Source organism: Pezoporus wallicus, unplaced genomic scaffold, assembly GCF_028554395.1.
Source record: "Pezoporus wallicus isolate ANWC-B61680 ecotype Strahan unplaced genomic scaffold, APGP_CSIRO_Pwel_v1 scaffold_11491, whole genome shotgun sequence".
Lineage (NCBI taxonomy): Eukaryota > Metazoa > Chordata > Aves > Psittaciformes > Psittacidae > Pezoporus > Pezoporus wallicus.
This window is the reverse complement of record NW_026642649.1, coordinates 160,248-303,909: the sequence shown is the minus strand read 5'-3', so window position 1 is coordinate 303,909 and position 143,662 is coordinate 160,248. Positions and strand designations below refer to the sequence as shown.

General features: G+C 46.0%; 3 protein-coding genes across 6 annotated transcripts in view; 1 reads left to right on the top strand and 2 right to left on the bottom strand.

Moving 5' to 3' along the window:
* ANLN (anillin, actin binding protein) overlaps positions 1–18,112 on the bottom strand; it is a 26,885-nt gene extending 8,773 nt beyond the window's left edge. For both annotated transcript variants that reach the window (XM_057431620.1, XM_057431622.1), the window contains exons 1-19: positions 18,083–18,112; positions 13,664–13,817; positions 13,014–13,298; positions 12,150–12,496; positions 11,227–11,446; positions 10,122–10,315; positions 9,879–9,986; positions 9,264–9,384; positions 8,268–8,384; positions 7,491–7,717; positions 6,849–7,000; positions 6,376–6,523; positions 5,592–5,727; positions 5,097–5,279; positions 3,144–3,270; positions 2,258–2,306; positions 2,122–2,178; positions 756–794; positions 387–408 (exon numbers count right to left, since the gene is read on the bottom strand). In XM_057431620.1, coding sequence (XP_057287603.1) covers positions 387–408; positions 756–794; positions 2,122–2,178; positions 2,258–2,306; positions 3,144–3,270; positions 5,097–5,279; positions 5,592–5,727; positions 6,376–6,523; positions 6,849–7,000; positions 7,491–7,717; positions 8,268–8,384; positions 9,264–9,384; positions 9,879–9,986; positions 10,122–10,315; positions 11,227–11,446; positions 12,150–12,496; positions 13,014–13,298; positions 13,664–13,817; positions 18,083–18,100 — 2,704 coding nt within the window. In that variant the 5' untranslated portion in view covers positions 18,101–18,112. The remainder of the gene's footprint in view (positions 1–386; positions 409–755; positions 795–2,121; positions 2,179–2,257; positions 2,307–3,143; positions 3,271–5,096; positions 5,280–5,591; positions 5,728–6,375; positions 6,524–6,848; positions 7,001–7,490; positions 7,718–8,267; positions 8,385–9,263; positions 9,385–9,878; positions 9,987–10,121; positions 10,316–11,226; positions 11,447–12,149; positions 12,497–13,013; positions 13,299–13,663; positions 13,818–18,082) is intronic.
* Positions 18,113–27,676: 9,564 nt separating this feature from the next.
* MATCAP2 (microtubule associated tyrosine carboxypeptidase 2) lies at positions 27,677–52,901 on the top strand. 3 transcript variants are annotated; one of them, XM_057431626.1, is made up of 7 exons: positions 27,677–27,892; positions 34,133–34,815; positions 43,956–44,099; positions 46,180–46,312; positions 47,483–47,788; positions 48,287–48,384; positions 52,544–52,901. In XM_057431626.1, exons 1-7 carry the CDS (start codon positions 27,868–27,870, stop codon positions 52,703–52,705), a joined length of 1,551 nt encoding a protein of 516 aa, XP_057287609.1. In that variant the 5' UTR covers positions 27,677–27,867; the 3' UTR covers positions 52,706–52,901. The 3 variants fall into 3 exon arrangements, with proteins under 3 accessions (XP_057287609.1, XP_057287610.1, XP_057287611.1); XM_057431627.1 differs by having other exon boundaries at positions 48,287–48,451; positions 52,544–52,686; XM_057431628.1 differs by lacking the exon at positions 27,677–27,892 and adding an exon at positions 37,374–37,435 and having other exon boundaries at positions 34,759–34,815.
* A 7,211-nt stretch (positions 52,902–60,112) lies between these two features.
* EEPD1 (endonuclease/exonuclease/phosphatase family domain containing 1) lies at positions 60,113–113,802 on the bottom strand. Its single transcript, XM_057431509.1, has 7 exons — positions 112,817–113,802; positions 82,501–82,552; positions 67,134–67,244; positions 64,760–64,894; positions 63,351–63,477; positions 60,658–60,852; positions 60,113–60,564 (listed from the first exon to the last, which is right to left on the bottom strand). Exons 1-7 carry the CDS (start codon positions 113,668–113,670, stop codon positions 60,365–60,367), a joined length of 1,674 nt encoding a protein of 557 aa, XP_057287492.1. The 5' UTR covers positions 113,671–113,802; the 3' UTR covers positions 60,113–60,364.
* Between the last annotated feature and the right edge of the window lie 29,860 nt (positions 113,803–143,662).

The following is a 143,662-nucleotide window of genomic DNA, read 5'->3' as shown; positions in this document are numbered from 1 at the left end:
CATAAACGTGTTAAAAATACTACACACAAGCTATCCCTCAGAATCTGTTTGCATTTTCAAGTTTTTTCTGTATTACTTAGTTGACATCAGACTCTGGTTTAAAATCTTAACATTCATGTGGGTTTACCTTCTCAGGAAAAAGCATGTCAACTACAGGTATCTGATATAAGGTACTAGGTCTGATTTTGTGAAGAGATCTTCCATTAAACAGAATGATAACTCGGGTAATAAACACGGCGCCAGTCTCTGAGCTGGCAAGCTGGCATAATTCTGTATTTATTACTCCCAAATTATCATCTGTTACAAGTATTACTTATTGATATACTGCTTTAGACAGCAAATGCCAAGATGAATAATCTACACAAGGTATTTAGATTTATACTTACCTGGAGTAAGAAGTGTGCTTTTCTAGAAGGAGAAAGAGAGAAATAAAAGCTCAGTGGAAGAAGTAATTTCTGCACATTTCTACACAAGACTAAGCAGGTTAGAAAACCCTCATCTGAGGTAGCTTAACAAGAGAACGCATCTTGAAGGAAAGTCCCACTAAATACGTAGTAACTGCATATTTCCAGCATTACATATTTAATGTAACGTTGCCTATTTCTTGAGCTGATGGCTGAAGAAGTTCGCAGAAAGCTGGACAGTTACAGAGTTTCTGTAGAGCCTGCTATGGGCAGAGCCTTATTCAGCGTGAGAATATGGCCTTTGGAAGAGGTCATAAGCAGATCGTGTTACAATATTACATTCATACTTACAGAGGTAATGGATGTTAATAATCTCTTTGGAGTAATAACCTACAAAAGAACAAGATGATAAATGCATTTTCTACTGAATTTGTTCATCACATTAGTGTAAATGTTAGACAGTGAAACTACTGAAGGCTTATCTAAGTAAGTTTTGAATGGATACTAGTTGTTGTAATGAGCAGGTCTTGGTGTGTATGATTAGATGTAACACTTCAGTGGAGGGAATGCTATATATATATATCAAAGAAATATTTACTGCAGAAAGGTTTAAGTATGCATTAGCTTGGGATGAGAAGCATGTGTTTGAGAAAACAATCTTAGGTGCTTATTAAAGGTAAGAGTTAACAATACAAATACAGAGCTGTTCAGTGTGCTACTGGTGTACATCATCTATAGTTCCAAGTGAAAATATCAAAGTTTATGTGAGACTGTATATTAATATGAACTGGAATTATGTGCTCATCTAATCTTGAAACTGAAATACAAGTTTAAGAATCTTGTCAAAAAGCAAATACAATATGCTATCAGCAAACCTGTAACTCCACATCAGCAACTTACCTACAGTGACACAAACCCATTAGGTTTTAAGTAAAGATTCCCCTAAACTGCAGCACAGGAGAGAAAGGAACCCTGGACTTCAAACTGGTTTTACTGGGGGACAGGTGGAAGCGTGCTTTCACCGTGCCAACTGAAAGTTAAGATTAAGAGAAATTCCTATCTGTTTGCAGAGACAGGGTTTAAGTACTCATTGAAGCTGTTCTAAAAGACACTGAAGTTTCTTGGTTTTATTAAGCTACCATCTCCAGAAAGCCACTGGCTAGTTCGGGGTCACAAAGCCTTAATAAAGCACAAACACTTGAAACATGCACCCTGTCCGAGCTGAAAAGTTTTAATAACTCCTTGGACATAAAAGTTTGCTTAAAAAAAAACACCAACATCTAGTGTTTTTACTTCAGGCTAGGAAGACAGACAGATGTGTTGCAATTGATAACAGAACCTTTAAGATAAATCAAACTGCAAGGTAGAGCATATTGACTGATGGTGTTTAAGTAAAGTGGAGAATACAGGCACTAAATCACAAGCAGAGGCACCATACCCAATAGAAGTTTGCAAAGCATATAGTTTTGCTGAACTAGTAAGACTTCTCCTTTCCCTCCAATATATTTTAGACTCAAGCAAGTGCTGCAGGTCCAATCTACTAGTAGCTGCAGGACTCCATAACCCATTTGTCATTGCAGATGTTCCAATAAATAACAAGAGTAAAAGCAAGCAACAGATTGTCTAAGACCATTAGTCAGTTCTCCCTGGACACTGCAGTCTTCCTAGTGTACCTGCTGTTGTAAATACAACATGCTGATTATGTTGTTTCATTTACCTTAGACTTATTTGCCTTTTTCCTTTTATCAGTGCTCAGAACTTCTTTTCTCTGTACCTGTAAGGCAAGAAGGTATTAAGAAAGTACAGCACCTCATTATTCTCCTTTACACATCTTAGCAAGAACTGATACATACCAAACTGTAAACTTCAATATTTATTTCAAAGTCATTTGACACATCATGCCTAAAAGGAAGAAGGGAAAAATGAGTTGAAGAGACTGAAGCAAAGAGGTGGCCCTTTTAAATGGTACTCTTTACTTCTTCCCTCTTTCTACTCCTTAAAACAGGGATTAAACAGATTCTACACAAGAGAATTTGATTGTTTCACTTCTACAGTAATACACTTCAGTGCAAGCAGCACTGCTGTTTTTAAGACTTGAGTGTATTACTATTTCAAGATACTTTCTATAACTCAAAGATCAGAAGGGGACGGAAGGACAAGGAGCAGACAGTGCATTGACCATTTCTCAGTTTGCACCCTTCAGTCCAGTGCTGGCACACATTTCTATGAACAAAGATTGGGTGGTTTGTTTTGAATAAATATCTCTCAGTGAAAATTCCAGTTAGGTTGGATTTTCAAAAAGGAGCTTGTTCCTTTATTTTAGAGGACTTTTGCTGAAAACCACCTCTTTGAACTCACACCTTTTAACTAACATATAAGAGTTGAAGTTTTAAGCGTACTATTTTTTTCCAGATACCAAAACCAAATAGCTACATAAAATGTTACTTGCTGAAAAAGGGAAAAACACACATCATCCATCTGTCATTGCAGGTGTTCCCTGGAGAGAACAAAAGTAGAAAAACAACAGATAACTTAGCTGATGGATGGTGGAATAAGTCTAGATTGCTCTTTTGAGAGGAGTGCATTCCAGCTATTTCTTGAAGTGGGAAATAGCAATACAAAGATGTCACTATATTTGTTGGTGAAATATGACATCCTTATATGAAGCTGTTGCACAGTTTTATGCATGCTCCATCATCAGAGTTGGAACTGGTTTGAAAAAAGTTCCTTTATACTCACATAGTAAATGTCGTAGTAAAAGTAAGAGCATCTCCAGTCAGGGAGCTGGCAGTACTCGCTAATGGGGTTGCAACCATGTTTTCTGCTCCAGATCTCAGTATTATTACATAGTAGTAATTTGCTGCTTCTGTAAATAGAAATCAGATAGGTTTGTTAGCCAGAGGTGTCCAAGTATCTAAAAAACAAAAAAAAAACAACCCCTCAAACGCTGCAAACATCTCTGTTTCACCCCTACTTGAACACTTGGTTACAATCAACATTTGCTTATAAACTTACTTTTAAAACAAGGTTTTACTTGTAACCACTACTGCCTCCACAGGATTCACAACTACCTGGCACCTCAGGCCAGCCCTACACTACCCAGCATGTGAAAGGGGAGAGGAACTTTCAGGCAGATGCAGCAGTTCATTTTAGTTCCTTATACTCTGGTTGTTATTCTCTAGCCCTGCCAGCTTAACCATACGTCAGCATTGCTACTGCCTGTTCTCACACATTTTTCACTCCTGTGAAAGAACTGGTAATTCAAGCAACCCATTTTCCCTAACTTTTCAGATAAGGGAGGAAAAACACCTCTCAACAGTGGCAGGAGATAATCCAGAGTTTGTGCAGCAAACTGCTGAACAGGAAAAGCAAATATCATACCACATTAGACAAACAATCATTCCCCCCCCACCCCAACACTTTGAGTCCCAGCTTTCAGAACTACTGTTGAAGACCCCAGTAAGCAATGACTCGTACTCTTCTCTGAAGAAAACAGCAAAGGTAAAAGTGATTATTAGAGCTTCTAGTGCACAATGTATAGCGAACATTGCACTTGCAGAACCAAGTTTTGAAAAAGTTGAAAGTTTTTTGAAAGTTTTGATGACAAGTAGTTCATACTTCTCTGCTCAGAGAATTTGGTTTTGAGAATTACTGATGGGAACTAAACTTATACTATTGTAACCAGAGATGCTTTTCTGTAACTGAGACGAAGCAACTCATGTAACAAGAAGGTGGAACATGTTGGAGTGGAAAAGGGGTGGTAAATTAGGTCAGATAATTTACTTTCATATTCTTGGCTGTGGTTTTATTTGAAGATGTAAAAAGAACCACTTCATATTTCATTGGACAGTTAATCAAGGAAACAAGAAAGGCTACATAATAACTAAAAGTTTTCTAACCAGTATGAAACACAATTTTGTCCTATGTCTTTTGTCCTCAAGCCTTACCGAGGCAAAAAGTAGGAATCTGTCCAGCTACAATCATATTTGGTAGCATTATATAAAATAACACTGGTTATTGTGGGCTTGCAGATTCTTTAAACAGCCACATAACAGAAGCTTACTATATTCCAGGGTAAGTCTAGACCTACAGAGAGATTTGCCAGAAATTCTTCTGGAACAAAACAAGACATAAATTCACATTTTAACTTTAAAGTTAAAAAAATTTAACTTTAAAGTCAACTTTAATGACTTAAATATGACACAATAATGGAAGACAAGCCTTTGTAAATGAAGTACTGTGGGATGTTAACAGAAAGACTGAAAAAAATTAGAGGCTTAATGAGTCTGTCAGAATTTATGTAATGATATTTAGGCACTACACTTGCACCCATCAATAAAATTCCAAGGCAGCAAGACAGAATACAACCCAAGATACAAAACTGTACTTCTTCTCCAACAGGGTACACAGGACCATAAAGATCTTTAAGATTGGCTGGAAAGGTCTTGATAAGTTTCTTGAACTTCACAAGCCAGAACAGGATGAAACTAAAACCATCATGGAAAATACTGAAAACCTAACCAAAAAGCAGATCAATTAAAAGTAATTGCTAGATTTTCATTGCTCCCTGATCTATGAGAAACACCAGTGCAGAAGACAAAAAAAACAACCCAGGGGTATGAACCAGAAATATGTGAAGGAAGGATGGGGAAGGGGGAGGAAAGGGGTAAAGTTTTCAGTTGCTGGTTTTACCTGGCTTTTGAACTGTACCACATACAAAGTCTGCTTTCAGAGGTAGACGCATTTCTGAAATGGAAACAGATCCCCTGGATGGAGCATATTGAGTGGATATAGAAGCAGCTTTATTTCTTTTACTATGAGGTCCCTCACTCTTCAGTCTATTCAGTTCTTCCAATAAAGCAGTTCTCTTCTCAGCTGCATAGAGAAATTAATTATAGTTGTAACAGAGGAAAAAGTAGTACTGAACATTCTTTTCTTCCCCCATAAGCATGTAAAATGAAGATCATTAACATTTCTGTTGCAAGAATAGTAGGAATATTAAAGGCAAGAAAGATATCAAAAACATCCTCTTGCCTATACAAGTGAGACAAAACTTCACCTGTTTTCCAGGTGAAGAACTATAAATAAGCAGCTACAAGGTAGCATAATAAATGCATTGCCAGTCTTGTTCCCGCTTCTTCCCAAAGTGTTCATGACAAAGAATTAAACTTGGGTCTAAAAACCTACTTGCTAAGAGAAGAAGTCTCTCTGCTTCTGCTTCTTCTTGTGACCCTTTTCCATGCTCCTCATCAAAACAACAGTTCAGAGCTTGACTGGCTTGATAAATCACTGTCTGCTGCATGTTGATCTCATTATTGAGCTCCTAGAGTAAATTAGTATTTAAAATAATTAGTAAGAAGAGAAAGATTTAGATTCACACATGGAAATGTCTTGAGATTAGCATTTTGAGGGCTACTGATTCAGAGAAATTAGACTACTTAGCTAGTGAACTACAAAGATCTTGCAGTTTACAGTTACTTCTGCAAAAGAATGTTGCAGCACCATTTTTTTTTTGGGCCTCAGAAATCATTTAAATAATGGGAGTGACTGACTTCAACATTTGTATGCTCCATATCCAGGCTACTCTGCCCTTCACCAGGGGAAGCAGCAGTTGACCAGAAATTCAGTGTTGTACATGAAAGACGCACCACTAAATATCAGAATATTGCCTACTGTAATTATGTAGTTATGAATCCTGCCTAATTCAAAGGCAGTAATAAGATAAAGGTTCCCCATTCCCTTCTCAAAATGACAGCTTGCTTTCCCTACACTTCCTCTATAGCTTGAGCATTTCAGGAGATGCATTAAGCTGTGCAGCTTATGCAGTATCATTCCCTACCACTGGATATTTACGCTAAAAAGCCTAATTTTGCAGTTCCAAGTAGTGTGTTTAAGTCCTGGACATTCTCAAGGGAAATGAAGCAAGGAAATAGTAAATTAGAGAAAGGATTTTAAGTAGTACATTGCATACCTGCATTTTCTTTTTGATATTGACTTGATCAGATGGCCCATTATGTTTCATTTCTAGCTTGGAAGCAACATCTTCTTTGCGAACAATGATTTGCTTTATTGAAGGACGATCTGTTTCTTTAAATCTTTGAGATCTGTATGCATCAATGCTTTCAAAAGAGGAAAACCCATTAAACCTTTCACAGCTGTAACAATGTTTTCTGTTTTTTTCAATATACATACCTATGTATATATCACTTACTAATGTTTTCCAACTTGCTTAAACCACTTTAAAACCCATTTCCTCATTTTAAGTTTAAGCATCATACATAGACTACATGGGGACTACTTTTGATAAAGGCTGAAATTTTGGAAGAAAAGGTTTTTTTTGTAGTTTAAGCAGTGTGCTTCATTAGAAGAGAAAAAAAAAAATAAAATCCAGTGTCTTAAATTTGCCCACTTACAGAATTAGGGGTGGGGTTTTACATTTATTACCTATAGGGAAGGTTGCGATCGTCTGATATAGAGCCAATGCTGTCTCCAGACTCTGCCCTGGGGACTTTAGTCCTTTGGAACTTGTCAGACTTCAGACTTATATCACTGATACTGCTGCCTTCACCAGTTGACTTAGAAGGAGAAACAAAGGCCTGGGGAGAAGAAAAGGTTATAAAGATATCTGGCACAATAACCATTATCTACTTTCTCTCACATTTACTAGGTCTTGCACATAAACAGTAAATAGTATTAAGCAGCCTCCAAACTTAACACACATTTTACAAGTATTTTCTAGGACATGGAGCAAACTAGTTAGTTTCCTAACTAGTACAGCAACAGTTTCTTCTCAGATTTTCAGTGACCAGTTCATTGAATGCATGTATACCACTGGAAGTCCAGCACAAGTAGTAGATACATACTTGAACTTGATTTAGCAGAAGTTAAACCACTTGTTTAGCAGAGCTTCCAACATGCTCAGCTATTTTCAGAAGAAGATAACTTTATTACGCTTTCTTAAGCAAAACGTCTCTTGTAACTTCTTTATTTGCCCACGTATCACAATACAACAAAATACTGTTGATACAAGCAAGTTCTACCTCTCTGTGATAAGCAAGCCTTTACCCATTTCTTAGGAACTCTCACCTCTGGACCAACAGATTCCACTAAAGGGGTTAACAGAGACATCGACGAAATATTAAGTGACTCTTCCTGCTCATCCTCATCACTTTCACCTTCCAGGCTCATACTCATTTCTTTCTTCAACTTTTCTATGTCTGGACCATCTTCTTCAAGAACTTCAAAAATCTCATTTATCACTTTCGAGCTATTCATCTCATCATCCACACTCATTTCAATTTCATATACTTCATCTAAAAAGTGATATTTAGAACATATTAGTAGCATCAGGACTAATCTCTTCATTTTAATTAAATGAGCAGAAAGATGTTAACAGATAAGACAACTATTTCTGCATTTCAAGTAAGCTTGATTAAAAAAAGACTTACAGTCAGGCATATAGAACCCTAAAGCATACTTCCATCCTTATTTTAGTACACTATTATCACATATACTGCATAATTGACACAGAAAGAGAATAGAGAGATGCATCTGTGAAGCAAGTTTCAAGATTTTAGCTCAAACAGCTATGAAACTTAACTGCAAGCCCCACAGTAGAGCAGTCTTTTCCCAATAACTTTTTAATATCAGCTTTTTAATATATCTTGAAGACTTTAATGTCAAAAGAGAAGGATTATGATGAAAGAAGACTCCTGATTCATTTTATATAAACTTCGTTACAAAACACACATGTCAGCAGATGTATGGTGAACTCATTGTCCAGACTTGCAGGATATTGACACTGTGCTGGACAAGTGGCAACACACAGTTAAGTGCATTAATATACATCTACTCAATACAAACCTTTCAGTTTCTCAGCACACTGATCAAGTTTTGAGACAGACATTGCTTTTACAGGGCTTTTTGGCTCATCCATCTTCAGAGGACTGGGTTTCTGAGTCTCTTCACATTTAGGAGCATCTAAATAGTTATAAAGAAGATGTCACTGAAGATTATGTCTAGCCTTTGAATTTTATTTTAGGTTTGGATTTTTTGGGCAGTTGGATAATACAGCTGACAACTGACAAAAAGCCCACTAGATTAAGTTAGGTTGCTGTTAAATAAAAAAATCATTAGAATACATACCCTCCAAAACCCGTGCAACTTTATCTTATAATCAGAAAGTTGATAGCACAGAAAGCAATGCTGAAACCATAGTAGAGTACACTTGGAGTAGAGAGGGTCATTTAAAAAAACAAACAAGCAAAAAAAACCCACCACACAAAAACCACCACAGCCAAATCCAAGCCAAAAGCAGGATTCTCATCCTGGTTTTCTAGAAGCACATTTGATAGGCTGCTTGCCCATAGTGTCTAAAAGAAGTAGTAACTAAGTTGACTTTTTTCAGAGAACTGGAAGCTTTTCCACTGGGGAAGCACCAGAAAGGATGTCACAAGCCTCCCTGAATTCTTTTCATGTTCTGTACAATAAGAAATGATAGCATAAAGGTCTACTGACAAGAGAAGAGTTCCCTCCCATTCGATTATTGTGGAAATTTGGATACTGAGGTACAGTATAGATTAAATCTATACTTGATGATTTTCATTCACTCTCCTTACACTTAACATACATGAAAGTATGAAAATTAGGTAAAAAACTGAAAGGCAGTTTTTCCTGCCCATCTTTCAAGTGGCATAAGAAGGTAGAATATTATTATAAGACAAAAAGATTTAGGCAGGTCAGTAACCATATAAGAGGTGCAGTTATATTTAGTGCTACCAGCCTCTTTATCTGCTCATGAACATCAGGGGCAGTGCTTCAGTCCAGCATTAGCCACAAGCAAACAGCGACAATTCTTACCTGAAGACTCCACGCTGGGAGACTTTGCTGGCCTATCTCTTGCTGGTGTGTCTTCTGCTGATGCAAAAGCGGTGTCATTGGAACAAGGAGAACGTTTTGGACTACCCCGAGATTGGCTTTCCTGGCAAAAAAAAACCCAACAATAGTACATTTAGGTGGTAATGGTTGAAGGGACTAAAATGCCAGAAAGAAACACATTTCAACACCTGCTAGGAAAAAAAAGGCTGCTGATCCAATCTCAAGAAGGCTCCTATTTATTTATGGAATAAATTTAGGTGAGGTACTAAACACTGTGCGAGGAGCTTTCTTTTGCTTTTAAAGTTATAGAATACTAAACCCCACACTCAGAAAAGCCACAGATAAGCCAATTGGCTCAAAGCAGTATCACTTCTCTCCTTTCATGATTCTGCAGGAGGAAAAATATCTCTACAAATTTGTTAATAATCATACAACCAACCACTTGACAAGCAGGCTTGCACAGCCTGAGCACTGGCTTTATCTTTTATTTACAGTTGCACATCTGTCCTGTGTTCAGAACATGTTAAAGCAGTTCATTTGCTTTAACAAAAGACTATCATCTCTATCATCTTTTGATACACGGCAGTCGCACGTTACCATTTTAGCTTCTGGAAGTTTTCTCTTCGGACTTCCGTTTTCCTTGGCACTCCACAGATTGCCCCTATCAAACCGGCCACGAAGACATGCAAGTTCTCTTTCACGTTCCTAAGCAAATAAAGGGCAACAGGGGAAAAAGTTAACAGCTTTAAGATGTCAAAACACTTCAAGTTCCTCGGGCAGGTGCAGAACAGTATCTTCCCCAAGCTCATAAGCAAACTATGAATGTAGCAAAGTCATTACCTGCTTAAGCTGCAGTGCTAAACTGGCAGTAGAGGAATTTTCATTTTGTTTAAGAAGCCTTTCCTGGATTGTCCTAGTATTTGGGGTAACAATGGGTGTTCTGCACCCTGGAGTATTCGTAGCAGGACTCTGTGCACTGCGCTCTTGACAACGCTCTCCAAAGCGTTCCAGGAAGGGTTTAATTCCTGATCCCCCTACAAGAATAATTGTTTTGCCTTGAAAGAGACTCTCAAAATCACAGAAATCACTGCATCTTGCTAAAGCTTCTCAATGAAGCAATTAATCTGTCTCCTTTACAGCTCTTTAACATGAACTAAACCTGAAGCGCAAATCACCACAGTAACAGAACACTGAAGGTAATAAAGCAGCAAATCAGAGCAAATAGATGTCATCTGCTTGCTAAAGTCCATGTGATCCACCAGTTACTTAGATTGGTTTGCTTTTTCAACACTTCCTGTACAGCCAGCCTCACTTGCACCCTTCCTGTAAATGAGCATTCTAGTACATAAGGTAGATACACTGTTTTGCATCCACCTCACTTTGTCTTTTATTGACAGCGTATCTAGAAGCACACACGTGCTCTACTGGCCACCTTCAAGAAGTTCAAGCTGTTAGTCCAAGCTTCTGATCCAACAAGCAGTTGAATTTAAAATCAGGGTTCATCACTTGTTTCGACATCAGTGCTACCACTGTAAAGACTGCAAAGCTGGAGCATCTGTGTGACATTTAGCTTTGATTTCTTCTAACATATGCACACTTTTTACCTTGTATTGTTTGGAAACACAGACACAGACTCCAACAACTTGCAAGAAGCTTTAAATAGTCTCAATTAACTGATGTTAGCAGGATACATTTTTACATAGAGAAAAGTTTTGCTCTCAAGAGTTACTAAAAGTTTGTCCAAGAAAATATCCTTGCAAAATATGGAAACTGTATGATTTATGATAATTATCACAGAACTCTTCAGGACTTCAGTCAAGTTACAAAAGGAAATAGACATTACCTGATACCTTACCATAAATTCCTAATTACTATGTAGTTTTCAAGTGAGGACACACAAGCCTAATTTAAATAAACATTTATTGAAACTGATAGAACACCTTACCTGGTGTTGTGGGTTTACCCTTAGGTTCAGGTTGCACATGTGTTCCTTTGACTGGCTCTTCTTTGGACTGAACTGGTTGAGGCAAAGTTGATTTTGCTATTTGTGTATGCTTTTCAGTTTTCTGAGGGCTGCAGGGATTCTCTGTTAGCGGTTGTTGTACTGCAGATTCTTTAGAACAGGGAACAGTGACTCTTGAGAATCGTGTTAAATTGTTTGGATCCTTAACAAGGGGGAAAAAGGAATAACATTAAAATCAGACTGTACATTCTCATTCTTTCAAGAGGAAAATGAAAGCGTTCTGCACAGCATACTATAACATAACACACCTATTCCATCAACAACAGAGCTGAGAACAAGTGTTAGAAGCTCTCTGTAGATTTTTCCTATCCAGTATTTCAAACTCTTTCAGCATTTGATTCCAGGTGCTTTTCCCAGCTACTTTAGGTATCTTCCCACATGTCCCTAAACAAGACTGCGCATTGCAGATACTGTTATTTCATAAATGGCTAAGTTCAACAATAGGTATCTGGCACTACTAATTTCAGCATTCTAATTCAATTTTCATACAGCAATAACATTTAAGTCAATCAACCATATGAAGTTACCAAGCGAAACCCAGTATCTCTGCAGAAAGCTCCCTTCTGAAAGTCAAGAACAGCCACCAACTACTTTGACATCAACTTTTACAAGACTTAGAAATATTATGTTCACCCAAGTCTCAATAAAAGGGATTCTAAGCTGTTTCAGGTCTGCTATTAAAAACAGGCATGTGGGATTGCAATAAAGCAAAAGTTGTAAATTGACTCAGATTGCTCGCACCAAATCTTTAACTGCAGATTAAACAGCTACGAGTTGATATTCGTGTCACCCCCCCCCCCGATAGTCAAATAGATTTTTAATCAGCAGCTAAATCAGACACTCACCTCTATCTTTGAGTTTGCTGGTTTATTAATAGAAGCCTCAACAAGCCTCTGAGAACAGGATGCAGCTTCCTGCTTTACACTGCTACTATTGATTCTAGCAGATGCTCCACTTGTAGTGGACAATTTGGATAAACAAGTAGTGCCAGGCTGTTCTTGTGCATTGTTTTGCTTTGCAGATGGATGACTTAGGTCATCTTCCCAGGAACCAATTGTAGCAGCAAGGTTAGCTAACCGGCCTCTTCTCCCAATAGGGGTATCACTTGCCAGGGCATTAGATGCTTGCTTAGGTGGAGAAACAGGCAGATCCTTTGACTGGAGGGGAGACACAGGAACATATTCAGAGGGATCTGGAAAAAAAGAAAACACATTTATTTTGCTAACATAATGAAATATAGTTGCATCTTTTACATTTTGCTAAATATTGAGTTTATCAACAGTTAAATATTCTTACTGAGACTAATCAAGTTAAAGCTTATTACAAAGCAAATAAATTTGTAGCCAAGGAGTTTACTAGGTTTATGCCACTGTTGTGATGAGCAAGGCATCACACTAGGGTGGGGGAAATTAAAGTAAAAAATTAAGCTCCAGTCAGGTTTCATTATTTTAGGCCTTTCCCCAGTGCTGCACAAGAATTCTTTATGAAAACATTAGTATTCATACACACAAAACTATCTTCTGCTAGCAAACAATCATAGAACCACAGAATAGTTAGGGTTGGAAAGGACCTTAAAGTCGTCTAGATCCAACACCCCTGCCATGGGCGCCTCACACTAGACCATGTCACCCAAGACTCTGTCCAACCTGGCCAGAGTCATCAATGCAAACACTGAACACCACCAGGGCTGCTTAGTAAATGAAGCATACCCTCGCTATCCCAGCGGCGCCGCTGTTCTGCCAACCTCTGCATACGTGTTTTCACTGAAAGAGCTGCAGGAGTTTCCGATTCGGTGTTTGTTTTTCCTTTCTCAAGAGGCTGAAGCAATGAAGCTCTGTTAGAAGCAGTGATGTGCAACTCCGAAGTCATCTCAGGAGAATGCTGGCTTGTGGAACTTGAAGGAACTGGCTGTATGTTCTCTGAACTGGAAGACTGAGACTCCACATTGTCAGGGCAGAGCCTCTTTGACGGTGAGGGCTTTGTACCAGGTTTCACTGTACAGGTCAGAGTATTCAAACATATTAGTATTCAAAGAATCCTCAATATTTTTTCAGACAATACAGAATTGTAACACAAATAAAGTTATGGCTTAGGAGTAACTGATATGCCTCTAAGAAACCTGCCCTTCCCAGAACTATCAAGCACAAAGCATTATCTTTGGCAATATACAATTATTTTTAAATAGCTTTCTAATTACTTAAAGCATCTGCTCTCAAGTAAAGCTAAACATTAGCCATAATCAATCCTAGTGGTCAGGTAACTTCATCCATCACAATGGAAGATAAACACTAAGGGGTTTCACTTGCCCGTATAAAAAGAGATGGACTTGTAGCAAAAGACAATCTTTGTTGCATAATACCTTCTTCTGCAGGAAGAGGCACCTGGTTCCCAGTTTCTAACAAAGGCTCTCTGACCCTCTTGGTCTGCACTGTGGGTCTCGCTCCCATCTTGGGCCGCTCAGCCATTTTCTTCTGCAGGTTCTCTCGCCTGGCACGGGTTCTTTCAAGGAGTTTCTGAGTAGTCAATAAATCATGTGTTACTACTGTACAATGCAATAGGTGTGCTAACTAGTAATAGCCCAAATTAAAAAGGATTGAATTTTATATAGCATGTACCAAGATCCACAAGACCAGAAATTTATAGTTAAGGCTACATTAAGACAAATGCTGCTCTTGGATCTTGCTAACTGATCTACTGTGGCACAACGTGATCGAAACATTCAAAGTCTGGTTTTCTGTCTGGCTATCCCCACCTGCAAGCAGAATGAACAAACAGGTTTTCTACACTGCCAGCTACATGTTTTTTTCTGTCTGCCTCCTTTTGATCGCTGTGATAACCCCAGATCTTCATACTTCAACTTCACCACTGCAATACCCAGAGCTTCTCCTTGTTTTCAGCAAGTACCCGCTAGATAAAAGGTAGCTCACACTGCAGCACATTCCAAGCTACCTTCTTGCTATCTGGCCGATCAGTACAGGTTTGCAAGTTATCTGAAGTCTGGCCTACCAGACAGACAACAAGCTGCAGCATTTTCTTCACAGAGCCAAGGGTTTGGGTCTTTTTACCTAGCAACAAACTTCCATGAAGATTGAAGAAGCAGAGAAGTTTGAGACACCCATTTAGCAAGAGGTGAAGCCAGCTAGTAGGTTTCAAAGCTCCAGCCGTAAAATCAACTAGTGTCTCACATCAGTTTGGCTTTCAAAAGAAACCAGGCTAAAGTGACAAGAGCAATGTCAAAACTAAATAAAGAGAGCCTGAAGAAGGCAATCTTGAACTGTCAAGTCTTGCTAGTGGGTTATTTTGACACATTGCCAAAGTATATGGTCAAGTCACCCGTTACGCTAATCCTGTAACGAAATAAACAACATTCAAGTGGTTGCCAAGTGGTCATAAAAAAGTCATTAAATTAGAATTGTGGCTGTAAAAAAAAGAAAATAAAAATGTTGCTATTAATACCTTCTACATCAAGAGGTAAATTTCTCTTCCTCAATCATAAATTTTAATAGAAACATTAAAAGTTAAAACTAGCTTTCTTAATAAACAGGCTATTTATCATAATATGTCTGTAGACAGAAGAACATATAAAGTGATACCAACTAAGCTACCCAACAACATTCTCTTTCATTCCCTACCCATTTGATATTTGAACACTATGATCACATTCCATACAAAACAGCTGGTTTAGTAAACATACCACACTAGTAGAAACTGATTCCTTGTAGCACCAAGTTCAAAATAGATTGTGCTGGGGTTTTTTTTTGCCTTTGTTTGTTTTGGAGTGGGTGGGTGGGGAGGATGGTGTCTGTTTTAAATTCTGCATTCACGAATCATTTTCACTCTGTTTGATCACATCTGAAGGATAATTAATTACTCCTTTGATCTAGGTTTTAAGGTCTTTTGAGACAAGAAATTGTGTGAGTGAATTAATGGTCTTTTTGAAGGGAAGAATATAAACTGCACTTTTTTGGTAGCACGTAAATTATTTTGAGAACTGTGCCAGCCATTATCTGTCCTGTTGCACAGCAATTAAATCCACATTTCACATTTTTAACTGTCTAAGGCTGAAGTCTTCAACAATGTTCCATTGTAGGGCAACACAGGACAAATGGATGTCAATCTCAACAGCTCTTTGTGACCTTCCATAGAGGAGGATGATTTTGGAGAGAGGAAAAAAAGAAAGGGGGGGGGGGGGAAGGAGAAGGGGGCTGGAGGCAGGCATGAAATGCCAAGAGTGCCTTGAATTTAATTTTCATACTAGTTTGTCCACAAGTCCCCTTTCCTTGTTTCACCCTCAAAAAGATAAGACCTACAAAGCGCAGGTAACCCCCACTGGAATAAAATCTTACAGGCTATATACACTAACTGTTCTTCTTGCACAAAACTCAGTATATACTCCACAACACTATTCATACAATTCTATTCAAATACAGTCACACATTCCTTTCTGTTTTGTTAGTTCAGTAAAATGGGGTTTCAGTTGCTACAAATAGGATGTCACTTCCCAAGAATGCACGCCTCTGTTGTTGAACTCCAGCTCCTATTGGCTTTTGGTATCTCAAGTTTTCCATGCAACCGCCATAATTCAAACTCTGCTATTACACATGATGAGTAAGCCAGTCACCAGAACTCAAGACCTACTTTTCAGGTTCATCAACAGGGTATTTGCTACAAGTACCTTCTTCAAGTGTTCTGAAACTCTGGCTGTCATCAGAGGAGGACATATCTATTTCTTTACATCTACAAGCCTGAGAACTACCAAGTGGAAGTTAGAGGATCATGTTTTATATGGCAAAAACAGCTTCTAAAAATCAGATGAAGTTTTCCCACTTCAAATGCTGATGGACAATCTTGGTATTAAAAATGTATGTTTCAAAGAATGTATTTTGCACCTTTAGAAAAGATACTCAGGCCCCCATGTGATTACCAGAATTTGTTCTACCTTGCTTTACAAGCAGAATGCAGCAAAGGGAGCAAGTTTAGCCACGACATTGAAGTAACAGTTAACTTCAAACTTCACATATGAAAATTTTCCTCTGAGCAACTGCATCACTTATTTCTCTTTGGCCATCCTCCATGCTAGGAAACCACACTCTGCTCTATGAATGTTAGTAAGTACTTCCAAGTACAAAATAACCTAGACTATCTCTCTAACATTCTGGAGTAACAAAGCCTTTTCTGCAAGAAAGGTGAATTATACAATCAGCTATAAACTGAAAGCCACAAATAGTATGTACATTATGATTCTAAAAAAGAATCCACTGCACCACCTCCTCTGTGCACTCTGTATTAATAATCTGGTTAAATTCAGAAGAGTATTAGTTTTTGCTTGTAAGCCGAATCAAAAGAAACATTATTTCAGAACTGTCTGATTTTAAAGCATTCAACTGAGTCTTAAAGCAAGATTTATTTGAGCTTAAATTCAGTGAGACCAGGGCAAAATTTGTTGCTGTAAAGTGATGAGCAAACACTGAATTAATAGCATGCTTTGGCCACTTAAGGCTTGAATTACACTGCTTTACATGACCAGCACTTACAATACACTAATATTGGTTAGATTTTTACACAGCAGTGGAATGCCCTCCGCGGCATATCCAACACTCTTGATAAGGCAACATTCTAGGCACTCTGCAATGCTAGCCAACGTTTGAATGAAGTTTACTCAAAGGAGTGGCCTCACAGTTGGCCATTGCTTTTCCAAGTCAGTTACCTACAAGAAGGGTGTGCTGAGGTTGGAATACTTCCCAGCACGCCAAACCACTTTGAATTTGATTGAGTCAGCCGGACTTGAAGTTTATTTAAAACAAGTCAGATCATGTCACCCACTACCAATTAAGGAAGGAGGTTTTAGATGTTTATACTCGGCAAGACTTTACGTGAGGGTAGGGTAGATCTGCCTTGGTATAATGTATTTAGTTAATATGTTCAGATCAATACCTTAAACCGTATCTGTGCAGTCACCTTTTTTGGACACTCAGTTTATTTAAAGCTTCATATACAGGTTGTTTTCAAGGGGAGGGGAGAGTATTTCCCCAAGCTACTCCATTTGGGGTTACTTTCAAGAGCAGTTTGGGTTTTTGCTTAGGCAGGCTGCTTATTGAAAGCCATCATTACTCAAAGCAGTCACAGGACAGCTCTGCAAGGTGCCACAGACGTGTGACATATCAACTCAGGGTACAGCACAGCATCTCTAAGAAACCTCCAACCTTTACACAGACTGAAACTGGTCAATTGCACTCATTCTGTTACAACTTTGCCCCTGTAAAACCCAAATGCACACACACACAAATCCACCCTAATGACAACTTCGTTTCCTTTTTCAAACAAAAGAGGAACTGTGCCTGCCAATGAACCTGACCAGTGGCAATTCTGTCTAAAAGGACGCATTTTAAATCAGATTAAGCTCCTGCTTTGGGCAAACCTCACGCTCAGCCTTCAGATGTGGCAGGCACAATGCGAGTCAATATCACTCCCGTTAGCTTCCAGGGCTCCTAGTTTCAGCCGAGCGTCTTATCTGCCAGAGACACATGACAAGCAAACACTAAAGCGCCAGGAAACGCGGTCAAGGATCCGCTCAGAAAAGGGCCTGTCCCTCGCAAACCCTTGCATGAATAACCTGGAAGAGCCCTGACGGCCCACAAGCAGCAGCAATACGAGGGGGCTGCAGGGAGCGAGCCTCACAAGCCCACCACCCCCCGGCAGCGGGGGTGAGGGGCGCTGACAGACCTCACCCAGGAGCCGGGGCTGGGAGAACCTCTCCCGCCTCAGGACCCGCTCTCACCTCGGTGAAGGGATCCATCGCTGCCGCCTCCGCCGCGCTCTGACCCCTGCTGGCGGTCCTGTGCGCTGCGCGCAGGGAGCGCGGCCCGCCACAGCGGCCTGCTCGCCGCCTCAGCTGGGCACAAGCGGCGGGTTCATGGAATCATGGAATGGTTTGGGTTCGGTTGGAAGCCACCTTCAAAAGTCATCCCGTGCAACCGCTCTGCAGCGAGCAGGGACATCTTCATCTAGAGCAGGTTGTCCAGAACCACATCCAGCCTGGCCTTCAGTGTCTCCAGGGATGGGGCATCCACCACCTCCCTGGGCAACCTGAGCCTGAGTGCTTTCACCCTCATGGTAAAGGATTTCTTCCTCATGTCCAGCCTGAATCTCCCACTTTTAGTTTATTACCCCTCATCCTGTCACAACAGCTTTTCATAAACAGAAACCGGAGGCTCTTACCTCCGTTACAAGTAGGGCATCACTGCCAGGTTGACCCCACCGTTGCGCAGGAGCGGTGCCAACCAACAGGGTTATCCTTACTGCCCCAAAGGACCAAAGAAAGCCAGGCCTTTTCAGGAATGGTGCTGTAAAATTGCTACACCATTCATTGTCTGCATAATGGTGGGGGTACAGCCTGTAGCAATGGAATTTCCAGTCAGGGGTCTTTTTCTTCATTAAAAGTATTTGCAACTTACGCAATAAAATAAATAAATTTTAAAAAATATTTTAAAAATCAGCTAATGTTTCACAATGGGAAGGCCTAAGGAAAAAGAGAGGGAAAGAAAGGAATGCCGTGTTGAAATCAGCAGAACAATGAGCTGGCTCTGCCTGCAGAACAGCACTAGATGTTATGCCAGCCTTTTGCATTCAAACATTATAAATTGCCCCCTTCACTGTCTCCTTAACCCCATGTGATGTGGTTTAAGATTGCTTTTTGCCAGGGGTAAGCTAATGAAAAGTAATCCCTTCCAGAACAAGAAATAACACAATACAGAGTACTTGGGGAATGGGTTTTGCTTGCTTGCAGTTTTCATGGAAATTGAGAGCATGGGCACAGAATGCAGTCATTTGGCTTTTAACATGGCAAGAAAAACATTTTTGCTTCCCCAGGTTTTCCTTCAGCAGTTTTTAAAGCATATTCACTGTTTTCAGGGGTGTATTTTCATTTTCAGAAGTTTGCATTAGCACTGTAATGAGAATGGAGCAATTTTAACTAACAAGGAAAGGACTAGCCAAAGGTTTTGTAGCTCTGGCTTCCTTACAATACCAATACAATCACAAATGCAAAACACTGTAGGTGAAAATGCTGATTTTGGTGTATTCCACTGTATAGATCCATTCTGGAATCCTCAGGTAATATTTCCGAAAGCGTTCTTTCTAATGAGAAATGGAGTTCATTCTTCTGATTCCAAAGGGAAGATGAACAAGATGCTTCCTTTGATTGACAGCAAAATCTCAGTAATACACTCAGAAAATACACTCTTCTGCTAATCACTTGCTGTCATGATTCTGATACTTATGTCAACACTGGTACTATGATTGCATAAGATGCCATAGAAAGGAGAAGCAAATGTATAGCCTAGGACACAATGTCGTGCATCATTATTTCTGGTTTATAGTTTCATTAGCATTAATTCTTCCTAGTGACTTCAGACAAAGGCTTTAACCCTGGGGAACAGGCAAACAGAGCTTCCTGAGGCTGTGCCACCAGCACAGACATCCCTTTCCCACATCCCACCATCTTTTTGCCTCCAGTGAATCCTGGAGGATGTATGATGCAGGTCTGACTCTGTGTCTTGATGCCTAAGATGAAGCTGGGCTGTTACGAAACTCCCTTCTTCACAAGCCCTGCACCAGGACCCCTGTATAAGGGAACCCTGCATTAAAGAAGAGTGGTAAGAACATAATATCCATCCTTTCCTCATTGATTCTAACATGAAGACCAAACTGTGCCCTTGGATTGTGCTGAATATCCCAGCATGCCAGAGACTTGGCCTGCAAAAAGGCCATTTCACCCACGTCTGGAAGGTTGGTAGACCATAGGTAGATAGATAGAAGGGCTGGTCTATCTTATGGCAAAACACAGCAGTTTGGATTAATCTGTATTTCCTATTGCAAATACTACGTAATCAGGAACAATTTTGATGGACAGCATTTAGGATCTCTGTGCCAAACCAAAGCTGATTAAATTGCTTTTGTGTGCTCCTATGATAATCACAGAGGCAACATAGGCTGACATTATCCAGTAAAGGAATATATTTAGGTCAGGAATAAGACAGGTTTCCTAAGTAATCCAACGTGTGATGTGGATTTAAACTAGCATTGCTGAGAGCACATCTCTCTTCTAAGAGCCCCACTAGAAAAACAGATGAGCAGCTCAACCAGACTTAAAGAACGCAGCCACTACAAGCTTGACTTTCAGCTGGGACTGTGCTTTACTGCACCAAAAGGCTTCATTTATTACATTACCTTGGTAAGTGTAGTTGGGGCGGAAATCCTTTAAACTGGACATTTGCTAGGGGGAAATATGCTGTATTTTCAGAAAGTACAGACTGAGTTTCAAATAGTGTGAATTTTATTTGTTCCCTTGCTTTTCATTTGTTAAATAAGGGAGGTTCTCAAGAAAATGCTGGCTCAATGTAAGGCATTTATATTAAAGGTTGGAAAAGCACACTGTCATTTATATTTTACACTAAATTGCTGTATGATGACATGGATGCATTAGTGTCAACTGTTGTCAGAGCTCCCTCATATAACTGAGGGAATCGGAAATCAAAGCACACAATGAGGAGAAAGAAAGAAAAATAAATAAGGGAGGATAACAAAAGAAGAGAAAATATGTTAAAATAGAAAAATACAGAAGCAAGGAACGAGACAAAATTCATATTTCATTAACAAGAGGTAGCTGTCAAGTGGACTCAGTTTCTGGGTGGTTGAACTCTGCATTTTTACAAGGCTGTGGGAGTTAAGAAACATTTGCCTGTCATGCACGCTGAAAAGATTTACTGAGTTCATAGTTTTCCTAGTATAATATTGCATTTGTGTCGCTAAATCACAGAAAGTTTCTCAGGCCCTCTCCTGACTGATTTACACAAGAGATGGGGAATGAGACTTCCTTCTTTTATGTTTCAGTTACAAAATACCCCCTGTTCTTTCTTATCCATATGGTGCAGCTGTACCATTTGCTGACAGAATAATTCTGCACCGGAGCAAAGGGCCTGAGCGAACTTCAATGCCATTATGTTCATTTAGACCATGATGTTAATTTACAGTACCTGAGACTGGCAACTCTGCGGCGTAATGCACATGGATTCATCAGATCATCACATCAGCAATTTCACCAGCCAAATTGTAGCACATTTTAGATCCTTGAAATCATTTTCTGGACGATGGAAAAATGAGGAGATTGTTAAAAAATACATTTTTCACCAAAAAAAGTGTTCTTACCAGCTCTAGTTCCTTTAGAACTTGCAGTTCCTGGAAGACTCGTTATGCTGTAAGCTTCAAGCAGTGCTGACCTCATTCTTGCCATCTTCTTCTCATATTTTAAATGATTAAATGAAACTACAGAACACAGGTAAAATAAATCATAAATCATGCATGAGAATGTTACCTACAATATTACCTTAAAGTTTTTAAAACTAAAGTAGGTGCTCCAAGCATAGCCTGTATGCTTTGGAACGGAAAGGGCTGAGTGCATGAAATGGGTTTTACATGAGTTCATGACATTTTTTTCTTTACTTTCCATGTTATACCTCTGAACAAAAATCCATCCAGGAACATGAAATCTTTTCTGCAACAGTAGCATGCTTACACTAGAGGGTGCTCGTTAGACAGGATTTGGGGCTTCTTAGGGAATTGCTTTGGAAATCTCTTTTTTTCAATAGCTGGGGAAAAAATGTACGTGAAGTAAAAAGCAGTTGTTTTTAGAGGGAGAAATAATACTGAGATTGGAACAAACACAATTAAAATGTATCAGGGATGATATTTCCCATACACATACCCATGAGGGACACTGCCAGTATACATTTCACTAGAGACTACATATATAATTACATTGAGGCTCTGTTAACAGATGAGTAATCTGTAATATTTCAGTCTGCTTTTGCTTAAAACTCTATTATGACGTGGAAAATAGATTAACTAATGGAATATGAAAATAAGATCATGGCTGCTTGGTAATGAGGGACAGAAACATCCAATGGAATAAAACAACAGTCTGTAGAAGCAGTCCATAGTACAAATACAGCCTCACTGAACGTCTGGTGTGATATGATGGAGGGTTCTCTCACCTTACAATAAAGCATGAAAGAAGGTAAAGGGAACGGAAATAAGCCAAGAGGTTAGTTTAAGATGGTGTGTGCCCTGCACTGCCCCTCACTCAGAGATTCTGGAGCTCCATCTCTGGGACTCTAGTAACACCCTGATAAAGTGGTACCCAGGGAATCCCAAAAAATCTGACATGAGATGGAGGAGAATGAAGTCTGAAAGGAACTCTGTCTTGGCTCATGCTTCTCCCAAGCTTGAACACTATTTCTGTCAGCTGGATTTGTCACTGGTACCACTTGAAAGGTAAGAAAGCCCCAGCTGGTTTATAGTCCTGTCTAACCCCACAGACTTTGCAGGAACCTGCAAGATAAAGCTAGGTAGCAGTGCCAGGCTTGTACTTGGAAACTGGAAAAAGAAAGTGGGCTTACAACTTGGGTTCTGCTCCTCATCAAGTCCAGTGCTTCTCCTTCAGAACAGGACTTACCAGAAGATCACCTTCTCCAGGCCTGGCAAACCCATCTGCTCTGCAGGTCCTGTCCTAAGTGGGAGAATCTGGATATCCCGTGAAATGAAATGCTTTGATGAAGAAGTACATCATCGCTCTTTCCCTGGTGGGACTTTGCCATTGAGGTCAACTGTGGTAAGTCATCCTGCTCCCAGCACTGGTGCTCTGCCGGGCCCTGGCATACCGGTGAGGCCTCTCTCTCCAAAGCACCATGCAGTCATACCTACTACTGCACAAAACACTGCATGGTGTTTTGTGTTTCTGGGATATCCCTACTTCATTTTCTACATCTGCTGTAGAGCCTGGACCAGCAAAAAATAGGGGATCAGGTAGACAGGGTGGAAGAGGAAGCGATAAGGAAATGAATGGCAATAGTGGAAGGAACACTGCACTTTTCTCAGGTTAAGAAAAAAATGAAGTCCCCACCTGATCAGCCAAAAATCAAGTGATATATTATTGAGAACATGTATGTTCTTGCATGAATATGAAAACATTTGCTTTTCAACCAATATTATCCCAGCACCACAGAGGAGTTGACAGACTTCAAAAGGCCCAAAGATAAAGTATGAGCATTTGTAAAAATCTCATTCTTTGGGGACAGATTGTCACTAGCCCCGTGCTGCCTGACTTGGCATTGTGTTGCCACAGCAAGGTATCCGTGACTTGCCTGCAGGGGTTTGCAGTTGGGCAGGCAGCCTCCTCCGCTCGGGCTGCCTGCCAGTCCTGCCTGCCCCTGCCCAAGGCAACAGCCTGCCTTTCTCAGAAGGACCCCTACAGAGACAAGGCATTGGTTAGAGGAGGAGAGGTCAAGAGGGTTATATGGGTCCATCAGTCCATAAGGAGGCACATGCTTTACCATGACTGATGTATTTATACAACCCAGCTCTCTGACATAGAAAAGCAGAGTCTTTTTTTTCTTACTAGGTGTAAGTGCATTTGTCAGTGTACAATAGATATCTCTGATTTTTTTCCCTGTATATCAATGGACAACAGTCAACTATATTCATAGCTTCATATCCTGAGGCTCTTACATTGCTTTCACTTCTCTGAACTTTACTGCAAGGCTTGTCTGCTGTTTGTTTCCCCTTGTTGGGCTGGATTTATGGTATTGAGCCTCCTTAGCATAAAGCAGGAACAAATTTAGTGGATAAATCTGACTACTGGAGCTGTATCAAGTTGTGCTCTTCAAGGCATCTTAAAATAGCAGTCCCATTGAGTAAGACTATGAGCAAGCAGCACCCACAAGCATGTGCTGCCTTTGCTGTGTACTAGAAACGTAGATCAGACAGCAGTGTTAGACATCTCAGGAGTTTCTAGAAAGAACATGGCTGGAAGGATGGTCAGTTGGAGTCACTTGGTCAATGAAATTGTTCAGTCAGAGGATACTCAGCCAGCTAGGAGCCATGAAGTCAGGAAGGGGAGGCTAACCTTGCCACACTGATGGCCCTGAAGCTCTGCCAAATTACATAGAGTTAGGTAAGGACTCTCATCTTTCCTTCTTGTCAGTACAGAGAAGCAGAAGAAAGATGTTGATGTGAATATGGGGGAGGAATGAAATAAAACCGATGTTAAAATAAGTGTCTCTCTATACATGTATACGTGCATTTAAAACCCAAATGCACATATATGCATATATATTTATATGTGTGTTTGCTTGAACTGTGCAGTGTTAGCTTGTGACAGATGTAGAGATGTATCACTGCTCTTCCAGACTGTACATGTTGCAGAGCTTATTGATAATCGGACACAGCAGGTGGTAGCTATAAAAATCATAGACCTTGAGGAGGCAGAAGATGAAATAGAAGATATACAGCAAGACATAACAGTTTTAAGTCAGTGTGATAGTTGTTATGTAATTAAATACTATGGATCATATTTAAAGGGCACAAAACCATGGATAATAATGGAATACTTGGGTGGAGGGTCAGCTTTGGATCTTCTGCATACTGGCCCATTTAATGAGCTACCAGATTGCTACCATGCTAAAGGAGATCTTGAAAGGTCTTGGCTACCTACACACAGAGAAGAAAATCCACAGGGATATAAAAGCTTCCAATGCCTTATCAGAAGATTCCTAATAATATTCCTGTATTGCTATAAAGACACTCTTCTGCATGCATGACATTGCAGTATTTTTGACTGGGCGAATATGAAAGGCATAACCAGGTAAATCTGCAGTTATCTCTGGAAGTAACATTATGTTGAAGCTGAAGTACAAGATGCATGCCAGGTTTACTCTGTCTCCTAGCAATGGAAACGATACAAAGATATAGATCTATTTGTATTATGGAACTGTGTTGTTTAAGCTGCATTCCACAGTGTGGCTCACCTAAACCTTACCATTTGTCCCCATGTCCCCTCAGCTTGCTGCAATGGATCTGTGCCAGCTGCACTGATGGCCACCAGGAATGACAGAGTAACTCATCTTTTTCCCACTGTCCGTCCAACAGACTTGCAAGCTAAGATGCTTTTGAGGTCAAAACTGCTAGATGTACGTTAAGTACATACATAGAATTCTTGTCATATTGAGATACTTTGTAATGTTTTTCTTGCCTGAGTTTTCCACCTTATGCTTTTAATCAACAAACGTGACAAACCTTGCTGAGAGCCAAAGCAGCAAACAGGGGCAGGTGGCCTTTTAGCATCCCTCCTCTGTGCCTTCTGCTGCTGCCTTTGGCATCCTCCTGGTAGAGCCAGGAGGCAGCATGACCTAACAAAACCTTCAGGTCATTCTGCGAAGGAAAAATGCTACTGGGAAAAGAAAATAGAAAGCAGAGGCAGCAGATTCAGTGGTGATGGAATCTGAGCACGAGCACTCAGTGAAAAAGGTCTCATGGACACCAGGGAGAAGTAGGTAGGATATAAGAAACATGGAGAGAAGGCACCCACTGGAGAGAGCAAGGAGGAGGAAGAGATGTATAAAATACACATCAAAAGCTGGAGTTCCCAATTTCATTGCTATGGCTTCCAAGCATGTATAAAGTTATCATCTCCAAGAGGAGAATTTAGGCTCTGTACAGCAAAACCAGGGGGAAGTTGTGGGAAAATGGTACATGGGCTTTATGCATTAGTAGCAATCTTTCATTCCTGCATCTGCTGTGCTGATTATTTGCAGTGCTTGAACTATTTTGGTTCGTTGGGGTTTGTGTGTGTAATTGGCACATATCACAAGCAAACTCCAACCCAGCAGTGATAACTTTGTCTCTCTAAATTTAAAAGTGTTTATTCAGCTCCTGCAGTTGGAGATTTGGAGACAAGCCTGGTTCAGATTCTACACTGTTAGCAAAGTACTTTAGAGGGTATTTCAGGTTAAACTGAGACATGTTGACAGAGCATATCTCTTCTCTCTTCCTCAAAGAACTCCAGTTAAAAGGGACATCAAATTTGTCAGCTAGGTGGTAGAAGCGTGTTTCAGCTCTAGGTCTTCATTAGCAGACAGAAAAATGACACCTCAGTTTTTTCATAACACACCTCAGTCTTAAGAGTGCCTTTGTGAGGCAGTAATAATGTGAAAAGGTGTACTTTAAACTCTTTTTTCTCAGTCATTGCCTTTGAAGAGTGGCGTGAAAGCAGACAGAGCTCTCTGATGAACATCCACTCACTTCTGATAGGAAAGACTCATGAAGTAAAGTAAATTTTCCAGGTAGGACACAGAAAGGAGTTCTCAGAAGTATCTGAGCTATTATCTGTGGAATTCCCATCTCTGCTACACGATAACACGGCCAGATCTTATACCTTACAGAACAGTGTTATGGAATGTATGTGTACAGTCCACTGCAAGTATGAATTTATTGATGGGAGGGAAGGTGACAGGCTTTTACACCATTCAACCAAAGCAGCACACAACTCCCTGGCTCTCATCACCCTGGCAGATCACTACATTCACATAATGTATATTGAGCACTGTTGTGCTGTTAGGTCACTTTCAGTTAAGTTGCTTTCTCTGTTAAGTGTTGACCATTCAGAGAAGTAAATGCATGAACAGACTAAAACACATTCTTGTGTAGTATGACTTCAGCAATGTCCTTAAGCCTGCAGGAAGAGTACAGAATCTTCCTACACCATGCCTACATTAACTGGTTACAGAACTGTAACTGCTAAGATAGAATAACTCGTTCCTATTTGATGTGCAACAGGCACTTCAAGACGCGCACATTACATTTCAAGGAAAGGTTTCACAAGCAAAGCAACAGATTGCAAAACAAGTAGAGCAACAGACGGCCACAGTGTAAAGCCTATCTTCTGCTTTAAATTCTGCTTACTACTTACCAGTGTTTGATAACCTTCTTCTTTACTAAAACTGGTTATTGCCCCAAACTGTTGCTCTGGTGCAATCCCTCTGTTCTCCTTAACAAGTGACAACAGGCACAAGCCCTGCTGAGCGCCCTTATCCCATGCAGCCCTTTGTCTGCCAGCCTTAGGCTCAACAGATAATTACCAATCAGACCAATTATCAATCACAATGATGACAGTCAGTATTTACCGATGCGTTGCGGCGCAGTCACTGAAGTCGGTACCAGTTGTACCTGCTGGACTCCAAGGATAATATCAGGGGTGAACCCGTGCTTGTCGCGACCCGTCAGGCCAAGCCGTCCCGGTGGCAGTGGGGCTCTTCTGGCGGTGGGCTGAGTGCAGCTTGGAGCCGCTGTCCCCCCACAGATACCTCCCGTCTCCCGCACTACAACTCCCAGGATGCAGCTCGGGCGCCGCCCTGCGCAAGCCCCGATTGGCTGGCGCAAGGGATGCCGGGACTTGTAGTCTGCGGGCTGGGCAGGGTCTCAGCTCCGCGCCCGCGGCTCCTGCCGGCCTGGCCGCGTCGGGTCGGGCCGGGCTGCCGGGCCCAGCGGGGCTCAGTCTCCCGTGTAGCGGCGGGGCCGAGCCGCCTTCGGTGAGGCTCGTCCGGCGCGGCTCGCTGGCTCCTTCCCCGCCTCTCCTCAGGGCTCCCCGCTCCTCCCCGCGCAGGAGGCGGGAGCCCGCCGCGCAGGGGGAAGGCAGCGGGGCAGAGCGGCGGCGCTGCCCGGACGAGCACCATGCTGCAGTCCATCCGTGTCACCGGTGAGTACCGTCCCCGGGGGGCCTCAGCCGGGCGGGACCGGCGCACCGGGGAGAGGGGCGAGGCCGCGGGGCAGCGTGCAGGTAACCGGCCCCTCCCGGAACAAGACTCACCCGAGGAGGCGCCGAGGGGTTCAGGGGCGGAGGGAACCTGCCTGCCCCGAGGGAGGACGGCGGAGCGGGAGCCCCGCAGATGAGCGCGGACCGGCGGGGCGAGGGGGAGGCGATGCGAATGAGGATGCTGATGAAGGCGTGCCGGGTTGTGTCAGGTGGCTCTCACACCCCTCTCCTCACCAACTGTCAGACAGGTTAACAGATCCTAACGGTATATGTATAGAAAAACTTGTGTTATGTTATAGGTGACCTGCACCAGGTGGCCCTGCCTTGCGGGGGGGGTTGGACTAAGTGATCTCCGAAGGTCCCTTCCAACCCTAACGATTCAGTGATTCTGCATACATGGTACATAGGAAAACCTTCAGTACAGCTGCTGCTGCAGAGAGTGTTTTCACTCTGATCTTTTCCGTGTTTAGGTTTGACATCATTTCCAAGCACAACTACAGGCTGAGTAGACTGCACTGAGAGCAGCCCTGAGTGGGTCTTGGGGGTGTTGGTTGATGGGAATCCCACCCTGCAGTGAGCATTTGAGCCCAGAACCCCCCATGTGCTGGGATGCACCCCCAGAGTGTGAGCAGCAGCTCAGGGAGGGGATCCTGCCCCTCTGCTGTGCTCTGGGGATACCCCCCTGCAGTCCTGATCCAGCTCTGGGGCAGCAGCACAGGAGGGATGTGGAGCTGTTGGAGCGAGGCCAGAGGAGGCCACGGAGATGCTGCGAGGGCTGGAGCAGCTCTGCTCTGGAGCCAGGCTGAGAGAGCTGGGCTGGGTCAGCCTGGAGAAGAGAAGGCTCCTGAAGGGGAGACCTGAGAGCAGCTCCAGTGCCTGAAGGGGCTGCAGGAAACCTGGAGAGGGGCTTGGGACAAGGGATGCAGGGACAGGCCAAGGGGAATGGCTTTAACCTGCCAGAGTGGAGACTGAGATGAGCTCTTAGGCAGAAGCTGTTCCCTGGGAGGGTGCTGAGGCGCTGGCACAGGGTGCCCAGAGAAGCTGTGGCTGCCCCATCCCTGGCAGTGTTCAAGGCCAGATTGGACGCAGGGGCTTGGAGCAAGCTGCTCTAGTGGAAGGGGTCCCTGCCTGTGGCAGGGGTTGGACACTCGATGATCTTTAAGGTCCCTTCTGACCCAAACCAGTCTGGGATTCTATGGTATTTGAGTGGGTGGGAGTAAGACTCAGGTTAAATGTCCAGTTCCCAACATCCTGCATCTCTAGTTAACTAACATGCTGTGAAAGTAGAAAACAGTTCAGCACCAGTCTATGTACAGGGGCTTACTGACTAATTCTACAGCTAAAACATTTTCAGTCATTATGGAGAGATGAGATGTTCCAGTGCTGTCAGATCAAGTTGCCTGACACTGCCTGGTCAAAGCTTGAGTGTCTGTAAATCTTAAAGGTGTTTATAAATCTTAAAGGTGTTTATAAATCTTAAAGGTGTTTATACAGGTGAGGAAATACACTACCAGATTCTGTTATGCCGCAACCATAAGCCTGTGATGGCTGAGAGGCAGTGGAACGTTACAGATTCATATACAACACACTCTGTTGCCTGTTTCTTGCAGAATAGTCTTTTCTACAGCCCTCTGCACCCACAAACCACACAGTCTGGAGCTCATAAACCACAGGTAGTTGTTAATCTATTTATATTAGCTGAATATTGACAAATATTTCTCTGTAATGTAATTGCTCAGTTGCAGTGTGTCAGAGAAGGGATCTTGTCACATCCATGCATTTTCTGCTCTCCGTCTCAGACTTCGGTGTCATTACTTGCAGACAGCTCTCATACATTATTTACAGTTCTGTCAGTCTGAAAAGTGAACCTATTGGAAGCAGTTTCTAATTTGGACAAGAAATTCAAGTGTAATGATAATGGTGAGCTAAAAACCAAAAGCAGTGGCTCAGACCATGGCATTCCTGGGATAGCGGGAACTGCTCCGAGAACATCTTTGCTAAGCACCTTAAGAATCATACCTCCAGTTTGGTAAGGATTTGGCCGTTTTGCATATGTAACCTGAGTGACAACTACTTGAAAACCACAGGAGCTCTCTACTTCTTTTAGAGCAAGGTTAGCGGGACAGAGAGCGATCTGTACCCACAGATATCTATGATGAACCTCATTCCACCTTCGGGACAGGTATTTAAGAAGCTACCCAGTAGTGCAGAGGAAGATTTTTCTACAACACTCTCAAAGTCTGGAAAAACATCTTACATTGTGATTTTACCACAGTATTATTAACATGATAAGATATGCTCAGTTCATCAGTTTCCAAAGGATGGAGACAAATAATATAACGTAGGTCCCAAATAGAACATAAAATCCAACACTTCTCTTAATCTCTGACAAGATTAGGCAGTGTCTATGGTTACAAGATTCAAAGTTAATGTGACTGGGGTGCAACTTAGACATGGAGAGGATTTCATTAGTGCAGAATCATAATGAGATCTGTGGTTCCCACATATCCTCTGTTAGCAGTCTTCTCAAACACAGCTGTCACGCTGGAATAGCTGCACGTATATAAATGAACTTACCTTATGGGGTAACATAGTCCAAACACAGTGGATCTGAAGAGAACTCTGCCCAAGACAGACAAAGTTTCTATTGAACAGGAGGGTTTTCTGTCCTTTAGTACTCTAAAAATGCCAAAAAGGGGAGAGGCAGCTCTTCTGCCCCTCCTCGCTTCCTCACATCATCACTTTCCACGTTTCATTTAGCAATTCACCTGTCTCTAGGATCTATGTTTTTATTGTTGTGTTGTTGCAGAGAGGAACAAAATATCATTAAATGGAAGTAAACATAATGGGAAGTCTTTTGGGGAGAGACTATGCCTGTTTTATAGTGCGTGTTTTTAACTGTTGAAGAATTTTGAGTGTTTGGAAGCAAGGGCAATGAAGACAATCTGTGTACGTACATGACATGATTTGAGGGAGGTTCTCAAAGGTAACCAGAGGCTTGGGCATTTGCCCTTTGATGCTTTGCTGCTGCAAAATCTGAACTGTGTAAAGTCAGGAAGTTCAGATTTGTGGATGAGATACCAAAGATAAAAGCTACATGATCTGTAGCATGATGTGCAGGACAGTGTTATGCAATAGTACAATGATGTTCATTTTCGTCCCTTTTACAAGTAATCTGTTCTGTGGCATCCAGATTTTACAAGATGGAAATCACTGCTAGCCAATCTGTGTAATTAATGGGAGTTGATAATCCTTTCTCCAACAGGCTGCTTTATAGCAGCAGTACAATACCTCAGTACATTTTGAAACACAGAAGCACATTTTCAGAACACGGGCTGTGCAATGAATGGGGCTTATATTCAGAACACTAGACTCCTGTTTCAATAACCAGGCATTGATCCTTGAAAACTCTTGGATATAGTTGAGTTTCCTGGAAGAGAGTGTGGTTTTAGTTTGGTTGACATGTCTGACTGTTAAAAATGATCACTATTACAGATTAGTGTACTGGAGAAAGAACTTTCAGGTTTACTGATTTGTAACATGATTTTGACATTGTCTCAAGCATTATTTTCTAGTTTATTTTGTAAAATAATGATGTGCACAGGACCAATCAAAAAAACTGAGTTAAGTGACTTATGTGAGAAGTGCAGTGTTATTTAATATAATCTCTCAAATCCAATGGATTAGCACTGAGTCTGGGTTTCTAGCACAAATATGCATCAAACTGTATCCTGCTTTAGTCAGGAGGAAATTAAGGACACGCTTAGTTTGGCAGCTGAAAAAACACTTTGCTGTGAGATTGTACATACAAAGTAACTACAGAATTGGGGACAACTATTTTTGATATCAGCCATGTGCACATGAAACCTGCCAGCGCGTGTTCAGCTCTTGACCACCACTGATGACACTGGCAGGAGAATTAACATCACTGACTTGTGATACTCAGTCACAAGAAATTATCTCGCTATAACTGCATTTATTACCAGCCAACTATACTTCTTACCTCTGAAAGCTTACTATCAGGAGATTTTGGTACTGGATCAACACAAGAGTTTGAGGATGTTAAGGTAATTTTGAGTTGTTTCTTTGAATTCTGTTTTCTATTTATCACTTCCTAGATACAAGTGTGGTATTAATTCAAATTATTCCCAGTGCAGTAGTAATTTAATTGATTAGTACAGAAGGTGAAGCACTACCACTGCTAGCGTTACATTATTATCTTGCCTGATTTAAGAAGTAGCTGTAATTTCTTGCTTCAGTTTTATCTACAGAAGCAGTCACATGCTCAGAAATTTAACATTTCTGTACTCAGCCGTTCTGGAAACCTTGCTTTTCATTTGCCCTTCTTAAAAGTAAGGGTTCTCCTACGATAATAACTGGGAGAGGTCTGAAGTCCATCTCAAATCCTTGTGAGAGCAGCCATCCTATTCTGTTATCTCGTTTTAGGGTAGTTGTTTTGATACTGTGATGGGAACTGTGGTTTCTTACCATGACAGCTCATGGTAAAGCAGGATAAGCCATGTAGGCAGGTGGTCACATATGTGATGAGTATGATCTGACAGAAGTTGAACAGGAATGCCAAGGACTACACCAAGAATAGAAAGAGAACTCGCAAGCTTACCGTGAAACAAAACTGACCTTGCACAAGATGTGCATGCTTTAGTGAAAGAGAATAATCTAATGCTTCTATCTCTCTCTTCCCAGTGGAGGAAACACCCAGGCTGCAGATTCCCCATCGCATGTCTGGCAAACAGGACCTCTGTCTCTTTGCTTTTCAGGGCAGCATCTTCACGAGAACTGGGGAACACAGATGGACATGAATGCAGAACTTAGAGAGTATGAAATATGTTGTCATGGTGCTTCTGTTGGGAGCAAAGCCTAATTTTACTGGGAAAATAAAGCTGAAATTAAATTGCTATTGAGGTGTTCTTTTTCCCCTTGGAGGCATTAAATGATCTTTTGCTAATGTTCCAGTCAGAGTATAATTACTGTATGTAAAGTAATTACAGCTCATCTATGTATAACTGTGGGCTGCAGCTCAAATCCCTTTTGCGGGCTGTAATCAAACTCTGGCCATATCTCCTGTTCTGGTGATCTGTTCATTTCAGGTGCACAAGTCAAGCATTTCTCTGTGGCAGGACCTGTTTGTGCCCTTACTTTCAGCTCACCTAATGTTCTAGGGTGAGCCAATTGAAGAGAGAAGGGATGGTTAGAAGCAGTGAAGAGAGGTCACTTGTGTCTAACAAAGCAGCACAAATGTCAAGCACAGTTTTAATCCTCAATGACTTTTCCATGCAGTTGCCCTGCACCAGGGACCTGTCTCCCCTGAAGGCTATGCCAGGGGTCAGAGCAAGAAAAGAGGATTCATTCATTAAAGGAACCTTATTCTCTTCTTGTACTCAGTTTGGTTTGCAGTGTTTCTTCTCAAGTGCTTTTTTAAAGTCAGCTGTTATTTCAGAACAACACCAAATAGATGAAACAACAGCATTGTCTTAGGGATTCTGAGGGCTGTGTTTGTAACTAGCTGATCTCTCTCCTCTTTAAATATGCCTTATTGTCTGTATTAAGAAGGTATACATGAAACTGAAGTCTTTTAAACTTACCCTGCTGTTTGTATGGTGGTGTAAATCATTCACAGTGGCTGGCCCATTCCTGTGTGCTCATCCTTTCTGAGAGTAAATTCTGTGAATGAGACTTTGCAGCTAAGCCCACTCCAGACTGCTTATATCACAGCACAGATCCCTGTGGGACTTCACTGTAAACACTGCTCACATACTCCTCTACAGTTTCCTATTTTTAAAGCTACTCTTTATCCATATGGAAAGTCTTCCTTGCATGGTAAAGATCAAGCAGATTTTGACTGAAAATTGGTTAATGGAAGAATAAATACTCATAGTGTCCTACACAGAGCCTTGTTTTAAACAAGTTTGTTCTTAGCTCCAAATAGAGCACTCGTACGTGGAGATCCAAGCATAAAATACTTGTTTAGCTGGATCTTACAAATCCGAAAGGACACAATTCTCCCGTATGTCAGGAAGTTAAGATTGACTTGATGCGGTTGCAGTTAAAACAAGTCTTGTGTTTCATTTATGTTGCGGTTTCCAGTCCCTAAAACTAATATTGCTGCATGGAACAATTAAATTTGTCCTTAGTTTTATTCTTTTTTCCCCCTCTTCAATGCAGAAAAACTTCACTGGCGTAAAACAGAGCTTTCTAAGAAATCGCTCCTGAGACCAGAAGAATATCAGCTGAACGTTAATAGTGAAAGCAGCCTCCAGCACCCACCTTCAGGGATCCTCAAGGACATTTTCACAACTGGAACGAGTAGCTACAATGTCCTTCTGCAGAGCAAAGAGGAGAAAAAGCACCACGCTCAGAAGCAGTCATCTGTTCACCACAAGAAACACAGGAAGACTACAAAGTGTTCCCCCACCTCCCGAAGCAACGAGCACCACAAAATCAAGGTCCCGCTACCCTTGCTCAGCCCCGGCTGGTACTGCACAAACAGACAGCCCTCCCTCATCGTCACCAGCCCAGTGTCTACCAGCGTGAAGTTCACCAGCAGCGTTTCAGTTGCAGGGAGCAGCATAGGGCTGCCATCTCGACCCAAAAGTAGAACTAAGAGGCATTTGAACCTAACAAAGCCAAAGCAATCCCAGTCCTCAAAAAGCCATGCTAAAGAAGGTGATGGCTCTGGCCGAAAGCTCTGTTTACTGACTGCAATCAAGCCTTCCAACGTGGAGAAAGAGAAGATTAAATTCTTCAACTCAGATTTTACATACAATCCTCAATTTGAATATGAAAACCCTGCTCTGCCAAACATGCTAGCTAAGCACAGCCATGCGTCCGACAGATTCCTTAAGCAGGTATAGTTACTTTATTTCTTCCTCTTCCACTGATGAGTTTTTCCTGCACCTATTAAGGTGGTATTTGGCTTTGTTTGTAGCAAGTTATTTCTCCTTAACATCCTCCCCTACTGTTTGAAAAATGCATCAAAGAATACAACAGTAGTATATATAATATATAGTAATATATACTATATTAATAGTATAGTAGTATATTAGTAATATATATATACTATATAATATATAGCAATATATATATAATAATACTGAAAGAAAATATTTTTGATTAAAAAAGGAACCTCTTCCTCATATTTACAGGATGCTCTAGGGTAGAGGCACAGTTCCTTTTAAATGGGTTTACATGAAACATGATTTAAGGCAAGAAAGCTTTTCGGGCAATGAAGCAGAGTGTAATACAGGAAAAATACAGTACCTAAATAGGCTTTAGTAAACAGAGGAAAAAAGGCAGTGTAGAAATCCTGCCAGTCCTCTTGGTGCCACAGGGATTGGGAGGGGTTAGCAGTTATTTGAGGTCATGGTTATCGGATAAGCAGATGTTGATGTTGCTTGTTTTAATCAACTTGGAAAGGATATTTGCATATACATGAGGCTCAGTCAAGCAGCAGACAAGTTCCATTCCAGAGAGGGGTTAAATTTAAACAGAACTCTCTCCCCCCACCTCAGTACTATGCAGCCACATTGGTAACATAGCTGCAGACATTCCTGTTCTGTGTTACTACCTTGGCTTCCTACCTGTCTTTGAGTTACAAACCCCCCAAAACCAAGAACAAGACCTTGCTTTCAACTTTGACCTAAGTGACAAAACCCAGTGCTTATCTGTGTAACAACAGAAGCAGTCCTCTTCCTGGTTTTGCCATTTTTAAATGGTTTATAAAGATCTTACTCAAGTCTGACAATCTTTCTAGAGAATGTCATGTTTCTAGTGATTACTTGGGAGGAGATCCTGCTGGTCCATGAGTTTCACTTCTTTGTGATATGAATATTTCACTTAACCCCTCCCCAAAACACATGGTGAAAAAGATACATAAATTAAAGTACCATGGATTCTAACAACTGGCCCTTGGCTTGTGAAGTGTCCGACTTTCCAACATCCAAGAACACGTGTAGGTGTTACTACCCCTTGTATTGTAAGGCTTGGTCTGTGTTTTCCCTCAGTAGCTGGGTTTTCTTTGTGAGGACAGCCTGTTCTGTACTTCAAATCAGCTTCCATATTTCTAAACAACCCACTAAATCACACTGACACCAAACAAGACTACTCCTTTTACAGGTCTGCCTTTGATTTAGCTAGCAGTATTAGCAACAGTAATCATATACAACAGCGAAGTAGCAGTAACTAATATAGCAAACTGATTAATACAAATTATCCCATTTAGTATGAGGTAGCAGAGCCTTAAAAGTTATTTCACGCAAAATGATTTCATGGAATAGGCCTATCATTAATTTACCCTTCTTTTAATACCCCCCCCCCCCCCAAATAATGGATATTCTGTTAATGAGTGATTCCTCAGTATTATTCTGTTACTCTTTTTCCCTTTAAATACAAAGCATGGGAAAATAAAGGCTTTATAACAGCTATAAAACGCAGTGAAGGATTTAATACTCAAGGAGATACGATAATTCTGAGACTTAAAACAGAGGACGTAAATTGTTTCAGAAGATTCAGTTTAAGTTTCAGAAGTTCTTCTCAAGAAAGGCATTTATCTCCTGAAAATACTGAGCGAGTGTCTTGCACTTCATAGAAACGACCAAAAAAGCGACTTTAACGCAGCCCCAAGCCCAGCAGGTGGCACTCTCTGTTTTAGCTCCATCTCACTCGAGAAATTCTCATCTCCTAGCAAGTTTTCTACCTAGAAAAAGCAGCATTCCTCACCATTTTAATCAGCAAATACTGCATGAGCACTTGCATTTCCTTAGGATGATCCCTTCCAACCCCAACCACTCTATGATTCTATGCTTTTCCTTTTGCCATGCAGGTTTTATTTGTCAGAAGATACCTGTTGGTATCTTATAGGAAGTGGCTGTGAAAAAGTACTTACAGTGTCATGAGTAGGGTCTGCAGTAAAACCAGAACTGTGTGCAGCCACCCTTTTCCCTGCAACAAGGACAAGTTCAGTTTGGGGGTTTATTGAAGCACTGCTGGCTTTCATTTGTTGCATACATATTTTAGGAAGCTTTGGTTTCCATGAACAGAATGATTCCCATTTTACAAGAACCTATGAAGGGTGCTTACAGCAACTTAACACTTGCTCTTCTATGACTATTATCTCTGTAAACCCAGATTTTACTGACAACTCATTGATTTTATTGGGGGGGTGGGAGGTTAGGATACTTCAGTGAAATGAGCTCAAAAGGTGCCATTTCAGAGCTTTAGAGGATTTTTAATAACATCAAAAATACTTTTATCCCCAGCTATGGTAGCCTGCTAGGACATTAAAATAGACTGTGTTTTCTTCTTGCCCTTTGTGCACATCTGTGGAATTGGTTAGTACAGAATTATTGCAACGTGTCTGGAAGATGAATCACACCCTGCCCCATTTATTTGGATTATGTTTTTTAAGGCAAAGAATGCTATGGATTTGGAAACCATTAACACAGCAGTGCTGCAGTGGGGAGCACACAGGTTTGTAAGCACTCACCCTACCCCCAGGCTTCTGGTCAGCTCAGTGGTTTAAAACCATGGGCACAGCCCAGCACATTTATTGACTTCTCACACTTTTAATCAGTCCATTTGAAAACAGCGTTTTAAATGTATCTCTTCCACTTTGTTCTGTTTCTTTGTTTCTCTCCACTCTGTTTTCTTCATCATGAGGCTCGCTCTTGAGTCACACAAGATGTGCCTTTCGGGAAGAGCACTTGAGAATAAAAAATAGCACGCAGACTTGCAGCTTTTCACATTGACTGACATATCTAATAGTAGCGAAATTAATTCTCTTACTGCTGCCTTTCAAGGTCAGTGCAGCAACTGCGTGCTCTAAGTGCTATGAATGTTTTCTTGTTAGCTGCTTCTGGCTCAGACTGCCTGTGCTTCACTGTTAAGCTTTCTTAACACTTAATTGTGTTAAGAAACACTTGAAGTGTTTGTTATTTTTTCCACAGATGGGAGAGGTGGCAATACTTAGCTAGAAGTAATTGTCCCAGTGTTTGCCGAGTAGATGACTTAACAGTTGCAATTTGATTTAACCAGAATCAGCAGGGGAACTGCAGCTTCAAGTAACCTGGGTGTTAACACCTCATTGAATTCTACATGAAGGCAGGAGATATATTTTTATATACATAGCTATTTAGAAAGGAAAAAAAAGCATCATTTTGTTGATTAATCCCCCTGTGGAAGAGTTGTACATCCTTCCCCCTTGTACTCATCAAAATATAATAGCTTCCAGTTAATCAGTGTTTCAGTTGTGTCTTATTGCCAGTGTTTGTATTACTCACCTTTTAAGTCATCAATACAAGTAGTCTGCAATTAGCAAATTTATCAGATGTTGGAAGAATAGTTAGGTGTGGCTGGAAGGCTGAACAACATGGCTTTCAACACCGAGTAATCCTCTGCAACATCCAGGTAACGTCACAACTTTGGCATGTTGAAGATTCAAGAGCATGTCACTGGCTGTGAAAAGCACTCAACTGCAAACCCCCTCATTCTCCACTAGTAACAAATTCCTCCCTAAACTAAGATCTGCAGCTAAGGTATGTTTATATCTAACACAAAGCACATCAGGCCATCCAAGTAGCATAAATCCTCAGAGTACTACACAAACATCTCTCCTCTGCTACAAGAGACTGTAGATCGATCACTTCTGGTGATACTATAGTAGGAGTATAGGTTTATTTCAGAACACAGTCTCATACAAAAACCAAGTAAGTATTAATATTTAATTCCTTGGAAAGTACTTGGAAAGCTTTTAATTAAAAACATTTCTACCAGCTCTACATTACTTAAACATGCTCCTTATCACACCAAGAACAAGCACAGAAAAGACATTTTAAACACTGAATACAACTCAAAACACTACAGTGTACTGAATACACTGGTCTAAAATACTCTGCTCTTACCTCTCTCCATTATTTGCACTTGACCCAAAAGGGAGGGCAGCCACCATTTTAGGGCTGTCGATTAGACAGACAAGTTCCATCTGGTACCTCTTTGTGTTACCTACAGACACACCTAGGAAGCTTTCTCCTCTAGCAAATAAGCTCTGCAGGGAGGAAAGGGATGGTGCCTGCAAGCCTTGTCTGTCCCACAGATCTTAACAGAGGCTGCAACCCTTTTGTAGCAGAGCTGCTTCTGAACATAGGACGAGCTGACAGCGTAGGGGCTGGGCAAGGGAATTTGTCTTGAGGCTGCTGCTTCTTTTGGTACTCTTTGGTAGCTATAAGAGGGATTAAACCAGACCTTTTAGACAATAGTGAAAAGAACAAGAATTACTCCTCCTAACCAGTAATCTGCCCAGCCACATAGTCTTTTTTGTCCATTTTTTTAACCTAGTGCTGAAGAATTCACAGTTTGGCCTTATGAACTGTGGCACTTTCAGTATTCTGCTCCCCAAAGGCTGGAAAACAAGCTCACAGTTGGATGTTGGAATAGGCAAGATTTCCCCTTTCCCAGCAAGTTCTTGCAACAACCGACTTTGAGTCATTTCATCTCAGAAACATGAAGGGCTTGCTGTTGTATTCAGTGCTTGGGGTCCAAAAATATCCCAGACCTTTTCCAGCATCACTAGGGACAGGGCCTGTCCCATATATCTGTGTCCTGTGTGTGGTGGTTCTCCCTCTTGTTTCAGGGCTTCCAGAGCACTTGCCCACTTGGAAGGAATTACTGGGACTTCTGCTTAGCTTGAAACAGTCAAAGGAGAAGGTGATAGTCGTGAGCACCCTTATTAGTACTTTCCTAACCAAGAGAATGGATGTTCAGCAATGAGGAAGCTTAAGTTTAATGACTTTCTCAATATGCATAGGTTCAAACTTGTACCATCTATTCGGAGGTACTGCCAGGATGTAAGGTGGCACAGCATGGCACACAGGGGAAAGGAAGCATCCTTCAGTATCTCACCCTTCCTCCTGCGGTTGCAAACAGTGCACTGGGTTAAGGTGGGAGAGGCTGCTGTGTCTGTGCCTCTTCAGTGGAACATAACTCTGAAGAACTGCTGTTCATATTGTGCTGTTGATTCAGGTGTCTCACAGCATTTTAAGAAAGGCCTTAAACAGCTCAGGAACAGTTCAAGAGGGCCTTCTGACTCCAAAACTCATGCTGCCCCCCTTGGCCCACATAGGTCTTGGCTCCAGGGAGTTTGCTGTTACACACCTCCAAGCAGGAAGTTTAATGCACATTTGCAGTGCTTGTTTTCTCACTGTTTGTTGTGATGAGATAGCTTTAGAAAACACCTGCATCCAAGGTAGGAGTCCTCTGAGATAACATCACCAAATAAACCTACGCAACACTGCATCTCATAATAGTAACGTCTTTATAAACAGCATGAAAACAGAGAGCTGGTTAATAAAGTTTACAAGCTGTTCTCAAGCACCCGTATTTTTATGAGCTTTCTTGTTGAGAAGAAACTGCCCTTTTGCTCTCAGATGGTTTTGTCAGTCCTCTCCTTCATCAGCTCTGCTCTCATCCACCCATACGTGGCTTTGATCAGCTCTCTAGGTTTGTCCTGCTCTCTTCAGAAAGTATGTAAAATATCTTTGCTATTCTTCAAGCCTTTTATCTTGTGCTAGCTTTACTGGCTTCCTTCAGCCTGGGAGCCTCACCTGCCTGTTCTCCATACAAGGGCTTTATCATCACGTTATTGGAAGAGATTTTATTCACTGTTCGATATGAAATGGAGCTGCACTTGATGTTTGCTTTGCTGAGGGGCAGGATGGGCATCAAAATGTAATGTCTGGAACCCAACAGCCACATGATCCTTTCACTATGGCCAAATATTGATTGAGAGAGAAGTACTGCTTCACCTAAGGCAACACTGTGCCTGGGGGCTTACCAACCATTCAGCTCAATGGATGGGCCCCTTGCAGCACCTGAGCCAGTATTGTGACCTTGTTTGATTTACTAGTAGAAAGACATAGCCTGAGTGCTGGATACTTTCTGAAAGTTGCCTTAACATCCTTAAAAAGGAAAGGACCAAATCGTGGTGCCTATTGAAAATAACCTCCATCCCTGCCTCAGTTCCTCCAGTGAATAACTTCCAGAGAATTTAAAGCCAGACCTTTCTACCCACAGGTTCCACTGGGTTTTAAAGTACATTACTGAAAACTGTTGAGGGGCATGCCATTCTGTACAGCCATACATTTGAACACAGACTTATCACACACACAGTGTGTTTTGCTCAGGGAAACCAGATACACCAAACTAGTGGGTCATAGAAGGATCTGGCACATCACAAAGGAAACTGAAGAACTGTTATCATGAATTGCTCAGGCATAAACAGGGGGCAGGAATTTTGGGGTAGCTTCCTTACCCAGTGATTTTGTGTAAGGCAGGAAAATGCCTCAGTATTCACAGACACTGCAGAACTGATGAAACAGCCAGTGTTTATAGAAGGTAAAAATGATTTTGCAATAAATTCATATATAATTAAAAGGGAACCCTTTGGGGAAATAGACAAGCTGTTAAACAAGAGCTAGATTTTGCTCTGATTTGTTCTTTACAACTAGCCCTCGATCCTACATTTTGCTAGAAGCAATTGTCATTAATCTCCAGAAACACTAGGACTTGCATGAGGGATTTATGTGTTCCTTCACTTCATGCTTGCACACTAACCTTCCTTCATTTATCTGAGGTCATTTGTAAATAACAAGTGATGTTAAGATTTGACACAAGAAAAAAATATTTACTGCCATAGAAAGACCTCTCATCTCTTACTATAATCTTTTAGGCCCTGCTATACCTACATTACATTTGTACAAGGCCTAACGGGAACCAAAATCCCATTTACCTCATAGGTCACCAGAACAGATGCATATTGGTCTTTACTCATATTTCTGAGCAATAAGTTAATGGGAGTAACAGCAAAACTATCAGCACAATCTCTGTCAAATACCTGCAGCAGTGGGTCAGCAAAATGATGCCAGAGCTGCCCAGTTTGCAACAGATGAGAGTGTATCTGTCTTCTACTTTTAGTACATCCATCTTTACAAACGTGGCTTGTTTTGAAGTCACAGAAGGGCTCTGCAGCCTTCCCAGCTGCAGTCCCATTGCCTCTTGTCTTCAGAAGCAGGAGGATTTATTTTCTCTGCAAACAATTGAGCCAGAGGTCTGTGAGGTGCCTGTTGATTCTCTTGGGAGTTACCTGTTTCAATGCTAAATGGGGCTGCTTAACCCCCACCATGGAGCTGTGCTGCCCTGTGTCACCATTGCAGTGTTGTCAAACCATTTGCAGTGGCTCAGGTGGTGGCCCAGCTTTCCTCTATTTACAGTAACTCTCTTCAGACATCCTGATGTCTGATCTGATAAAGATAACTCGAAAAGATAATGTGTTCCTCCGTGGTGCCTTTTTTCATAACATCCATTCCTTATTCACGCTAGCTCCAGGTCACAGCAGTGAGACAGTAGATGGTAGATCCTTCGCTTCCAAATTGCTTCACCTCCCCAAATGAAAGCCTTCTTAAAGCTAACCCCCCCACAAACACACCTTAATCTGTTCTAAGGGAGTAAATTATGCTGCTTTCTTCATCCTTGAAAAAGAAATTCAGATCTGACCAGGAGGCCCTTCAATATTAATAATAAGTATTAGAGGCAGACAAAGAAATACTAAGCATTACGTGCAGTATTTCTTTGGCATTCAGGTAAATGATATTTCTCTCATCAAAGAGCCACAGGACTTTACACCTAGCTAGCATGTATGGCTTTCAGTAGCAATTACTCAGGGTTGCTTAGTTTCAACTTGAAAAAAACAATAGCATTGTTAGCAGCTGTGAGGGATACAAAATGAATCCTATTTTCATGGACAAGAAATCTGACAATGTCAGAATTACATAGCTGGAAGCAAGCAGCTTGGTATCAGCTTCATGCATGGGGTTAAGTGTACAACAAAAAGATTCCATCTGCAGAGTTTCCACCTTCATCATTACTGGTGTTTTCTTAGCAAGAACATTAATTTTTTAAGGTAATGCCAGTAATAATTTTTTTTCTCTATGAGATTCTTGGGAGCTTCTGCTATCATATCTGTGGAAAAAGCCATTCCCTGTAGCTGGGCTTTTGCTGGGCAAGAAGTTGCTTTCCTCATCTTCTTTCAAAGGTGTGAAATGACATGTTGGGAAGTAGATTACTGGGCACAAGCATTTCATACCCTACCAGTAATATCTTCAATAAGCAGAGTTCTGATCACATCATAGGCATCATTCTCTGCTCTCCACCCACAAGGGTCTTCCAGCAGCAGAAGGACTATTGATACCACATTACCTGTCTAATTAAACATGCCTCATTCATGTTGGGTGGTTATAAAGAAATACTGTGATTTAAATTAAAGGTTTAAATCATAGAATCTCAGCTTGGTTTGTGTTGGAAGGGACTGTTAAGCTCATGCAGTTCCAGCTCCTAGCAGGGACACCTTCTACTAGAGCAGGTTGCTCCAAGCCCCGTCCAACCTGGCCTTGAACACTGCCAGGGATGGGGCATTTACCACTTTTTTGGGCAGCCTGTGCCAGTACCTCACCACTCTCACAGTAAAGAACTTCTTGTATCTAACCCTGTTTAAGTTTGAACCCATTACCCCTTGTCCTATCACTACAGCCCCTGATGAAGAGTCCCTCCCCAGCATCCCTATACCCTCCTTCAGACACTGGAAGCTGCTCTGAGGTCTCCACGCAGCCTTCTCTTCTCCAGGCTGAACAGCCCCAACTTTCTCAGCCTGTCTCCATACAGGAGGTGCTCCAGTCCCTGATCATCCTCGTGGCCTCCTCTGGACTTGTTGCAACAGTTCCATGTCCTTTTGATGTTGAGGACACCAGAACTGCACACAATGCTCCAGGTGAGGTCTCACAAGAGCAGAGCAGAGGGGCAGGATCACTTCCTTCTACCTGCTGGTCACGCTCCTTTTGATGCGGCTCAGTATAGATTAAAAAGAGAGAGGGAGAGAAAGACTACACAGTCCTACATGGGGGTCTTACCGCATTCATATTTGGTATGCTTTTGTATTTTGTAGTCCATTAACATTATGGAGCGGACACTGCAGAAGTATGGCAGCTATGAGAAGTTTGAGCAGGCCACTGGAGGCAGCTTGCTGACCAAAAGTCGCATCTGGAATCACGTCAGGAAATACATGGTGAAAGAAGGCTGTCTTGGTGAGGTAAGTCACCCATTGGATCAGGAAAGAAACATATATGTCGCTCTTAGAAATGACACATGGATGGGCCCCAGAGACCATCTGGGAGGCCTTTCCTCCATAATGAAAAGAATATTCCTTACATCCTGTTTTTCTCATGGCTGTGCCCAGTCTGATTGTTGAACAATTGAAATGATGCAGATTCCTCGTGAACGCTTCAGCCATCTCTGAGCCTGTTTCCTGATTCATCTGTGCTTGTTCTCAAATTCACCTCTTTGGGGAGTACCCCAGAACGACACCCTTCCTTCCCCTTTTTCAGCTCCTTGGAGACCAGCACATTTCCATTTATTCGTCAGCTCTGCCACCTGCTCTCTTGTATCAAGCTGTTTGCACCAAAAGGAAGAGTTAAGAAAAGGCCAAGAAAAATAAGCAGCAGTCCAGGAGGCTGATTTATAAGAAGCAACACAAAGGAAAGTGACATAAGTGAATAAAAATGTCTGAAAGAGGTTGGCTTGTTCAGTTGGTTTGAGTGCCTGACTGTAATCACCTAATTTTTAGAGCCCTATGCAAAAAACACTGATTTCCACCATTCAGAATGTCAAAAGTCCAGTTTGACTGAGTTATGCAGAATTGCTTGGAAAAGTCAGATGAAACTGGATATATAAAGAGAGAATTACTCCAAATGAAAGCAGCAGCTGACACAGACCAAGACTTGGATGAGATCACTGGCAGTGAGCAACAGGAGTCTGGAACAGGAGCTCCAGAGACAACAATCAGTTTCCTAGAAACTAGGTTTCATTCGTAAACGTAATATTATTAGGAGGAACTGTTAAACTCATGACACTTCTTGGGGAGACTCCAACTGGACGCTGCTACCAGACTTAGCTGTTTCTAAGACTGAGGTTATAAGACTATAGTTTAGAGCAAGCAGAAAAAAAAAAATCACATTTTAGGTCTTCGCTATGCTTTTATCTCCCTTTGCATTCATTTTGTCTTGGATTGTCTTCATGGAAGGAGGACCCTACATCCTCATCAGACATCCCACATCCATCTCCAGGAAATGCTTTACTTTTTCTGCAAAAGCAGGGTTAATACATCACCCTTAGCATGGTCTAAAACGTTCTGAAAATACTCTCTCAAGTCGGAGAGGTGTTGAAGTGGTACCTGTGCGTTAAATCTAAATCCTTCCTGCATCCTAAATACAGGATTGATGGGACTGACTGTTTGCTGTTGAACTTGAAGCCGAGTGACGGGGCTTGAAAACAGCGAAGTGTAATGTTAATACCATTGATCCCTGGGTCCTTTTTTGTTAACTGATATTAAAAAATTCTCTCTCTTATAGGTACTTTCCCGTGTACTCCTCTGAGCTGTACTGTTTCCTTAGGCATTACATGAAGAGGGAAAGATGCTTAGTCTTCAGCAAAGAGTTTTCCTTCTTCTTCCCATTCATTTGTTTAAAAAGTCTTTTTAAACTCAAAAATGACAAAATACATCAATTTGCATTAATTTCCTTCTCTGGCAGCTTTTGTTTTGATTACCAGTTTTCCATTGGTAATCACAAAGTAAGAACTAAATGGTATATAAATATATGCACACTATTTATATATACACCAAATATATATACCAAATACATGTATGGTATATGTATTTGTTTTCCTGGTGTAAAAAACCCCAATACCAGTTTTTTAATATTTCAGTTCTGCATCATGTAGCAGGAAATCAAGTACACAGTGCTTCCCCTTTTATTTATATGGCTTTAGAACTGCAACTAACAAGATCTAAGAGAGTCAAGTATATAGACACCTAGTTTAATTATGTGTGCTTGTCTAATATTTTTCATTACTCAGTAATACCAAGATATTTAGAGACAGTTCCAAAAAATCGGGTGCATATCTCAGTGCACATGCTGAGACCTGAGGTTTTGTCAGCAGCACAGATAGCTCAGTGGAGTCAGAAGTGTCTCTCAGACTCGATTCCTGGTAGCAAAGAAGAGCTGTGAAGGTCAAGGGACCAAAGAGTAATGCAGTAATGGGAGGGTCAAAGGAAAAAGCAGGACCGGGGGTGCGAAGAGAGCTCTTTGCTACCTGAACTCTCTCATCTTTAGATTGTGGTCCATCTCACGGAGGACCTGCTGTCTCGAGCCTCAATGACAGTGGTGAATGGCCGCCCCACTCTCACTATCAATATCTCCACTGCGCGGGAGCACTGGCTGGAAGGGATGCTGAGACATGAAATTGGTATGAGCATGATATCAGTTCTCCATGCAAAGGGGAGTACTTGCATGCCTTCTGACTCCTTTTGCAATGATGGCCAGGCACTGTACATATACAGAAGGAACATTCCTATCTAAAAATCTGTGCTGCAGGTTCAAGGGAAGGAGAAGCCTATTTATCACTGCACCATGCACTAAAAGGATTCCTAGGGTTCACGCACGTCTGCATTTTAGATTAGATCAGGAGTGGGCTTTTGAAGTGAGCGTGCCAGCTTTCCCACTTACTGCACTGAGGTTCACATGCCAAAGGAATCTTGGAGCAGGCAAAGTGTAATCTTCCAGATGATGCTAGCTGAGAGGCTCTGCTCCAGGGCATACCTTCTGTGTTGTCACTGCTCGGGGTCATTTTGCTCATGAGTTCAATTTAGAGCTAGTCTGGAGTTAAAAAAACCAAAGGGAAACAAAAAGATGCGACTCTTCAACCTCAGCACCAGCCACTTCACTGGACAAATCTGCTTCCATTATGCTGCACTGCTTGCAAAAGTAGGCATGCTTTAGGTGTGAAGAATTTACCCAGTGCCCCCTAAAATGGTGTAAGATTGCCTTGATTTTGCATTACACAAGCTTGGCCCAACCCTGTGGAAGGTTTCTATAAAGTTTTCAGTGACTTGTTCTAATTAAGTACATCAAAACTGGATAAACTTGGCTAGTGCCTGAATTTCAACTGAAGACTCACATAACTTGCACTGGACATAGAGGACATAGCCTCTTCCAAGGATTTTAAATCACCTTCAAGAGGCCACATTTCTGCCCCTTCACTTTGATTCTCCTTCCTTCTGTCCATTACAATGCCTAGCCTATGCTAGAGGCATTCAGCAAGTAAGATGCCTTTGAAAATGCCTTTCCATGGATTTGGGAACTCAAGTCCCTGCTGACATTTGTTTTCCTTTGGTATTTGTGGGAGTCCCATTTGCAGTCAGCAGGTGAATAATTGCACCATGTGTCTACATCAGACAGAATTCTCCGTTGTAGACAAGTGCCTGGTCCTACCAGTTTAGAGTCGTGAAATGGGCATCTCCTTCCATATTTTTTATATATATATATATATATATATATATATATATATATATATATATGTCTGTATATAAAATCATTAGATGCTACTGTTGTAAGTCCCATATTCTTTTCTTTTCAGGAACTCATTACTTTCGGGGTTTTAACAACAACAGCCAGCCTTGGTGCAACTGGAACGGACGTAGAAAACACGGGCTAAAACCAATCAACCCTACAGAAGAGGGGCTAGCAAGCATCCACAGCGTCCTGTTCCGCAAAGACCCCCTCCTTTGGAGAGCTGCCCTGCTGTACTACACCGTGTACCAGGCTAGCCAGATGTCCTTCAGTCAGCTTTTCCAGGACTTGGGGAAATTTGTCAAGGACCCCAATACTAGGTGGGATTACTGCGTACGAGCCAAGAGAGGGTGGACAGACACATCACAACCAGGTGGGTTCCCTCTTTGTCTTCTCTACTGTTGTACCTCAGGGATGTTTTCCTCATGTCACGCACTACAACCTTGCCAAAACAGAGCCATGGGATTCTGGACTTCCTGAAACAAGGGAGCAGGATTTCTGCTGTTGAAAACAAGGTTGAAAATGCACCTCCGTGAGGCTTTCAGACCGAATGTAGTAATGGATGGTTTTTGTTCTTGGAAGTGGGAATATAACTGCAAAACACTGAAGGAGTTCATACAGTTTGACCTCCTTTCATGTTTATTATGAGAGATGTAATGGTGCTATGGGTATTCATAGGCACCATCTTCTGTGTTTGATTTCTTGCTCTGGCTAGTGGGTTTATCCTTTACTTTGTTTTGGGGCAGGTTTTCAAAGCCTGGGGTATAAACATCTAGTTTTTTTAAAATACAGTTGTTCTGCTCATGATGGCTCCTGGGAATATGCCTTGAACAAACCCTGACAGAGTACTGTGTCTCCTGCTTCCTTTTAGGCTGTTTCAATAAGGATCAGGTATACTTGGATGGCATCCTCCGAATCCTGCGATATAGGGAGTCCATTGATTTCTACCTTCTGACAGCCCTTGGAAAGGTGAGTGGACTCATTCTTACCACAGGGTACAGCTGTATCATTTCAGCACAGCTGCCTTTAAAGAGCTGTGAGTCATTGTGCTCTGCTTTTCTTTAGTCTCTGTTCTGTACAGCACCTTGTATTACACAGTGCAAGTTACAAATACTTGAGGTCCAAACAAATTTGTACCAGCTTTTCCTCATTCCTCACTTATCAGATTTAAGAGTTTATGGTCATATTTCTCAGACTTTCCTCCCTTTACAGGCTGGTATTTGACTTGCAGTACAATGGATTGCCTTGGGCAGCTAGTGCTAGATAAGGTGGTGGTCCTGATTGAAAGCAAAATGAACCATTTGATGCTAACATATCGCCATCCACAACAAGGAGTTTTCCATTTAAAATTTCTCTCACTGATGGCACCTGCAATGATTTTTAAAAATCAGTTGGTTTTGATTCTTCTCCCAAAATACGTCATTTTTACATTCACAGGACAGATTTTGTGCCATTCTAACTGCCATTGCTTGTTTGCTCTCAAAATCACACTAAGTAGTGCAGAAACTTTGTCACGCTTCCTGAACCAAATCCCTGGATTGCTAAGTTTCCGCAGTTCATAAAGCAGGGCTCATACTCACATAAACCAGGATTCAAACTGGTGTTGTTACGCTTGCATTTAGAGCTGGTACTCCAACATTTCTGCCTACTTGGCTACCAGTGGGCGATAAAGGGAAGCGGCATATTATGATTGAGGGTTTTGGTCCACATGTTTTGCCTTTGGTGTCAGAAATACCCATATTGGTGAGCAGAGCTATTTAGGTAACTGAACCAAGTTAAGAAGCTCTGAAAAGAAAATTGCACTATAAAATAAGTCTGTGCAACTTCCTTTTGCTTTAAGACTGCTTAACTCCACACAGCTTCTGCCTGCTAAACTCCTGAGCTTAGCAGGCAGTGCTCCTGCACTGCTTTATGCCTTTCTCTCTTCAGGGAGTCTGCAGGATTGTCAAGCCACTTCAAAAAACATGCTAAGTCATTAGTCATACGATTACAGATTCCACTATAATCCACATGGCAAGGCATTCACATTAGAGGTCTACAAGCAATTTAATTCTAGCAGTATGATAATTTATAAGTGCTTGACTTTACAACTTCTAAAATCTAAAGAGGGATCTAGAAGACCACTCTAAATGCTTTTGCTGCATTCATCTTTTGCAGTCCAACTGGAAATCTGTGTAAGAGCAATGCCTGCTCCCAGCATCGCAGAACCACAGAGGTCTGCAGGGACCTCTCAAGATGAGCTAGTCTGACCCCCGTGCTTAAGCAGGGTCAGCTAGGGAAGGTTGCCCAGGACCATGTCCACTTGGGCTTTGAATATCTCAGCTGATAGAGACTCTACAACTTCTCTGGGCAGCCTGTCAGTGTTTTACCACCCTCACCATAAAAAAGTGTTTTGTGTTCAGATGGAATTCTGTGCATTTTAACCCATTTCCTCTTGCCCTGCCAGTGGGCACTGCTGAGAAGAGCCCAAATTCCTTGTCATTCCCTCCCATCAGGTGTTCATACGTCCCGGTAGAATCTGCCTGAGCCTTCTCCAGGCTGACCAGTCCCAGCTATCTCAGCCTTTCCTCATAGGAGAGATGCTGCAGTGCATTCATCTTACTGACACTTACTGGTCCTGCTTCAATACCTCCATACAAGTAAAACAAGTTCTGCGGGCATAGAGAAATACGGAACTTGCACTGATATCTAGGCTGTGGTTATTCCGAGTTTATCACTGTTCTAAAGGGTGATTTATTTGTTTGTTAAGGGTGGAATGGGAGGATGAGGTTGTTCCAAAGGGAGTGTTAAGCAGGGCTGGCGTGTCTTCCAGGTTAGACGAAAGAGCAGGGGATTTAAATATAGGGAAGCCCAGCATTGACTGGGAATATTTTCATTGCCTTTGGAAGATTCTCAGCGTTGTATCGTAACAAACGAGCTCATCTTTCTCAGCATGACTACCTTGGGCATATTTTCATTGCAAATACAATAAAGATATAAACATAATAGGAAACTACAGCAGTCAACTAGAGCGCTGACAACAAATAGCTTCTGTGCTTTAGCAGGTAGTTAACACAGTAGTAAAATCAAATCACTGCTTGCTCAGTGAATGTATTTAAGACAGAGCCAGGCTGAAGTCTGCGTGTCTTCTGTTTTCATTCGAGTGCTAAAGATCTGGCTGATGGAGGCAGCCATGCCTTCCTGATGCTTCTGACATTACTTACAGTGCAGTAGAGAGCAGTGTGTGGAAACAGAACACATGCAAGCTGTCCAGCATACCCGAAAGTGGCTAAGGAAAAAGCTTGAAGCCTGAGAAAATATACTTTTTAGCAGGAGCAGTAGGATAAAAACATGGTTTTGATGTCCTCAGGACGTCAGCTTCTTTCAGCAATTGCAAGGCCTGGAAATACATCCCATTCAAACCATACCTCAGGTCAGATACTTGTTTCTTGTTTGCAGCAGTAACAGAAACCTTGAACATAAAGGTGGAAAGTGCCCGTTTTGTTTCCTTTGGAAGGAAAAGAGGTAGAATTTCAAGTTGGGACGGGAAGGAAGGTCAGTATTTAGTCTCATTTACTGCTGTGTCTCCAGACCGAGAGATGATATGACTTCATACAGCTCTTCTGTATCTACTCCTAATCAGGTGTAGTGCCACCATCTTCGAACAGCAGTATCCCAGTGACTGGAGGAAACCTGGGCATGGGTGTAGGTTTGGCTTTTTAATCAGGATGTATCCTGTAACTAGGAAAGCACAGGTGTGCACTCAGCTGCAAATTCACTCTCCTTGCAGACTTTGTTCCTGTTATCATCAGTGAGATATGCAGCTATCTCTGCCCACCTCCATGAATCAGGCTCAGTATTCTGGATTACACCATCCTATCTTTCCAGAGAGGCCTTCCACGCCCCTTATACATTTGTAGATCATTCATGCTCACTTTAATCTTTAGAAACCATCACCTGCTAAGAGGCCAGATTGTTCCCAGGGAACCCTGGCTGCACAGTGCTCAGCTCCTTAGAAAAAACACAGGGTGAAAAGGTTGGAAGGCTCCACTCTGAAGCCACCTCGCACAAACCTGCTGTGAGGAAATAGGATGTGCCAGTTAGCAAGCACAGCCAGGCTTGGGGGTTTTGCCAGTACATCCGCTTCTGTCTGCAGGGTGCCCAGAACACAGCTTTAGACAAAGCAGCAGCCACATAGATTTCATCACACTGGGTAGCTGCCCAAGGAGCCCAGTCCTGTGCTTGCGGGCAGCTTGTGTAGCTGTTGCACAGCTAAAGCGTTCATCCTTCCTGGACCTTCACTCACAGCACCTTGAGCGACTGTGCGCTCGACTTGAAGCCTTAGCTTGTAGAATTATAAGACTATGGAGAAAAATCTCAGCTTTCATTAGGAAAAAGTAGTATGTCCTGTAGTAGCTGGAAAACATTTGGGAGTGTCACCCAGAAGGCTCTGGTCTCCAATGGTAAAGTGGCAAACCCAGTCTTTGCCCTGCTATAAAATGGGAAAAAACACAAACTGGCGTGCTTAAGGGTTGCCCATACTATAGTAAGTTACTAGAGGTGCCTTTTAATTTAGCTTCGCATAAGCACATTTGCTAGTGAAAATGAAAACTCAGAGTTCAGGCCAGCTGCCACCATGCCCTTCCTAAAGCGGGAGCCTCCCTGCTTCCTATAGCATGCTGCCCTTCACTCCCTTTCTAGTCCCTCAGTCTTTGGCACAGTGTTTCTGCCCTTCTCTTGTCAACCTTTCCACCTCTTTGAGAAGAGACTCAAAGACTCATATGTGCTCCATTGTTTCCCTCTCAATTCCTGCAGCTGCTGTAGATGATTCTCATCCAGGTTGCTACAAGTGTGTTCACCGATTGGGTCAAAAGCAGAATCCGGTAGTGTGGCATTTGCTAAAATGATATGGGTTTTTTTGCATCTTCCACTGATGCACACAGTTACTCAGAGAATCACAGAGTGGTTTGGGTTGGAAAGGACCTTAGAGCTCATCTACTTCCAACCCCACTCATGTTTTCAAAAGAGTCTCACAAGCTTTTAAATCCCCTGCTCCAAAATATTTTCTCACATACAAGAGAGAATTTAGAGTCACAGCAGAGAAGCAACAGGCCTACAGTGTGAAGTTAAACCATGTCCTTCCTTGCAGATCTCATATGAAGATGTGGACCGCCTGAAAGGATTAGCCGTGATTGAGAACATGAGGGTACCACACTTTCTGCAAGACCATGCCCGGTACATGGAGCACTTGGAAAAGATCATGCAAGTCAATAAGCTGACTGATGAGGAGCTCCAGGATCTCATAAACTAACAGCATTAGCCCACCGTTCACATACTCTGTGAGGATGCAGAACTGGACTTCCAAGAGCTTGTAAAAGCAGAGTTACGAGAGGTGGCATGGGAAGGGTAGCCAGAATATGTGGAATTGGGGAAAAGCCCATTAATGTTCCTCTTGCATTGTGATTGTATCCTGATCATTTTTTAAGGCTTTTGTGCATTTTTTTACATTTGGCTTAGAAATTCTTTTGCAGTGATCTGTCCAATCTTCTGCTCTGTTTTATATGCTTGGTATAGTGCTTGACACTGCCTTTTCCCACCCAGGTTTAGAGGTGGAGGAAAGGAGAAAAAGGAGAAATTCCCCCTTAGTTCTCTTGTATTTGCCCCGTCTTTGGTCCTAGTTTTCATGGTTCATAGCAACATAACTTCTGCAGATCAGAACTCAGTTCCAGTGCTTTGCCACCCTCAGTGCAGAACTCTTTACGATTTGGTCACCATTGCAATGAAAACAAGAGTTTAAAAAGACAGTGCACAGAAGCAGGTCTTTGTGCCACAGGATCAAAGCTTTGTAATGCTCAAAAAGATTTGTTTGTTTTTAAATGGGAGACTTAGCATTTAAAAAGAAGAACCTGTGCTGGTTTAATCCCAGACTGGATTGGGTTGGAAGGGACCTTAAGGCTCCTCCAGCTCCAACCCCTGCCACGGGCAAGGACACCTTCCACTGGAGCAGCTTGCTCCAAGCCCCTGTGTCCAGCCTGGCCTTGAACACTGCCAGGGATGCGTATGACTGTAAGGAGGTAGCAGTTATTCCCCTTCATCACCTCAAAGATTTACACTGTTCCACATCTTTCTCTGTATAATACATGTTTCAAGAAGCTGAATTCCTGAATGATTCTCCCTCCTTTGAGGGCAAGCACCGCCTGTCTGGGATGTTCAACATGGCAGTGTTGTGGGAGAAGGATCAGGCAGAACTGTGGTTTCATGTCTTACGTGTTTTACATAAATTCAGGAACACAGGCAAGATTCAGCACCTCAGACAACACCCACCTGGGTCACCTGAGCTACAGATGGTGACATCAGCTTTTTGAGCAGTACTTCCATATTACAGCAACCTTCAGCTTGTCAGGCTCCTTGAAGAACCAAGATGTGAATGGGGGAAAGGAAGACTCACAAGTGCCCTATTCCTGTGTTCCAGCACTACTCTGAAGCAACCTTACCTCTGTTTTAACTGCTGGTGCTATATCCAGAACCAAGAAGAGAAAGCACCTTACTGTAAGGCATGGCCAGACCCATGATAAATAGCTCAGATGATGCAGGAGGACTTGTTACATAAACTACATTGTCTGATTCCAAAGTAGTATGGTATTACCAAGGGAAATAGAGTTTTGCACCTATAAGCATTCTGGCAAAGGCCTTTGTTTTAGTAGACAGCATTTTACCAGGGCTCCTCTGAACTCCTGGGAAGCAGCTGTGGTAGGAGAGACTGGGCAGGAGCTTGGACAAGGTGTCTGCCATTTCTTCCCCTTCAGCTTTGGCACACTGGTAACAGGCCTGGCAGTGTATAAGGCAAGGAGATGAAAGCAAGTTTCCTCCCCACCACATCTGCACAGAGTCCCTCCCTTCCCATTTATCCTGTTCTTTAATGAAACAGGATGGAGTAAGCCTTTAACCTTATTTTACACTCAGGTCATTACCAGCCATGACAGCAAAGCCTTGAGAACGTGTTTGCTGATCCATAGGGAAACACGAGTAGAAGCTCTCAGTTGGCTAAGAGGTCTGAAGGCTCTTGAATGACCCCATAAAAGCAGCTGCCTCTCTGGTAGCGTTGCAGGTGCTGTTGCAGCAGCTGCCTGGCTGCTTCAGAAAAGAAAACACACTCAACAAGCATAAATTTACTAAATTTGGTTGTTTTCAAGGCAGGGACCAAGAACTGCTCACAGTAGCCTTAATTTTGTATTGTCAGTATTGTTCAGGAGCTGGAAGACTTCAGCCTCCATATGAAATAAAAGCCCTTCTTTTCTCCTTCCCCCCTCCAGGCTGTGCAGCTGGAGCACTGGTGACTTCCCTTTACAGAGCTGTGCTGAGCAGACGTGGGGTTGCAGTGCTATAGAACCATCTGCAGGCATGCACCCATGGGCTCCAGGTTTTGGCTCCTTTGCCAGGAGCAGCAAGAAAGCTGCACATGGCTGAGGTCAAGTCAAAGGGTGCAGTCAAAAGATGCCTTTAGAGTAAATCGAGCGGAGATCATTTGAGCTACCCCATGGAAGAACCTGGCTGACTATGCTGACCCAGGGGTGTGCCAAAGTGACAGTCCTTTGTGAAAGGGACCATTTGGAACTCTTTCTTACAGAAACAATCCCTGCCTTCCTCCAGAGACTTCTACATAAGCAAGGTGCTTTTCCCTCTTCCCTGGTAGTAATACATTATAATCTAAGTTTATGTACATCATGTGTCCTTCAAACCAGGAGGCTGTGCTAGTCACCCTTCTGTGCCACAGGCCATGCCTACAGTCCTCCCTCTAACAGCCAGCTGACTCTCTTGCCACTCTGTAGCCCTGAAGACTACGACAGGCCTTTTTGCTCTACTCAAAAACCTGCATCACATTCCTTCAAAGCCATAGGTGCCATTAAACTTCTTTTCTTTGTTATTCTAGGGTTAGATTTACCTTGTGCAAGGCTGGAGCCTGGAATTGCTCAGTATCAAAGTGATACCATAGCAACAGATGTAGCCGTCAGCTCCTTTTGGCATCAGATTTGTCCTTCCCCCTTTGTAAAAGCATTCCAGGTTTTGCAGTGTAGCTTCTGTAAGTTCTCCTGAAGTTTCTTCTTCCCCTGGGAAGGGGCTGGTTACTCAGTCATGGTACTGAAGCTATGTAACAAAGCACGTGGACAACAGTGCACATGAGCTCATGTCCCTACACTGTGATGGTATCAATGACACACTGACAGCCTCTCCTAGCAGCTTGGTGCAGTTGCTTTGCTGTGTGTCCACGTTTCCCTACTTTGGCGTTATTCCTGTACAGAAACCTGGTCAGCATTGGAAAAGCCTCCCTGTTTCATCAGGCCAATTTTAAAATACATTTTATACAACTTATAAATAAAGATAAATGAAAGAATGGCTGGGGTGAGAGTATTGAAGTGTTACCGTGTGTTGGGTGAGCGCGTTACTCCCTTTTTACAGCACTGGATCTATGGCTACTTGAACATCCCATAATAATAATGTTATTCCCAGCATCCTTGCTCAGACATTTCTCTACCCTTCTTCTTAGGGCCCTCCATGCTGCAGCTATGTCCTAAATGTGCATCACTTCTGGGAGCCCCAGCACAGTTCCTGGCTGTCCATTGGCATGCTCCTGCTATCCCCCTGCATGTTTGCAGTCTCTCACACATCTCCTCCACCACCCCATGACTCTTTGAGGCTCCTTCATGGGTTCTTGGCTGTCCCAAGAGCAAAAGAGATCTCCTTCCTTCTGTTCTGAAGTGAAGGACACAGTTAAGTGTACCTCTGCTCACACCTTCCCAGCCTACAGCCCTGCCCATTACATCGCTGCTTTCCTCCTGCAGACAGGAAGGAGCAACAGTGGATCCCCAGCCTGCTGGGACAGGCTTATTTCTAAGCATAAAGCAAAGCATGGTGCTACAGGCAGACATCCTACTCTCTCCATCCCAGAGGTGACAGGCAGGGAAAAGCAAGGTACATATCAGCTGACCAGTACTGCCACCCTTTGGGTCTCCACACGTGCCTCCACGCATCCCTCCAGGCATAGGGCAGAAGGCAGGAAGGAAACCTAGCACAAGTGCTTCCCCCCAGCACCTTCCTGACCCAAGGGAGCACCTGGGTGCGTGAGGACAGGGGGAAAGGTCCCTTTAAAGCAGGTGAGGAAACCTCACAGCAAAGGGGAAGAGCAGCATGACCACCAAATGACCAGGGCCATGAAGAGTCCTACAGCTGAAAGCATCAGGTAAAGGTTCCCCCAGATGAGTGTATACATGAGTGCCGAGGTGCCCAGCCAGGCACATACTGCGAGTGATCTTCATGGAAGCAGGCTGGCAACCTCAAGCAGTAAGAGAAAGGGGACATAAAACAACCACTGCTCTTGACTAGCAGCATGCCAAGGGATGAAGGAGCTCTGAGGGGATGGTGTGGAGGAGGAAGAGCTTCCTTGAAGGGTGCTTCCTAAAAGCTGGTGAGAGTCCTGCAGGTGCTGGTGCTCCTTGCAGCACACGAAGGTTGAGCAGTTCAGGTGTGTGCACATGCCGTGTTTTCTTCTTCAGCAAGGCCTGTGCTTTCACATTGCTGCTGAAGGAACACCTTTGGACACCCCTCAGGCTGGGAGCATCCCATCACACAGGGTTACGAGATGGCCAGAAGGATAAGTCATCAACAGGTCACCCAGCCACGTATTTCCTAAGCACACACTTAACCTGTGTGTATGCAAGTCCTTTCAGCTGCTCTGATTAGAGGCAGGAGCTTTTCTACCTCCAGGTACAAAGGTAAAACTGCAACTCTGCAATCAGGTGCCTCTTAGGAGAGGCCACACGTATAAAGGACCATATATAACCTAAGGACACATGCATGTTCAAGCAGATCCTTTTCTCATTAGGTTATAGCGTGAGCTTTTTCTTCAAAGTCTTTGTTTTTACCCCCCTATCTGAAATCAGCTGCTGCAGGCTCTGTCTCCCATGGAAACCCTGCTTCACTGCCAGTGCAGCTCCTCACATGAGGGAGAACTAAATGAACAGAAGTTCCTAAACTCCTGAGAGCTTCTCCCATCTAGAACTTGTGTATGGAAGTATGGAACCTGGGAAGTCAAAGGCTGGGAACTGCCTGCGTGGCTTGGTCTTGCTTCCTACAGGCAAGGAAAAGCTTGTGAAGTGCTTGACCTTCCAACCTGGAGTGAGTCCTCCAGGGAACAGCAGATCCTGCCCATGGCCCACATCCTCCTTTAAGAAACCCATTTTATAACCAAACCTTAACTCATTCTGAAAAGAAGCCATTTAAACGTCTAGGACAACCTTGGAATCCCCTGGGCTGACCCTTTGCTAGGGATGCTGAGCACCAATTCCCACAAGGGCTCTAGAGTGCTGGTTACCACGTGTGATCAAGCTTCCCCCACTGCTACACCAAGATCCATTCAACCTGCGGCTGCCACGACCTGGTTCTTGGGAGCTCAGTCCCAGCACAGTTATTTAGCTGTGTCTGCTCCTCAGAGGTGTTGAGCATCTCTCGTGGTTCCTCCTGTATCAAAACCCCTTTACTTCCAGCTGGCCTGCAGCACTGCTTGGTGCTGCCACACTGCAAAGCCAGGAGACCAAATGGACCCTTGCCAAATAAATCCTCCTAAAAAGCCCACAGGATAAAGCAGAGGCTTTGCCCTGAAGCAAACAGGTTGGAGCAGAGAGGGAAGACGAGTAAATCTGGCTGGGAATGCTTTAACAGCCTGCACTGTGGGAGCCAAGAGGAGAGGCCCAGCCCCAGATGTGTCCCCCTCAGCCTCGGTGAGCAGGGCACTGCTTTAAGGTTTCATTGCAGCAGGCTCAGAAAGGCCACAACTCAGCTTGAAAACCTGCAGGAGCAATTCACTGCTTCTGGGCCACCTGCCTGGTGCTGCCAGGGCAATGCAGCTACTGAACACTGGGCTGGCCTAGCTGCTGCTGTAAGCACCTTGGAATAGCTATTGCTGTTCAGGTTTGCTCCCACCACTTCAGCTTCTGAACCACCGTAACATGACCAACGCTCTTGGGAACTCCAGAGTCCTCACAACCACCTCATCACCCTCCAAGGATGTCACACACACAAGGCAAAGCGAGCTTTTTGAACCCAGTGAAACTATCAAGACACTGATTCCCAACATGAAGTAACCGGGTACATACCTCGTACTGATGCTCCACGCAAGGCAGACCTCCATATAGGTACCAAACTCCTCTGTCCTCCTCCCTCTGGCCACAAAGGATCCATCTTACTCCAAGGCATCTTCTTAGGCACCAAACAATCACCTTTCCAGAGCTCCCCATTTCTCCCAGCAGCCTGGGCTGGCTCTGGGCTACAGACCAGCCCCATTTAATCCTCCCTGCAGCTCCCACATGGGTTATGAAGGTGGCTCTGCTCATTCCACCCCCATCAGCCCATGCTAATGGGCAGCCCATCAGCCACAGCAAAGGCTCCTCCCGCAGCAGTGAGTGCTGCTGCTTTGCAGACCATCACCCTGCGCTTACACCTGCAGCAGGTTAAATCTGACCTGGCCCTTACGAGTTTTGTTTCTAGAGCTGTGAAGTCATTTCAGCCTTCAAACATTCATATGTAAGGGAAAAGGACAAAGCAGAGGCAAGGAGCCAGAATGAAAGCTGGAGCTAAGCTCACAGGCTGGCTCAATGAGCAGGGACAAACGCCTGCACCTCCCATTTTCAACAGGGAATGCTGAGCAAGTAATTTGGTCTGGTACCTCTGAGTCATTCACTTAACCCCTTGAAATGTCAATGCTGCCTCCCTCAGTCTCAGTCACACCCAGACCATTCCACCTTCATCCAGGCTTAGTTCTGTTACAGTCAGAAAAGCTGCTTGAAATCTGCAGCTGTGTGTGTTTGCACCTGAGTTTATTCAGCTCTTGCTACCTGAAATGAGACAGCAGGTTAGAAAGTCAAGGAAACGCTGCAAGAATATGGTACTGGTTTGCTCTAAGCCTCTCAATCCCATCTCCTTCGGTATGGCAGTGCTGCCAGCAGTAGTTTTCCCTTTGTGGTCCAGTGAGCTGTGCCCCAGAGCTTTCCTTTCTGCTCAGCAGCATCATGTGTGGCCACCTGCAGCCGGGAGCGGAAGGCACTGGGCTAGTGGGCAGCTCAGCACGTCTCACACTCAACCTATTTCTTTTGCAGGTGCTGAATTGTTTTTCCTTATGCTTTTCCCTTCTCAGTCACTGCTTATTGATTGCTGCTACTGAAAACTTTTATGAAGGTGGCAAACGTGATGCTCCATCCCGCGGCAGCTTGCTGACTGCAGTCCTGCCCACCCAGGGCATGCGCAGCAACAAAGCTCCTTAGAAGCAGACCCCATCCCTGCCATGTGCACAGTGACCATACACTGTATTCAGGCTGCCTGTTGTGGTGCCTGGACTTACACAGCAATGAAGCTCAGGAGACTGATGATCCAGAGGCAGAAACTGAACACCCCTAAACCAATCGCTGGGCAAAGGTTGGTACAACACACACATCAGCCTCTGCAGTGACTACATGAATGTGAGCCTGTCTATAGACCCTCCCACTGATGTACCAGCTCTTTGTCCCCGGTGCAGAGCCCTGCTCAGAACACCGGCTCCTGGGCTAAGACCCAGGGTTACATCTCCTCCCTGATGCCAGCTGCAGGACCAGAGGACAAGGAACAGAGACGTTTTCCCCCCTCACCTCCCCACGAAGCCCTGCTGGGCTGCGCTGCAGCAGAGACCCTGCACAGTATTAAAAGTACACTTTATTTCCTGTACAATCCTCATTCCAGTCTCCAGGCATGGGAAATGTCCTCTGTGACCCCACAAAGCGCTGCCATGGGGCACCCCACAACTGTCCAGGAGGGGCTCAAGGCCACGGCCACTGAAATCAAGTGCTGAAGCTCCCCAGGCACGGGGAGGAGAGAGGGAAGGAAGGCGAAGGGGAGGCAGCCTCCGCCTGCTCCCCGGCGAGCAGAAGGCACCCTCAAGTTCACGTCATCGTTCGTGCTTCGCGTGGGAGTCGCTGCGTTCCACCGTCACCCCGTTCCCGTTCCGCGTCACCTCCTTCCTGCTCCAGTCCTTTTCCAGGTAGAACTCAGCGAGCACGGGGCAGTGGTCCGAGGCCACCCCACCCCAGGACCAGTTATCAGGGATCCACGGGTTTGTGAGACCTTCGCGCACGACAGCCCAATGGCCTGCATGGAACAGAACCACAGAGACAAAGGTATTGCCCGCTGGCTCGTGTCACTCGCTAAAGGTTCCACGACCTCCCTAAGAAGCAGCTGTACCTGTGAAAAGCTTCTTCAAGCTCCGGCTGATCCAGATGTTATCCAGCGACTTGGATCCCTGTGGGTTCTTTGTGCTGATGTTGGTGAAGGTGCTGGAAGGGACCAGGTGATGGAACTTCTCCTTCCTCAGTATGTCGTGGTCGCTTGTGTCTGGGGCCTGGTTAAAATCTCCCAGGATGATCACGTCTTTTTCTCCTGGGAAACAGGAAAACCAGGGGTGAATGGGAGGAATGGACATCCATTGCTTCGGTACGAGAGGGAGCGCGGGTGGGTAAATGGGAGGAGGGAAAATGCAAACGCTGAGCAGCAAAGCTGATCTGACTGAACTCGTGGCAGGAATGCTGTCTAAAGGCTCCCTCACCGCCTGTTTGCTCCTGCCTTGCTCTGCCATTCCTGGCGCCGGGACAAGCCTCCTCGCCTGGGGCTGTTGCTGTACAAGTAGCCAGGAGAGGGAGCGCAAGTTCAACAACAAAACCTGCTCCGCTCCGCTCCGCTCCGCGCTGTGTGTGAGGGATGAGAGCAGCGAGATCGACAGCGTCTGACTTCCAAACCCAAACACTTCAAACCATGCTGCTGCCTGCTAAGACGCAACGAACAGAGAGCGAAACCATTCGTGGTTTCTCTGCCCTTTGCGAGCCACAAATCATACTGGAAATGACACCAGGATTAAGTATTACTTTGCTGCCAAGGCCCCTCCCACAGGCTGTGCTGTCCCACCAGGACCCAGAGCATCCATGTGGGGGGACACGGTGGCACACTTTTCCAGATGTGATTGTACATTGGCTTCTAAGGGGCTCCCTACAGCCTCTCAAAGGTTATAAGAAACCCTAGTGCCCGATGTGTGGGTAACACATCACATATGGCCAAGCTGGATGGGAGAACACCCTGGTCCCTTGCTTCCAGCACTAGCTGCACATCGGGAATAGCATCTGTGTGCTATGCGCACTGAAGACAAACTGATGCTGCAAAGAGTTAGCTATGAGCAACCAACAGCCACCACATCTCTCCAGCACTGATGAAGGGAAAGAACTAGGTGGAAAAAGGAGCCAGGACTCTCTGGTCTGATGGGAGAAATATGGGATCATTAGTGTTCTACATTACAGGAGTAATGTACAAAGAGGCTCCTGTGCCTCTTTGTAAGAATGAAAGAGAACAGAGTAGGCATCTGTTAGCAAACTCACTGCCGTGCCCACAGATAAATCAGTTCTTATTACCCATATTTTATGGGTTGATTTGGAAGAAGCTGAAGGATGATGGTAATCTGAAGCATGGCATTCATTTTGGCAGGGTAACTCAGTACTTCAAAGTAACAAGTGTGCACTACCATTTGTTTAGGAAACAAGACCTGCACTGCATGGGTTTGGAGGAATCAGAGTCTCATTTGTGAAAGACTAAGCAAGAACAAGTACTGTCCTACCACAGGGAAGTGAGCACATCAACTAAAAGGAAGCCCTAACGCTGACAGCCTCAGTTTAGACACAGTGGAAATGCAACCGGGTTCACTTCAGAAGAGCTACACATTTATCTGTGCCTCAGGTCAGCCTCTGGGGATTACACAAATGATCCCTTTGTCTACCTTCATCCTTTCCAATTTCAAGGTACGTAGGCAAATACTTAAAGCAGTAGCACCTAAAACCAGCTCTGACTTCGTGCAGCTCAAAAGGAACAAAAGTAGCACACACGTAAACGACAAACACCTCTTGTGTTGTACACGACAGATGTTCATGCTTCCAAGCGACCAACCTCGCTAAACTGGTCCAAGCTGGAAACCGTCATGCACAGAACCTGGTAACCCTCTTGCACCTTTGTCAAGCAGTAACCCAAGGGCTAGGTTTTTCTGTTCCTACAACAAGATCAGCAGCATGCAGAACCCAAAAGGTGCTGCTCTGCCTCGGAGGAAACTGAATTCCGTTTGCCAGCTTCCAAGGAAGAAGCAAATTCTCAGAAGTGAGGTAAAGAAAAGGAGGCAGCTGCCTCCAGTGTTGCTCAGGTTCAGCTCTAAACTCTGGTGTCCCCCATCCTGCTGTAAAACCAGAGCAGCTGATTATTTACCATCAACAACATCACACTGCACATCAGACCAAAAAAGCAGGCACCAAAGCAGGATTTGGTCTCTTTTTTTACATTAGCATTGAGATTTCCAAAAGGCTTCCAGTTATCCAAGAAGTGAATGTATAGAACCTATTTCTTTGGGGGAAAAGAGCCATTAAGCTTTCTTCTGACATCAGGTGTGCCATTTCCAGAAGGCCCCCTTAAAATAGGGTCTTAACCCTGGGATCTTTTGTGGTTTTTTTGGCTGAACCTGCTCTTAAACTAGCATAAAATCAGAAGGAATTGCATTTGAAAAGATGCTCTCAAAGCATCAAAGTAGAATCCCCTGTGCTCTTAGTGTTAATGAGGAAAGACTTTAGGACAACGAGGAAGAGAGAAGCACATTTGCCACACTGTGCGCCATTCAAGCACAGGTACCGGTAAAGACAACGCTGAGGCTGATGAGGATCACAGCATCCCAGTTTGGGGTTGGAAGGGACCTTAAGCTCATCCAGTTCCACCTCCTGCCATGAGCAGGGACACCTCACCCCAGAGCATGTTGCTGGCCCTGAACACTGCCAGGGGTGTCTGTGAGGCTCGTGCTCATGCAGGCTTCACCTTATGGACCGAAATCCCCTTTGATGGGGGGAGCCCAGCCTCACCTTTCAGTGTCTCCTGCAGAGTCTGTGCAAAGGCCGCCAGTTTGTGGCTGTCGTGGCTCTTCCCGGTGTTCTCGCCCGCCGGCAAGGCCAGGTGAAGGTTAACCAGGGTCAGGTCGTTCATCCCAACCTGGGGAGGGAGGAGGAGAAATCAGTGCCGCGCACACAGGGCACGAGAGGTCACAAAGCCGAGCCACACGCCTGTTCGCAGTGCTCTTGGCGAGGAGGACTCGCTTGGCGGTGTGTGTGGTGGGGTTTGGTTTGTCTTGGCCCTAGGAGGACGAGGGGGACGCGGTTTGCAGCTTTGCTTGCGCTAACGTGACCCCCTCCCAGCTCTGCAGAAACTGGTTTGCATGAGCACGGGCAAGCAGCTTCTCTCCCCCACGGCTGCAGAAGGAAGCCAGCTGCTGATGGAAATGAGTTGATGCAAACCCAGTTGTTAATAAGCTACAAATAATGCTGTGGTCATTACATGGGCTAATTACTACTCGTGATTAGCCCTGGTCTGCCACAGAGACTGACCAAGAAACTTAATGTACCTTGAAAGGAGCTGTTGGCTCCATGCAGTCTTCTGCTTACCTTCAGGGACTGACCTGGCATGAGTAATAGTTACTCCTAATATTGACCTATTAACATTGTTAATTAATATTATTATTAATAATTTATTTACTAAGAATTATTTTACTAATGCTTCTCTCAAAGCCTTACCAGAAATGTCAACTTCCCCAAAGCGGACCCCTCCATCACAGCCTGTGTGGAGATGGGCTCTCTCTGCTTGGATGTTCACTCGAGCATATAGAATCATGGAATCACAAACTGCTTGGGCTGAAGGGACCTTAAAGCTCCTTCAGCTCCAACCCCTGCCATGGGCAGGGACCCCTTCCACTGGAGCAGCTTGCTCCAAGCCCCTGTGTCCAACCTGGCCTTGAACACTGCCAGGGATGGGGCAGCCACAGCTTCTCTGGGCACCCTGTGCCAGCGCCTCAGCACCCTCTCAGGGAAGAGCTTCTGCCTAATACTTAACTTAAATGTACCCTTTTTCAGCTCAAAGCCAGAGCAGATGTACGGGAACAACCTCCCAAATGCACGATGTTCTTTTAGATGGGCTCAGCCTACTGAAACAGCTTTAAAATGTAAACTCTGCAGTATGCCAGCAACATAAGCCTGAGTCTCTCAGGAGCACTGTGCTTTCTGTACTTCCGTATCTATACATCTAGATATCTACATCCATCTCCATCCTGCCTACTCTTACCCCACTCCACCGTTCTATAACCAAGCCATGAGACAGTGCTGAAGTGATGAGTTAGAGCCTCACACAGGTTTTTATCCCTTAGAACACTGTGTCTCTTCCCACCCTTCCCAAATGTTTTAACCAGTGCTGAACGAGGGTCCCTTGACACAACAGCAGTTACCTTGAAATGGGCGAGATAAGGGTGAGGGTACGAGTGCTTGCCATTGCCGTTCGTCTGTGGACTCTCCTGAGATGAGGCATCTTTCAGTTCGATGCCAGCTGTGGTGTCCCAGAGGAAGCCAGAATATTCAACTCCCTGGAATTACAAACAGAAAAGAGAATGAAAAAAGCGAGCAGTAAGAAGGCAAAACCAACCTGTTTGTCTAAGCCTGAGCTCAGTACCTCATGGTCTCACTGGGTGGCTGCTGGGGCTTTGGAAGATGATGCTGCGTGCAGTTGTTCCTTCTCCCCATGCCATGTGCCATCTCACAGGCTTCTGCCACCCACAAACTGAAAGCATGCAGGCTCCTTCAGTCTCTTGGTGTGTGATCTGGTCTAGACCTCTCAGCTCTCTCAATCTGCTCTCTTTCTTTTCCAGCTCTCCAACCCTTTCAGCTCTTTCTACCATCCTGCACGGGGTTTTGGTTTTGGTGACTTCAGGATGTGAAGCTGGCATCCCACCCTGGTTACAGAGCAGCAGTAGCTAAAGCAAAGTCTGTCAGCCTCTCCTCCCATCACCCAGACACCATCTTCCTCGGTATCATTCAAAGCCACTTCCCCCAGGTAATCACAGTTAAATCCAGCACAAAGAGGACTCTTTTCCTTTTCAGCTGCAATAACCAAGTGTTATCTGCTCTGCATTCCACCAGTCCCAAGTCTAAGGTCTGAAAACTGCTATAGGAAAAGATGGGGGAGAATAAAGCTGCTGACAATTGCTCTTTGCTGTTTCCTGGCTCCCAATTTCACATGAACACGGTGGTCAAAGTCAGTCCGTGGCTGAAGGCAGGTGGAAGCAAACCCTATGAAGTGTCCCGGTACCAGCCTTGCACTCGGGTTGCACTGTTCCTTCAGTGCACTGCTCCCGCGTACGCAGTGTTCCAACCCCAGGGTCTCACTCACTGACCCCAGGGGCAGAAGAGGCTGTCTCTGAGTGCAACAAGCCCCACCTCCAGCACAGCCTGGATCTCTGTTAGAGCAGCCAAAAGGAAGAGCCAGTGGGGAACATTTCTATTCTTAGCTTGGCCACAGGCTTCTCACGTAGCTCGTTCTTACATCCCTACCAGTAAAACAAGGTAGGTGATGGGGTTTACTCACGCAGCCCATGGTCAGAGCTTTCATTGGTATCTTTGGAAACAGAGCTCAAGAAAGAACGGACCAAAGGCTCTGGATTTCACATGGAAACCGTGAGACAATTACTAACAGTTCTTGGAAAAAGGGAAGAGCAGAGGGAACAGCTTTGACAACTGTGCACAATTTTAAATCCAGTGCTTTAATAACCGGGCCTAACAAGATCCCAAAGGAAAACTCCAGCCACGAATAAGGATGTGTTGAAGGGAATCTGCACTCTGCATCAGAATTAAGTGTGAGTTGTGGTGAACCTTGGACACATTCAGACCCTCCAAGCCTTCCTAGTGGTAATACTTGCACTGCTCAGGTGGTGGGTTTGGGATAGGGTTTTGTTTGGGATTTCCCCCCCCCATTTCTGGGTTTTCCTCCGAAGGGCAATGAAAGGAACTGCACCCCCCCCCCCCCCCCCCCCCCAACATCAGCCCGAAAACAGCGAGCAGTGGCACAACCCGACTCGGAAAAGCCAAACTAAGGAAACGTGAATTCAAAGCAGCGTGACTCTGGGATACAACTGTGGCTACGTATTTAGTGCTCAGTGCTCAGAACAGATGAAGACAACCCCATGCACTGCTGAGTTATGTGACAAGTGTTGGTGCCTGCTTCCACCCCCAACAACATCCACACTGCAATAACTGCATCATGAGAATGAACCCATTCCGCAGCAACAGGAGGACCTTGCTCTGAAAACTCATTAGCACCCTTAAAGGGAGAGAGATTTTCCCCTGGGAAAGGCTGCTTTTGGGCACTGTTAGTGGTGCACCCGGTGTAGCCATACCTTGAACACTGTCACGGGTAGCAGGTGCAGCTATCTCCACCTTATAAATGAGTACCTCACTGCAGCACATAGGTATATTCCCACAGCAGAAGGTGCTGCAGGGAGAAGCACAGTGCAGACTGCCAGGGGCAAAACCAGGGACTCTTTCCTTGTCCAAATGTGTAGCCTTTCTTCTCTGTTTCTGCACCGTTTTCACCCACCATACCTCCCCCCAGCACACACCTTCCTCCTTGTACGTGTGCCACAGGCTGAGGAGAGCAATTCCTCCACACAGTGAATCGAAAGCTCTAGGAACAGCCAGCTTAAAACACAAGAGGTGCAAACCTTGCCAAAACAGATTTGCACAATGTTTTGCCTTAAACATCCAAAATATGTCCTTGGTTAGAGGGGAAAAAGGAGCAAAGGTGAAGTTCAGGCTTGGGGATTAAAGTACCTTGTGTAGCTGGCCTGAGGGCTTTTCGGAAACAACACCCTTCCAACATCCTCTAGGGCCCTTCCACTTGCGGATGTTTGGCAGCGTCGGCTGGTTCAGCTCCGCACAAAACTGGAGAGAGGAAAGGGAAAAGGGAAAAAATGAAAGAGATCAGCTTTGTAGGGCTTGGAAACAAACCTGCAAAACAAGGCACGGTAAGACATGGACAGGCTGTGCTCCCGGCCCTCCCTGAAGGCTGTGGGACACAGCGCAGGATGACCCACCCCCATGGGCATGACTTGGAAATAAATAGCAATGACAACAGCTCAGTGCAAGTGGTGCAAATGGAACGGTTTTCCCTCAGACCCTTTCTCATTCCTCTCCAAAGCTGCTTGCTTGGCTGGAAAGAGGTTTCCTCTGTGCCACCTCCAGAGATGCTGCCTGGACCGTATCCCACCCTCAAGGGGCTTCACGCATGGGTGCCGAGCTCTCCCCGGGGCAGGAAGCCCCCGTAGCGTGGCTGGCTCCACTCCAGCACTACAAGAGAGGAAGGGTGTTGGCCAAGCTCAATAGCCGGCATTTTGGGTATTTTACAGCAGGGATGGCGCGCTGAGACTCCCTGAGCATGAAGGAATGAGCTCGTACACAGATGCGGCTGACCTCCCGGGAGCGCTCAGTTTCCTGCATGCTGCCGCACAGCCACAGCACTTGGACACCTTTGCGTGTCCAAACACGTGGCTGGAGCTATGGGAGCTGTGTCCTAATGCCCAGCAGGTCAGGGATGCTGTAACTGTGGACACCACGGAAAGCCCCCAGGTCCTTTTGATTGAAGACTGAAGTAATATCCAGAATGTCCCTCCTATTTAACGGAGAAGGATTTTCAAGGCAAACAGTAACCTCCTGTCCACAGTGACTCTTTGCAGTGGTAAAGCCAAACACAGTTCAAAGAGCTACGGTGATAAACTGCACAGATGGGTTTCCTACGTGGGCATCAGCAGAACAGTGGGACAGGTGTTCTCATCTTCATCTTTTGATTCAAAACTGAAATTAAACCCCTGCTCTCTCACCCACTGCCTCGTCTGCAATTGCAGCATCCCAGAGGCTAAAGCTGTAAGTGTTGACTTCTGAGGTACATGCAACCCAGCAACCCCTTCTTGCCTCAGAAGGCTGAAGGTCATTTTGGTCACACACCCAGAGCAAAAATGCCTGGCACACCTTTTAAAAGAGTCTTCTGAAATGCAGAGATTGGCTGGGGCTTCTCATTCAAGATGCCACATTAACATTGAATGCGTTGTGTTGAAGGGACCTTAAAGCCCATCCAGCTCCAACCCCTGCCACAGGCAGGGACCCCTTCCACTAGAGCAGCTTGTTCCAAGCCCCTATGTCCAACCTGGCCTTGAGCACTGCCAGGGATGGGGCAGCCACAGCTTCTCTGGGCACCCTGTGCCAGCACCTCAGCACCCTCATGTTCTTGCTAATATCCAAGCTAAATCTGACCTGTTTCAGCTTCAAGCCATTTCCTCTTGTCCTATCACCCTTGTGAAGAACATACGGTGTCATTGCCCATTGTATGCCATCAGGCAGGAAAAGCTGACATTAGAAATTCAACTGTAACTCAAGGAAAGAGTTTACTTATCCCTGGGTTGCAGCTGCCTCCAAAGTCCAACCAGCACAAGGTATACGTCGGGGCTGAATAAACCCTACAGCACCCGTCACCAGTCTGAACATTCTGTTTCCTCCACAGTGATTTGTTTTTTTAAGGCCTGGATTTAACTTTGCTCAAACAAAAAGCTGACCAAGAAGATGATGCAGTTTGTTCAGACAAAAGCCCCCAGCCTGTCCTTGGCCTGCAGCACCTTGCTTTGGTCTGTGCCCATTCTCCAGAGGGCACGTGGATGTCGAAGCTGTGACAGAGCGCGTGCTCAGGTCACGGCTGTTTGCTGAAGTGAGAAGGGCGTTTCTCAGATCATCTGCCCACCAAACCCAGCGTCAGGCAATATTCTGCTTTCCCCCAGGCAGCAAAAACACACAGACAAGCTCCTAGCCCACACTGGGAAGGAAAGAAATGCCTTTCCTCCTTTGAACAGCTAAGTTAGAGCAACTCCAGCCCTTTCGAGGAGCAGTTCTTCTGGTGGGAAAGGAAAATCAAAATCAGAATCAGAACAACATTATTTTCCCCAAAAAAAATCCTCCTAAGGAAAAAAGTTCCAGTTTTGGCTTTTTCTAGAGCCTTTCTGGCTGCAAATTGTTAACGATTAAGTCACCTGCTTCTTTCAACCCTACACATACAGAGTCAAACCTCACACACACGCCATAATACCAACAGCACCAGGGTTTGGTCACAAGCATGCCCTGCATCACACCTATGCTGCCAGGGTCGCCCTTGCAGCTGGGTGCTGGGTTGTGTGGGATAAGCAGTGCTTCCAGGGAGCAGGAACACGGCAGCACCAGGCTCCAGGCATGCCCCTAGCAAAGACCACGCTGTGCTCTTGAGCAGTCAACCCCCTTGTGCCATGTACTTGCCCACTGCCCCCATTTGGTGTGCCAGGTGCCAACAAGGAACCAGGACAAGTCCTGTTGCCTTTGCTCATCAGCAACACGCCATTCTTCCTAAGGACGGAGGATCCAAAGACGTAATTGCTCTTTGTCCACCCTGGTAAAGAGCCAATGCCTGTTGCTCTGAGCCCCTCCAGAAGCAGAGGTGGGTAAGGAATGAGCTAATGACTTACACTGGAAGAATGGAGGGGCAGTTGGAAGAAACTGGGGAGACATGCATGTGAGGAGGGACTGAGGAGCAGAAAACAAAGAGCCTTGGACTAATCTGGGAGCAGGGAGAGCAACATCTTCTGGGCTGGATACCCTAAGGGAGCTGCACACTCCCTACACACCTCCCTGCCCCCCTAACACACCTTCCTGCCTCCCTAACACACCTCCCTGCCTCCCTAACACACCTCCCTGCCCCCCTAACACACCTCCCTGCCTCCCTAACACACCTCCCTGCCTCCCTAACACACCTCCCTGCCTCCCTAACACACCTCCCTGCCTCCCTAACACACCTTCCTGCCTCCCTAACACACCTACCTGCCCCCCTAACACACCTCCCTGCCTCCCTAACACACCTCCCTGCCTCCCTAACACACCTACCTGCCTCCCTAACACACCTACCTGCCTCCCTAACACACCTACCTGCCCCCCTAACACTGCCCCCCTAACACACCCCCCTGCCTCCTCTAACACACCCCCCTGCCTCCCTAACACACCTTCCTGCCTCCCTAACACACCCCCCTGCCTCCCTAACACACCTCCCTGCCTCCCTAACACACCTCCCTGCCCCCCTAACACACCTCCCTGCCTCCCTAACACACCTACCTGCCTCCCTAACACACCTTCCTGCCCCCCTAACACACCTACCTGCCCCCCTAACACACCTCCCTGCCCCCCTAACACACCTCCCTGCCCCCCTAACACACCTACCTGCCCCCCTAACACACTTACCTGCCCCCCTAACACACCTACCTGCCCCCCTAACACACCTACCTGCCTCCCTAACACACCTTCCTGCCTCCCTAACACACCCCCCTGCCTCCCTAACACACCTCCCTGCCCCCCTAACACACCTCCCTGCCCCCCTAACACACCTACCTGCCCCCCTAAACACACCTACCTGCCCCCCTAACACACCTACCTGCCCCCCTAACACACCTCCCTGCCCCCCTAACACACCTCCCTGCCCCCCTAACACACCTACCTGCCCCCTAACACACTTACCTGCCCCCCTAACACACCTACCTGCCCCCTAACACACCTACCTGCCCCCTAACACACTTACCTGCCCCCTAACACACCTACCTGCCCCCCTAACACACCTACCTGCCTCCCTAAGACACTCCAAGCACTGCCAGCAAGAGCATCCGATTTGTACATTAAGTTAAATCCCCTCCAGTGCAGTAGCTCCCCACTAGGACCCACTGCAGCAGCCCACAAGCTGATCTCCCCTCCTCTTGTTCAGGATGCCCCGGTTAATCTTTGGCTTCTTTTGAGGGTGCTATTTGTGCAGCCAGCCCGGAGCAGGCACTGCAGGGTCATCTTCTCCAGATGATGACACCGTTCCGTGTGGAACACCTCTGCTCATCAAGTGGTCCTCCTTGCACCACCAGCACTGAGGACCACTCTGAGGCAGCGATCTCCCTTGAGGTGAGCATCTTTCGCTCGAAAGAGGGTGTGCTACTCCTAAACCTTGAGGGAAACTAAATGTGCCACAGGAAAACAGCGTCTTGGGGCTTAACCAATTGCACATTTCTAATTAGCCAGTGATTCCTCCTTGGAGGATGCTCTCATTGCAGACCTGGTGTCAGAGCAGAGGCTGTAAGGAGGGTGAGAAGAGAAGGAACAGTGATGCAGAGCTGTCGAGGTGAGCCTGTTATGCACGGTACATCTCGGTGCACTCAAAGCAGCTAACTGCCTCTTTTGGTTAATTACCACAACAGCTTTCAGGCCAAACGTAAAGGTAAACAGCAACTCACTTCATCAAGGCAAAGGTGATTTTGGTTCCTCTTAACCAAGGAGAAAGAGCACAAGAGAATGAATATTCCACTTCCAGGTGTCACATCTACACAGGTCCTTTACCTTTGACACTAGAGGGAGCAGCTTTAGTGGATACGGGAGGCGGAGATGGAACTTCCTTCAATTCCTCACCATTGCAGCTATGTTCAGGCGTCATATTAGTAAAGATTTGACACCGTCATGGTGAAAGAGCCTTGGGGTTTGAGTGTGAGAGCTGGAAATAGCTGAAAAGGAGACCCCGACCAAGGCAATGTTAACCTATGAGGTCAGAATTCACTACCTTTTTCAAATTGCAGATCCTGGATGTATCTTGAAGTAAAAATCTGTACCTGAGCATGAGGAATGTAAGTCTGGGCTCACTTTCCTGTCACTTTTGATGGACAATTTATGGACTGCAGGTGTTTCCGATCTGCAGGGATAGGAAACACCAAGTTAAAGGCTTCTCTGAGCTCCAGAACATCTCCTAGTGCCGGACTTGATGCTTTAGGAAAAGGTAAACACAAAAGCTCTATGATATATACCTTGTATATTGTGCAGTGGTGCTTGAGGAGAAGCCCGCCAACGTAACACCCATCCTGAAACATGATTAATTTCTTTCTGATGAAGGCAGAGCAAAATTGACATAAGACCATCTGGCACTGCTCTTTTTTAACCCATCTTTTAATACAAATATGCTTTCTCTGCTTCATCACTGGGTATTCTATAAGCTGAAAACCATGGCCCTGGGATGCCCAGCATGCTTCTACAGCTGACCAACAGAGCATCCGCTTCCCACAGGCAGGAACAACTCAGTGAGGGGACATGGAGGAGCATCAGGCCCTTGGTTACATCTGGATTCTTCTATAACCAAACGTAACAGCAGGGAAGGAAGCGTTATTATGGCTAAAGCATGAAACAGAAACCCAGCACTGGATCCCGTTTCCCACTGATGACAGGGCTGTCCCAGGCCTTCAACACTTGTTTGCCTTTCCCTTAGGTGTATATCCCTTTCCTGTTTGCAGAAGTAGCCAAAACCCCCCCCCACAAGAAATAGATGCATCCGGTAGTGTGGGGGATGCACTCACAAACCCCATTCAGAGGAACCCTATCAATAACATAAGGGAAAACCAGGGTGGGTGGCCCTATGTTAAGATACAACATTTTTCACATGCCCATTCAACTAGTCCCTTCTAGGAAGACTTCATAAAGATTGCATGATATTTATTTCTTGTGCTCTTCAAGTATAGATATTACACAAAGGCAAATAAACCTTCGCAGGCAGATGGGGGTTGGACACACAGATAACTGCGAGTGTTTCCAAAGAACAGCCCCCTTCCAGGGAATCGGGTTCAGTCTCAGCCATTACTATACACTTATGTTGGAAAAGGTTTCCTACTCCTCCCTCTTGTACATAATTCTACAATGAAGTTAGAGCTGAAGAACTAAATATACATATATATATATATATATATATATATTTTATGGGGAGGGTTAGACTGGCTATTAGGAACAATTCCTTCCCCAAAGGGCACTCAGGCACTGGAACAGGCTGCCCAGGGCAGGGCTGCAGTCACCGTCCCTGCAAGTGTTCACACAGCGTGGAGATGAAGCCTCAGTGCCATGGGTTAGTGGTGGCCTTGGCACTGCTGGGACAATGGTTGGACTTGGTGACCTTAAAGGTCTTTTCCAGCCAAGCTGATTCTATGATCTACAGGCACTGTCATCACCTCTATGTGCCTTTACATGCTATGGACATACAAAGCTCATTTGCTGGGAGGACAGGCATGGACATCGGGGTCTCAAGTCCTGGTGCATCTGCAGGCACCTACAGCTTTTTTCAGGGCCCATTTTTTCCTGGAAAATGTGCTGCTTCTGCTCCTTAAAGAGCATCCCCGTAATTCAGACTCACAGGGTTTTCTTCCTCTGAGGATCAGGTGCTCACTCAGCTCCTAAATCACTGCTCCAGGCACCATGTTATGGACCGGAGAGCAAATATTTACCATACTGCAGCCCCGCTGCCTGGCAGCCACACAGTGACCCAAATTCATGGCTTTGCTGCAGAGACCACTTCTAAGCTCAATGCTTTAAAAAGGAAACCTCCGGGACTGAGCTGCTCAGAGGAGGTCGGATGAGGAGGGCTCATTTTTCAAGCCCAACTATACAAAGACTAGAAACTAAATTGTACGAGTCCACTCTGCGTGCATCAAATGGGGGTAATTCTGGCTCTGCAGAGAGGCACCACTGCTCACTTAAGAGCATGAAAGCAAAGCATCAGGGTCTCTGCCATTCAGGCACCCCTGGGGTTATGTAGCAGCCAAATGATGCTTGGCAGGACTGGAAAGGTTTTCAAACTGAAGGCATCATTTCCCACGTCGGGTATCAGCCCCTCCATGAGCTTGGCTGTGTTCCGAACCAGCCCATGGATGTGACTCCAGCAAGGCACATGCCTCTCTCCTGCCATTGCTGTGTTCCTCACCCATTGTACTTCATGAACATGCGGGAAACAATTCTGCTGATAAGCTTAGCATTATCTCAGTTATCAAAAGTGTGTAATGATTTGTTTTCATGCTGTCGTGGTTTAAACCCAGTCAGGTAATTCGTTCGCTCACTTCCCCCCCCTTTCTTGCCCTCCCCCTGCTCTCGGAGGGATGGAGAGGAGAATCGAAAAGAATGCAACTCCCACGGGTTGAGATAAGAACAGTTTAGTAACTAAGGTATAACACAAATCACTACTGCTGCCACCAATGATAATAATGATAAAGGAAATAACAAGGGAACAGAATACAACACCTCACCACCCACTGACCGATAACTCGCCCCCCAAGCCCGACCAAGCTCCGACCGATACCTCCTCCAACCCTGCAGTCCCCCAGCCCTTCCGGCTAACTCCCAGTTACATCCTGGGCATGACGTGCTGTGGTATGGAATACCTCTTTGGTCAGTTTGGGTCAGGTCCTGTCTCTGCTTCCTCCCGGCTTCCCCTCCTCCCTGGCAGAGCATGAGGCTCACAAAGTCCTTGGCCAAACCAAAACATCGCTATCAGCTCTGTTCCCAAGCTGAAAGTCAAAACACAGCACTGCACCAGCTACCAAGAAGGAGAAAAATGACTGCTACTGCTGAACCCAGGACACATGCACAAACCTGGCTGAAGCAATTCAGAGGAGGGGCTCTAAGCCAGGCTTTACAGGGTCAGCTGGGGGGTGGCAGGAGCGTAATTCTGCGCTTCCAAGTTATTTGCTTTCCTTTTTAAGTACTTATGTTGGAAAAGTTTAGCAGCGAGTTCCTACACTGCCCTCCCAGATGAATTACAGCTCAGCACAGACACCCAACTGCTTAATTCTTTGTAACAGCTAAGAGGAAATTACTTGATCCTTGAATATATGATGAGAAAAAGCCAGATTGTAGCCCACAAAACCAGTTCTTTGCTTGCCTGCAATCACGGTGTTCCCGGGACAGCAATGCAGATCATGTTCTCCCACCTCCATCCTAAATAAAGTGATTATTTCTATAAACAACGTCTTTTTATAGATCTTCAAGAGGAAGACATTGAAACCTTTGGTGCAAAGCAGCAGAACAACAACTGGAAGAGGCAGCACAATAACCCTCCTCGTTCTCCAGCACTTAAGTGCTGGAGCCACTACTGAGGAATTACGGGATGCTCAAGTACCTATTGTCTAAACAGGATATGTAACATCTTTCAGCCAGTTTGCCATTTAATGGGAAGCTGCCTTCACAGATGCTTGGTGGAAATCTGTACTGCCCTTTCCCTATGGAAGAGATCACCTGTATTTGCTATCCTCCATATAGGGGAAGTTTTGTGGGGTTTTAATTTCTCATGTTTCTAGCCACAGGCTGAGCTTTTTCCTGGACTTCATGAGACAGAATAATACTGCAGAAGACATTTCCTGACTACTTCTTTTCCTACTCTTGAGGGTTTTTTTAAACATGATACAGGAATTCAGGCTTAAGAGGATGACCACAGTCTGTGCAATGTATTCTTGAAGCCTTTTCAAGAGGATGTTTTCTTCTGCATAAGTAAGCAGTACAATCATTAACAGCAATAATGGCACGCTAAGGGACCTGGTGTGCTGTAGAGAAGGAGAAGAAGCAGCCCTCATGACTATGGGGCCATCTTTTTCATGAAGCTGCTTTTATGAGAAACGAGCAGTTGAGCTCAAACGCTTTTGTCACATTCATAAACCAGTCTGCTCAACCGGCTAGCTGCGCCGAAACCAGAGCCACCCTGGGACTCAACCATTTACTTGCTCCTGTGTTGGAAAGAAAATGTCCTTCCCTGTGAGGGTGCTGAGGCGCTGGCACAGGGTGCCCAGAGAAGCTGTGGCTGCCCCATCCCTGGCAGTGCTCAAGGGCAGGTTGGACACAGGGGCTTGGAGCAAGCTGCTCCAGTGGAAGGGGTCCCTGCACGTGGCAGGGGTTGGAGCTGGAGGAGCTTTAAGGTCCATTCCAGCCCACACCAGGCCGGGATTTATAATTCTGCCAGCAGAAATACCCCTCTCTGGGAATACGTGTGCGTGCTTAGGGAAGGTATCACTGAGATGAGTAGGACAATGCAGCAACCGCTGCAATCAGTGGCTTGCTGGGAACCCCTCTGATTTTTCACTTCATTTTTGTTTATTCCCTGGGGTGATTCCTTCCTCATGAAACCTGAAACTCAGGAATCGATTTCTGCGGCAGGGTGTAAAACCAAACCACCGCGAGCACAGCCTTCCTCACCCAGTAACTACACACAGGGAAAATCAGTTTATCAGAGCCTAGCCTTTAATATGGAAAGCAAACAGAAAACCATCCTACGAAACGTGAGACCTGAAAGCGCTGAGAAATAGTTTCTGGTGCACCATTAAACATACCCCAAACAATAAAAAACCAGCCACCCAGGGAGCTACATTGATTTGCCATGATCTCAGTCTCCTTACATGCACATTGCCTTTGCTCGGAGGAAAGAGGAGGTGAAAGAAAGCGTACTAATACAAAAGAAGAACAGAGAGGGAACAGGGAACCCACAGTTTTGGCTGTTACTAATCGAGGAAAGCTGCTTAAGCACATAACATAACAGGGTCTCTCTCCATTCCCAGGATAGAAATGCACTTATTTCCAGAGCTGTAAGCAAGTGAGTTGGGTATTTTACTTAAAAGCTTGTGCCCTTCTGGCATATACCTGGTGGTAAAGACTTAAAGGACTGTCCCGATGTGCAGGATGAGAAGGAATAAAAGCAGGATGTTAAGAACTGGCGTGACACAAGGAAAAGGCACAGCCCTCATTACTACAAGGCCACAGTTTGGCCACCTTGACAGAGACTTCCAACAGAAATAGTTATTCACTGGCCATTCTACTTCCATTCGTTTCTTTCCCTCTGTTACCGTTTTCCCCAGCTGATTTTCATCTCTGCTCAGAGCAAACATTCTTTCCCATGGTAAGAACACAAAAACAAGGAAGAGAAAAATATATAATATGACTCACAACCACTGCCAGCCTCAAATATTTATTCTTCCTTCAGGCATTGATTATGCCACCATACAGAACACTGTGCCACCTTCTGCAGAGTCACTTAAATCTGTCTCACATCCCATTCCATTCATTTCTGGGGGTGGATGCTTATTATTAGGAGAATCTCCTCAGTTTCTGGCACTAGGACATGTTATTTCACCTTTTATAAAAACACCTCATACACTTTTTATACTCTTTTTCACATCTCTAAATGTAAATTTAAAGAGCCCAATCTGACACTGATTCCTTTCTCGAATAGCACATTCTTTATTTATAGGTTAGCATAAGTAATAGATGGTTTTTGCCTCCATTCACTAGCACACTCTCCACAGAGCCTACGGGACTGTCCTCCAACCCTGACCAAGGCTCTGCTCTAACAGATGCAATGGATTCTGGTTCCCCAGAGAGAACATATGTATCACTTAATCCATATAAGCTACCAAAAATTATTTGGGCTGAAATTAAAACACTCTCACAGCTGTGTTAATCCACTAAAAAGTTAAAAATCAACCAAACTACAAAACACCCTTGCCCAAAACTGCTGACTATCCAAAACTGGTCCTGTTCTATGAACTCGCTTTGTCCTCTGCCATCTTAGATTCATTGAATGGTTAGGGTTGGAAAGGACCCTAAAGCCCATCTAGTTCAAGCCCCCCTGCCATGGGCAGGGACAGCTCACACTAAACCCTGTCACCCAAGGCTCTGTCCAACCTGGCCCTGTGCCTCACCACCCTAACAGGAAAGAATTTCCTCCTTATATCCAATCTAAACTTCCCCTGTTTCAGTTTTAACCCGTTACCCCTTGTCCTATCCCTTCCCTATTCTTCCTTCAGGAGACACTGATGGTAGCTCCCATGCCAATGCCTGCTTATATACAAGGAATAACATTTGCCTGCAAGGGCAGCATTGACTTGTGACCAGCCACTTGGTGCTTTCACCAAGGAAATGGTGACGGGCCAGACAAATGCCCTGCGGTGACCAGCTGCTCCATGTCAAGGCACGGTACAGCTCACGTCCAACTGCCCTAGCAAGTGCACGCACAAACATATTTATATCCACACAAATATATTTATACCCACACGAGCAAGAAGCGACGTGCCTATGCTTACCCCTGAAATGGAGAGCACAGCCTCTTCCAAACACCAAAAAGGGATAACCTGTCACAAATAAACATCCCGCTCTGCTCCGAGAGGGATTTTAGACAGAACAGAGATTACAATGGGCTTAATCACGATTAAACACTGATCTGGCTCGACCTACTCAAAAGCAGACCAAAGATAAATAAAAACCTGCAGCAGATGCATTTCATACTGGAAATTCTGGAACCTCGATTGACGTCACACTTTTTATGTTCAGATAATATCTGGAGGAAACAGATCAAGAAAACAAAAGCAAATTCCGAGTTAAAATTCTCTGTGTGCTGTGTGGAAAGAAGGCAGCTACAGCAAAGCATGCACAGGGCAGCTCAGCGTTTCACAGACGTGATTTTGACTGTAGCTGAAGTGGCACTATTAGAGCGATGCCACTAGATAGGATCAAGTATTCCCTTTTGTCCTCATCTCCTGGGTCTTACCCTGTAAAAGTAGGCAACATTAGTCACTGCATTTCCCCTCAGACAGAAGCTGCTTCTGATCAGTGACAGGCAGTGATTTTCTTGTACTAAAACAATATCACCTGCTCAGTATCTACTGCAGTTGGGGTTCACTGATTCCTCAGGCATAACATGAAAGTTCTGCCTGATGGGAAGGGGTTGCCTCTAGTGCGCATCTCTCAAATACAGACATCTGTCTTTCCTATGGGTGAGAAAACCCAGGAAACAGATTCCACATCACAGGAGACAACTCCAGCCATTAGTACTGCTGAGGGAGGTGGGAAAAGTAAAGCAATGAGCACAGATCATAGGAACTGCTTGCTTACAGCGCTAAGTTTTCCATTTCATTCAACAGGGCAAGGATATCCTCTTTGAAGAGACAGAAATACCTTTTCAAATGAGGGGGGAATCTATGTGGAGGAGAAAGCTGACCAGAGGTCTCCCATTCTATCATTTCAGCTCTTCATGTTCATAAGCCCAATGGGTGACCACATAATGTTTGGCCCACAGACGGGAGATCCCTTCCTGCACTAAGACAGCTAGAGGTTAATCACTACCTCTGCTGCTGCCTAGGGGATGTACCCCGTGCTTCGCAGCTACAGGAACTCTACTTCCAAACACCAGGTGAAAGACTTTCAACCCCTTTTTATTTGTGACTCCAAATCTGAGGGTGACAATCCCCATACAGACAACGTAAGCCTACTGATAATTACTTTGTTCTTCTCACTTGCTTTTCACTGACCTCTTGGACATAGCGTACAGTGCACAAATTTGGCACCACTGGCACAAACAAACCTTGATAGTGAAGCCTATCTTACTTACCCTATTTTTTCAGGCTGCAAGTCATCACCTACTTCAAGAACATCACCCTGAACAAAACCACAATTCTCATCCCAGCTCCTACCACCCTTCAGTCTACCCATTGTATCTCTCATGCCAGTCTAGATCCATCACTTTCAACTTCAAGCAGAATAATCATCACTTTGCAGTTGAATTCCACACTTGCACAAACCACAGATGAGGGTTACACGATTTGCACTTCCCAGATGAGAAGCGACCAAACTGCTGTTGGTGGAATCAAGTGGACAGTCCTTCCTCATCGACAGTAACAGCAGATGCACTTGCTTATTAACACACAAATAGGAAAATCATGGGTTACTGTTGCTTTTACCCCAAAAAAACCTTCTCAAAACAGAAAGCTGTCAGGGGGCTACTAAAGATAAGGCTGTTGCACAGATTACTTAAAATTGTTCAATAACCTACTTCTGAAGGAGAAATGAGTTCAAGAGCCCTGAAACACCTGAAAGGCGCAGGGGGAACACTTGACAGAATGAAAAGAGTATTTTTATATTCATCTTAACTGGGTGGCTCCTCCTGCACATCCTACTGGCATCAAGCACCAATGCCAACAAACATTTTGGCATACCTGTTGCCTATGGAAAAGGACTAGAGAGTTAACCATCAGAACAGCCAACAATGGGAAATGTCTGGTGAGGCGGTGCAGTCTGTTGCTTGCACAGTTTTTTTTTTAAGCTATATAGACAGCATGCTCCTCTGGAGAATTAGTTTGTTCCCCTTCCCAAAACAGGTGCAATCAACACTTGCCAAGGAGAATTCTTCATCTGCAAGTAAGGACTTCCCAAACCTAGAAATAGCACGTAGACCGAGTAAAATACTGGAAAACACCCTGGGGTGAGAGTTCCTGGGGAGCTCTCCCAGAGCTCCGCCTCTTCCCCAGGAAGAATCAATCCGGCAGTTAATATTAAAATATTACTATTTAATAACATTCCGTTTATTTCCCTGCAATACAATGCAGGGAAATAATGATTTACAAATGCAAAGCTCAGCGTGTGCCCTCAAAACCTGACTCTGCAAGCAGGCAGGACACGGGATTTTGTTCTTGTCTGCTTCCCCTAACCCCCTCCTGTATTTAAAACCTAAAGACAGCAAATTTATCTGAACTTACATAATGCCACCCTGGTATTTTCCAGAGGGCTAATCTGGCCTTTTACATTCTTTAAGCCTGGCATTGTATGAAAGCAGATATCAAATATTCAGAGAGCTCAGTTTAGAAAGATCCCTTTCCTGAGGCTGAGCTTTTCGGAAGACCTTCCTGCAGAGCCCCAGGCAATGCCTCAATCAGCCATTCCCACTAGGCTAAGGGCACTCACCCTTCCCAAGTATGTGTTAGGAGGCGCTGGGCCCCACAGAGAGGTGAGAATTGGACAGAGTGTGAGGTGCCAGAGACACGGACTGCTGTGAGCAGTGAGCAGTGACAATGTGTGAATATTAACCTGTTTTGCACAACGAGTGGTTGAGAAGCATGCCTTTGCATGCAAGACCTACAGCATCACCTGCCTGGTCATCATCTGTCACTGCCTTTCAACAAAATCCACCCCTCTGGGTCAAAATCAGAGCTCACGAAAGCCAGTGAAGAGATGCCCCTCTTGAACTAACAGGGTTGTACATGGGGTCTCTGTGAAACACCAACCCAGCCAAGGCTGAAGCACCCACGGCTGCTGCATTTCATCATACGCAGTATTTCTAGAGCTCCTAGCAGATGCAGCCTTACCCCAGTGCTGCAGGACCTTCTCCTTCACACAGGCAGGATGTGCACAAGGCAGGAGAAGGTTTCCTTCCTTCCTTGCCATGTCACTCACAGAGGCTCCCTGTGCCAGCGCCAGCTCACTACCTGCCACAAAAGCAGCAGTTTTCCCAGCAGGGCTCTGAGTCCAGGGGTTTTCTTTGAACCCCACCAAGTCTCTTACATTTCCATGCTGCCTCACAGCTGGTTGCTTGGTCTGCTAGATGAAGGTGCAGAAAGTGAAGGGAACCCACCAGTCCCAGCACTTCTGGAAGTGCAGTCCTACTCTCCAAGCCAGGAAAATCATAGACCGCATAGGTTCTTCACGCAGAAGGAAAAGATCTGGTTTGCAACACCGGGCTTCATTTACAAACCCTCCAGCCTTTTGCAGCTGCTGGTTTTGCTGTATCTCTGCAGGTGGGATCTCAGGCTGCTGAGACACCTTGGTTAAGCTAATGGCGCTGGACCAGGGGGATGCACCCCCTGAACAGGACCACATCGCTTGGAGGCAGGAAGCCATCAGCTCCACACAGTTCCTCCCCTCTGTCTCCCCCTCCTCAGCCATGCATAGGCTGTTTACAAACCTCACCATCCCTGGGACAGTGATGGATGGCACATCCCTCAGCTCCCTGGAAGGCTAGGCTTAAAGGCAGGCCTATCCCTGCACAAGACAGACAGGGGGAGAGCTGAAGCTAATAATAAACACCATATACTCAGCTGTTGCTGCTAGGACCAATGTGGAATAGTTGGCTGCTTTGATCTGTTTATCACTAAATTAAACCATATTCTTGCCAAGGCACCTCCTGCCATTCTTCTGAGCTGGATGTTCAAAGGGGACTCCTCAACCACTCACTCTGCTTCAGGCATTCATCTTTGTTGGTTCAAATCATCTACTTAGCTGTTAGCAGGAACTGATTTCAGGAAAGCTAATATGAGCAGGCTGGGGGCACTGCTCACCCCAAGCCCACTGCAGGATCAGAAAACACCAAAAGCACGCCATCAACTTGGCTAAAACAACATCCCTCTGACCTCACATACTACACAGCTAGGTAGACGGTAGACGTCCTATTTTATGCCGCATGATTTTCCTTAAAGCTGGAAGCCCAGCTAAAACAGGGGCTTAAGAGTTTAAATGTATTAGGACAATTAGATACGTTTTAAAATACCTTTTCCAGAGCTTCTCTATCAACCAGCTCCTGTACAGCCAAAAGCTTGATACTGTAACAAAAAACAGAGAAAGAAAAGAATGAATCACTCCATTGCAAGCATTACAGAAACACAAGTAACAGCAGAACTGAAGCTCTCTTTTTATCCTCCCACTTCACAAAGCAGCCTGTAGAAGCAGCAAACAAGATTTTCTGGTTTCCAACTTAAAAGCATGCCTGAATTCACCTTACAGAGGAAGTGCATTAATCATTACATTTTCAATGCCTTAAATGAACAATTAAGGATCTTCTGAATGATAAACACAAGGGAAGACTCTCAACATTTCTACTGGGTTTAGTCAGCTTTGTTCTTCAGTACCAACAGGTTTCTCTGGGTCCCACAACAGGTTCAAGGAGGCGATCTTGCCCCTCTGCGCAGCACTGGTGAGGCCACATCACACCTCCCCATCCCTGGGCACTCACAGCAGTTACCTTAGCCAGGGAGTAGAAGGGAACAGCAACACATCCACCTATGGAGCCAGGCATCTACTTTAAGATGACACAGTTGATGTTCAGCCCACCTAAGTTTTAGCTCTTCACAGCTTCGGTGCCTACTTCAAGCTTTAGATTGACTATATGGTTAATGAAATGAGAGAGGAACTTCAGTTCCCCGGGGCAGTACATGCCACCCACCAAGTCTGCCAAAGGATATAATTGGCCACGTACTACAAGAAGTTTTATCCCTCTTTCAAAACCTCAGAGCAATGCTGCATAATTCTTGAGCGTCCACTGACATCTTACACATTAATCATGTAAATCCATCCTGTGACAGCAGCTGGCAAAACAGAGCTTTAATCGTGTCCTTCTACCCTGTTACAATGCTTTCCACTACAGGTATTCACAGCCTAAGCCCTAAACACAAATGTGCTTTTACTTTAATGTACTTCTAGTTTTCAGGTGCCTTCAGACCATCATAAAAAGCCAATGAATTATAAAATAGCTCCATACATTTCCAGCCTGTAGAGGCTATTATGACTAAGACAGAGAGGGTGGAGATAGTTCAGAAAACAACAGGATAATCAGGAGAAAGGTATTCCATTAAAGCCCAAGCAGGGGGCACACGATTTTCTGTTCCCATTTGTGCTGCACACAAGCATTCAGCTGAACTGGAAGGTGCATCGAAAAACCCCACATTTTGCCATTCCCTCCTGCAAGCTATACAGCAAGGGGTTTGTTATACAAACTGCTTTTGTCTTTCTCCTTTTGAAACCAGAAACTTTTTGATCACTTGGTCATGAAAAGGCAGAATTTATCAACCAAGGCTGCTTCTCCCAGTTGACTGATTTATTTCTAGGACATTAATTGTGGATTATCTGACACTGCAGAAGAAAGAGAGAGCCTGCTGCAAATGCAGGTACTGTTCTCATTGGAGATCATCTTCTTACAGCACAAACCTACCCTCCTTCCCATTTACACTAGTAAAGCCCCACAAGAACTCCTTCAACCGGCACGTTTCTATTTAAAACAAAGAATACCAAGTTACACAGAAGCAAGCAATAAAACAGGGGGCAGGAATCTTCTTACCTTATCTCGCTGTGTTTACAGGGATGCTGTACTCTTGTTTAGAGGTGAAAAACCCACAGAAAACGTTTACATCCTGCAGAGATACTGCATATGCAAGGCCAGAAGCAAATCCGAATTCAGTGCTGCTATGTGATTTGCAACAACACTGGTTTAACTCTTGGTGAAAAAAAGCCTTCCCTCTACAGTTATCAGTGCACAGAGATCAGTGTCTGCCCAGTGCTTCACTCTTTCAAGTATTTTTTCTGGGTCAAAAGCAATCAGTAAATGCAAATATCAGCTTTCATAGACCCTGCTCCAAGATACTTCTTTCCTTGAAGCAGCATCACAGATGCTCTCTGCCCATTGCATTACAGACCAATACCTGGAAAACTGCTCGACAGCTAGTTATTTACTGCTATTTCTTCCAGCAATTCCAATCAGTGTTAGTATCTGCTACTTTATGCAGTGTTGGCTTAGAAATGCAGCTTCTTTCAAGGCTGCTGCTTTGGGGGCTTTATGCTTTGCAAAGACATCAGGCCACTCATTTATGCACTCCATCAGCAATCCTACAAACTCTGAAAGCAACTCACAACTACGTCTGCTGCTTGCAGCTTGTGTGCTCACCCACCATTTCAAACACACAGGAATACAATCAGTAACTGAGAGGGAAGGAGGATCCCTACTAAAGCAGAAATGCAAGGAGAGCCACCAAAAGCCAGTGCTGAAGCTCAAGACCTTGCTGTCTATGATAGCACACTTCAGTACCCTGTTTATGTGCCCCGGTGTCATTTCTTTCTTCTTCATCTGTGCCATGCAAACAGTACCTCGTGAATGAAGTCATAGAAAAACCTTATTTCCTGAAGAAACCTTTTGGATCCTGGAGCACCTGCTCCACTGCACCAGCCTTAAAGCATAGTGTTGAGAAACCTGCAACGCAAGTAACTACACCAGCTCGATAAAGATGGCCTTGCTGTATCTGAAGCTCTGTTAAAAATACTCCCTGCCTCCATTACTTGCATGATCTATTTAACCAAAGCTATTGCATTTAATAACCTGGCACCTCCGGCACACTCAAAAGACCTGAAAACATGCAGGGCTCAGGGTGAGGGACTCTCCTCCAGCTGTACAAATACACAACCGTGATGTGCTGTCAAGGAAACACGACTCCCTCCTTCCTTGGCCAGGGGTGACCCACAGCATTCTCCTCTGAGGGAATTCCTTTTGGTTTCCAGAAGACTAGTCACAGTGCTAAGCAAATGCCTATAGCTAAAGCACATTTCTGTTCCTTGGGGCAGCATCGCAATCCTTCCCTCAAGGTCTTCTTACTTAAAAACACATAGCCTTGGGTTCCTCTCTCTAATCCCACATACCCAGGAATAATGTGAGCCTTTTTAGCAGCCTTTTGCACTACAAACTTGCCAATAGGTCCCTTGCTGGTTGGTGCATTCCTATTCGCCGTGAGCCACAGTTTGATTTGCATTGAGCTTCACTTCCCAGCTCGAGTTCACACTGCCCATAAAACCCCATCTGCTCTTGAAACGGGGATGTCAGGGACTTCCTAAGAAACAACTCAGGGTCCTCTGCCTGCAATCCAATGCAGCTGTGGCTCTGCAGCAAGCCAGATGGCATAGACACAAACTACCATGCAAGTCAGATGCAAGAACCATTCATGCAGAATGCACTTGAGGAAGAGAAGCTGCTTCCTCCAAAACCCCTTTGAAGGGTGCCCCAGCATAGGGGTAGAGGAGAACCAGAATTACAGCCAGCTTCTGGACCACCCCTGCACAGCATTAGAATTGCAACCATTGGGGACATAGGTCACTTGGCTGTCAGCACTAAAGGAGAAGGTCTCCAGACTTCAGTGACCTGCCTCTGCTGAGCTGACCCCAGAGAGGAGCTGAGGCTCCCATTCAGCGCAGAATGGGAATTCTGAGAAAAAGGGGATGACAAGTGAGGAAAATGTGAAGCAATAAGTTCAGTGATCAGCACCAGTGAAGCACTGAAGCATCATGATGGCATCCTACAGAAGCTGCTAGGCACCAGGATGCAGGGGGGCTGCAAAAGCAGCGCACAAGATCCCAGCTGGAAGCTGGCAGGCCCACTGCCTGCATCTTGGCTCTCTGTGCCTCCTTAGCCTGCAGAGAGCTGGGGCACAGGGAGCCTCCAGGCACGCCAGAACAGCCACATTTGCTGCCACTTCACTTATACATCCTGGCACACGAAGAGCAGAGCTCCTCGGGCAGCCAGCACCGCCCGTCTCCCATGGATCGGTGCAGCACATCATCTCCAGCCCAGGTTTGTCACCCAGCAGCAATGTGAACTGAGGGCTGGCCTCAATTTGCTTTGCAAGCTCATACATCTTTGCCTGGGGCCTGAGGTTTTTCCAAAACCCTCATGCTTTCTGTGAGTCAGCGCACGAGCCTGACTGAAGTTAACAACATCAAGAAATGCCATTTGACTTCTCTTAGCTTTCTGGCTCCTTATTCAGCAGACAGCTGTGCCGAATCATGCTCCAGCTCGGCTCACAGACACGATCATAAATAGCCTGTATAAAAACCACTCAACCCCAAACTGCTGTTCTGAGCATCATTAAATCATTCCCCTCCTCCTTCCCTTTCAGTCCATAAACTTTTCCCTTTGCTCTTGAGATGAGATATCATAACGATGTTGTGGTCCATGGTGAACATTTTACAGATGACTTACATACCCAAAGAGAAGAGCACGGATGCACACAACAGAAGTGCTTGATGACAGACTTACGTTTGGGTTAGTTAACAAAAAGAACAGTACAAAACCCCCTGGGTCATTGAATTTGAGTTCTAAAATGGTATTTGTGTATCTGCATAAACTGGCCTCACTCCTGAATCAGTTCTGCTCTAAGAGATGGGTATGAAACATGAGAGCTGGAAAACAAAACGCAGCTGAGCCGTGCTGACCACCCTTGGTACCTGGGAGGGAGCCCTCCCCATCAGCTGCCTGCTCTCCCCATCCCTGACCTCAGTCCCCAGCTCTCCTCCCAAACAGCATGCTCTGTTTCCTCACCATTCACATCCCAGCCCTGTTCTTCCTTTGGTGGTTGGTGAGTTAACAATAAGGATGGGGAAGTGACCGTCGCAGGGTTTGTGCAGCCTTTACAGTGAAGGAGCAACATTTAAAGTCGTTCATCAATGCATGGACTGGGAAAAAACAGCTCATTTCTGCTGGCATATCCCACTTTAAAAGGTGTCCTTCCCCCCGGACCCTGTTTACTCAAACCCCAGTAAAACCAAAAGGAGACAGAAGAAGGAATAAAAACATGTTTAATGACTTTCAGCCCCATAAACTTCCTCCATCAGCCCCTACGAAGTCTGGCAAGGAAATAAAACCGGTTTCTCCTTTTCCACTAAAAGCATTTGCATCTTCTCAATCACCCCTTAAAGGAAAGGGAAAAACCCTGTCTGCTGCCACATCTTAACAGCTGCTGGAAGACATCAGATTGCTTATGAAGTAAACTGATGGGCCTGGGTAGGAATACCATGCCATCTAAAGTCCCAGCTTTGGGACTGGCTGCCAGCTAATGACACCATAAAATGATCTGGGAGAGTCGCAGGAGAAAATACATCTACAGTAACTAGAAAGCAGAATAAAAACAGGGAGATGGATTTCCTTTAGAGAAAAAATTAGATATCTATTTACCTTATTTATATCTATATTATCATATCATGTGTATTTAAAGACATTATATATTCATATTATATGTTAAATAGCTATTATAAATTTTATATATAGTTTGATGAACATAATCTTGATAGAAACGATACATACATAGATACATATATGTAAATCTATTTAGAGCTAATTTTTGCAGTCCGGATGTGTTCTTTGCTGTCTAGTCATCATTGATTTGCCTGCAGAATGGTTTGAAACCCAAAAGCAGATCAAGGCACTGTAGCTGAAAGGGAACCAGGAGTAAATGGAAGGAGCAGAGAAGCTGAAATCCATCAAGCAAATTGGTATACAAACACTGTTCCCCCAGTGTTTGCATCCGTGGATACTATTACATTGTGTGAGTGACTGGAGTATTTGTCATGGGGAGAAAGGAAATTGTAATGGAACTAAAAGGGGGAAAACATGCATTATTGATGGTTACTACTGAGCTTGGGGGGGATAACAGCATCACCCAACCTAACAGGCAGGAGGCAACTGAAACAGTTCACTCCTTTCTTTTCCCATTTGAGCGGTTCCCTGGGTCCAGGGATGCTCTTTCACTCCTCTCCAACACGCAGCTCTCTCCTTGCTGTTCTCTTTCCTACACCTGCAGCAAAGCCATCACTTTGCAGGACCTATAAACTTAGCATTGAGGGGCTGATTTACGTCCACATGATGCTGTGGTTTCAGCACAGGTATACCACTGCAGGGAAGGAACGATGATGCATAAACCCTGGACACTGTGTGTTCCCAATGCACAGTGCAAAACCAAAAAGGGAGGTTGCAAGAACTTCTTCCTAGCACTCTGGAAGGAAGGAAGACATGCTCACAAAATGACCCAACCCACAAGTGGCAACAGAAAGCGTGAGAGTCCCCATGTTATATTTGAGACCTGGAAGCCTTCTTGACCTCCTCCTTGGGAACACTCATTCCAAGCTCTTTCCAAAGGGATGAAATCCATGCTGCTGTGCATACAGGCAGGTCATGCACAGTGAAATTAAGAGGGGAACTGCTCAAAACTCCCAGACACTCCGTGACGCTAAGGAAACATCATCTTTTTCTTGTCCATCTACACAGAAAAGGTGTCTCCTGAGTGGTGAGGCACTGATGCTCAGCAGGGCACTGATGCTAATTCTGGGGGGGGTCCATCATAGAGAGGATTAAGAGCAGCAGGGAAGCATCCTATTTACTTTCTCCTCCACATACAGGATCATGTCTCAAAGCCTAATTCTTTTTTCAGCTAAGGGGAAGGAGGCAGGGCATCATCTGCTTGTTTCCACCTGTACAAAGTCTCCCTTTCCAAAAATTCCCCTCAAACTTTTAAATCAGAGGAAGTCACAAAAGAGGCATCCTTTTGGGTGCATGCAGTGAGTGCACGCATAAACTGTCTTATTCATTATGCTCATAAAGTTCTGCTAACCCATCTCCATCTGCGGTGCAGAGTACTGAAAACATAAGCCCTGAGCTAGATGCACTTTTTAGAAACACTTTGCTAAATTACAGACCTTCCTATGGCCTTTTCTCTTGCTGTCCTCTTGTTAGTCCTACCTATTCTTCTCCAGCGCTGTCCCTGCACGCTGGTGCAATGCTAAGAGGGGCAGCAGTTAGAGAAGTCATGGAACATTTCCAAGGTCCTCAGAGGAGATGTTGGTTATTAAGGACTGGGATACATTGCACTTGATTGAACAGAACCAAAGCCGATTCCTGAGGGGCAAAGGTTAATTAGGGAAATGGCTCAAAGGATCAGTCTGTTCCAAGGCATTATTTGTTGATTTTTTTTTGGTTTTAGAAGGGTTTAAAATAGACGGGGCAGTTGAAAATAACCCCCAAATTCCCAAACTCATGAGATGAAACCACAGAAGGACTGAGGCTGCCAGTAACGTAACGATTAGCCCAGAAAGCCAACAATGTCCTGGGCTGCATCCAAAGGAGCGTGACCAGCAGGTCGAAGGAGGTGATCCTGCCCCTCTGCTCTGCTCTTGTGAGACCTCACTTGCAGTACTGTGTGCAGTTCTGGTGTCCTCAACATAAAAAGGACATGGAACTGTTGCAACAAGTCCAGAGGAGGCCACGAGGATGATCAGGGACTGGAGCACCTCCTCTATGGAGACAGGCTGAGAAAGTTGGGGCTGTTCAGCCTGGAGAAGAGAAGCTGCGTGGAGACCTCATAGCAGCCTTCCAGTATCTGAAGGGGGGCTATAGGGATGCTGGGGAGGGACTCTTCATGAGGGACTGTAGTGACAGGACAAGGGGTAACGGGTTCAAACTTAAACAGGGGAAGTTTAGATTGGATCTAAGGAGGAAATTCTTTCCTGTTAGGGTGGTGAGGCACTGGAATGGGTTGCCCAGGGAGGTTGTGAATGCTCCATCCCCGACCGTGTTCAAGGCCAGGTTGGACAGAGCCTTGGGTGACATGGTTTAGTGTGAGGTGCCCCTGCCCATGGCAGGGGGGTTGGAACAGGATGATCTTAAGGTCCCTTCCAACCCTAACTATTCTATGATTCTATGATTACAGAGCAGTAGCTAATGAATAAAGCAGCAGCAAATCAAATACCTCCATTAAATTACATTGAAAGCAGCAATCTTGCCTGCATATATCTACTAATGGGGACTAGGTACAGGCAGTGGCAAAATGCAGATTAACTTCCACCATCATTCAGACCTCAGGGTGACAATCCAGGAGGCTTCTCTGTCACTACTTCCACTTACTCCTCCACTGGTTACTCCGGTGCCAAACACTTCACTACACAATAATTCAGGCAGCAGAATGGAATACTGCTGCAAGTGCAGGGGGAACAGTCTGATGACAGTTACATTTACTCACAAAAAACACACAAGTTGTTTCAGCTCACTCCCGACACACAGCAAACCAAAACCAGTTGCCTGTGTTAAAAAAGGGGGGCAGCTGGCTTTTAGTTTAATTTATAACATGGCAAAATCTATTTTCCTTCTTCCATATTGCATTTTTTACTATATTTCTTCCTTACTCGTAACATCTCCCTTCGGACCAGCTCACCTTGTGTCCAGTGGCTCTGAAATGAGGGGAAATGCTGTGTAACATTCACAGCCTTTGGATTAGTTTTTATTCATTTTTTAACTCTTCAGAGGACGCCTGTTTCCTTGTAACTCTGCAGGGAGAGGGAGGCCCACAGAGAGTGCTGTGTCTGCAGCAACATTGATTTCTTCTGACTCATTAAAACTGGACATGGGCAAGTTATTTAACTGGCACTGCATTATTCAAATCTGTCCAACGAGGGAGGAGACCGAGGCGGAAACCAGAAACTGTAGAAGCTCCTAAAACCCAAAAGGTGACAGAGCTTCCAAACACAGGCATTGCGGTACAGTGCCAGTGGTCTCTGGTATTTGGCTCTTTTTCCAGATTTTCTGAATCATTCCCTGCTGGAGTGGAGCTTCTTAGTTCCAGAAACAGCATCTCCTCCAATCCTACCCAGCCCTACTGCAGCAGTGGAAAAACTGAGCAGTCCTTCCTTAGGTCAGATGGGCATGTTGGGAAAGGCTGCACCACCACGCTATCGTTCTGCCATGAAGAACGCAGCTACCCCAAAGTTATAGGACCTTGGGAGGCAAAGCGATTCATGGGGACTCTACTTGGAGAATTTACCTCTGTGTCCATGCAAAACAGATTTGAACTTGGAAAGCAATAAAACGTGATGTGAAACAGTTTGGTCCCCCTTCTCTGTCCAGTATGTGAACCCTATGCCATCAAGCTCTTACGTGAAATGCCCTCATATCCCCTTATTCACTCCCAGAAACTGAATGCAATATTACCCTGTCCTACATGCACATCCTCCTCTCAGAGGAATGGGTTTGCCCAGTTAAAAGCCTTACAGTGAAGCCAGCTCATTTTGTTAAATACAGGCCCAAGAGCAACGCTACGGTTTGGTGGCAGAACCAGCCTGGCAGCTCACAACGAGTACTGCAGCTTCCTGGCTGCATCTGTACACAGAATTTCAAAGCCTTTTATAGTACGCTCTTAACAATGAGATTTAACCTCAAAAGCTGGCTCCTACTTTGAAGAGGCTGGCAGAGCGCCAACAGCAATTGTGTGTTTCATATCAGCACCTTCTGCAGAAGACTTCATGCCAAAGCAGAATGGTTCTAACGGGGGGGAGAGGCCGAACACCTGGGATTAAAATAGGAGAACATAGACAAGAGGTTCTCAGAGAGCCACCAATGAAATCCCTGAGGAGAGGCACTGTGATGAGGGGAAAGGAGCAGTGCAGAAATGAAGCGCAGTGCTTTGGTCAAGGGCACTGTATGGCTCTTTCATGAGCAGCTTACGTTGTCTTACAAACAGTGTCAGGACCCGCTGCCAACAACTGGGCCGTTCTCTTTGTACATCTGTACCGTGTGGAGAAGGAAAGGAGCAGGAGATGAGACCTCCTCAAAACCGGCTCTTGGCTAGCACACTTGAAGATTACAAAACCCAGAACTATTTGGTACCCAAGCTTCAAAGGGACACGAACGTGCACCCATCCTCCTAAAACTGAGCTCAACTGCACATTCCAAAACGTGATGTAAAGAAATGGAAAACTGGGGAAAGAAGTGAGCCAGAGAGAGCAAAGGCTGAAAAAAAAGAGTTTGATATTTCAGGGCAGATGGCACTCCTCTGTCTTGCACACACCCAAGTGTCAGGAACGGCACTGAAAACAACCAGGTAAAGCTGCTCACAAGGGGAGTTAATGTCAAGCTATAAAGAATTTTGTTTATGCTGATGCTGCATTCTCAGGTCACCAGAAACACAAAGAATGCTGTAGTCAGAAAATAACAATCTGCCCATTGTCACATCTGCAAGAGCCCACAGAGAGCACAGATCAGATAAGAAAAACATGTGTCATGTAAGGGTAAAAAGTTAGAAGCCTCCTTTCCAAGAGCTAATTACAGAAGTGTCATGAAATCCCAGCCTGGTTTGGGTTGAAGGGACCTTAAAGCTCCTCCAGCTCCAACCCCTGCCACAGGCAGGGACACCTTCCACTGGAGCAGCTTGCTCCAAGCCCCTGTGTCCAACCTGCCCTTGAACACTGCCAGGGATGGGGCAGCCACAGCTTCTCTGGGCACCCTGTGCCAGCGCCTCAGCACCCTCACAGGGAAGAGCTTCTGCCTAAGAGCTCAGCTCAGTCTCCCCTCGGGCAGGTTAAAGCCATTCCCCTTGGCCTGTCCCTGCACGCCCTTGTCCCAAGCCCCTCTCCAGATTTCTCATAGGCCCTCCTTAGGCACTGGAAGACTGGTATCCTTCATCTATAGCACCACATGATACTGCTTTAGAACAGGGAATTTAGCCTATGGGGCATTTGGAGTGCCATTTATAGAACGTTAACCCAAATAGCAGGCCAGATGGTCTTTCTATCACTCCAGTTGTTTTTTACTTTATTAATGTCTTTGAAGTGTGATGGGGGCTACATGAAGCTTAAGCCTCCGGTTAGCCGAAAGACACAACCTCATACAGCCTTTGCTCTGAGTATCAGAGTAACAGAGAGAGGTTTTGATTTAAACCTCCAGGGATGCATCACATAGCTGCAACTCTAATCTGGGAGAGAAGGTAATCCCTTCCTCAGCTCTCAAAGTCGGAAAAACCGGCTGAGTGGGCACCATCCCAGCGCACTGCTGTCCTCACACCAGCCTCTGCTCAGTGCGCTGCGAGCCTTCCAGCACAGACACACCAAGCAGAAGGGACAGACCGATCAAAAGGAACATACGCAACAAACAGAGAGCAGAGCAGACTGCAGCCCGTTTCCACGGGCCGTTACCATTCACTTGTTCTAGTGCATCCCAGAATACTCCTGGAGACTGCGTGATGAAGACAAGAACCCCCACCAACCAAACCAAACCGAACCCCGGGTGTCTGCAGGGATGCTGCAGAACCACAGGCACGGAAACGTTGCTCAAAGGAGGCCACCTGATGCAACAACCCCCTCAGCATAGGTCTACCATGATGCTAGCTGTGGCTTCACCCAGCTGAGTCTTGAAAACCTCCAAAACACTTCAGACTCCATGGCCTCGAGATCACCTCTTCCAGTGCCGCACTAACTTCTGAGTGAGGCAGCTTCCTCTAACGCCTGCTCTGATGATTCCAAATGAGCCAGTTGCCCACTTGTACTAAAGCAAGGGGTTATTTTACCCGCAGTGCTAGGCTATGCACTTCCTTTTGAACCCCATAAAGCTTCTGTTGACCTAGCCAAGTTTCCCCAGGACCTTACGGACTGCAGTGCTGTCAACTTCTACTGCAGCCACTCCCTCAAATTACGGACTGTTATACAGCATAACAACCATCATAAAGGGTAATTACCCTGTGTAGTGAATACATGCTACCCCAACAGTCTTTGTTGACATAGGAGTAGGTTTATCTGGCTAGACACATGGGTCAGGCAATGTTTCCTTTCTCCCATCCCAAGAATAGCTTGTGATGGATTCTTCAGAGGACAAGGCAGCAAGCAGCCTCCCTGCTTTCCTCCCCCTGCTCTCACCTCACATAACGGGATGCCACCATGCTCCATGTAAGCGCCTCATTCAGTGGCTCCCAAGCTTCCTGGGCTGGGAGCTGCTGTCAGGATTAAAGCTGCTCCCCAAGAAGGAGTACTCATTGTTGTGAAACATTCGACCAAAAGATACTGCAGAGGAGATCTCACCCACCATGCAACCACAGTCATGTCAGTCCCACCTCTGGAACAGGGGAGGAGGAGGGTGACTAATCCTTTATTTGAGCCTCTCTGGGCTCCTAACCCAGTCTGGCATTCTCGGGCACAGGGGTATTAATGTGCTACGTTAAAAAAATCCCTTGAAGCACACAGCACAGCCGAAGGTTTTTCCCTTTTTCTAATATGTGCTTAGAAAATAGCACAATTGGGCTATTTTATATTCATTTATCACAGCAGTCTTTTTGTTCTAGTAGCTTGTGACTGAGATCAGAACAAACCTCATCAGTAAGGAACGTCCTTAAAACTCATTTATTTCTTCTATAAAAGAGGAGAAATATGAAGATCGTGGAAAATATCAGTGGAAGTTATGAACTGTGGACTACGTCTATGTGGAATAACAAGCTTCAAATCAAGAGTGTCACAAGGGTACATACACAGCAGCTTGTGTCACTAGCAAAAACAGGTACTGTTCTTTTCCCCTCTGGCCGGTTAAAGCCATTCCCCTTGGCCTGTCCCTGCATCCCTTGGCCCAAGCCCCTCTCCAGGTTTCCTGCAGCCCCTTCAGGCACTGGAGCTGCTCTCAGGTCTCCCCTTCAGGAGCCTTCTCTTCTCCAGGCTGCCCCAGCCCAGCTCTCTCAGCCTGGCTCCAGAGCAGAGCTGCTCCAGCCCTCGCAGCATCTCCATGGCCTCCTCTGCACTCACTCCAACAGCTCCACGTCCCTCCTGTGCTGCTGCCCCAGAGCTGGATCAGGGCTGCAGGGGGGTCTCCCCCTTGCACAGCAGAGGGGCAGGATCCCCTCCCTTGACCTGCTGGCCGCGCTCCTTTCGATGCAGCCATCAGTCACGGCTTTCCCCCTTCCTTATGACAAATACAACCAACATTTGTCAGAGCAATAAAGAAACCACCACCAAAACAAACAAAGTAGTGCCAGCCTCGGAGAGCTCCGGTTTGATAAGGAATATTGCACCAAGGCAGGCAGAGCAGCATCACACTGAAACACAACAGCACTACCGGCACCACAACCATGGGGACTACATCTGCCCTCCTGGGAGGACCACATGGCAGAGCTCCATCTCCCCTGAAGGGCAGCAGTGCTGAGCAGGTGCCAGAGGTGACCGTGATGACTACAGTCCTGGGCCACAGCCTTCTCCTCTTCATCAGAATCAACCAGATTGGAAAAGACCTTTAAGATTATCAAGTCCAGCCGTCACCTCTTAGACCACCTCACTCCTTAATGCCTCATTTAGACATTTTGCAGTGCATGAAAGCATTATATATGTGCTAATTATATAGTGTCAAGGGCTCCTACTTCAGATTTAAGGAAAGCATTCAGGCATTATTCATTACTTCATCATTTACTCTTTTCTATTTGGATCATCGCTCTCATTTTTGGAGCACACACCATCTTTTTCTTCTTTTTCTGATTTGTCCAAACAGAATCATAGAAACACAGAATAGTTCAGGTTAGAAGGAACCTTCAAAGTTCACCTAGTGCAACTCCCCTGCAATGAGCAGGGACATCTTCAACTAGGTCAGGTTGCCCAGAACCACATCCAGCCTGGCCTTCAACAGTTCCTAGCTATCATTTTGATTGCAGTTTGCAAGCGCTGGTTTCTGGAGGATTCATTCTGACAGTAGAGGCAGGAGAAACTCAGTGGATACAGCCAGTGGTAGTCCAGAAGCACGGGACAGAAACGGGAAGCATCGTGGTTTTCTTCTCAGCAGGACTCCATCAAGCAGCAGGAGTTTCAGGCTGTCTCTTCCTCAAAGCTTGTCAAATAAGTCCCCCAGCACCAAAACGCTGCAGCTTACAGCTTGGTCTTAAAAGGCCATACGCTATTTGAAGTAATAATCACAACAGTCAAATAAAGATTCAAACCAAATGCAGAGCACCTGAGGAATCTCCAGGCTGGGAGGATGGGAAGGGACATTCATGTCATTAAACAGCTCTCATTAAACACAGATGGCTGAAAACTGCCAAGGGACAGCCAGCACACAGGTACATCACCAGTTACTATAGAAAGTTACACAAATGACCATTACATAAATTGTAGAGCTGTAAATCACAGAACAGTTAGGGTTGGAAAGGACCTTAACATCATCCGGTTCCAACAAAAATCAGCCATAGAGAGATTTTCTTTAACCAGCCTGCTAGTATCTGCTAAGCTCTACAGCAAAGTTGAAGGTCTAAAGCAAGGAGAGTTTGTCACATCTGCTTCACCAGCTGTCTAACAGGGGACAATAAACACGATTCTGCCGCATCAGCTGGCACCAAAGGTTTTCCTTTAGAGAGGACAGAGGTGAACTTAAGAGTAACCACCCAAATCCTTGTTTTTAAGAGGCTGTGAGTTTGCTGGGGATTAAAGAAAAAGCCCTAAAAATATCCTTGTAAAGCCTTTCAGCGAGCCACGAAAAGGAGATTTGGTCCCACACGTGGCTCTTGCCATCTCCTTATTTGTGCTACGCAGCGTGGGTAGGGCAAAGATTGAAGGTGCTTTTGCCTGTGAGTGGATGCAGCATGAACTCCCTGCACGGAAGTAACCCTGTGCAGGCAGGGATCCAGGCAGACAGCTTAGGGGTTACTGGGATTCACGTCTGCAGAGGAGGAACACGGGCTCTGTCTCACCAATAAAGACAAAAATTGCCAAAGGCAGATGTCTCCGCGTGCTTGAAGTCAGCTCCGTGTGGTTGGGATTGCATTGCCACAGGATTTAATAAGAGGAAGTTGTCTTATCTCCCTTGGCGAGGCAAAAACAGAATGCCTTTTTTGGTTTATAGAGAAAAAGGGAAAGCAGCACCCACCACACAGCTTAAGAGGGGAAAAAAAGCTGCTGACGTTATGCAAGTGCTAGCAGTGTAGGAAAGGTTAATGTAGTTCATTGGACTTCTAATAGGGCATAAATGTAGCATAACTTCACAGCCTGCACGCATCAAAAAGGTGATTTCATATCTTTTCTTGCTTATTCCTCCATGACCAAACTCCTTTGCCTCCAAGCCCATTCTCCCTTCTGAAACAGCGACATCCACCTCAGCCAAGCAGAGCTGTGCAGCACACATAAGGGTTCTGAAGCTTCCAGACATGGCACCACATTAATTTCTCCAGTGGGACTGATTTTGGTTCGCAGTCCGGGTGCCCAGGATGCCCCAGCCAGAAGGGAAGCCTCCACACCTTCTGACGGAGCCCATGGAGCAGCATTTCAGAAGGGACCTGTCCTTCCATCAGGCTCACTGCTCTCCCAGTGGCTTCCAGAACATGGCAGCAGCCTTCACCTACAACAGACCTGCCTATGGCCCTTTGGGTGCTCAACAATCTGTCACTAGTTTAAGCAATCTAATGTTATTCAAATAATTACTATGGCATATACATCTAAGATAATAAAGAAAATCATGCCCCCCCCCCCCAACGCAGCACTCGGGAAGAGATGAGCCATGTCACAGATGATGAAAACAAAGCGGGTATAGCAGCATTCACCAGCACTTCCCTGAAGAAAAAAGCTGAGCTCAAGATTACAATTTGGCATCTTGCTCTCAATAAGGTCCCTGCGAAGCGGCACGATCCTCAGGGGAAGGAGCTCAAGGAAGGAAAAGCGAGTCCTAATGGAGTGGAAGGGGACGGTAGGTCACTGGGCAGACACTGCAGGGCACAGCCAGCCCATTACTGAGCCCATAGGATACTCAGCAAGGCAATGAGGGCAAGTTGGGGTGGCCCCTCTTGGGACACTGCCACATGTGCACGTGACAGTGTAGGGACACCGGAGGATGAGGAAAGCAGTACACATGGGGAGGAAAGGCTACAAACAAGAAGAGGCAGCAGTCATGCCTTCCTCTTTCTAGGAGAGCACAGGAAGGCGATGACAGCATTCGTAACACCTCATGACACAGCCACACAAGAAAACGCTAAGGGCAGCTTTCCCCAAAAAGCAGGGTATAAGAAAGGAGCAGAAAGGAGAATTTCAAAGTTTCCTTCTCCTCTTCAGAGGAAAGCACAAATAGCACAGGCAAAAACTTCACTGTCAGGGCTGGAGCACTATTTAATAGTCAGGATGGACAGAAAAACGAGGCTGAGCAATCCCTGCAACAGCTCCTCAACTGAGATGCTCCTCCCTTCTCTGCAAAGGCAGACTCTGGATGGCAGGGTCCTCTCTTCCCATACCACATGCAGGCCGTTAGCAGTCAACGGCATCATTTCTGCCTATGCAAAGAAACCCAGTTTTCAGATACCAGTTGCTGCTTTATGAAAGACAAATGACAGCTCAGCTCTCTCCCAGCCCTCTAAGAAGCCATTATCCGTGTACATGCACAGTAATAGCAGTGGCAGTTGTGCTCAGCCAGAAAGCACCCAAACAAATGCACGTTGCACTGACACATAGGAAGAAGCCAGCAGCGGGGAGACAACCTCTTCTGACGAGTAAGCAGGGGTGATGCACGTGTGTGCAGGCACAAAGTATGCAAAGGAAGTTTGGTAACACCACGAGGTGAGCCAATACTTCGCTGGGATTACCCCCCCCCCCCAGGAGGAACATTATGGATCAGTCAACATCGCCACAAAACATTGCACCCCCCCGCTCTGTGCTGAAGAAAGCTCTCACGTGGCAGGCAAACCACCTGATTTGCTACTCCAACAGAGCAAGGGTGCTGAGCTTTTGCCTTCCTCTGTCGCCCACCCCCATCCCTAAACACAATAATGCTCTAAAACGCTCTTTGAAGAAGGGAAACACCCACCGTGCTTACAGGATGTGAGAGGTGAAAGGGATGTGGGTTAGCTGGAGGACGTGCAGCAACGCTCCTCCAACTGCCGTGCCCTCCAAGTCATACCAGAACATGCCCCACAGCTCCTAGCAGACAGCAGTGGGCCATGGGTACCATCGTGTGACCTTGCTCTGAAGCATCCTACCCACCTCCCAGCTGAGCTTTCCATTCTCCAGGGCACGCAGCCTTATCCACAGGGCACAGCTCTGTGGGATGAATGCAAAAGGTGTGAGGTTATGGACCACAACAGTTTGCATCTGTGTGATAGTGCAGCCCTGAATTAATCCTGCTATTTTTTAGAGGCTATCCTCACCATTTTTGAACGTTCAGAACAGGCAAGACTTGAACATTAGGGCCTGAACCTGCGAGCGGTCTCCTACATCTACCCACCACCAATTTATGGATCAATGGCTGGTGCCATCTGTGTGCCATTGATCAAATGCTCATGGGTAAAGCTGCACACAGGCTCTCACAATTAGAAGGAGCCACCCTGAAGAAAAACCAAGCCATCAAACTATGCATGAGCTCCTCCAGCACACCTTGGACCACAGCTTTCATTCTACCCCAGCTTCCTCTTCCTCAGACCAACTCCTTCAGCATCCTAACATCCACTGCTAGTAATACCAGCAGAGCTAACAGCAGCACAGCCAGGTGCATCAGAAGATCTCAATTCAACCAGGCTCCTGACCTGCTACACCCAGGAAGAGGTGAAACAGCTTAGCTGGAATAAATTGCCTTTTCTTCCTTTATTTGCTCTTTCTCTTCAGGCCTCCAAGCACCTTGAGAGGTGTGCAAAGTCTTCTGGAGCAGCACCTTCATGTGTCAGGCAGGCTGACCTCAAGGCTATCACCTTATGAATGATGCAATCCAGACCTCCAAGGTCAAATCCCTGCACTGAAAGATGTCCTCGTAAAGACATTTGAATACATCTATTCATTACCTCGTTCTCTCTCTCTCCTTGTGCCTGGGTTTGGAAAGAAAAAAGGCTGGTTCAGTAGAAAGCACCCTCCTCCCTGTCCCATTAACCTGCTTTTATTTCCCCTGGCTACCTGCACACAAAAAGAAACTGCAAACCAGTACCAAAGCACCCCTGAGAGACTGCAAGCAGGGTCGAGAGGGAGGCATTTCCTCCTGCTGCAACCCCAGAGCCCCACCATGCTGAGTATCTGTGCTTCTTGATGGCAGGCCACCAGGCAGATAAATGAAGCCCCACCATAAGCCAACCCAGCTAGTCATAGCAGCCGTAGAGCTAGCCACAGAGCTGAGCACTCGGACCACCATCACCCCATACAGCCGCCCCCCGCCTTGGCTCATCGCTAATTCGGGGTTACCTTATTCCCATGAACCGCCGCTTGTGTTCCCCCATGGAAAGGCAACAAAGGAACATGCGAGCCTCCCGAATAACCATGCTCTGCAGGGAGGAGGGGGTTAGGAGGGAACAATGTCAGAGTGTCTTCAGTGAGCTGGAAGCAATCCCAGCTTCCAACGGCACAATGACACGCAGGAAGGAGTTTTGAAAGCTTCCCAGTCACAGAGTACCCCTGCGTGCCAGGCTCGGGGACGTCTGGACCTGAGAATGGCCTTTAAAGCATAAGGATGCAAGAGGACTGCAGAGCCCTGCACACAGACTGGCCCTGGCAAAGCTGGGAATGGTGGCTCGAGCTTAGCTTTTATGTTTTTTCTTCTTGCTGGCACTGGATGCCGATTGTGTAGTCCAGCTCCTTAACCATATTTAGGTCAGAAGCTTCAGCACAAAACAGTCTTAGAAATGCCAGTCTTCGGTGGGAATGAGAAGCCTGCTTGTCCAGACCCAGAGCTCTCCAAACGTTAGAGCTGAAGTGCAGTCATATGTTAGAAAGGGATGACAGGAGGAGATGGCTTTTGATGTGCTGCACACACCGGTGCAAAGTTATGCCTCGTACAGCTTTGACATGATTCATGTGCCTGTAACAAGCTCCAAGGCCGATAAAGCAGCTCCTAATGAACTACGTGCAGGGCATGAAACAGGCTCATGTGGATGCTCACAAGGATATTCCCCATCGCTTCACTCCGATGCCCTGCTAGCCACTGCACTGCTCTACCACTGGTCTTCTGCAGCTTGAAAAGGTGACAGCCCCACAAAACTGGTGTCAATGTGGGCACCCCCAGGGAGCAAGAGCAAAAGCATTGCATGCTGAGCCCCAGTGACTACTTTATTGGGTTCTATATTGGACACAAAGCACAGAGGGCTCCAGTGATTCTTCTCAATAGCGCTTGTGCACTTAGAGGCCTAAGAAGTCCAAGGAGCAGAAATTATAACCCTTTCACAGCACTGACCTCATACCATTTCTGGGTTATTCCAAGGATCAAGTAATCATGGCTCCATGAGAGCATTTCAGATTATTGGAAGAGGTGTGTCTCACGCAGGTTTTGTTAGCTTGACTTGCTCCTGAAGTTGTGTCAGAGGAGCAATCTATAAAAATAACCAAACCAACGATTTAATACCTATAGGCAGTACTAAAATATCAAGTACTAAATATACAGTACTAAAATATCAAGCTTGCCATTCATTGCACCCATAAACCAAAATGTCAGTATGGAAAACAGGATGCAAAACCAGGGAAACGTGTACAAGTGTGTGACTGGATGCAGCACCCAGGAGGTGGAAACTAGGAATAAGCAAACTGTCCAAAATTTAACCACCAACTCAATGGGAACAAACTTCTGGATTTGGCAGCATTTCCAGGAGCATCCCAGTTTGAGGAGCACACCTGGGACCTGAAACTTGAATCAAGCACTAGGAATAATAAAAATGGAAGCAACAATCTCTGTGCTCTGGATGGTAGATTTAAGCTGCTGTATGACCTTCCTCCCTGATAGCATGAAATTGCCCTGCAGCAGATAAACACACAGTTTATGGGTGGTTTGGGCTGGAAGGGAACTTAAGATGATGCAGTTCCAATCCTCTGCCACAGGCAGGGACACCTTCCACTAGAGCAGGTTGCTCCAAGCCCTGTCCAACCTGGCCTTGAGCACTGCCAGGGATGGAGACAGGAATGACAGTATGGTCATCGGGCAAATCTCTGCTCCAGAAGAACTGGAGTTTTCAGATGATCATACTTACATTGCTAGCTAAAATACCCTTATGTACTACGAGAGGACCCACACTAGGTGCTGATCTGGCTGTAGACGCCAAACAATCCCCCAAAACGTACCAAAAAGTACTTGAAAAGCTGGGGCACGGCAAGTCTTGCATGGACAACTCGGTTCTTCTCCTACAAATACCAGGGTTTAGCAAATCAAGCTGTTCCCAGACCCTAAAGACAAGCACCGCCGCCGTAACAAGGCTGATATTCCTCGAGTACTTTCTATTTTTGAGAGAAATGCTGAACGACACACGGTGTTGAAGAGCTGCTAGACCAAAAGATTCTTCTCACATAAATTCATCAGTCTCTCCCCACAGAGCTGACATCTCTAGACACTATCTTTAGGAAGACAAGATGCATATGGAAGAGGAATCGTAAACTGTGGGTGCAGCATCCAACCGTGCAGCATAATCAGATAGGCTCAACTGAAGATAGCAACGAGAATGTTGAGCACTTGTGCTGCCAAGCTCCTAACATACATACAAACTGCTTTTAAACAACTGCTCTAGCAAGTCAAAGATAATCCCACGTCCAGCACACCGGGAAGTTAACAAGGTGTTTTCCTGCAGAGCTTTAAGGACCTCTGAGCAGCAGAAATCAAAACCAGAATCGCTTTTTTCCTCTAAAGCAATGGTACAGGAGCCTCCTCTATTTACAAGGATTTGTAACTCCCCTGACAAAAGGCAAGGCTGCAGGTTTTAAGCAGGTTTTGCCTGAAACTCAAGCCATCTTAAACGGTACTGGTTTTCAAACTGCCTGGCAAGAGGCTTCAGTGGAGGAGAAGGAAATACTGCAGCACACCTTGGAACAAGAAGAGAGCGTTAGAATGATCTGGGGGAAAGTATCACGGATGATCCAAGGGAACTGAAGTCCTCAGCCTTGTAGGTAGGAGATGATCCCGTTCAACGCTCATGGTGTGAAAGCAAAGGCTTAGTCAAGAAGCACTTGCAATAACTGAAGGTGTGGAAGACAGTTTAAAAGCCAAGGGATGCCAGTGGAAAGGGTTTAGTTTCAGTAGGAGCAGAAAGAGGACAAGGAAGGGGATCGTGTTCAAGTCACAAGAGCAAGCTTCAGAGGTCAAGTCAATGACAGAGGCAGGTTTATGAGGCATTTTCCTCTCAACCTGTGGACAATCGATGTACAGGAATCTGCCCAGCTCCTTACTTCCACTTCCTTTCTGCCAAATCCGAGTGCACAGCTGGGCAATAGAGAGGGTCACCCTCATCGCTGCACCCAGCTCCTCAAAAGCACTGCTGTACTGAGCGGATGGAGAAGCAAGTCCAACCACAGACAAGTCCAAATGGTCCCAGTTTAAAACTGGAACGGGAAACACCGCATGCCTAGGGGTGGCTTTTGCTTGTGCAGCACAGCCTTCAGCTACCGGCAACACATCCACAGATCTCACTGCCAACAGCTCTGCATGGAAACTGAGCAAATACCTGTTAAACCCAGGAGCTGCTGACGGAGGACTGCTCAGTCCCTGAACCCTCATCCTGTCCTTTAAGCCATGGCTCCCTTTTTACACCAGAGAACTCAGACACAATTGAAACAAGAAATCCCGGTGGGGTTTTTGGTAACCAAAGGGTAATATTTAGCAAGAGACCCCTCTGAGGATGCTGGAAACCAACCCCTTCACCCTCGCCCAGGCCACATGCCGTTCATTGCTCAATGCCATCTGCCCGGGTGGGCGGCCAGCACAGAGGACAGCAGGCAGCAGTGCTGGTAGTGCCGTCTCCATTGATTATGAAAGGGGAGCATAAACACAGAGAGAGATAAGGGAAGGAGCTGTACAAAGGACTAGCAGGGAGATACAGACAGATAGATAGCCAAAAATTGCATTGACAAAGTCATGGGTACACTTGGGCTGGCCAGTAGAATGGTTGCAAACGGCAGTCAGGTACCACTGCAGCAGTTTCCTGCCAATAGCACCAATTTTAACACTTAATTCAGCAGTGGCTCTGATGTTTCAGACATGCTGGGGATCTCCTGCAGACACAGTATACTTCCTCTCCCATGCACTGTGATGCTGGTATGTGCCTCACCACCACCAGCCCCGCACGCCACGAGAGGGGAACAAGTCCATGACCTCCCTAAGGTGGTCTGCACGTGGGACCCCATCATCTGTCTATGATAGCTTAAGGAAAGCTGCTGCCTTGTTTAAAATGCAGACTGGTTTAAATCAATAGGGGTCCTTCCCCACTTAGACTGTGAATCCCCATCACGAAGGATACTTTTCCATGCTTCCATCTGCTTAGGAAGACAAAAGGAGAGGAGCAAGGTGGTAATTTTAAATGCTACAAGCAGGCTTGACAGCAAACCTATGGAACTGACCTTGCGGGCAGAAAAGCAACGGACCTGCCTATCCTACAGCTCATTTTCCAATCCCAAACGAGAGCTGCTTCTGCCACAGCACCCTGCAATTCAGGGGCACTGAGCTGGAGCTACCCTTAGTCCTACTTGCTCAAATAAAGAAGCCAGGCACGAGGTTTCTAAGTTAACATCCAGTGCACACCCAGCAGCACACTGCTTCCAGTCTGGGAGAGAGCTGGCTAACCTTCACACCAGCCGAGCCTGGGTGAGGGAGGGAGGGCACTGACTGGAAATGACCCTGAGCAAGGCTGGAGCAAGCCTCCAGCTTGCTGAAGGCAGAAGGGCAAGTCTGATAGCGACAGCCTCTTTATGCTGTAGCCGGGAGAGGTTTGTGCTTTGCATCCCCCTTGTTAAGCAAAGGGCAGGGTGCTTTTGCAGGACGAGGGATTTAGGGCAGGAAGGCTGCCATCAAAACACACAGGAAAAGCCTTGTTGAGCAGTTCAGTGACCCATTAAACCCCAGTTCAGCTCTGAATGCCTCGGACAGCTGTTGTGGCTGAATTCTCAGGGGAGCTTGAGCACGTTACCTGAAACGCCTCTAAAACCAGGGCAGAAAATAGCCATGGAGAAGGAAAAGGACATTTTCTAGTTCCTCCTCTGCAACTGTAAGCCTACGGCACGAGCCATAGGAACAGCTTTGCCCTGTGGGATGCTCCCCACAAAGGGCAGGATGACATTACTGTGTGCTCCCCCTGCTCTGTGACAGACACAGAGATGGGACAGGCTGCATAGCCATGTGGCTCCTTTTCAGATAGCAGAGGGGCTCCAACCCGCTCTGCACAAGCTGGCTGCATCCATTCCGCTGCAAACACAGCATTCCCGGCCATCCTTAGCATACGTGACAGTATAATCCCAAATGTATCTTTTCCATAGGGATTATTCTAATTATATTTCTATGCACACTTCAGCTTCTGGAACATGCACACGTGTTGTGCACAAGTAGGGTAAGAGCATCTCCTACTCACTGGCCTCTCATAATTTTACCATAGGCACTGAAAATAAGAGCTTGGCACCGATGCGATGCTCCTGCATGCACACCCTCCCCAAGCAGGGATGGAAAAGGAGGTCAGCAGCACTGATCCTCCTCGATGGTGCTACTTATTCCCTTTGCTATTTATCTGCTGTTGATATGATACCCACCCTACTGTCAGCACCTTATAGGGCATTTCAGAACTTGTCATGAACCAGAGACAAGGGAGGGACCAGACTGAAGCCTTGTGGAGAGCACATCCACACTTCTAACACGGGAAAGGATGTCATTAATAGGTCTCACCCTCCACTTAGCAAAGCCTTTGCACTTTTATGGCAATAAATCAGATATTATTCAAACAAAGCAAAGCTCCGAATATAATCAAGTAATAAATAAAAAAATCTGGAAAAGCAGCAGCAATAGGGTTCCTATTTTTAAAGCACTGTTATTAATAATGTCCCACGGTTCTTGTCTCCATCACCGCACCATACAATAGTGTTGAGAAATTAGTGCAGCCTACTGTAATTATTTCAGTCAGGACACGGTGCCTCCATCTGTCAGCTTACACCTGCACCGCCATGCAGAACAAAGCCACTTCACAACAAGTTACAGGCACACTGTAATTTGCGTCCCATCAACTTTTCTGTGCTCATCTGGCCAAGCCTCGAAATCATTATTTGGGCAAGACTCCCAGAGAACTGCTAATGACAGCCTGAAGCAGCAGGGCCCTCCTGACGACGCAGCTGGAGGAAATGCTGAAGCCCAACTCCATCCAGAAGGGCCCAGCCCAATCTGCAAAACCAGATTCTCCCTAATGCCTCTGTTTAGCACGGCTGCAGAGCTGTGTTCACAGCGGGCCAGACCAGCACCTGCCTGCAGAGGCATTGCTCTCCTCTAGTTACGGACTGACCAAGCTTCTGCACACACCTTCTCAAACACTTGGGAGTACTGAATTCCTCTGCTCACAGCCCCTTGGTCTGTTCTCCTGGTAAGAACAGCAGCAGCATCTTTTGCCTTTAAAAACCATCCTAGTGCTCGTTTTAAAGCCAAAGCTAGAAACACAGCCTCCCTGCAGCTGTACCACGAGCCTTCAAAGCGCAGAATCCCAGATTAAAGGTTTCTGTGCATAAACACTGCTCTGCCTTCTGCAGCCATGTGGCACAAGCTTTTTGAAGTCTAGCAGGATGAGGTTATAGTTCTGTGGCCTGTGCCCAGGATCCAGGAGCAGGCAGCGTAGCATCACTCACTAAGCCTCCAATTTATTACCATAAACCACGGATAAGTTTGGGTTGGAAGGGACCTTAAAGCTCATCCAGCTCCAACCCCTGCCACGGGCAGGGACCCCTTCCACTGGAGCAGCTTGCTCCAAGCCCCTGTGTCCAACCTGCCCTTGAGCACTGCCAGGGATGGGGCAGCCACAGCTTCTCTGGGCACCCTGTGCCAGCGGCTCAGCACCCTCACAGGGAAGAGCTTCTGCCTAAGAGCTCATCTCAGTCTCCCCTTGGGCAGGTTAAAGCCATTCCCCTTGGCCTGTCCCTACAGGCCCTTGTCCAAAGCCCCTCTCCAGGCTTCCTGCAGCCCCTTGAGGCACTGGAGCTGCTCTGAGGTCTCCCTAAAGCCTTCTCTTCTCAATGAACCCATTTAATCCCTGACACACACAATACAGCAAACCCTGCAGGATCAAGTAAACTCGCAGCCCTGGTTTACCAGAATACCTGCCATCTGCAACATGGATCCAGTGACATGATCATAAATGTCCAGAATAACCCAGCAGGCATGGACTGAAACTATGCAGCCACTAAGTGCTGCCAGATACATCAAGTAAAAACATAATACAGGAACAAATGCTTTCCCCACTGGTGTGTTCCATTTTAGTCAGGCTTTATGGCACAAGTAACAGTGGCAGGATACAAGTATAGCTTTAAAATAAGGTTTATTTTATGTGGATAAACTGGCCTTTAACTACAGCATTTTTCCAGCCACATTCTCAACTTTAAAGCAGATAGAAATGGCTTGCTGGATACAGCCTCTCAGATGTTCGAGGAGGACAACAAGGCAGCTGTTCAAAGTCAACAAGATGCCCAGATGGCCTTTTAAAAGAGAAAAGCCTGTCCTACATCCCTGTGCCATGTCCGAGCTGTGGGAGCTGCAGCGAACCCACCAGCTCCAGAGCGATCGACGGAGACCAAGCAGGACCAGGCAGCTCAGTGCATCCGTCCCTGTGAGCTCCTGTGCAATGCACGGCTCCAGACTCCTCCTCCGGCAGGCTGGACACGGGGATGGGGTACAGCCTTCATGATCTTGCTGCAAGTCCACCCACTGCTTTTGATCCCTTCTGCAAAAGAGTTAAGCAAGGGACCCACCTCTTTCCTACCGGAGGAGCAGGCGATGCCCATGTAGAAAGTCTCAGTGCTACATCCATAGAAAGGAGAAGTTTGGAAATGGAATTTAACTCACTGAATTTAAATCCTTGACATCCCTCAGCAGCAGTCCTAAATGGGGCTGGGATCCCTACCCAAGGTGGGAGCAGTACCTCAGAGGAGCCCTTGCCCCCACAGGACATGGCCATGCATTTCAGCACTGAGCTCCGCATCAGGAGAAAAGGGTGTATTTGTTCTTTTGCCATTTAAGACTTATTAGCACGGTCAGGTTACTCCAGCCAGGCCCTCTTTCCTGATCTTTTCTTGCAGGGGAATTATTCTTGGCAAGGCTCCAGCCTAGTACTAACTCAATGGAGAAAAACTAAGCGGCTGTCTAAAGAAAGAGACATAAACCAGACACACCTCAGGGCTTTGCCAGGCCACCTAGAGCTGCAGTGACAGAGCTGAAATAACAAGTACAAGCTGGTGCTGAGCCTCTGAAGGTTACAAGTACAACCATCACTACTACTACTAGGATACACTATTACGATGTCTGGTTTTGGGGAGGAAGCGCAGCTACAAGCCAGCAGGCAGGGTACCACACAACACACCTTCTCAAACAAAGCATCAAGCCCCATTAGTATATAATTGTTCCATGGAATGACCCCACCTCTCGGTCCTGACTAAGAGACTGAAGAGAAAAACAACCCCACCAACCCATTATTTAATGTAAGGGAGCAAGGGGAAAGTGGTTCTCTTCCCTTTGGCATCTAATGCAGGGACAAGACGGCTTTTTCCTCATGTCTGAATAGAAAGAGCGTGGTTCAGGAGTGTGCTTTGGGTTTAGGTGTTGAGAGGATGTGCTTAGGGTGACCGCTCCCCTGGGACACCTACCTGCGGTAGGTAGGACAAGGAGAAAGAGCTTCCGACCATGGGGCACAGTGAGGGTTCCCCAGGGACTGCCTGCCCACCCACTGCCTCCCAGGAGGCTATTCTGGGCTGAGGTTTACATCCCCTTCCCTACAGGAGCACCAGTTTGGGTATCTGAGTTAGCTGAGGTTAACTTCTTACCTGCAAACTCCTATGTAACCAAAGTGAAAACAGCTAACCAGTTACAAAGCTAGAGGAGGAAGAGGCGCTGGCATGCTCCTAAAGGGCTGGCATGGAGGCTTGCTGTCCAAGCAAGAAACTAAGCCAAGGAGAAAAACAAAACCCCAGTCAATCACTGGAACAACCTTCCCAGGGATGCAGGAAAGCCCCCAACACTGGAACTTTTCAAGACACAACTGGACAGGCTGCTAGATCATTTCATCCAGTCTCCCATCCCTACAAAAGGCACTGAGAGAATACACATTCTGCCTTTCAGACCCTCGATCGATGTCATTTACTCAACTGCAAGTGTGCTTACAAGAACAAGGCAATTATTATTAAGAGGTCTTCACAAAGTTACTGCTCAGTATTATAAGGCACAACAAAAAAACAGCTGGAAAAGCCCCACTGCAAACCATGCTGGGAAAGGTGCACAAGTGATCACTGCCCTCGGCTGCTAGCAAGCAATCAAACTAGAGGGTGTACCTTTAGCACGCTCTCCATTGATCCTTGACTAGAGGCAACATCTCCACTGGGGCTACTTTTCCTCCCCATTAAAACACTTCAACCTGAACTTGCTCTCTCCTTCAACCATGCTACGCTGACCCTTATTTTGCTGAGAAGCTGTTGGTCTCTCCCTCCACCAAGAACGGGGAGGGCACGCAGGTCAGCAGAAGGGGTGACCTGCACACCCAGACCAGCTTTGATCCCCGGTCAGCAACTCCCAGATTTGCCAAGCCACACCTGCAAGAAACATTGCAGGTTTGGGCAAATTCACCCCACATTTGGTACTTCAATTACACACCACGCTCGCCTCCACATTCATCATGTTAATCTCTGCTAAAATTACCCTCCAGTCCTCCGAATGAAAACACCTCCACTCCAGACACTGTGATAAACATAGAAGCTTGTAATATGAGAAAGAGGGCGAGGACCTTGCTGTGATTTATTATTTCTGTACTGCAGCGATGAGTTTCAAACTAGCTGAGCAGTAGTGGCCATGCTGCTGATTTGGTACATGTCCCCTTTGCTGCTCTTCAGCAGTGTAGCACTTCTGGGCTCAAGAGTGAATGTTTTGGGTTGAATTTTTCCTTCCCCACTTCAGCAGATTATACGATCACATCTTCTTGATTTTTGTTTTGAAAGAAGGCACGGCCCTCTTTGCTTCCTGCACAACTGGTCCCTCAGTGCAGAGGCTATGCAGGGCTGCAAGACAGGAGGACTTTCATCTTCTGATTTCATGTGTGAATAGGCAGTAATCTTGCCCATTGTCAATTCCTGAAAGAACAAGCTCAAGGGGTCTCAAAGGTATTTGCTGTAAACTGGTCATGAGAAAAAACCCACCAGACAACAAAGCACACCCAAACCAGCCTTTCAACCAGCACAACGTCCCCGAGATCGCCAGTTAAGATTCTTTTCTGCTCTTTATGCGGTTTCAATGGAGTCTTCTCTTGCTGTGCTTTATTCCCAGACTTCACAAGGTGAGGAAAGTCCTCCAATAACAGTACTGCAACAAGGTACTAGTCCAGCTCTTGTGACCACCCCAGACTATAAGAGACCTGAATGCAGGAGCATGCTTGTGTACATGAAGGCATCTGCGCACCAAGTGCATCAGCAAGCAGGTGCCCATCAGCATAGCTCATGAGAGCGCCTGCTTTCTGCTGGACCAAATACCCTTTAGAACCACCTGGAAACAGCTTGGGTCCTAGATGGAGACTTCAGCAACCCCACGTGGGACATCCACTGACCACACAATGCGCCTTCAAATCACACCACACGAGTCTGGCCAGGCAGAAGCGGGGGGGGGGGGAGCCCGGTGCAGCAGCGTGTTCTGGCTTGCGGAAACAAAAGGTTAACGTCTCCAGCTGATTATCGACTGAAGGTCATTTACCTGGGCAAAGATTAGTTTGCAAGGCATTTCATCAGTTCCCATGGTACACGGCCATAGCTGGGGGGAGACCATGGGTTTCACACACAGAACCAAGGCAGGTTCTGACCTCAGCTGAGGCTGTTTTACAGCTGCAAAGCTCCACTGACCTCAGCAATGCCAGCACAAGCAAGAGGAAATTCCTCCCCAGGGTGCCGAGTAGGACTTTCCCCAACTTACACTTTTTTCCTGCACTGTGTTGATTTTTTGCTGTTCCCACATCTATTCTCCCAGCAAGGTTCTGCGGGCGAGCACAATGTGGATGCAGATCGCTCCAGCGCCTCAAGTTGTCACAAACAGGATTAAGTACAGACAACAATTGCATCACATTCTCCCTGGGTGATGGACGGCACATCTACATGTACTAAAACAGAACAAAACCCCGTGCTCGTACCAGGCTCCTTTAAAACTCTAAGGTGATGTGAAAGAGAGATCTTTCACACCACCCCATGCAACCAAGTACATGTTTGCTAAGCTGGATGGAAACAAAGTACCATGCATTTAAGAGCAGAGCTAAGATGCCAAAGTGACAGCACCTTACTGGATGAGGTCCTTAAAAAACCCACTATATATATATTTACATGCATATGTATACATACCATCACTGTCTTTCTCACATGCCTGACCCCTGCAACCACACCAAGAGCCATTCAGCATATGACTAGAAAAAGACAGAGCCCTCAGCACTACCAGAGCTCAACAGCACTTCCCCTCCCCACAATATCCCTTTTGCAGAAGCCCAAGACTCCCCTGCTCCCATTCACTTCCAGCTGGAAGCTTGAACAACAGCCAGAGAGAAAAGTTCAGTTTCCCAATACTAAATGCCGATCAGCTGGGACAGATTTCACACACGGAAAGGAAAGGGCAGGAGTTGTTTCAAAACCCTTATTGCATCCTTACATTTGTGTTTCAAGCAGAAAGTTTAGCAAGAGAGACACCCCCAGCACTGCTGCCCCATTACCTTACCAAAGCAAGTAAATAAAGACATAAATTACAGCTCTCAGCCACTAACACCAGCAGTACCATCCCACTCAACACACCACAAACAGACCTCGCCCCGTGCCCCCCAGCTCAATTAAATCAGGCACAGGGCCAGCACAACCCCGTGTCTCACATCCCAGGGATGAGTGGTCCCTGCAGCTCAGCAGATGCCCCATGACCACACATTAATAAGCCGTGTCACCCTTGCGGGATGAGCCATGGCATTCCACGCTTGTTACACAGCCCAGACCGTCCTGACAGTGCTCCAAAGCCCTTTTTGATTTGAGGAGGAACGGACTACAGCCCTAATGCTGACGTTAAGGAGGTCACCTCCCAGACGAGACATTCTGGAGAAAAGGCACCGGCAGGTCTCAGCTTGGCAGCTCCGGCAGAGGCGGATGTAGCGCTGCAGCCCGCCTCCCACGGCAGCAGTAAGATGCTCGGGGAAACACCATACGAAACAGGGTACACACAACGCAGCCCTTCCTCTGCTGTTCCTCCCCAGCTTCTGGCAGGAAACACAGTCCTCTACTACTTGTTCAAACGGCTCTTAACGGAGAAACAATCCCATTAACAGGCCCAATGTGGCTGACCGTAACAGCTCAGTCTTCCCCACACAAATGCGTGTACACACCAACCTCCTCAGGAGGTGCACCACCACCTTTCAAGGAGTGTAAAGGCTTTATGAAGGGTCATTCCAGCATTAGACTCAACCAGGGTTCGATGCAAGAAACGGGAAACGTTTGGCAATCCTGGGAAGGAGCAGTCCCACTAGGATGACAACAGGATTCTAAAGTGCCCAAACCCCAAAGGGATTAACCTCTAATCCTGCACCTACAGGTCGGGTGCTGCCTCTTACCTGTTCTCCAGCAGCGTCATGCACACCACCTCCCGCACTCCTGGGTTGTTGGCTTTCTCGACGGAGCAACTTTGCAGGTTCCAGGTAGCCACCCTCAGGACGGGTCTGCCGTCCCTCACCCCCCCAAACATCTCCACAGAGGGGCGAGTGGATATGATCTGGGTCGGACCCCCAGGAGGGAAGTCCAAGTCCTCGCTCTGGAGGCTCAGAGAGGTGGGGCTGGGGTGAGGCTTGGCGGTGAAGTTGAGGCCACCATTGGTGTTCGTCGAAGGGGGCCGGGAACGCTCCGCAAAAATCTGATGCCTGATTTTGTCCAGGAAGGAGGAATTGATGCAGTCCATCCTCACCAGGTCCTCGATGCTTTTGAAGGGGCCGTGCTCTTTGCGGTAGTCCACGATGCTGTTGGCAATCTTCTCGGTGATGCCGCGGATGCTCATGAGCTGCGCCGGGGTGGCCGTGTTGATGTTGATCTTGGTGGCGGAGAGGTGATGCTCAGCAGGCAGGTCCTTGCGCAGGGAGCTGGGCGAGTGCTGCACAGAGCTGCCCTTGCTGCTCACGCAGATCTCAAACTTCACCTGCTCCAGCTTGGCAGCCCCGACCCCGCTCACCAGCGCCAGGTCCTCCACTTTCTTGAAGCCGCCGATGTACTCCCGGTACTCCACGATGTTCTGGGCCACCACGCGGGTGACGCCGGGCAGGGTCATGAGCTCCTCCTCGGTGGCCGTGTTGATGTTGAGCCGCTCCTGGTTCACCAGGATGTTGCTGAAGTTGCACGCCGCGCTGAACTTGCGGCTGTGGCACAGGTCGGCCGGGTCGCGGGGGATGGCGCGGTGGCAGCCCAGGCTCCCCCCCATCTCACCGACCGGCGGGCGCGGGGTGCAGCCCGCCCGGCACTCATGGGCCCCCGCGGGAGGCCGGCGACGGGCGGACCGCGGCGGCTGCGGGCAGGCACGAAGGGACTCGGTCAGGCGAGCCCCGCGCCCTTCCTCTTCTTCTTCCCCCCCTTCCTCCTCCTCCCGCGGGCGGGCACTGCCGCTGCAGCCCCCGGCGCACACCGCCCGCTCCGCTGCCCCGCACCGCTCCGTTGCAGCTCGGCCCGAGCTCCCGCCCCTCGGCACGGCGAGGCGGGGCCGGGCGCCGCCACCAACTCCCGCCCCGGGGCGTCACAGCCGCCGCCCCGCCCGGTCCCGGCGCTGGCTCCGTCCCGGCAAGGAGCGGGGGCCGAGACTGAAAGGGGGGGGGGGGGGGGGGGGTCCATCTCATCCCATCCCATCCCTCACGGCACAGCAACCCCGAAAGGACCAAGGGGCCCCGCCGTGGCCTCACTGCCCCGCTCGGGGCAGGCGTCCCTTCGTCCTCCCGGTGACGGGAGCCAGGTGCTCTCTGCGGCATTCCCGTCCCTGGAGTTCCTTGGGATCGCCTCTCCGCAGCTGGCACGGCTCCAGTGCGTTTCCAAACCGCATGAAAGCCTCATCAGTCACCTTCAGTGGCTCTTTTTTTTTTTTGCTGTGGCAGGCACTGTACTCTCGTACAACGGGGCTCCCTTTTCCCCCCACCTGAAGCAATCATGTGAGTGCTCTGCAAAGTGGATGATCACAGAATCACGGAATGGTTTGGGTTGAAGGGACCTTAAAGCTCCTCCAGTTCCAGCCCCTGCCACGGGCAGGGACCCCTTCCACTGGAGCAGCTGGCTCCAAGCCCCTGTGTCCAACCTGGCCTTGAACACTGCCAGGGATGGGGCAGCCACAGCTTCTCTGGGCACCCTGTGCCAGTGCCTGGGAAGAGCTTCTGCCTAAGAGCTCATCTCAGTCTCCCCTCGGGCAGGTTAAAGCCATTCCCCTTGGCCTGTCCCTACATCCCTTGTCCCAAGCCCCTCTCCAGGTTTCCTGCAGCCCCTTCAGGCACTGGAGCTGCTCTCAGGTCTCCCCTTCAGGAGCCTTCTCTTCTCCAGGCTGACCCAGCCCAGCTCTCTCAGCCTGGCTCCAGAGCAGAGCTGCTCCAGCCCTCGCAGCATCCCTATGGCCTCCTCTGCACTCACTCCAACAGCTCCATGTCCCTCCTCTGCTGCTGCCCCAGAGCTCGATCAGGACTGCAGGGGGGGGTCTCCCCAGAGCGCAGCAGAGGGGAAGAATCCCCTCCCTTGACCTGCTGCTCACACTGTAAGGGCGCAGCCCAGGACAAGGGTGGTTTCTGGGCTCAAGCACACACTGATGGGTCGTGGCGAGCTTCTCATCAACCAACACCCCCAACTCCATCTCTTCAGGGAGGAACATATTAGGTCTGCACACTAGGTCTGTCTCAGCCCATGTCCCCGGTGTACTGCGTGCCCCACCTTTCCCCGAGACAGAGCATTCTGCACTGAAATCCTGGTTGGGCATCACCTGTGTGCCTCAGCTGGCTTGACCATAGTTCACTGATAGCCTGAGAGCTGCAGCTGCCCACCACAGCCAGTGTAGGTAAAGCCACTGAAGTATTTACCCAGCTTCTGCTGCACTGAGCCCCGTGCTGTGCTGCCTGCAGTGCTATCTGTAGCCAAATTAGCTCATTTGAAAGGAGCTTGGCTGTGCCCACACAGGAGTGACTGCAATGTCAATGAATCCAAAATATAATTGGGGTGTGTAATTGAAAGGATGGGGAGGAAAACCTAAAGAAACCAAAGGAAAGAGCAACGTATGCCTGCAGTGCTGGCTACTCACCCTGATGCTGCCTGATGCTGGCCAGAATACGATGCACGTGTATTTTCAATACCAAGACTGTTTGTTGGCCCTCTAATGGAAATTAAACATCTTGTAATAGCAACTTATGCATGGCAAGTTAATGGAAGTTATTTGGGTTCACCTAGAAGAAAAGGTTGAACTTGTGCAGGTTCTGGGGGAAGGAGGATGTGATGCACATAAGGGAGCGCAGAGAGTTTCCAGGCTGCCCAGGGCACTGCTGCTTTAACATTTGCACTGGCTATTCTGCTGCGGATCATGCATTTCTCTCCTGTTTGCCTGAGAAATAGAGTTAGCAAATTACCATTGCGGGAATGGGACTGGCTGCATTAGGGCATTGGCTCTCTGCTGACTGCTGGAGTGGAGAAAGTGCTCACTTAGGTGATTAAAAGCTTCCATGTCTACTGAAAAGTGCTTGTGCACTGCGATAACAGCAGCCAATGCAGCAAAAGCCCTGCTGGGCCTAATCCTGCTGGGATGAAACCAGCACAGAGCTGAAAACAATTCACCATTGAAACAATTACTCTTTGCAAGGCAATATTATTATGGTAATAGCTCCACAAGCTGTTATCTCAATGGAGAACATACTCTTCTGCTTTTTACAGCAGGTTCTTTCAAACTGGTCCAGGCTCATTAAAGAAGTTACAAAGCTGAAAAGCACCAAAAGCCATCTGAGGCATCATCTATGTTGCAGGCAGCACTGGGTTATCTCAGTTTCAGAGAGGAGGCAGGAGCATCTCCAGAAAGAAAATAACAGATGTCCTGCTCATCCAGCACTTCCTATTGTCAGCAAATGCTCTCTATTTTTCAGTCTGCAGCACCAAGATAACTGGTGCAGCTGAGGAAGTGGAGCTTGGAGGGATGCAATGAATGTCCCATCATCTAATCCAGAGTAGGACCTGTGATACTGTAATGTGCACCTCACCTGTAATGTGAGCTGCAGGGGGGAGAAAGGGAGTTACCACTCCTTTAGCCCCGTACCCTTATTTTTTGCCAGCATTACCTAAATGACAGTTACAGGGAGCTGACTGAGCTCTGAGTCAACTTTTGGCACATCTGGGTGTTTTGAGAAAGTCCCAAAAGACGGAATAAAGGTACAGGACTGGTTTCTATTTGAGAGAAAAAACAGAGTCAGCTTGACACCAGTGTTAGGCAATGCGTTAACACGAGGAAGCTAAAAACGGGGTGCAGTCAGTAAATGATTAAGAAAACAATGGTGAAATTATTGACAGCCAGCGTAGGCCACAGAGAACACATCTTGCAAAACCCAGGCAGGGACTAGATCTTATCTTCGAGCCAATCCCAAGCTCAGTGCATTTAAACGTGGTCAAGAAGTGATTGATGGAGGTCTGCCGGTGCTCACTGGCTGGCAGGCAGCTCGGTACCTAACGTGGGAAGTGGCCAGGAATCCGGCTGAACACCTTGCGCCCTGTCCCCTCAAGTAGGCAGTGAAACAGGTTCCTGGACAGCAGAGTGGCACCAGGACAAGCAGGTGGCCGTGTGAGCAATGCAGGGGTAGGGTCGTGTCATCTGCTTGCCAGTTCTGGAGGTCTCAAGGTCCTCTTCCCTGCAGGAATTGTTCAAAGAGGAAAGAACAAAACCAAACTGTTCTCTGCTGGAAGGAGGTTCTGCAGCTCTTAAAGGCTTTAACTGTAATGTTTAAGGAGGGAAGAAGCTCTTCCCTGTGAGGCTGCTGAGGCGCTGGCACAGGGTGCCCAGAGAAGCTGTGGCTGCCCCATCCCTGGCAGTGTTCAAGGGCAGGTTGGACCCAGGGGCTTGGAGCAAGCTGCTCTAGTGGAAGGGGTCCCTGCTTGTGGCAGGGGTTGGAGCTGGGTGATCTAAAGTTCCCTTCCAACCCAAACTTTTCTATGTTTCTATGATATGGAATTGCTTGAACCCCTAACGATGGAGCAGGTGCAGATACTGCTGAGCAATGCCTTTTGGCTTCATTTGTGCAAAGAATCAGCCCACAGGCAGCTATATTTTAAAGGCTTTAACGTCTCGGCATTTTCAGATGGTTGTTAAAAAATGGATTAATCTATTTTCACTTTTTTTTTTTCCAAAACACACCATCTACACTGCAGACTGAACAAATACACTCTGTTTCATGATGAGGGCTAGAAGGAGCCAGGAGATGTTGCTCAAGAGAATACCACAGAATTTGCCTTCAGTCTTCAGGCAGCAACTGCAATCCCTACCAACCCTCCATGTGACAGCAGTGCCTTTTCCAGCTCTCACTTACAAGGTGTTAGGGAGCAGGGGGCTTGGCACTGAGAAGCAGTCACGCTCCCTGGGACTACGTTTTCAGACCTGCTGCACTGGGCCCTTAACAGGCAAGGGCTCAGATAGGCAGCTCATTAACTGGAGTGCCTGTATCTTTATTTAAAGGAGCTATTAAAATAATTGTTTTCCTTCTGAGAGGACGCCTTCAGTAACACTTGCAACAGATGCCAGAGGCAGAAGACAGGCAACGTATTTATGAAGACAAGCAATAACAAGTAGGACTTAGCAATTTCATGAGCAGTGGGACTTAAGTCTGATTTCTGGTGGCTCTTTCCTCTGTTGACTTGCTGATGTACAGTAATAACGCTGAGTATCCATTAGTCTCTCAGTGGGGTCACTAGCTTGGATGTCTCTGCTCCGTCTGGCCATCGGTTTTTGTGGCACTCATAGGAACTCTGTACTTTTGAGACAGTTAACCTCCATCAAATGTGCTTGAATTTAGCCCTCATGCTAATAAAATCCCTGCGGAGGGGATGACGAGCGGAACAGCAGAGCACACAGTCACATGAGTTTTGTCTTAGGAAGCCAGTGTCTATGCTGTGAGCTCTTGCTCCTGCAAGGCATTTTACATGGCTGCCAAACTTGTTGCAAGAAGATTAAGTGATGTCACTGGTGCTGGGTTGCCAAGTTACGAGTGTCACATCCTACAGACAAATACAGTCAGAAGGGTGAGCAGAAGTGACTCATCCTTCTACCTGGATCAGGGCTTCGTTTGGGTTGGTGTTAGGTCTGAAACCCAGAGCTCTCCCTCCCACAGGAGATCCCAACCACTGGTGCACCATTCTGTCTTGTCAGCACGTGGTGGGACGGCTCATCCTGGAGAGAAACGAGAGGAACTTCTTGCTGGAGAAGATGTTCTCCAGTAGAGCCTGGAGTGGTTTCCAGTTTCCATATGTATTCAGATATCCCTGGAGGCAAAGGGATGGAAAGGAAGGAAGAAATCTAGTCCTTCCTTTACTCCAAGCAGGGTCACGGTGGTGACTTCTCCTAAACTTCCCAGACAAGAAGCATGGGATACAGTGGACCTGTGTCACAACTAGTGTTTTCTTTGAGGCCTCTTCTGGCAAGCCTTTGGTAAAAATATCTACAAATCGCTCCCTTGTGAATTTGGAGGGGGAGTGTCAGAATCTGTGACTTGTGAGCTGGGTGGCTAAGCTCTCACCCTGTTTCTGTGGTTCCATCCAGAAGCAAGCATCAAGTTGATTTTAGGCATCAAATGATTTTAAGCACCTCAAGAGCCAAGCAAGAGGAGAGGGAAGATCAGCCAGCATGCCAGAAAGGGACATGCAGCGTATTGTCCAGCGCTTCACGCAGTGCCTTGGTTATCAACAGCAGGACAGCCACCTCCTCTAACATCGCCTCTCACGTAGACCTCTTACCCTTCAGGTGTCTTTAAGTGATGCCTCTGCGTGGCAGATAGGGATTTCAGATGCCAGTAAGTCAGCTTGCGAATTTATAGTGAGCTATGGGCTTCCCAGGGAGGGAGTCTCATTCCTAAACATGTGCCTTTCAAAAGCAGCATTACTTGTTGATTTTAGTGCCAGAAATTGTGGTAAATATTAAGGCCAATCTCCTCATCATCAGTTAACTTATGCATAGAGCTTTTTAACTCAGAGTGGCTCTGCGGTTACTGTAGCAGCCAATGCAATTCTGCCCAGACTTATATATTTCTTAGAACTTCTGCTATGTGGGGGTTTTGGTTTGGGTATGTTTTTGCTATAAAACCTAAGAGCTCAGCCTCTACCTATCATTCACATAAACAGTCTTGCTTCAGAACCTGAAATTGTTCAGGGAGACAAAACCTGGGCTCTACGTTCTCCTCATTTCCCCAGATGTTAGGAGAGGTCAGACAGGTCTCTGTGTTGTTTATTTGTGCTAAGTCATTTGTTTCCTATCTCTGCATCTTCACTTGTAAACTCCTACTTGTTAGGAAGGAAATCAACTGCAGAGTCAAGCTTTCCCTGAGCCCCAAACTCTCAGAGGAGATCTGCAGAGAACAGAGCTGCAGTATAAAGCCAGAGCTGTGCCAATGATCAGGTCATTGGTTTATGAAACAGTAAGGGCTCTGTTTCAGCTCTCGCACAGAACACAGCATCTTGCGTAAATGAGCATCTTTGCACTGGTCCCTTGAGAAAGTCTGTCTCTCACATTGCAAGCCCTGCACCAACAATTAGCATGGTTTCATTGCCTCATCCACTCCCAGCAGACTTTGAGCCTCTCTGAGGAACCTCCCTGGCAAGCGACACCTGGCTGCCTGGTTATCACAGCATCTTCTGGGAAGCTTTGGTTCAATTCCCATTAGGATGGGATGCCCAGAATGATTCCAGAGGGTTCTTTTCCCAGTTACATGAGCAGACAGACCTGCTCTGTCAACGGAGCTGATTCATGTGGTTCTCCACCTGAAAGCCAGGTGTTTTCAAATGAAAGCACAAAGGAGGTAGGAAAGCAGGACAGAATAGAGGCCTTCCTCTAGAATCAGGTCCTGTAGGATGGCTGCTGGGAGGAGGCAGGTGAGCTCAGGCCAGCAGTGTCTGGGGGAATGGGCAGCAGAGCATCTGAGCAATACTGGACCAGTGGAGGACAAGCAAGTCCCTAAGCGCCTGGAGGTGAGCAGCACTGAGCTATTTAGACCCCAAAATGAAGGACCCATTAGGCTTAGCTTTGGTCCCTGGAAAGACCCTGGCATAAGTAAGGATTTAAAGTTTTGGAAGATAACTGAGTGTTCAACAAACCCACCAGCATGGCTTCACCAAACTCATTTTGCTCTTTGATGGGCAACTGACTTGAGGGATAGGACAGAAACAGCCCAGTAATGACAGAGAGGGTGAAGGGAGTATACTTACAGAGCTGTGGGTGGCACTGAGCTTGCAAGGACTTGAGCAGGTGGGATCAAAATCAGAGGAGTCTTCACAGATCAAAAGAATGGTCCAAAACTGACAAGATGAGTTTTTGTAGAGACCTAGTGAGCAGGAATCCATGGCATCCATGCAAACTGAGGACTAACTGAGCCACAGATGGAGCAGGAAATGCTCCATGACATAAAGCAGAATCAGCAGGATGACCCATTAGGAAGAGACCAAAGGCTGTTTCTAGCTGATCTCATGAATGCTACCATGATTAGGAAGATAGCTATGCAGTGATGCAGTTGTAGTCAAGAACATAATGCTTAGAGCCACCATACCAAAGTACTGATGAATTACTGCCAGATGTTGTATGAGTTGCACAAACCAAACAGTTCCCCAGACCAAAACCCACAGCCCTGAAGCTCTTGTTGTTTTAAGCCTGGATCCTAGCCCTATATGCTGAGTAGTATATATGCTGATAAACAGCCTAACTGGAGTCACAGGTACTGTTGGAAAGGAATCAAGCTTGCATAGCCCAGGGTGAGGAATTTGCTGCCTAAATAAGGGTTTAAATTACATGAGATGTCAGTGTTCTTTTTGCTTTACGTATGGCTGAGCTGACATCCCCAGCTCCAGACCTTGTTCTAGCCAAGTATCATCTGCTTTTCCAAACCTCGCAGAATTGCTGTCACCGTCCTGCACGAGCTTTTGTGTTCTGTCAGCAGCACGAGGCCCCCACGCTCTGCAGGATGCTCATTCCTTATCCACCTGATGTATTTGTTAGCATGACTCAACATGAAAACAACACAGCCATTGGCTGGCTGCAATTTCAATGCCAGCATTGCTCTGAATGCCGTGGGGCTTCTCTTTTTCCTGTGATGGATTTGCTGACTGCTGTCATTTCAGGAATGGCTCCCAGCACCTCCTGCTTCAAAACCAACCCCACTACCCATCCCGAAATCAGGTTTTAATCCTTCTCCCAGGTGTCTCGAAGCATGCAGTTGATTAGCCATGATTCTACACCGCAGATTGCCATGTCACACACACACACACACCCTTGCCACCCGGTACACGAGCCACATTCTTCCCATGTTAGTCATGGAGAATGTCTGCCTTTAACCTACCCAGTGGCAGACAATTATGGGACACACGCACGGATTGCTCCTCCCATGACTCAGGAGGTGTTCTTGTCTCCTGACCCTAAAGGGTGCTGGGCATCCCTATCCTGCCACCTACCAAGTGACATCAGGGGATGCTGGTATCTCACCAGCATGACCCCTAAGATGGGACAGAAGGAAGGCAGGACATTCATCATGGACAATAAGCTCAGATAAATGGTTGGATGAATGACTCATTTAAGCTGACTAAGGCCCCATCCCAAAGGTGCCAGCTGCTGAATCTGACTGTTCCTCATGCACACACACAGAAGCTGTGGCAGTCGAACACCCTCAGGAAGACAAACGTTGCACCTGCAGTATACATAACATACCGCCATCCCAAACTGCACATGAACGTCAGACAGGGCTGACTGCGCGGTGACTTTCGTGCCTTGGGCTTCAGGGTGCCAGGTGCCTCTTTTGGATATGCTCATGCCCTTGGCCTGCACGACATGCAGCACTCCTGGGTAAGGCTGTCAAGCTGCTGACAGTTTACCTCTCAGACCATTAGATTTGCCAGCTATCAATTATGCAGACCAAGCAAGCAGTTGCTAGGAGGTGCACTATCACCTTCATGCTGCCTGCACAGGGTGGCAAAGCTGAAGGCCAGGTTGTACAAGGCTTTGAGCAGCCTGCTCTAGTGGAAGGTGTCCCTGCCCATGGCAAGGGCGTGGAACTGGTTGAGCTTTAAGGCCCCTTCCAACCCAAACCAGTCTGGGATTCTGTGATTTTCAGCAAACCAAAGCGTTGTTCATACTGTTGATCTTTTCCCCTGAAACGTTTTCAATTGAATTTCACTGCTTGCAGACATTGTTTCTAATAGCACAGGACAGTAGGGTTTTAGAAAGGCAGGTCAAAAGAGAACCCAGAATGGTCTCCATTTGTTTTAAGAGAACTTCAATAGAGTCCTTACCTATCTCATCAATATGGGTTTGCAGGTTTCTAATGGCTGCTGGCCCAGTTCTGCCAGGTCTTTGGACCTGAGCCTGCCCCTGCATGCTGTGCATGAGGATCTGCCATCTGCACTGCCCTCTTTGAATCCAGCTTTCTCCAGCATGATTATGACTAGCTGGAGAGCAGGGGATTGCCCAGCATGAGGAAGGGGATCAGCATGTGGCCTTCACAGGGAGTGTTTGAGATAGGCTGCAATCATGCCAATAGCTGGGGACACTGAATAGCCTTCACATCAATCCATCTTGATACCATCTGGTTCTGAAAGGGCTGATTCTACCCAAGAGAAACACTTGAGGGTTCTCACCGTCTCTGAGGTAGGTTGAAAAGAAATGCGGAAGGAGTTTTGTTCCATCTGTGTTCTTTTGACCTCCCTGCTTTCAGATAAGGCGATGCAAATCTGCAGATTCCCTTTGGATTTAAGCACAATGATAACTGTATCACAAGAACAGATCACAGAAGAAACACTGTGAGAGAAGAAACTCCTCGAATCAGGGAATGCAGTGTATTTTCTCCTTCATTGAGCTCTGAATTCCCTTTGGTTTTGCTGGGCAGAGGCTCAGGCAGGTGCAACATGGGATGCACTGCCCAGCAGAAACATCCCACTGATTTACTGCAGGATCATAAGCCCAAGTCAATACTCAAGGGCAAGCTCTCTGAGGTGTTTGCAGAGGCAGGGCATGCTTCCCCTTCGATTTCAGGAAGGGTTAGACATCCCCAGGAGATCAGGGCAGGCACAGAACATGGAAACAAAAAGGCAAGACAAGAACTGGTGTTATCTTAAATCAAGTGGGGAAAAAAAACCCAACCAACCAACAATAAGAGTCACCACCAGGTTATAGAAAGGCTAAAAGAAGCCTCTTTCCCATGCTCCAGGAAATTCTCAGTGCGTTCTCTAACTCCCACTTTTAAATCAAAACATTCAAATAGATCCTATCAGGTAGTTTCACTTTCCAGAACTGGAACTTCCAATAGCAAGTCAACCATATTCTTGATTTTAAGTATTGAATTAAGCTTTAGAAAGAAAATCTTAGAAAAATGGAATATCCCAGCATCATTTCCTTGATTAGAAAAGGCCCTTTTGCTAAGAGCTCTGGACATTTGTGATGTCAAACAATTGTTCCAAGCTCACTGTTGAAAACAAAACTAAACAACCCCAAATTTTTAAGGATTTGTTTCCCAAACAGGCTTGAAAAATCTGTAATATTTGGCTGATCTGCGTTGTTCAAGGAACAAGCTGTAAAGGGGCTCACCTCACTATGCTGCTGTCACTTTATAGGGTCAGATATTGAATGCTCATGTATTCTAATCTTTGGATAGAGAACAGGGGCTGCCCTCAGGTAAGATATCCAGCACTCTCCATGCTGTCTTCTAAATTGCCTACAGCTTCACTTGACAGCTCCCTGACTCATATGAGACCACTGAGAAGCGTTTAAGATCCAGGGGCAAATTATCCAGGAGAAGCTATTTTCTTTTCTTCCAGCTTTCTGTACCACCCACTTGTCTTTCTCTTGGCATCCGCTCCTGCTCTTGAAAGCTGTTTATGACTTGCAACTAGCAGTGGCAGAGAGAAAATCTGTCACTCCTAACCATGGCCTAGTTATTGTTGAGATGAATAAATCTAATTTTAATAATATTAAACTCTTGAAATGTATTCAATTTCAGCAAAATTGAACAACTTTCCCCACCCCAAATATCCCCATGAGAGTGATGCAGGCCCTGGGCAGGAGTCCAGAGAAGCTGAGGAATCACCATCCTTGGAGATACTTGAAACTCCACTGTACATGGTGCTGAGCAGCCTTGACCAGGAGGCCAGTCTGTGATGTCCCTTCCAACCTGAAATATCCGGCAGCTTTGTACAAGGTGTTGGTCCTGGACTTGTTGCCTTGGTAAATAGGGAGGATTTGGTGAGCTGCAAACCGCACGGCTGTGAGAGGGAGAGGAAGGGAATGATGAGTAGTGTGGGACTGGTAGTTATCCATGCTTGGAAGATCCCTGGGGATAACCATTCTGTTTTGAACTGCTGAAGTAGCTTGTGTTGTGTCTTGTTTTTGATAGCTAAGGGGGACACATGAACGAAACTGGAGTGAGAAATAAGTAAAAAATCCTCATCCATCTGCTCCCACATAATTCAGATTTTCCTGATTCTGCAGGAAGGGGGATGGCGGTTTGTTAACCCTGTACAGGCAAATCCATGAGGTATGAGTTGAAGCTCTGCTGAAATGGTCCAACAGAGAGCCTCCCTAGTCAAGGAGAGGTGCCTTCTGTGGGGAAGGGGGATCAAGGCAGCCTTCAAGCAGCAACATAACAGAGCTTTTATTCTGCTGTCACTATGCATGATATTTGGGGTTAATTTTAAGAGGGGAAAAAAAAAATGGCAGGCTTTTGTTTCTGCTGCTTTTTGCCAAATAGGGAAAAGTTTGATCATTTCAGAACAATGGAAGCAATGAGAACTCCAGGGCATTATTCATCTCGTAAATAGAATTTGATTTTCTAATGCAAAGAGCAGGCTTTAATTACAGCAAATTGAAACAATAGAACGTTTCCTTACTGAAACCTGGAGGGTATTTGCTGCTATGATTACTATGTGAAGGGTATGCCTGTGCTTAGGAGTGCTAGCGATCATAGTAGGGTTTAACTTCAGCCAACTGCTCTGTAAAAATGACTGTAATTGACAATAGGAATGTTTTCCATTAACTTCTCTTAAGGACCATGATGTGTGCATAGTCACTGCATGACATACTACATTGGCACAAAAAGGGGCACTTACCTCTGCTTCAGGAAAAGGACCCTTTCTTCATTTGAGAGTGAGGCCCTGAAGAGATGTCCTTCAAGGTCTTTTGAAGGTCTCCCAGAAGAGACAAATGGATCTTCATGTCCCACAGGGAGTAGGACCTGCCACCCCTCGGAGGAAAGACATCAAATACCAAAGTCACGTTAAGATTCTGCTCTGTACTGGATGAAACAGTCCTTGCAGTCATCATCTTTGGCCAGATTATGACCAATAGCGTTAATAAGAGCCTAGAGATCACAGCACATGATACCATATATCACTCTGGGCAGGATTTCAGGTTTAAAATGCCCACAATATTTTTTTCCATAGCTACACTTCTTCACTCTCGTGGTCCCACCATGAGCTGAGGACACCACTCCTGCGATGCTTTCTGGGTATGAAATGAATGCGTGCTGTGTTTCTTACGGGCTGCAGTCAAATCCGCATTTAATTACATTAACATTTAATGCTTAAAAATGTCAGGAAAGGACTGGGGTGGGGAAAATAAATCAGAACTGAGAACAGAGACAGAGGAGATGCACACAAGTTTAAAGGCCTGGTTTGGTTTCCCAGTGAAGAGCCACTTCCATTGCCTCATGCCATACTGTAAATAAAAGTTTAGTGTGTTCAATCTTCAAATGCTCCCTCCTCCAGCTTTCTAAACTAGTTGAAGCTAATACAATTTAACTACCACTTCCAACTGATTTTGTTCCCTGGAATGTGTTTTGATAGTGAAAATCGTGATGGAGATAAAGCAGATCTTGTTCTTCTGAGGTCTCAAGACTATCAACCATGCTCCATTTAACCTTAGCACTCATCTGAGTAGGAGTAGATGAACTCAGAGCTGACGTGGCAGCCAGCACTGTGCCTGCACAACAAGGAGCAGCTCTAGGGAGCTGGTGCTCATGTTCAGCACCTTGCTTCTTGAGCCACATAGCAAAGAAGTTTGCACCTTTGGGAGACTAGTTCTCTGTCAGACTGAGTTAGACATACAGTCAGTGCGTCCAGGCGGCGGAATACAGAAGTACTGCATACATATTACATACATGGTACAAGGACAGTCCCTGCTAACGAAAGAAGTCCCATGCTGTCATCCTTTTAATCATTGGATTTCTCCAAGCAGCAACTGTACAGAAGACTCTGGTCCCGGTTATCTCCTACAGAAAGGCCAGATGGAGTATTTTTCAAGGCTATTCTTGAGGGTTTGGTTTTTTTTTTTAATTATTATTATCCCCTCAAATAGCAATGGAGATTCCTACAAAGTACAAACTGAGCAGTCCTAAAGTCCAATAAAAGCCTGTGCCTTGGTGTTGCCTGGGGAAAGATACTCCAGCAGAATCACATTGCTGAGAACTGGGATTTCACAGCCAGGTGAACTTACACATAGGAGAGAACATTCATAGCATGCATTCATTGTTAATGAAGACATTAAAAAGTCAGAGCTTTGTCTTTTCCCTCCTGTGCCCAGCCTACTGCCTCTGCAATGAGCCCCCCAGCCTTGGCAGAGCAGTCCCTGCTAGAGAGACTTTAGGGTTTTGGTCTTTTCACTGGAGAAAATATTTGACCCTAATAGTTCATAATGAAACCAAACTGCCTGGGAGAGTTGACAACAAATGAGTGGGACCAAGGGCTGTATGGCCTTGAGTCTTCTCACCGTCCAGAGAGCCCCAAGAGGGATCTCTCACACACCCTGGTAAGCAGGGCAGTGGCCAGAGGCCCGAGGCAAACAAAGCAAGGGATGAGGGGTTTCTGGGCCAGAGGAGTCAATATAGCATCACAAAAAAACATTTCATCTCCTCTCCTTTCTCCTAACAGTAAGGTTCAGAACAAGTAGATGCCTTCTGCACCTCCAGGGCAGCACATGCAGAGAGAAAACCCTTTGGGAAAACACCAGCGAGGGTATTTCCCTAGAGACCTCTGGTGATCCAAGGTCACGGAACAGCAAAGCTCAGAGGTGCTTGCCCTGCCACACTGCAAAAGGAGCAGGCCTGAAAAGCGATAAACCAACAAAACTAACAGCGTGGGATTGGAAGTCACCTGCTGAGGCCCTTCCCACAGTGTTTCCAATCAAGGTGCCTCAGGAACATCACAGGAATCTTTCCTCATAGCTTCTTTGTTACAGCTGGAAGTGCCATTGACCTCTTTTTACAACTGAAAAACTATGGAATAAGGTGAAATGCCTAAAAGTACAGAATCAACCATGTTGAAAAAGACCTTTAAGACCATCAAGTCCAACCATTACCCCAGCTCTGCCAAGGCTAAACCAGAGCCTGATCTGTCGCAGGCTTTCTCCTCACCCCTGGGACTACTCCATCACACACGCAAGATAAAGACAACCTTATATTAGTCAAGCCAGACAGGACTGAAGATTTGTGTTGAGGAACATCACCCAGACACTGCATTCATCCAACATAAGTCAAAGCAAATATTCTCTTCCTTCAGTACCCTCTCCTGTCAGCAATCCCACTTCTGAAAGTAATATCCATAGACTGGAATTTCTGTATGGAAACAGAAATGAAACATTACTGTATTGCAACGGCTTCTGGCATGGGCATGTACTGCGTTTGAGTCACTGCTCATGGTGGGTTTATTTCTGAACTGTGAAATCTTGGCTACCTGACTCTTAGATTAATATTAATACATCAACAAGATAAATCTACAGACCACAGGCTTCTTAAAGTTTAGCTATGCAGTGGCTTCCTATTACCCTTCACTATGTCAGAATGAACTATAGCATCTAACTCTTGAGCCAAAATTTCTATTCAATATTTAATGCTCGACAGATAGAACAATATTTTGGAGTTTATGTTCAGATGAGGTGACACGCAGCAGAATGGAGCACAGACACTGGAAAACGGTCTCCTGCAGTGTGATAAATGACAGAGCACAACTGAGAAACACAGAGGCAATTAGAAAAGGAATATACACTGCAAGCTGGCACCCCATAACCCCATGACTAAGCAGCCAAGCAACCAAGTGAGTGCCAGCACCCTCAGCTATGCTGAGGCAGCACGTTCCTCCCATCTATTCACACTGAGGGGGCAGTCCAAATGAGAACTTCGGCAGTTCCGTGGCAGTGGTTATTTTCCTGCGCAGTGCAAAGGGATCCTATAGACCAGCCCTCCCCTCCTGTGCCATTATCTATGCAATCACTCAAGGTCATCCAGCGCAGCTAAGTTAGAAGGACCTTGTCTGAGATGAGACATCACCCTTCACGCAGTACAGTTTTAAAGCAGGTACTCATCTTGCAGCATGGGCATAGTCCCATCGGCTTTACCGGCTCAGTGGCCCTGCATGCACATTTGCATTTCATTTGCTGGAAGAAGCCCTCGGCAGATGCCTCCATCTGCCTGGCTTTGAAGAGGGTGCATGACCTCAACAACATGACCCACTGAGAGGAGCTGGGCTTTTCACCAGTGTGCTTTAAACTAAGCAGTGCATGCAACAAGGTGTTGGCACTGTCCTCTGGGAGAAACGGTCTGCAGCTGCAGGAGGCAGTGAGAACTAAGGGTCAGAGGGGTTAAAAGGAGTAAACAGTAATTTGGAAATGGCCATGCTGACAGAGCAGGGGCCATGTTAAATCTCCTCCTAGCTTAGACTGCAGCGTGGAAAATACATTTGGCAAAGTCCATTTCTGAAACACACAAAGAGCTAAGATAGGCCTAACTCCAAGTTTCACATCTGTTACCACGGCATTGTATAGTCTTAATTGTGACAGCATCTAAGTTATCCCACCAAGGCACTGAAATTACTCATCCAACAGAGCACTATAATTCGTGCTGTCAAAGCTATTTTTGTTCTTGTGGAGCTGTTTTTAAAGACTGACATAATTGGACAACAGGTATGACAAGCCTTTACTGTGATGTTATCTCCTCTGAGCCAGAGACCTTTGTTGTAGAAAAGGATGAAAACCAGGGCTGTGGCAAACAACACAGCGTGAAGAAAGTTTACCTTGCCTGGGGAAATCAGGAGGTTTTTCTTCTCTGAAGCAAATACCGGTCCCACCAAAGCTATCTCAGTGTAAGGCTCAAGAACTGTAGTGATGTTTTATGCTGGCAATTTCCTAGTAACCAGTTATAAAGAGATAACATAATAGGATACACTCATCCCTTCACCTTATCACCAGAGCTCACCTTTACTGAGCTAAGCAATACCCCAATAATAACTTTTGCATAGTGCTTCACCCATCTTGCAAACAGACTGACTTCTTGCATTGCCCTGCTCATGGAGATGGATAACATTCAGACACATCTCACCACGTGGGCAGTTCTCACAGAGAAATTAAGCTAAAGCTCTGTGACCACACAAAGCTGCCAGCTCTGCTGCTTGGCAAAATAGACTGTGTCTCAGTAAAGCAGCACCTACATGAGCATAAAACAACCAAAACAAGACGAAATATTTACCAACTCCTCCTGGTCTGTGCTAAGAAAGCCTTTGTTCAAAAGCAGCTGAGGCTTAAACCCCACATTGGTTAGAGGCAGCACACACTGGGCTAGAAAACCTGGTTCTTAAAAGAGGCAGCAAGTAGCTATCATCCCATATCACTGGGACATGTTTTCCCCATAGCTTTGAACCAGCTTGCCCAGCACTGGCTTTCAGTGGGAGCTCCTCACTTGCTGAGATTGCCTGACAGGCTTCCCCAGGCACAGGCTACCTCTTTGTCATCCTTCCTGCGGTGTTTACTCCTGGCTAGCAATAACTGAAGCTACTATAACATGAATAAAATGGTACAGGAAGCCCCCTGTGCTGCTGACACCAGGAGAGCTCATTGCCCTGTGGCAAACAAGGCAATCATAATCCTTCCAGTCCTGATGAGGATCATGGAAATGTCAAGGCTGGCAGCTGCCCTTTCTCTCCTGACATAATAGTTAGCCCCTGGGAAGGAAATAAATTACTAAGCCACTTAACACCTCATTAGGAGTTAAACCTCTATATTCAGCATCCCCAAGCATATCTTTAAAGCAGCTTGGGTGTTCAACAGCAAGCTGTAAAGTTAGCACTGATGGTATACAGCACTATTTTCCTTTAAATGGCTCCAAATCTCTAAGTAGCGTTTCCATTCTCCCTGCTTAGCTGGTTTGGGTTGTATGGCCTGTCTGTATTTATAAATAACTCACTTTGTTTACCAATTATTTCAAGTATTTTCAGGAAAGGGAAGGAAGAAAATTCTGGGAATACTACAATTGCCTGCCTGCCCTCATTAGCCCAGTAATGATTTCACTGTAACTCAATTGTTTCTTGCACTAGGCTCAGGATAAGAAGAGTGCAGTGGCAGTAACCAGCTGAAGAAGTTCCTCTTCTCTTTTTTACTTGTCTCCAAGGTGGTTCATCCCTGCCTCTGCATCATTCCTCTCTCCCAGTTATGATACATGAGGGGCTTGCTTCTGGGTATTGAATCAGAGCTAAAAATACTTGCCTTCCTTTCTTTTATGTAGGTTTTGATTGTTTCTAAACCCAGATTGGTTGGCATTTACGTGGTGCATACGTTGTGAAAGCTAAATAAGCTTACCTCCTTTTGTTCGAGTTAATAAAATCTGCAAACATTGTGTGACCTATTACTGAAAACTAAGATACTTTAATACCCAAATCTGCAAAGACTCAAGACTGCGTCAAAGCAAATGCTTTGAGCTGCACTAAACAGCTTTTGATGCTCTTTACAAGCTCCCTGGCTTGAGAGGGTGTCATTTGTTCCCCATTCAGCTTCACTGGCAAGTTGCATCCTCTCCAAAGAGTGAGAGTCTCCCAGTTCACTTGCTATGGGGGTCTCCTTTTGCTGACGGATCCAAGACAGACTTGGGTAGAAGAAAGGTGACTATCCTGTTACTTGGAAGGGGTAATGGGGGGAGTGTATTTAAACACAGCTCTTCCTATTTTAAAAAGCAAGTCTCAGTCAAAACTTGGTTGGTGCAATTTCCTCAGCAAGGATATGTTGGACCAAACTGGTCTAGAACTGTCTTATTTCTCTTGTAAAGCTAAAATGATTTCCACCGCTTGAACCAGAACTGCACTTCAGAGCTTAAGGAGCTTTTCATGCAAGGGGGAGAGTGGTATATTCCTCCTTCTTACATGTTCCACTTACACCTTATCAGAGCAACAGTGCGGAGCTGCTCTTCCAGAATCTTCCTTTTCCAACGAGATGGCAGCTACCATCCTTCCTCTGATTGACATTCAAGTCTGTGTCGCTTACGTTACAATTGGCAAGCTCCAGTGACCGCTGTGCATGCCTGAGCCCACCACAACAGCCAAATGCCAAGGTTCAATCTGCAAAGGGTGATGCACCAGAGGAGACAGAGCATCACGGTGCGTGGACCAGACGAAAAGCAGCTCTGGCTTCCCCCAGACTAGCTGTATGCAAGGAGCTGTGAAGCTTGCTCAGGTTTCTCAAGACGATGGCGCATTTATCTCGTTCACCAGCGTGGCCCTTCTCAGGGAAGCCAGGATGTTCTGGGAACTGCTCAAGAAGGGGAAACTTCCTGTCTGGTCTCACTGGTGTCTCCTGCCTAGGAAGAACGTGCACTTCGGTAGCACATCAAGGCTTTCTGGTTTGCCTCACTTCTCGTAAACACTCCACATCCAAAGGGGTGGAGGAAGAAGAACAGGAAAACATAAGGAAAATTTGTGGAGGAAAAAGACTGTGGAGCCTCTCCAGCTCCCAAGAGTGAGTGAGAACTGGTTTGTAATAACTGGTCTCAGTGCCAAATCTTCCATTAGCCTCCTTCTCCCAGAGGCTTTCTGGGGGGATTGTTTTTAACTCCCATCTCTGCTATGAATGGGTGACCCATGTCCTCACAAGCAGTGTCACCAGCCCCACCAAAAGGGCACGGGGAAAGCATAACCCAAAAGAGGAATGGGGAGACGGTGGATTCGGCTGAGCCTGGCTTAAACAGACTGAGGCACCAGGAGGGGTTTCTGAAGGAGGATGGAAATGGGTCTTTACAAGAGTATTTAGAAACTTCCAGGACCCCCCCAGACAGCCTTAGCCATAACTGTGCATCTGCATCCAACACCAAGTACTGTTCCAGTCAGTGCGTGTGTCTTACTGCTGCATTTGCATTGAGTGCAATGTGAAGCCCTCCTTAGTGCTATGTATTCTTTCTAAGGGAAGGACTGGACCTTGCTAGTATACTGCAATTGTCCTTTGACACTGGGTTTCCAGCAGGATGTTTCCAGTACATCCACCATCAGGAATGGGAAGGAACAAGAGGAGCAAGCACCCACTGGTATCCTTGACAGGGGGAAGTCTTGTGTGTTGTTCAGCTCCTTCAGTCCTACCTTAGCAACAGGGAAGGAAATTACTCTTCATGTTCTGAAATGTCCACTTAGTTTTTCCTTCATACTTGGTGGCAGTCACTGGGGCCAGGTGTGCAGAAGTGAAACTGATTCCAAAGGGAGCAGCCTTTGCCTTTGTATCAGGGGCAGCTGCTTCTCCCCATGGGTCATTGATGACTTTCTGAGTGCCCTTGGCATGCAGTGGTGTGACAACCATTAAGACCTGAGTGACTGGTTTGTTACAGCAATGTTCTCTCCAGATTTACCACAAAGAAATGGGACAAGTCTGACACTACATCCTTCCCAGAGAGGGGATGGCTAAACCATGGCCCAACACAGCAGGATTACTGCTCATTTTCCCATGCATGGACTGTCTCCATCTAATACTTCCCCAGTTCTTGTCTCAGTCCTGCAAGCTGACCTCCCTCTGCAGTAAACCCAGTGATGCTGTAGAGCAGGGTTACCCTTGGTATGGGTGAACTTGTCTGACCTCATTCCAGATACCCTCAGGTTTGATGGAAAGTTCCACTTGGATTCATGCATTTCTAGGTGCAGAATAAAAACAAGTAAAAAGAGAGAACACAGGGGGAAACAGTGCTCAGCCTATGGAGAAAACAATACAAAAGTGATTATGAAATTAGAAGCCAAAAGGGGAAAGAGAAACAGTCTAATGAGCCCCTAACAGCCTGTGCCTTGTGGAAAATGCAGTAGCTCTCAGAAGGAAAGAGGAAGGTTATTTCATCCCTGGATCATCAAGTGTCCTCTAGCTAGAGCACGCTTTCAATCTAGATTAATGGCCCAGCATAGAAACCCTAAAATACAACATTTTGAAAGCTAAGTAGATTTGTAAGCCTCTTCCAAAAGCATGTTGAGCAGTCTGTAAAGCCCTGTGTGCTCCTAAACACCTACTCTCAGTACCAGTATTTGGGGAAACCACGGCAGGTGAAACCGTGCTGTAACCATAGAAGACTTACTCCTCTTATTCAACGTTATATTATAATCAGTCTTCCTGACACTATTCCCCAGTAACATCTGCAGTCTGGGGCCATCATCCTGCTTCCCTGTGGTGTCCTGAGGCAGGGCTGTGCTGGCTGTTCTCCAATCACAGGTTCTAGCTGGGCAAGCTCTTCACCCCAGCCGGGGGATGCAAAACTCAGTCAGGCAGGTTTTGCAGGTAGAAAACTGAGTTATTGGGAAGGGATAACACTTGCCCAAAGATACACAGCTGATCAGGGACAGAACTGGATGAATTCCCAGGCTTTTCAAGTCCAGGTCAGTGCCTTCTGCTCTGAAATGCTTCAGGTGAGCCAGCCACAAACATCCTTCTACTTGGATCCTTCAGCTGAAACGCTGCAGGAACACAGCCCTTCCCATCTCACACCAACCCCAGGGCTGCACAGGGACAGAGAGGGGCCGCCTCAGAAACACCTCTTTCTCCCGAAGTCACCGTCTAGTCCCCGGTGACACCCTGAAGACCTCTTATCTGCTGGGGTGGAAAAGAAATGAGTTATTTTATGTTCCTGGATAGCAGGGAATTCTGCTGCCAAAATCACCAGTTTGGTGATCACCAGTGTGATGCAGCACCAGCTAAGGAGGCAGCTAGCTCCTGTCATGGGAGATGCTTCCTGGCCATAGTGGGATGTGCTGCTCAGGACTTCATGATGACTTTGGCAAGGCTACAATGATAGGCTTCAGCAGTTCCCCAAAGCTCCTCCTCTGAGGACCGAAGAGAAGAAACCTGCTCTTTCTGTTCAAAGACATCCATTAAATTTCCATTTAAAAGTGTCTTTGGAAGTAATTCAACATCATCTGTAAACATGGATTACTGACTTTGTGAATATTTCATGATTTCTATTAGTCATCTGTATTTTTAGAAACATGGGCCATCAAAAATTGAAGTCATTTTGCTTCAGTTCTGCCGTGCCAGAAATCTTTTTCTCCCAAATGTGTTGTTAGAGCTGTGTACATCATGAAAGAAATAGGAGTGAAGGGATTAAAAGGGATTTCTGGCTGGTCTCTATCACTTGCCTGAAATATGGATCTGCCAGGGCACGTGGCAGTGGACAAGGTTTCATTAGGCAGGTGGTGAATTCTCCTCTCCACATCCCCTCCCAGCACTGACTGTCCTAAATACCTTCTGTTTCACCCAGTTAATTTTCCCAGGGTTTACCCTTTTCCTAGATAAAACCATACCTTTTAATTTTAAGCCATACATTTGTGCTCCATTATATTTGAAGTCCTACTTGCTTTTCTCATGACTCAGGGTGCTCTGATGGCTAAATCCTCCTGCAGCCACGCGTAGCCTTATGTTTGGCCTGAGGGCTCCTGATACTGCTCCAGCCCCAGGGATGGAGCAGGACCACAGGCTGCCTTCCTCCCATGTGAGCACGATGCCCAGCAGCTCCTACGGGGAGGGCAAGAAGCCAACCTGCTTCTGGCTACAGGCTCAGGGGGCGATAGGGGTTGGGATGTGACTTGGGGAGCTCAGCAAGGATCCAAAGAGCAGGACTATTCTCTCTGGGGCTGCGGTGACCTGTTAACACATCTCTCTCGAGCACCCAATGACCCAGATTTTGCTGATAAGATCTGAGCAAAAGGATGACCTGTGGCTGTTGGGATTTGGGTCAGATATGCAGATAATGCAGTCCAGAAAGTGCAAGCAGCACTAGAGATGGAGATGAGGGAGCAGCATCCTGCTGTGCAAGCCCCGGGGGTGAGCCGTGCTTAAGCTCAATTTAATATCCTCAACATCAGAAACATTCACTTCACAATAGATAAAACAAAGCCCTGCATTATCCACGGGTGGCAGCCAGATGGGGTTGGGACAGATGCTGTTCATCACTTGCCACAATAGGAGTGGGGAGGCAGGAGGGCACAAAAGCAGGAGCAGAGGGTGCTGCTGCATAGGGCCCCTGGGTTTGCTTCCAGGCAAACCAGACTGATGGTTTTCATCATGCAGACCCCGTTTAAATACAATTTATCACGTTTTAAAAGATTTTTAACCTGCCAGATTGACATCCCCCTAAACACACATTGCTCCCTTTCCTGTTAGTGTTTGGCCCCTGACTTCTGAGACATAGCAGGTCACAGCGGGAACAGAAATCTTGCATTCCAAGAGGGGGGAAAAAACCCAATTCCACTAAAACGATCCTGAAACTTGTTACTCATAAATGCGAGAACAGGGTCAGTACAGAACTGTGGCAGCAGCTAACGCTGCCCGCATCCCTGCTCCACACGTGGACAGAGAGTTTCCAGCAGCAATCCATTGAGGGGTGGCAGACCCTTCTGGCAACACGTTATTGGTACGGGCCTCTGGGTTGTAAATGGACTTCTGTAACTGCTGCAATTCCTACTCCGGCTGCTCGAAAGCTCGGTGCCACCACAGGCAGGCTGGAACCCATTAGGTTGTTTATTCCCTTACATTATAATGACTCACAGCTGCTGGGAGCCCACATACTCTGATCTCCAAATGTAGAAAGCTGGGTAGCTTCCACCTCACTCACGGTTGTCCACAGCTTGCTTTACATCTTCCAGACCCTCATTCTTCTTTAGGCTTTATGCGAGTTTCCAAGCCTGACTGGAAGACCCAGGAGGCCCGTGGTGGAAAGTCACCACTCCTTAAGCTCAGCACGTGTCAGGTGAAGGAGCACTGAAACCACTGCTGGGCCTTCCCCTGGAGTGCTCCTATTCCCTTTGTTTGGCACTGGCAGCCCAGTGAAAAGTGGCTGGAAGGGAAAGTGTTTCGCACAGGAACAAAGGGAAATAAAACCACCACTGGGTTGTAAATCTTTGCTGGCTTGGCCAGATCTGGCAGATTTTCTCCTTTTTAAAACTCTTTACAGCTTGCACTGTTTTAATGGGAATCTGATCTAAAAACCGTGGGATTGGAGCTGATTTTAAGACTCGTGTTTAGCCCACAGACCTTAACCTCATGGTGCAACGCGAAGGGATCAAAGACAGCACAGAGATATGAGCAAGCGAAGATTTCCAGCCACGTTTCTTTCTCCCTCTTACAGTCCCAAGGACCAGGCTCAGAAACAGGGTGGAAAGCCCTGCAGCACTGATGTCTTTATTTACAAAGCCATATGAAGTCACCTCCCAAGGCCAGATGCTGGTCCTGCTGTACAGCTCTAGCAGCCAGCTAAGAAGGGGGAAAGCAGTTTGGTCACCAGTGTCAGCACTGTGGGGCAGATGCTGTGGGAGCCCCAAGTGCATGTTTCAGCTCTCTCCCTGCTCTTCTTTGCATGTTCGTGTAGTCACAAGAGACGCAGGGCAGGAAAGCTACTCTAGATTTTGAAGCTTTTAATCTCCCGAGTGCTGCCCCATGGATCCATGAGCTAGACTCTATAAATTCCCTTAGATATGACAAGAGCCATTGAAAACTCTCCTTAAGCTTAATGAGACACCTGAAAGCTGCTTTCCTGTCAGAGCCGAAAAGGATCTGCTGCCCTCCCTGTGCTCAAGTCTACTCCCATAATCTGTGCCAAAAGTCTAGCGTCCGACCATTGAGCTCAGCTGCTCAAAGCCATGGGGTGAGTCCTTCCAGCCTTTGTCACTCAGGGTCTCTGTCGGGAAAGGTCAGTTTGATAACAGAGTTTCTCCATGTTCTTCTTTTCATCATAGTTTCCTTGGTGGCCTAAAATATTCCTGTGTCAGCTCTGAATTAAACACCAACCAACCAACACAAGCAACCTCGGGGCAGCCCTGGGGAGGAACGCTCAGCTTTCTGAGCCAGTTTTGTCCTTCATATTAAATATTATATTTTATGAATAAAGGCTATACTGGTATAACTGTGGAAGAGTTCTTATTCTGTGTGGGTTAAAGTTTATGGTTTATTTTACCCCCTTCAAAACAAGGGGCAGGAAACAAAGCAGTCTCATTACATACCAAGTCAAGTCTCTGTAGGTACCTATGTATATCCATCACTTCCATTCAAAGGTGAAACGTAAGAAATGTGCTAAATAAGGTCCATGAAGAAAGCACGAAACTTACTGAGTATGAGTGAGTGGATAAAAATATTGATGTTATATAGAACCCAGGACAAAAGGACACAATAAATGCACACTTCAAGCTCAATTCATCGCTTGTGTGAAGTGGCAAAACTCCCCTGGGGCTGAAGCAGCAGTAGCTGCGTACACAAGAGACTTTGTGCAGCGGGTCAGTCAGGTGAGCTTTAACAGTAACTTTCTGACTGTGAAAACCGAGGTGTATTTCATGATTCAGCTGCCCGTAAAGGCATCCCAGGCCACCCTGGGTGGAGCGTTAGGGCTCCATCCCCTTAGGGCATGTTAATTTTTCCCACCTCATGCGCATCTGCACTTTACCTTTTCCTTAAAGGAGAACCAAAGACCTTTCTCACTTTCTCTGATGCTTATCAATACCTTGAAAATGCAGCTTTAGTTTTCCTAAAACCGGAGAGTTCAAGGACCAGGTTTGTGACGGGGCAAATAGCTGCCGTTATCAGGCTGAAATCTCAAAGCTTCCTCTCTCCAAGTCTGCCCGTTTAGAACTAGATGATCTTAAGATTCTTTCCAACACTAACTGTTCTATAATCCTATGATTTCGGCATATGCTGGGTGCATCCCATGCCCAAAGCCCCCACAGACTCTGTGAGATTCCATGTCCTGCCTGGCACAAGGCTCAGATGGAACAGGTAAGCCCTGCAAAGTTTGTCCCAGCATTACACTTTCCAGATGCCCATGGATAACCCCTTTTATACCTGCGGGGCTGCCCTTAGTCTTACTTTTCTTTCAGAGTCTCAGAAAGCTGCACAATGGAAGTGGGAACCATCTAACAGAGCTGCAGCTGCTGTGCTGACCCCACTAAAACCGTATGGAGGGCCTTGATCAAAATTCATTGCCTTGTCCTGCTTCAAAGGGGAAAGTATCAGGGAAACCTCTTCCCACTTCCTACATCTGCTCTGTGACCTTAGCAAAGGCATTTCACCTTTTACTGCCTCTGTGCCCACATCTGCAAAGACAAATGGTAAAGAAGTGCATGGCATGTGAACACGGAGTGCCACTGGAAACTCACATCAGGGAGGCACTACTGAGACCAGCCAGCAAATAAAGGCTGAAAAGTGGCTCTCCCTGCAGGACTCCTGTGTTTTGAAGTACTGCTATGTTATTTTCTCCCCTTCCTCCTGCGTTTTCTCTCCCAAGCAGTTATGCTTCCAGTGGGGAAGTCTGCAGCCCTCCCCCAGCCCTTTCCTTTTCCATAGAGAAATTCCACGTCTCCAGCAGGAGCCCGGAGCCACAACAGGCAATATGCTCATATTTCACTTTGTGCCTGCATGACCTTTAAAAACACAACCCGACAGTGATGGGAAAAACATCAAGGAGAAACGTGTTCAGCTCAAAGCACAGGTCCTCACAGCAGCACAGCCTTCATGGGACAGGGTGGGGCGAGCAGGCATGGACCACCAAGACAAGTGGTAGAACAGCTGTGCCACATCACACAGCTGGAGACACCCTGGCAGAGACTCAGCCGTGACTCCCTCCCTGCCTTCCCGCTCAGGTAGGTCACTGGTCAGATCTGCCTTGGTTGACAGCTCGGTGTAAAAGAGGGTCAGCCGTGGGGTGTGGCATTGCTCAGAAATCCCAGAGTGGGAAGATGGAATGTTCAATCGCGTAGTGAAGCGGAGCCAGCCTGGGGACCTGGATTTACAGCTAATCACGTCACCTACTATTAATCCCTTTGCTGCACAGGAGAGATTTTAGCAAAGAAACCCACTGTTTCGTGGGACTTTCATCTGATGTCTTCTCCGCTGAGCTCAACGGCAGTGGATAAAAATAGGAAGGAGGTGCAGGAGATATAATTGGCACTGTTAGCATTCACCAGGATCAATTAGGATGAGCAGCAACTGCTTCATTCATCTGAAACATCATTTTTAGGAAGGAAACCTAACTGAAAGCCTGAGTAAAGAGGAAAACCAGAAGGATAAGGAGACTATAGTGCTTCTGATGTCCTCCAAGCCACACTCGGGGAACCTTGGCAAACAGCCATGTGGCCCAGTGCACGATTCCCAGAGGTATTGTCTATTTCAGTAGACGTTATACTGCTTTGGGGAATCCCAGCAGCCACTTCTGTGCAAGTGAAAGGTCCTCACGCTGTAGAAAAGCTGTTCTGTAATCAGAGGCTCCCGTTTTGTTCTCATCATCACTGGGTGCTATGAGAATTAATTTGGGAAAGTGCCTGCCTGGACAGTGCTCGAGCTGTGATGGACAGAGCAGCTTGGATACCAACTGGCTCTTTTATTCCAATGCACCAGAGGAGAGCAATGTTAAGAAATGGAATTCAATTTTCCTCTGGGCCCCTACATACCCATTTAACTAAAAATGCTGGAGATGTTTTAGCTCGGGAGGAACAACTTTTTCCACTTGCAAAAAAAAAAAAATCCAAATTCACACTCCATGAAAAATTCCAGAAGAAATCTTAAAACACCTTGAGTGTTTTCATAAATTATTTTGGGGGAAGTGATTTTGAAAGGAGACATTTTTAAGCAGCAAGATGTTATGTGAAAACTCAGACTGTCTGAACTGAATCCAGCAGTGGGAAGGATTCAAACCCTTGCAAAGAGTTTGCCCAACATGTGTATCCCATTGTATTTTCAGTTTATTGCTAGCACATTGTAGAAGTGGAAAGCAGTTGCCACAGCTGTATCTGACAAACTGTACTTGTGAGATGTAAATTCGCAACGCCTGTCCCTAGGACCTGCATCTTTCTTATGTCATTTTATAATGCAGGGTAGAGCAGCTTGTGTAATGCTGGCAACGAAATATTAAGATGCACCCAGCAGAAAATTGACTTGTCTCATCTTTCGGCTTTGGGTCTGGATTAGGTGCTAGCAGGAGAAGTCAATTTTCTTGACAGGGCCAGTCTGGAGAGTAAAAGTCATTGGCTGTTGGCAGCAGAAGAAAGGACCGCTTTGGAATTCGTGTTGAACCGCGTGAGCCATGCAGCCGCTTCGCTGCATCCTTCTGGATGTTAAGTGAAGGTGGCAGGTTTAAACTGAAGAAAAAGAAGTAGCCCTTCATGCAAAGCCTCAGCAAGCTACATTGCCTCCTGGAGCCTAACGGTATGGACCCCACCAGTTCACAATGACTGAAGGGATGGCCTGTGAGACACACCAGTTAAGAGCCGTGAACTACACAGAAAATGCCTGTATGTACCCTGGCTTTACACTTTGTTGATGGACAATCACAGAATCAGCCAGGTTGGAAAAGACCTTCAAGGTCACCATGTCCAACCATTCCCCAGCACTGCCAAGTCCACCGCTAACCCAGGTCACCGAGGGTCTCTTCACGCCAGTGATGGGGCAGCACAAATGGGTACCACACCAGCAGCCAGCCTCTGATGTGGGCACATGGAGATCGAGGCAAACCCACCACCAAAACACACAGAACAAGACATGAATGGTTAAATGGATGCCAAAACTGCGTGCAGATCAGCCCTCAGAGGATAAGAGCTGCGGCTCTAGGGGCTGTTTGGCCCAGAGTGACACCGACCAAAAAGACATTTGATTGAATTTTGCCTCGGTAACCTGATTACCTGGGCTGCAGCCCAGCTTTTGACATCTTATCAGCTTTTCTGAAGCTGGAAAGGAAATGCTGACCCTTGGCCAAAGAGCAAAACCAGGGGGGCAGATTGCTGCATTAGAGAAGTGAAAATGGTAATAATACATTGAAGGAGTCTTTAGCTACTGGATCAAAGAGACCAGGGGGCTGACTGAAGCACTTCCATATTATCTCAGTGACAAACAGGCCCAACCATACTATGAGTCTACGTTGCGACAGGATTAGCTTGAGATTTCCAGCCAAATTTTAATGTTTTACTGCTGCCTTCAGCTGGCGAAGAGATAAAGGCAACAACCAGGCGCTGGGATCCTTCTCTGCAGAAGCAAGTGTAGGATCTGAATCAAAACCTATAACATTTTACTCTGTGCACACTGGGATTAAGCTTCTCTGGGGGTTCATGCCCCTCTGCGGGTGACATTGTGTATGCGTGTTGTGTCCTTAGCCCCAGATAAGCTCTTGGACGTATAAGTCACCTTTTCTTCTGCTTGCCGAAGGCCCTGACACAGTTCTGACATCCTACAGACACACATGCAATAAGCAATAAACCTTTGAAGTTTTAAGTAGCAATTTAGCACTGGCTTGGGAGCTTCCTCAGATCCTGTGAAAAGGACTCAAATCCCCCTCAACTTGGTTACAAATGGGTGTCTGCTCCCATGCGGCATGTCCCCATCCTGTCCCCACTTCTCTGACCCCTGGGGATGCTCAGGGGAACGAGGTGTGCTGCCAGGGTGAGGAAGACTGAAGTGCCCAGCTGATGTCCCAAACAGGTCCTTCCCTCACAAAGTGTTTAATGCTGTTAGAGACATCATCTTCAGAATGTGCAGAGGTAGAGAGCTGCAAGTGCCTTTCCTCCAGCACATGCCCTGTAGGGCACCATTTATCTCTCTTCCACTTGCCTATCTTACATTTTGTCTCCTGATTATTGCAAGCATTATACAGGTCAGAATAAGAGGCTATTTAGAGAGCACTGGATCCGTTGTGCTGGATTTACAGATCAGTACAGAGAGGAGCACTGCCAAGTACCGATTTCAGAAGTCATCTGTAGGTAGATGTGCATGTAAACACAGTTTGCTCACATCACCTATAAACTCTTAAGAGACATTTACCTGTGTGTGCCTGTAGGTGTGTCTATATATAGCTCTCTGCATCTATCTACCTGGCATCTCCATTATCCTTTCCTTAAAACATGGTATGCAGCTCCAAGGTCCACAATTCTTCATCCTCCCACCCCCATCTCCTTCCTTTCCACTTTACCTCTCTGTCCTCATCCCTCAGTTTCTTTCATCCCCTCCATCCCTGCCTTGGCTCCTGGCTATTCAATTACCCCTACCCTCTGCATACAACCTTTAGTCATGGTGTGTGCCCAAAAGCAGCTCCCTACACCTGTGGCAGAGGTGCCAGCCACAGAAGAAAAGCTAAGGAAAGGGGCTGTCAAACCCATTTCTCACTGGAAGCACAGGCTCTCCCACCCAATTAGAAACCCTAGGGAAAGCTACATTTTCCTATTCGTGTCCCATCCCCCCCCATGTACCAAGCACATAATCTCAGAAAGGCCAACAAAAGCAGACAGACTTTCTAAACCAAGCCAAAAATACCACTGAGCCAAATCACCCCCGAGCACAACAACAACATAAGGAATATTTATATTAGGTTTAGTCCGGGCTGGGTTTCTTTTTCAATCATTGTAACATTAAAAAGCCTTCCATCATCTTCAATAAAGAGCACAGATCAACCTGCGTGGGTGAACCAAAGAGAAAGAACATGTCTATTATTGGCAGGCGGCTTTAACTTCAACTGTAGAAGAGCTTGTGGCTCATCTTAACATCTCCAAGATGTTAAGAGTGGGGAGAAGAGGAGCAGCTCTGGATTTGCTCACACAGGATTTGCTTGCTGTTGAATGTCCCCCTCCTTGTGCACCAGGCACAGTGGGGATGTGTGGTGTCCCCTTCCACTATCACGTCCCTGTGACTCTCTCCAGGTATCCCACAAGCCACATCCCAGGGAGCAGCAAGGTGGGTAAGACAGCGACACAGCTTCAGACTTGGCTTCTAACATTAAAACTTGGCAAGCTTTAAATGCAATAGGCCCTTGCTGGCACAGTGCAGCCAGAGCCAGCTGTGTGCTAAGTCCTGGCACTTGATGGTAACAGATACCAGTAAACCCTGGAGGACTGGCATAGCTCAGCAGTGGGAGGGGGAAAAGTCTGCCTCCCGGCTATAATTAGCAAGTAATTCAGCATGATGGGAGTGAGTGAATGGACTAAAGCAGCTGGTGCCCCCA

Bases quoted from the DNA above. Each gene is read 5' to 3' on its own strand.
- MATCAP2 (XM_057431626.1), top strand. From the start codon at position 27,868: ATGCTGCAGTCCATCCGTGTCACCG. The intron at 34,816-43,955 runs GTATAGTTACTT...TGTATTTTGTAG, and splicing joins CCGACAGATTCCTTAAGCAG to TCCATTAACATTATGGAGCG. The intron at 48,385-52,543 runs GTGAGTGGACTC...CCTTCCTTGCAG, and splicing joins TTCTGACAGCCCTTGGAAAG to ATCTCATATGAAGATGTGGA.
- EEPD1 (XM_057431509.1), bottom strand. From the start codon at position 113,670: ATGGGGGGGAGCCTGGGCTGCCACCGCGCCATCCCCCGCGACCCGGCC. The intron at 82,553-112,816 runs GTAAGAGGCAGC...TTTTTGTTACAG, and splicing joins ATGACGCTGCTGGAGAACAG to TATCAAGCTTTTGGCTGTAC. The intron at 67,245-82,500 runs GTATTTTAAAAC...TCCTCTCTCCAG, and splicing joins ATAGAGAAGCTCTGGAAAAG to TTTTGTGCGGAGCTGAACCA.